This window comes from Eublepharis macularius, chromosome 13 (genome assembly GCF_028583425.1).
Source record: "Eublepharis macularius isolate TG4126 chromosome 13, MPM_Emac_v1.0, whole genome shotgun sequence".
Classification (NCBI taxonomy): domain Eukaryota; kingdom Metazoa; phylum Chordata; class Lepidosauria; order Squamata; family Eublepharidae; genus Eublepharis; species Eublepharis macularius.
This window is the reverse complement of record NC_072802.1, coordinates 58,404,360-58,546,590: the sequence shown is the minus strand read 5'-3', so window position 1 is coordinate 58,546,590 and position 142,231 is coordinate 58,404,360. Positions and strand designations below refer to the sequence as shown.

The window sequence follows — 142,231 nt, the reverse complement described above, 5'->3', positions numbered from 1 at the left end:
CCTCTCAGTTCTTGTTGGGAAACGCCTCCCCCTACTCAACACGCCGGACACGTCGTGCAAGCAAAGCCAGACAGAAGAAGCCTCCCTCGGCTTGGTTTCTTCAGTCCGGGAAGCACCTTCTTCGCCCTCCATCCTCTCTCCCCGGGTTAAGGAAGAAGGACCTGCGGCAACGCATCCTCAGCAGGCTCCCTTCCCCCCCCCCCCGTCGCCTCCCCGCCTCCCTCCGGCTGCAGCCTTGCCTAACCCCGCACCGACCCTGAGTCACTCGCACGCGCCTGGGGGGACTTTTTCAACCCCTGCCTCGCAAATCGCTCATTGGCTGCCCGGGCGAGATGGCTTTGTTCTGATTGGCAGAGACGCGGCGAGGGGGGGCACACATGCCCTCCGCTTCGACGGGGCCGGCGCGCTTTGGCTATATAAAGGGCTCCCAGTTACACCGAGGCAGAACCAAAGCGGGCGAGGCGCAGAAGGTGAGAGATCCTCGCTGCAGCTCCGAGGCAGAGATCCCGTGGCGGCTGTAACCCCGAAGGCCAGGCAGAGAGATCCCCGCGGCAGATCTAGCCCCAAAGGCAAGCCGGATTCCCGAGGGCGAGAGAGAAGCAGCCACCGCCTCTTGCAAGCGTTGCGATTGTCCAGGGAGCGATCGGACGGGACGGGATGGCTTCCGCCGCGCTGGAGTTGCTGGGCTTGGCGCTGTCCATTCTAGGCTGGGCAGGGGCGATGCTGGCGTCGGGCCTGCCCATGTGGCAGGTCTCGGCCTTCGTGGAGGCCAACATCGTGACGGCGCAGACCACCTGGGAGGGCCTGTGGATGGCCTGCGTGGCGCACAGCACCGGGCACATGCAGTGCAAAGTCTACGACTCCATCCTGTCGCTGCCGTCCGAGCTGCAAGCCGGCCGCACGCTGATGGTGCTGGCGGCGCTGCTGGGCCTGGTGGCGCTGATGGTGACGGTGGTGGGCGCCCAGTGCACGACCTGCGTGCGCGCCGGCAAAGTCAAGGCGTGGATCGCGGCCGTCGGCGGCGGCCTCTTCGTGCTGTGCGGCCTGCTGGTGCTCATCCCGCCCAGCTGGTTCGCCAACATCATCATCAGCAATTTCTACGACCCGACGACGCGGGCCAAGCGGGAGCTGGGCGCGGCGCTGTACGTCGCCTGGGCCGCCTCGGCCCTCCTGCTCCTCGGCGGCGCCCTCATCTGCTGCCCCTGCGCCCGCACGGAGGAGAGCTCCGCCTTCCCGGTCAAGTACTCGGCCCCCCGGCGGCCCACCTCCACCGCCAACGGGGAGTACGACAAGAAGAATTACGTCTGAAGCCTTCGGGAGAGACTCTGGCTGCGATCCTGAGAACGCTTTCCTGGGAGTAAGTCCCATTGACTAAAGTGGAACTCACTTCTGAGTAGATCTGATTAGGATCGCGCCTTGTGTAGGGGTGGGTTGGGGATTGGGGGACGAGCGGAACGGGTCGCCCAAGCCAACGATCTTGGAGCGCCTGGAGGCGCCGACTGAACTTCAGATGGGGCGGACTTTGCTGTCAGATTATCCCCCTCCAAATAAACTGTTTTTGTGCCTTCCAAAGACATGCAGGGATACGAACACTCAGATCTTCTTCACTGGATTGTTGCTTCCTCCCGCTTTGCCCCCTTCCCAAATTTCTTTTCCACTTAGACCTGAACCCAGAGTTTGCGCTCTGTTTTAAAAGCATCCTTGCCAGGAATAACGGATGGAAAAAGCAGGTAGATTTAGAAATAATGAGCCAAAGCCGTTCTGATGTTCAGTCCGACGCTTGTTTGGGGTGGGTTACCTGGGTTTGTTTTTGCTTAAGGGCCCAAGAAATTTGTCTGATGATCCATGTTAAGGGCAAACCGTTGGCTGAAACGCTCAACTTCGTTGGTTAGGAAAGCATTGAGTATTGTGACATCTCCAGAAAACGACTGGATGGCTGTTCTCCTCAAATTACTTTCTTTGGACAGTTTCTGGAGTCTTAACGGTGGTCCCAGTGGCTTCAACTAGAGTAGCATTGAAGTCAATGGAACTGCTGCACTGTGTAAGCAGTTTGTGGAGTATAGCCTGTCTGTGGGAAAACTACAGGTAGCTTTGTTGGATGAGAAATTTTTGATATAAGTTTGCCTTAAAAGGTGCGTGCATGTCGTTTTTTAAAAAAAAATAGAAACAAGGGTGTGATATAATTATTAAATGTTAAGTTATGGACTAGGAGATTTATTTTAGACTTGGATGTGCGAAGGGGTCACCAAAACGTTTCACAACTTTTTTTTTTTTGCAAAGTAAAATTCATCCCAGTTAAAAACTGGCAGTCAAAGTCAAAAGCAAGGAATATGGACATGGCTTTAATTTCATCCTTGCTCTTCCACAAACCTTACTGGTTTTTAATAAGAGTTGTGTGGGAGATGCCATTGGTACTGGGAGTTTTATTGCAATGAAATAATACCATAATTAAATCCTCTGAAGTTATGAGCAGTGTTTTCAAATCAAAGATTTATATATTTTATATGCCTGTATATTTATATGTGTGTATATATATGACTGCATGTTCTTGTTTTTTTCCCTTTGTTAAAATGACATTTGAGTAAAGAAAACTATATGCTCAGGTAGCAAAAAGTTTACTAAAGTGTCCCTAAGTTTGGATTTTTTTGTGTTCCTGTCGTGTTTGAATTCTATATTTCTGTAGTTTCCTTTAAAGACTGGTGGCACAGGAAAGAATTCAATGGTTTTCTCTTATCTTTTTTGTTGGCTTCTCTGGGGATTTTGAAACTCAGCCCAGTTTCACGGCCTCCTCATTTGTTTCCTTTCTGGATTCAGAATGGAATAATTTGTTTCATTTGAAATTCTGGGCTATGCCCTGAGCTAAGCTTGTGGCTATGCCAGGTACATAGCACAAATCTAGAGAGGTAGGGTGGGCTGTCCCCAGATTCCAGTAGCTGGCATCCAAACATAGAAACATGGCGCTGAAACTTACCCCAAAGGTCATCTAGTCTAGCGCCCGGCACAATGCAGGAAATTCACTGCTCCCTTCCCCAGCCCCAACCTCCCTCTCTATGCCCAGAGAAAGGCAAAAACCTCCAGGAACCCTGGACTATCTAGCCTGGAGGAAAGTTCCTTCCTGACCCCAAAGTGGCAATTGGTATTACCCTGGGCATATAAGAAAGAGCAATGAGAGCCAAGCTCTGGCTCATCCCTTCATGCACCCTCTGTGTACATTTTGTGTACATTCATATTAAGTCAGAAAATCATCATAGCTGTCAGATGACCATCTAGCCACTTCTTCGATACCTCCAAAGAAGGAGAGCCCACCACCTCCCAAGGAAGCTACTGAGGAGCAGCTTGCTGGAAGGAAGCAAAAACTAGCATGTTGCCTGCACTCTTTTCCTGCTTCCGTTTTGTGCCAGGGACATAAATCCTGAAAAAGAAGGACTTATCTGGTAGTGCAGAATGCCATCAAGTCATAGCTGACTTACGGCAGCCCCTGCCAGGGTTTTCAAGGCAAGAGACTAACAGAAGTGGCTTGCCATTGCCTGCCTCTGCAACCCTGGTCTTTGGAGGTTTTCCATCCGATTACTAACCAAAGCCAACCCTGCTTAGCTTCCAAGATCGGACAAGATCGGGCTTGCCTGAACTTATCTAGTAGAGTACAAATTCTGATCGCTGTGTTGCACCCTGATTGTAAACATATTACTTTGCAGTAAATCACATGGATGCTAATGAACTTTACTTTTGAGGAAGACCCCTTGAGATTGCTGCAGTCCTCGGGAAACAAATTGTTGCGGCATCTTTGGGCATATGTGGGCTCAAGGTAATACAGATCAATGATTTCTTCATGATCTTTATTACACGGTCTTTTAAACTTAAGTTAGTAGGGTTTTTTGTTTTAAATAGCAATAAATACAGACATTAGAAGGTGGCATGTTCAATGGAAGCAAACAATGAATAAGCCTTGATAAGCAGGATCAGGGCTTTTTTTCAGCTGGAACGCGGTGGAACGGAGTTCCAGCACCTCTTGAAAATGGTCACATGGCTGGTGGCCCCGCCCCCTGATCTCCAGACAGAGGGGAGTTTAGATTGCCCTCTGCGCCGCTGTGGCGCAGAGGGCAATCTAAACTCCCCTTTGTCTGGAGATTGGGGTGGGGCTACTGGCCATGTGACCATTTTTGCCGAGGGTGATTGAAACTTTTAAAAACTCCTCCCTTGTTCCAGCTAACCCAAAGTGATGTCATTGTGCGGTCCTGAGTTCCACCACTGAGTTCCACCACCTCTTTTCCCAGAAAAAAAAGCCCTGAGCAGGATAGAAATTCTCTGAATAATAAGTAACAACTGCAGGCTAAATGAACGATAGAAGAAAAAGCTGACAAATATGGAGGTAGAAACTATTTCCTTGCTGATTTAAGGTAGTTCTGTTTCAAAGTAAGAACGCGTCCTGTGACACCTTAAAGACTAATGAGCGTAGGCAACAATAAGGCTACCATCCTACTGGCCTATGCCTGTGAGTAAAGCCCATAGAACACAGTAGACTTACTTCTGAGTAAATGAACATAGGCTTGGGCTACATATTTGCTAGTTCAGACTTTCTTGATCTTGTTAAATCTGTAGGAAAGTTGAGAAAGAGTAATGGGTACCACCACAAAATGGCTACCTTGAGGCAGTGTCAGTCTCAAAATGTCGAGGTTCCAAAGAAAAAGTTGAGGGGGTATTCCAAGCCTGGTATCCGCCAACCACAGAGGCAGCTGCTTCCAAATGGGTACCGCCTGTAGATTCAAAGGAAGTGCCTTGTGAACTCTTCTTAACATCTACTTTAAGGGGGCAGAGGAAAGCCAGGATTAGCTCTTTGCTTTGGGAAGGAGACTCTGGGATAGTTATAGTTCCCAATAGAAGGGGAGGATTTGCTCCTTATGCACTCTAGGGAGTGGATTCAGACCCAGAGAGAGAGTGCTTTTTTTCAGCTGGAACGCAATGGGACGGAGTTCCGGAACCTCTTGAAAATGGACACATGGCTGGTGGCCCCGCCCCCTGATCTCACATGGCTGGTGGCCCCGCTGGAGTGGCGCGGAGGGCAATCTAAACTCCCTTCTGTCTGGAGATCAGGGGGCAGGGCCAGCATTTTCGCCAAGGGCGATTTAAACTTTAAAAAACTCCCCCCTTGTTCCAGCTGACCCAAAGTGACGTCATTGGCCCTGGGAGCATGTGCGCACTTTGCAGGTGCACATGTGGTACCAGGGGCACTACCTCCCGCCAAGAGTTGCCCCCTGTGCTGGCAACCCACTGAGTTCCACCACCTCTTTTCCCAGAAAAAAAGCCCTGCCTAGAGACATAAGAAAGTCTATGACTCTGGCCAAGCTGAGGGCCAGAGGGCTGTGATGCATCTGTCCAGGGTGAGCTCAATGCTTTGCTGCTTACTCCACTGGTAAGGAGAGACCAGAAGGACCCTGTTTTATCCTGTTACATTCAACACCCTTTGGAGTTATTCCAAAGACTCAAGTGGAGCCAGGAGCTAACTAAATTCATTTATCCCTCACCTTTCTCCCCAAGGGAAACCCAAAGCACCTTAACACTGTTCTCTGTTTTATCCCCACAACAACCCTGTGAGGGAGGCTTTTGAGAGTGTGTGACTGACCCCCAGTCACCAATCAAAGCTTCATGGAAGAGTGGGGATTCGAACCTACATCTCCCAGATCCTAGTCCAACACTAACCGCTATACAACACTGGCTCTTGCTGGGTGCCTTGGTAACCTGGGGTGTGTGTGTGGTTTTGTTGGTAGTCACTATGTTTGACTTTAATATGCCAGAGGATTTTCTTGTTTTTGATTTGGGTGGGGATGAGGCCAACGTGACCTTCCCATGTATTTTAAGTGAGGATTCAGATCCACTTCTAAAACCGAAAGGAATCTCATGCACCTTAAAGACTAACCAACAGATTCTGGCGTAGACTTATTTGCAAGACAGAACCCACTTCCACAAAGCATAAAGTATATCTTCATGCATCTGATGAAGCTGACTCCACAAAAAGCTTCTGCCGTGGACAATCCATCATTCTTTAAGATGCCTTGAGAGTCCTTTCTGCTTTTTCTGTATTAGACTCGCTCTGAAATTTTTTGATCCATTTTAATTGTCATGGGCAGTTCAAGGATCTTGTGTGGGGGTCTGTAGTTGTAGCATTAAATGGTAGAAAGAAAGTGGAAGGGGTTGCTGGGAAAAGAAATGGACACAGGAGGGCTGTGTACCCCCTCTTCCACCCCCCATTGGGAGTTCCCAGGTGTACATTGGCTGCCAAACATGCACATGTAGTTCTAGGCTGAGTAATTCCAAAGGATGTGATCTCATTGAGATTCCTTTGCCACATACTGCACAATTACAATAGTGCTGTGTATTCTTGGTTCAAAGGTGAATGACGTATTTTCTATTTTACAATTGCAGTTTTGAGGAGGGGGGAAGCAATGGAATTTGAAAAAAAACCTATGAATATGTATTTAAATATATACTTTGAGGGAAAAGGATTCCCAAAACCAGTTTTGTTGATTGGATTATTTATGTCACATCGTCGTCATCATCATCAGGGCTTTTTTCTGGGAAAAGAGATGGTGAAACTCAGTGGATTGCCAGCACAGGACCACACAATGATGTCACTTTGGGTCATCTGGAACGGGGGGGGGAGTTTTTTAAAGTTTAAATCACCCTCGGTGAAAATGGTCACATGGCTGGTGACCCCACCCCTGACCTCCAGACAGAGGGGAGTTTAGATTGCCCTCCGTGCCACTCCAGCAGTGCAGAAGGCAATCTAAACTCCCCTCTGTCTGGAGATCAGGGGATGGGGTCACCAGCCATGTGACCATTTTCAAGAGGTGCCGGAACTCCGTTCCACCGCGTTCCAGCTGAAAAAAAGCCCTGATAATCATCACCATCATTTACTCTTTAAAAAAATCTAAAGAAATTAATTGTTGCATTGATTTCTTAGGATGTAGCAGATTTACAATCTTCCCCACTGCCTCCACCAACCCAAGCCCAGAAACCACTGACAATTTTAAAAATCTAATCACAGTCTTGCAGAAGTTAACATTTTACTACATCATCCTGAATAGTTGTGTGTGTGTAAAGTGCTGTCAAGTCACAGCTGATTCATGGCAACCCTGTAGGGTTTTCAAAGCAAGAGACAATCAAAGGCGGTTTGCCGTTGCCTGCAATCCTGGACTTCCTTGGCTGTCTCCCATCCAAGTACTCTCCAGGGCCATCCCTACTTAGATCTGATGAGATCGGGCTAGCCTCAGCCATTCTAAATAGTTAACATCCTTCTAAATCCTTTGAAGTCAGTGGGCTTCGATGGGTGTAACTCTGCTTAAGATAGCATTGTTGAAATACAAATTTGGGGAGCATTAGTCAATCTAAAGTTAGTTTCTCAAAGCATTAGATTACATGCATGCTTTTCATTGTAGGATAGCCCAGGTGAGCTTGATCTCGTCAGATCTCAGAAGCTAAGCAAGGTCAGCCTTGGTTAATACTTGGATGGGAGACCTCCAATAAAGACCAGGGTTGCAGAAGAAAACAATGGCAAACCACCTCTGATAGTTTCTTGACATGAAACGCCCACTAGGGGTCACCATATGTCAGCTGTGACTTGAGGGTGCTCTCTACCACCGCACCTTAGAAGAGGCATTCCTACCTGCATGAAGGAAGGGAAAACACCTCTTTGAAGGATACTACCTGGCACACAGTTTTTTCTAAACATTCTTATATTAAAATAATGAACTTTAAAAAAAAATCTGTTACACAATACGTTTGAGGGATTGTTTTATTTAATCAAAAGGTTTTTAATAAGTGAATTAAACAATGAAGCACTGTAACCCTAATTTAAACCCACTGTAAGTTGTCTGTTTGTCTGCCACAATATCAATTAGTAGTGGATATAACCAAGTTAATGTATTTTTTTTCTTCACACAGCAACCTGAGGAAATTAGACACTTCCCATTTTATAGGTGGAAAGCAGAAGAGAGTAGATTCGTGGGTAGAGCTAGAATCTGCCACATTCAGACAGCTGAGTAGAGCTCACAGATGTTTGTGGACCCACTAGTATTAGTTTATCACCGTCTCTTATTCTGTATTTTGTTCATCTCCTGGCATTTGGAGGAGCAGTGGGGTGGCTGAATTAAGGACAATGGAGTTAGACCAATAGCACTCTCTTATTAACAGTATTTTGGTGTTATTTTAGGTTGTGCTTTGATCCCTTTACATGGAGTTTATCTTAAAAAGCAGGTGCAAGGGTGTGAGTTTATTTAGAACTAGAGATGGGCATGAACCAAAACACAAACCAAAATTAAGCACGAACCAGGCTGGTTTGTGGTTCGCAAACGGCACGAACTGCCACAAACTTTAGGCTGGTTCGTTTTTTGGTTCGTGACTGCAGACAGCCTGGTGCCAATCAATCAGTTTCCTAGGCAACAGGGGATGGACTTCCTGCAGACCTTCTGCTGACCCAGAAGTGACCTTCTGCTGGCCCAAAAGTGATGATTTTCTGACCTGGATGTGACGTTTTCACGAACCAAACGAACCAGTTCGCAAACCAGGGGCAGGCTCGTGAAAGTTTGTGGTTCATGACATTTGACGAACCACGAACCGCATGGTTCGGGTTTTTTCCGGTTCGTGCCCATCTCTATTTAGAACCCTGGAGAAGGGAGATTTTAATGATCTCCCTTCTCTGATCAAACCTGGCTATGCAGCTATTAGCTCCAGTCGGAAAAAGACTGGCACCCTTCTTTGCTTGACTTTTTCCCTAATGGGACTGATAGCAATCGGCGGGCGGGGGGGGGGCAGCACAGGGGAAATATTTCACTGCCTTTATACCTTGTGAATTTTTATGGGGCAAGTGCAAGTTCCAGCATACCCAATGAAATGTGTGCATGAGAGTCACATGCTATGATCTACATGTGACACTCATTTTGCTATAAGGAGGAAAAATGCAGTATTCTGTAGTTGCCTTCCCAAGTCAACTTTATTCGTAATGTTTTGCTATGTTTTTAAATATTTGGAAGTTCCATACATCGTTTCTAATAACTTTTACTCTCAGCTTAATACAGGACATTTTGTTTTGTGTGCATTTGTACCCTGATCTGGAGAAGGAAATCCTTACGCAGAAGGATTATCAAGATTAGGAACAACGATTGTAACTTGGATGTGCCATCTGGTGTGTTTAAAGTAAAAAAAATGAATAAAAAGTCTAATTTTAAAAAATATACTTTATGAAACTGCTTTTTTAAAAAGTACTTTAATTTTTTTTAATAAAGTAGCTTGTCAAAAGTGAAAACAATGTAATACGTTTTTAAAAGTTTATTAAAAATAAACTTTTCCAAAGGCTGTTTTCCATGTTATTAGGGAACATCTTTCTTATCTGATCAATATATTTTTAATTGATTCAGCGATTCATCTATTAAATGGTGCAGCCTGATTATTACTGTTAATAAATACGTGCGCTCAAAACCTCCACACAAAGTGCTTTTATTCCCATTTTATCACAAGCTGGCATCTGTAAGGGCTCCTTCAAAGACAGCATCTCGTAGCTTTTCCTGGAGTTCTTTTGACAATCAACAATAACTCCTTGCCATACTCCACTCCACCCCGTTATTCTTGTGGCTATGCTGTGCTAAAGAAAGGATGTCAGTTTGCTTGGGTTCGCTCCTGTTAAATGAAGCATTTCATGGACTTCGTACCCTCCAGAGAAGACCCAGCGAATCCAGCTCAAACCTGTCTTACTAAAGAAGGGGAAATGCACCAGTCAGCAGGCAAAAGGAAAAGGAAAGACTCCATCATGTTCATGGCAGGATGTTTAAGGAAATATTTCCCCTTCCTGCGCACATGTATTTTTCACACATCTGGTCTCTAGAAGATATCACACACACACCCCTTTAAACAGCTGCATTTGATTCTTTTTCATATAAATGTAATAAAAATCAGTGCCACCTATTGTGATAAATGTGAAAAGCCACACGGCAGCACACACATTCCAGAGAGGAAGTCATGCTAATCTGTTGTAGAAAACACAAGAAAGAATCATGTGGTCCCTTAAGCAGAAACCTCTGTGGACAGCTGCCCATTTCATCAACCAGACTCTAAACCACCCAAGTATATGCCATCACATGCCGAGTATGTGCCATGTGCCGTCATGTGTCCTTCTCTAAGGAGCCATCGTGTTCTTTTCTAGTATCGCACAACAATTAGCTTCATTATCATATTCTGTGGTGTGTATATAGCAGGATGGTATTACAATATAAAAGCACTGGGCTGGATCATACCATTCTTCATCTACCCCAAGGAGCCTTCCACCAATGAAGAGCCTCTTCCAACAGGGGAAGAAACACTTCAGTTGGATATGTGAGTTTAACGTCAGACAGCTGACTGATGTGAGCTTGGAGTCAGTATGAGAGGGGAGACTGCAGTGGGAGGGGAAATAAGCAAAAAATCACACACAAACACCCCTCCATTAGCAGAATTTTTCCAGGTATTCGAGCTGGTAACAAAAGTGGGAAGAACAGAACAGGATGGTGGCAGATATCATCAGCAATATAGGACCCACACAGGAAAAAATCTTTCTTCACAGAGAATATACTGTTAAATTTTCTAAGCAGCTCATTTCATAACTTCCAAGCCCTGCTCTATTTCCCCCAAAGACAGTATAAGGATTTTTCAACAATGATAAACAGATTTTTCAGCAATGAAAAACAGAGTTAGTGTTGGTGTATCAGTTCCGGATAGATGAGTCTCTCCAGATAGAACAGAAAGGGGATCTTTCTGTAGTGGCAGAATCACATCTTTGGGACAGCTCGAATGAACACTGTCCTTTCAGTGTGTACCTTCCACTCCCGCTGCCAACACAGCAAAGCATTCTAGTTCTTTAATCCTTGTTCCACTGTATTGTTTACTGGAGACCTTTGTTGTCTGCTAGAATAGCTTGCCATATTTTGTAATCCACAATGAGTCTTAGCGAGGCAGGCAGGCTATAACTGAAGTTAATAATACTGATGATGATGATGATGATGATGATGATAATGTGCAGATGCCAGATATCACAGTGGACATTTCCAAAGGTCATCTATTGTCATTTTTTCTTGCAAACAGTTGGGTTACAACACTGACAAAATTACAATATATACCACTTTTCCATGTTCCTCAAAGCAGTTTATAATTAATAATTATTTTTTAAAAAATTCAGAACGAAAGCAATTCAACAGATCAGCCAAACGCTCTGCTCTGCAGTTTTTCACTGGACAGCCTATTCCATAAGCATGGGGCCACCGCAGTAAAGGCCCTTGATTGCATTTTCCAAGGAATTATTTCTTTTGTTCGTATCCCTAAGGCTAAGTGGTTGATTCCTTTTAGTCCTATATTAAAAAGCATAGCTATACAGTGCTATGAAATATTAATCTTAGAAGCATCTTAGTCATTTTGCATGTTCATCTTACATCATGGTTTCTATACACCAGAACTGGCCAACCTTTTTCAGCCTGCAGGCACCTTTGGATTCTTCTGACACAAGGTGGTAGGTGCAATTACAAAATGGCTGCCATGGGAGCTGGAGCTAATGACAAAATATCAGGGAGTGAAGTCATAATAAGTAACTCTAATAGTAACTTTTTGACATTTCGGGCAGAAGTTCTGTTTAACAGGATGCCTTTTAAAATGAACATATTGTTTTATAATATTTTATTGCATACACAAGCTTACATTTAGTCATGCAGTGAAGATCTTGTGCTGTGGTGGCTGCTGCTGAAACTAGTTTTAAAAAATCTGCAGAGCCAGTCAAGCTCTCCAAAGGCCATTGAGAAGCCATGCTAGGCAAAAGCCCATGTGTTCCCACCAACTTTCTAAAAGCACTATGCAGGCACCAGAAGCTCACAGGCACCATGTTGGTGATCACTAGCATACACAGGGCTTTTTTTCAGTGGGAACACAGTGAAACGGACTTGCGGCACCACTTAAAAATGGTCACATGGCCAGTGGCCCCGCCTCCTGATCTCCAGACAGAGGGGAGTTTAGATTGCAATCTAAACGCCTCTCTTTCTGGAGATCAGGGGGCGGGGCCACTGGCCATGTGACCATTTTCACCAAGGGCAATTTAAATTTTAAAAAACTCCCCCCTTGTTCCAGCTAACCCAAAGTGACATCATTGTGCAGTCTTGAGTTCCACCACCTCTTTTCCCAGAAAAAAAGCCCTGAGTATATACCAACAGCCAGATTTAAATCACAGATCTCCAACATAATGAGTTGGATAGCATGAATCCATTCTAAAAATGGTGGTAGTTTCCTCTGGCTCAAGGAGTCTTCTCTTACAAGAGCGATCCAACCCCGTTAGTAGTTTGGCACTGTGATGGGAAGGACTAAGTCTAAGACACAACTGCTGTCAGTCAGGGTAGACAATACCGTGTAGCATGTAGACAGTAGTCTAACTTAATATAATCAGATTTTTACCTTTCTTATCTATCAAAACAGGAAAGAGCACCCCAGTTCCCAATCTGAAACAGCATTCAGTGTCTGTATAAATTCCTTAAGCCAAAGTAAAGCAACTTCAAACAGACTGTATTTACGTTCACAAGACAACTGGATTCTGGTAATTTTTTTTTTTTGGCGTGCCCTTGAGGGAGTTTTATTCTTTGCTGACTCCCTACGTGAGGGAGCTGTGTATCTGATGTCTTCCACTTGCTTTCCATTGTAGACTTCAGTTGAAAGTACAGGACAATTTCTGCCAGGTCGTCATTGCTAAAACTTGCCATGGCAACTGGGAAGGCTACGGGGTTGCTCAGAGACCCAGCTCTTATTGTACCATTCTCCCCCACCCTTTAAACACAGAATGAGCCCTTCTGCGATGAATCACTTCACCAACATGCATTGTCTGGTGGCATTTTAGGATTTTTTTTTTTGCAATCCACAACGTCCCTGTTCCCCTTTGTGCCCATCAAGTGCTATTAATTCAACTGACTACAAGGTAACTTATAGGTAGCCTTGAAAATCTGTGAAGCCCTCTAAGCAAAGTATCTCCCTAGTATTCTGGAACATTTTCCCCCCAAACATATTTCTATCATACCCAGGGCTTTTTTTCAGCGGGAACCCAGTGGAATGGAGTTCCGGAACCTCTTGAAAATGGTCACATGGCCGGTGGCCATTTTTGCTGAGGGAAACCCACTGAGTTCCACCACCTCTTTTCCCAGAAAAAAAAGCCCTGCATAAAAGGGGAAAAAAGACGGAGAGCATTGTATAATGGTTAGAAAGCCAGACTGGGGAGATTTGGGTTCAAACCTCCAGTTAGCCATGCAGTGACATTGATCCACTTGCTGCCTCTCAAACTAACCTACTTCACAAGATGGTTGTGGGGATAAAACAGGCTCTCTTGAACTTGAGTTTCTTTGAGGAAGGGTATGATCAGGGCTTTTTTTCTGGGAAGAGGTGGTAGAACTCAGTGGTGGAACTCAGGACCGCACAATGATGTCACTTTGGGTCAGCTGGAACAAGGGGGGAGTTTTTTAAAGTTTAAATCGACCTTGGCGAAAATGGTCACATGGCCGGTGGCCCCGCCCCCTGATCTCCAGACAGAGCAGAATTTCGATGGCCCTCCGCTCCACTACAGTGGTGCAGAGGGCAATTTAAACTCTGTCTGGAGATCAGGGGGTGTGGCCACCGGCCATGTGACCATTTTCAAGAGGTGCCGGAACTCTGTTCCACCGCGTTCCTGCTGAAAAAAAGCCCTGGTTACACCCTTCTACATCCACTGAAGTCAATGGGCTTAGTAGAGTTGTGATAAACTGTAAGGCTGTCCTGCCCTTGAGATATTAACCAATCCCCTGTAAAGAGATGATGATGATCAGAGCAATAGCATCATCCAATCAGCAGACAGGTGAGTGGGAGGGGGAAATTTTAGGTTAGTTGCTGTGTTGGTCTGTGTAGTATAATAGCAGGATTTGAGTCCAGCGGCACCTCAGAGACCAACATGATTTTCAGAGTGTGAGCTTTTCAGAGCTCTCCAGACACAAAGGTCTGAAGAAGGGAACTCTGACTCTGTAAAGTGGTGCCACTGGACTAAAATCCTGAGAGGTGGCAGGTTTGAGAGACCTGCCACTTTCCAGGGACCTTTTTCCAGATAGCGTTTGTCCACTGAAGAGAGCAGATCAATAAGGAGTCTGGCTGAGGAGTAGAGCAGACTGTTTGATTAGGGCCACTGGAAGCAAGTAGTCTTAATCAGTAGAGAGTTATTATCTAAGAGAAGCAGACATGGTATAACTGGCCTGTTGCAAATCTGGGTCTACTGGATTTAAAGATTTCCTGAAGTTAGAGCTAGAAAAGAGTAGGCGATGGAAAATTTTCAGGAAGACTGGAGTCAAATAAAGCGAGTTTATGTTCTCTGGAGGGTTTTGGATTACTTTGCACTCAAGTTGCAGGAATTAGTCTTGGGAATAAATTATTCACTTCAGCCTAAAGCTATGTAGTTACCTTTCTGTATCATTTAAACAGTGCACGCTGATAAAGGAGTGCGTTCAGCCTTTTATGGGAGTAAATAATCTTGTATGTTACATTTTTTATAATCCTGCGTCTCAAGAGTCAGATTCTAGCATTCTGTGATGTTTCTGTTTTGATTGCAAATCAGGGACAGGATACTCACACAGGTTCCTGATCCGAGGTTCATGCAGCAGAGACGAGAGTGTTCAAAACATCCATTTATTAGCAAGAACATACAGGAGTGGGAGCAACTGGTTTCAGGACAAGGGAGCTGGAGCAGTCTACAGTTCTAAAAATCAATCTAGAACTGAGCAGCAGGGACTCCACCCGACGAAACTAAACAAACTCACACAAATATCAGAGGGGGAGACAAACTGTAATGTATACAATAAATGCACCACGCTAACATCTATATACACTATAATATCCAACTGACAGGGGGAAAGTGGGTGCAAGAGAATATGAAATAAAAGATTAGCTCTGTTTAGGACTGCTGATAATTGAGGACCAAACTATCGGCCACAGTTTACACAAGTTCGTTATGGGGACTAAGCAGTCATACTGCAGCTGCGACTCGAGTTGCTGGTGGCAACTCCATTTAGAAGCACCGCAGGGGACAAATTCTGATTGGACAATGGTGCAGGGGGAGGGGAGGCTCCGCTCTTCTGCCTGTACCCCTTCATGGGGCAAAAATAACCCTGGTGCTGTTTTTTGAATCAGGAAAACAACATGGTAGAGGGGGGACATAGGGACCCTTCCCCTCACTCTAGTCCTGATCAGAATCAGGACCCTGTGGCATTTCTAAATGGAGTCACCACTGGGAGCTCAAAGGTGCAGTCTGGCTGCTAGTCCCTGTGTCAGACTCGTATAACTTGTAATGTAATTTGGCCCTGAGCCAGCCCAAATGAACTAGCAATACCCAAGCTAGGCAGGCAGCCCTGGTTGCTTCTGTTCAGAAGGGATCTCACAATGCCAGGAGATGTCATTCATCCCAACTAGAGTCCTGCTTACCACTGCAAGTGGGGGAAAGGGCCACAAAGTTAGAAGCCACTGTTTTCCCACATATTGCCTTGATATTTCAGAACAGAGCTTTTCTACATTAACGCCCTAAATGAACTACAGATGTGCTGAAAAGATGTGTGTAACTAGTTACGGTGGAAGATGTACATGTGAACACATGAAGCTGTCATGTCACTCGTCTGTCAAGATTTGTTTTTTTTTCTGATTTCTATTCCACCCTCCCCCCCTTAGCAAGCTCAGGGCGGATTACATTTAAAATGAGAAACATCTGCTCCAATTGGCATCGGCACTCCAGGATCTCTGCCAGAGCTCTTTCATATCTTTTGACTACCTAATGCTTTTTGAACTGGCGATGCTACGGGTTGGACCTGGGACCTTCTACATGCAAACCTGATGCTCTGCAACTAAACCATAGCTATTCGCCCACCAATGTGGCACCCAAATGTGCATTCTCAACAGACTGCAGATTGACAGCATCTAGTCAGATGCCCATTCTGATATGCATCAGATTTATATGCATATGCATTTAAAACATTTCTATACTACCTTTCCACTCAATTCAGGATCGTCAAGGCAGAGAATATTAAAGTGAACATATACAAACAATTTTTTTATATAATTTTGTGCTGAATTGGTGCATAGAGGATTAAATCTGTTTGAAAACAGAGTAACTGTTTCAAAGAATTCTGGCGGTTGTAGATTTGTCAAAATGATAAGAATAATTTGAATTGAGATGCCTTAGGGGATTTCTTGGGGGGGGGTGTTGACCAGGGAAACTTCATCATTAAGTTGTCCAGTTATAGTGTAGGCAAAGGATCAGGAACAAGCATCGGCTGACGAAACTGCTGGAAGAAATGAAAATATAATCTCTAGAAGGAACTTATCTCTTTCAGCAATGTAGTGAACTTTTGCTTGAAGTTCATTTAGTAGTTGCAATTGTTGGTTGCCGTGCCTGAACAGCATCTCTTTTAATAGAAATAGGATATCTGTTGCATTCACCAGGATAACCTTTCGCCTCTTCTACCCAGTTATAGCCCACAACGGTGACAATAGCAATCTTTCATTTTAAAATACAAATAAACCCAGCTGTTATCTTGAAACAGAAGACAGAAATGAATAAGCAAGACTTGTTGAATGATGAAGGTGATTTCTTTTGGGCCATATTTCCTGCTATTATTTCTTTGGGAGCAACTGCCAAGATACCATCCAGTACTGCATGTTGCTCATCAGGGGTTGACTGGCCACTGAATGGACAGGGACATTTCCTGGTGGGCCACTATTTAGAGGGCTGCTGGTGGCCAGAAGGCAGAGCCAAGCCCCAGCAACTCTGCCAGTGCCCCAGGGGGCACTTTGCTGAGACCCTTGATTAGCAATGGTGATTGGGGTCAGCTCACCAATTGATGTCCTCCTGCACTGCTTCCAGTTGGGGAGGGGCTAACAATGGTAAGGTAACACTCGTAGTTTGCCCCAGAGAACTGAGAGGCCCTGCATTGGTGGTTTCTACTACCACTAGGGCCATTTTCAGCTCCTGTTGCTGGTTTCCTAACCTTCCTCATTGAAAAGATAACACTCCAAGGGGAGCTTTTGGCCTACCCTATCCTTTTATTTTATTTATACCACCTTTCTTTCCAATGGGGACCCAATCAGCTGACATCATTCTCCTCTCCTTCACTTTTATCATCACAACAATCCTCTAAGGTAGGTTAGGCTGAGAAAGAATGACCAGCCGAAGGTCACCAAGTAAGTGCCTGTATCTTCACTCTTATTTGATTGCATGGCGGAATACGCGCAGGTGTTTCTAGCCTCACCAGATAATTGCCCGAAGAAGAAGACGCACGAAACGGGTATTGGAAAAAGTTGCCTCGCAGCACCCCGTCGGCAATTGTGCCTATCGGCTTTGTTACTCCCTATATGGGAATGGACTGGTGATTATTCTAGACTCTAACCTTGCTGCGCTATCCTGCAATTCCATGTAATAGCTCATGTGAGCTTAGAATTATTGATATAGATGATTACAGGTTACATGAATTGTCTACTGTATTGGCTATATGAATTCTACTGTTATTGTAGCATGAATTTTGTATTAATATTGTATTGTATATTGTTATCTATTGCACATAGCACTTTGCACTTTTGAATATTACAATTTATATTTACACAGATTGCCCTCCCAGCGGTGTCTTTTGTGCTGGTTCTCGGTATACTGGGAGACTCCCGTGGTTGTTTGATCCCTAAAGAGTAGGCAAATACAACAGAGGTGCCTTTACTACTGCAGAAGAAACAACAAAGTAGAGTAAGCTACACGTGAAGGGGAAAAGACTAATTAACAAGTGTTATAAGCCAATTAATACCATAGATTTTAGAAAAAGTCAACAATTGTAATTTACTCAATGAAAAAGTTAGATGAAAAGTAAACAATAAATCAATTGGCAAAAAGTCAGTTAGTCAAACAGCAAACAGTCCAAACTAAAGCCACTGTCATATATCAACATATCAGTCCATTTAAATTGATATAATCCATAGGGTACAACCCCCAGGTAAGTCTCCAAGGTAAGTACTCAGATGATTCTTGAATAACTTTTTATTTCTTTTTCCAGGTGGTTATAAAGTCCAGACGCCCAACAATAGTCCAACAATAACCACTACACCACATTGTCTAGAGAAGCAGCTGCCATCCCTAAAGAGTACCCTGGTTGTTAGGCTCAAATGGCTAACTCTCTTCTTGAAAGTTGGGATCAGGTAATGAAGATAATAATTATTAGACAACTGTAATCAAAATAGACCTAGAACAGGCCAGTAACCAGATGATTGTTTCCATTAGCTAACACAAATCCTTTTGCTTTCAAGCATGCAGCCTTTCACTAATCAAAACTGACCTCTCCTCACACTCTTATTAGCCTTACAAAGAAAATTTAGGAAATAGGATGTAACCTAAACTTTGTTTTTACTGTTAAAGATTTTATATCGTTTTAAATTCAATGTTAAATACAATTTTGATTGTTTTGTACAGCCTTTCTGAATAGCTTCCCCCCCCCCCTTTCCTCCTTGGACAATTGTCCACTTCTGAGATCCTGTATCATTTCCCTACCCCACCCCCACTCTCCTTCAGCTAACTATAACAGGTTCCGGTTCATTTAATCACAACTTACGTTACAACGAGACATTGCCTTTTGGAGTCTGTTCCCAGGTCACAACAGCCACACACTGGACTCGCTGGTGAGGCATACAGCTAGAATCCTCTGGGTAAGTCCCACTTCTGAGTAATCCTGTTGTTTCATAGGTCCAAGATATGAATGGGCTTTGCTTCCCTCCAAACCTTATTGCTAAGTCTTTGGGTTCCAGGGTCACAGATACTTCCCAGATTTTGAGAGCTGACCCTCAATCTAACCATTGCACAATAAATACTGCTGGCAGCAGAGCAACAGCTTTGCAATCTTTAGCTATCCCTCTCCCATTTCCCCAAGTCCAGAATTCTCCCCCTTTGCCCCTTCCCACCTAATACTGTTTCTTCCCACTGCTACCTCCATTCCAGGTCCTAAAAAGAATTCCATAAGGTAAAGTAACATCTGCAACTAGAACCCTGTAAATGTGAACAAGCTATTTAAGTCGCCATTTATCATACCACCCTATTGCAGTGGTCTTTACCTTTCCAGACTTTGGAGCCACTAATAATCCCAGCACTGGCCCCAGAGCAGCAAGCATGTGGCAGGAAGTTACATATCACATTGGTTGGAAATGGAGCCTCTGGAACCTGCCTGTGCTAAACAGGAATACTCTCCACTGCTGAGCAACTCCACCTCACCGCCTCTCTTCTCAATGAGCATGCAGAGACAAGGGGTCCCCAGCCACTCCATGGTTTCCTATGGGAAAAAAGTCAAAGCTGACTCCCACTGCAGGAACAGACTGGGGCAAGGCTGCCATGGCCAAGACACACTCCCAAATGCAAGCTAAGCTCATCCCAGAGAAAGCTCAACAGAAGCAAAACTGAAGCACGGGAATGAGTCTCCCCCAGAACCAAAGTGAAGGGGACCAACATCACATCAGATAATCACATCCTCTCCACCCATGTCTCTTGCTTCAGTTTGGTTTGGGTGGAATGGATGTGATTTTCTGAACTGTGTTGATCCCCTTCACTTTAGTTCTGGGAGAGATCCCATTCCTGTGCTTCCGTTGGGCTTTCTGTTGGTCCTGGGGTCCAACATTCCTGAAGCTTGGGGGTCATTAAAGGACAGTCAGGAGTAGGTTCCCTGAAAATTCAATGGCGCTTTCAGGAAAAATGCCCCCCCCCAGACCCCGTGGATAGCCTCCAAATATTTTCCCCTAGAGAATAATGGAGAGTGGGTGGGAGCACCTTCTTTGGAGGCCCATAAAATTGTCCCCAGGGGTCCAAACTTTTTGAAACTTGAGGAATCTTTAGAGAACAGTCAGGAGTATGTTCCCTCGAAATTTGGTGAAATTCGGTTGAAAAATGACTCCCCCCACAGCCCACTGGATAGCCCCCAGTAATTTTCCCAGAAAACAATGGCATTTTTTTTCAGAAATATCTCTACCAAATTAGAGAATCAATCCAGAATTTGGGCAATTCCAGTTTTTTTCTCAGATTCGGTAAAAAACTCACATTTACTGAATTTTTTTTGGGTGGGGGGGTGCACACTTCTAGTGCCAGCCATATAAGGCTGTTGCCTTTTGAAATAAGCAGAACCTCTGTAACAGGCAGATATTCAGCAGGTGATAAGTCTTCCTGGCACAGGGATGCAGCAACAGGATGAGCAGCACCAGCTGAAATTCCAGCTACCATGCAGCAATTAAAAGGTTTAGCAGATGGCCTATTATTTTTATAACCCCTGTCTATTAATAAATCAAAAGCCTTTCCACCGTTTAATTCCATGGAATTTACTTTCACTTAATCAGCCTTTCACAGAATGTCAGGAGAAAATCAGAGACACTTGTCATTGAGTTGGAAAGAATCGAAAGAGACAGACAGTGCTTGGTTTGTTTTCACTGGGATTTAACAAAAATCACCCCCCTGCCCACCCCGCCAAGTGCTGCAGGAGCGATTATACCACCAAAAGATACCTGCTATCTGCTCTGGAAATATCACTGGGCCTTGCAGAAACAAGTTGAAGATCATACAGGGCTGTAAAAAATAGCTATGCTCAATTCTATCCACCAAGTCAGAAAACAGAGAGGTTCAGCCTTGACTTCTTTTCAAATCAGTATTTGAATGCAAACATCATGGAATCCTAATACATGATAACATTAAATGAATCTCACCAAGAGTCTGCCAGGGAAGAAGAGAAAAATGGTACATTTTAACAATACTGTGAAGCTGTTTCTAAAGTGGTGCCACAGCTCTTTAAATGTTACATCTATTCATCTGGATGTGGTTCATTCCCTAGCCATTATCTCCTACAATTCAGAAGGTTCTGATTTTCTATGACATTAATGATAAGGAAGTTGCTATGATGATACCCATTTTAACAGGAACCACATTTGGATTCAGCAAGGTCTGAACACCAATATTAGCTACACCCATAACTCACTGCTGTGGAAGAACTTTCCTCTTATTAAGCAAGTTTGTCACTCAGAGGGTGCTAGAGTTGCATAACTAGGAAGACATTACAGGAATCAGGGCTGTTATTGTGGGCCAGATGAGAATAGCATTTCCAACAGATAAAAGTGTCCTGTCCCTTTAATACTGGCTTAGTGGGCTATTATTTACCAGATGGTTTACCTCCAAGGCCATGAAAAGATTCAATTGTCCACTTCCACATTTTTCTCCAGGCCTGTTGGCAACCCTAGATGGGAAGTCCCCAAGGACCAGCTTAAGCTCCAGTTTCCTATGACCATTGCAGGCTTCCATGCTACTGTATCAAGGCTGTATGGTCACTGCCCCCAGAAAAAAGCATGCAGGGCCATTTATCTGATCTTTGCCTCACTTCTTCAACTGTGCCAGACTACAAGCTGTAATTATGGAACAAAACATCTACAAATTACGGAAGCTCAGCCTGCAATCAAGGGAAAGGTTCCTGCCATCCTGAAATTACATTATCCCTGCTGTACTTAATGCTTTTTAATATTACCTGTTGGCAAAATACAGAGCTTTAGAATAGCAGGTTTTAAGAGAGTACAGAAACTTAAGACTCCATGCAGAAATGTTGGACTTTACTCCAAGACAAACTTGCTGTGATGTAGAAAACAGTAGCCAGCAAGAGCAATTTTTATCCTTCCTTTTATTAAAAGCTAGTCAAAACTCATTGATCAAAATGAGCTGGAATAACATTTAAGTTTTAGATTAGCTCAAGGTGAGTTACAGTTTATTCTGTTGTTTTATTCTAGGAATGTCTTGTTCATTTCAAAATTGTGTACATCATTATAGGTTCTCTGCATACAGTAAACAATCATATCCCAATTCAACCGGAATCTTCCTCCTAGACATTTTTTTTACATGCAGGGATTATTTAAAAACAATTCAGTCATGTAGCTCCCCCTCTCTAAGGTAGTACAACTTAAAAGACAGTTTTTCTTATGTACTAGGGCTAAGACAATACAGCAGCAGACCTAGCACTGACTCCATACTGACCACAGTAAACAAACTGGAAGTTTTGTTTCCCTACCCTCTGCCTGAAAATCTCCACCCAAGAGGTGTCTGGAAAGTTCATTAGCACCAACATTAACACCAGTTACTGGCTAACCAGGGCCTGAAGCCAGCTTAGTGGGATTCAGAGCCAGGCTTAAAGAGAGAGGCATCTTCTTGGAGGAGGCGGGTCTTTTTTTCCTGCAGCATTATATCTACAGCAGTCAGGAGTTAGCATACCAACTTTTCAACCTGCATGACTAGATGCTTTCTATCAAACATCTGCTTGGCTTTTCCAAGCTGGCAGCTTTACAACCTGCAAAATTCTATCTGTGCAGCAGGGACAGACCAGCGTTTTCTAAATGTCGAAAGAAGTACATCAGGCTCATGTATTAAGAGGCAATGATTGCTTCCTTGCAGGCCAAGCCCGTGTTGGAATAGGTAAGACTTATCTACAAAAGCCAATTTATAAACATTGCAATCTAAAAAAAAACAAGTCTATGTAGAGATTAGATAGGCGAGACCAGAAATCCTTTATACAAGGCCCACAGCTGCTGATAAGAATGGCTAGACTTATAAAAGCAGGAGGAGGAGTAAAAACAAAACTACAGAGCTGCTGAGATCAGTCAATCATTGCACTGTATTTTACTGACTACAGGCCACTGCTTTTCATAGATGTAAGAATAGTGCATCTTATATAAAGCGTTTCTATCCCACTTTTCTACAAACCATCCTAGGTGGCTTACAGTGCAATCCTAAGTAGTTACAACCTTCTAAGCCCATTGACTTCACCTGATTTACAACCTTCTGACTGCATTTATGATTGCACTGTTACTCTCTTTAAAGACTACTATTATCATAAGCTGAGATGATCGAAGGATGGTTCTTTTGCTGTCACTCCACTCATAGTGGGCTGTTCTCTTCTCACTGAGCTGCCTGTTGATTTGGCTACTGCATCTACTGCTATTTTGCAGCTTTGTGGCAACCCAATGGGTGGTCAGTACACATTTAATATTGCTCTGTGTGTGTTCAGTGATGTTTTAGTGCATTTTTAGTAAATTTAAACAAGGGCAGTTGTTTTTATTGTTCTCTTCTTGAGTTTTGCCACTTTGAGCAGATTCTTGTATGGAGAAGCAGGACAAGAAGAATTTTAAGAAAAAGTTCTTAGGCAACCCGCCCTCCCCCTTTTTAAATCTAAATAAAGACTGCAATTAATTAAAAGTTGTCTATCACAGTCTGTTACTACAGAAAACAAGTATTGTGCAAGAGAAAATATGCTCCTTTATAATCCTTTGGGAATGTTTCTATTTGCATTCAGACACTACAAAATGGAATGCATGTACACAATACGGCATAAGCCGATTTGTTAGTGCCTTAACTATTTTATTTTAAAATTCCAGTGGCAGCCAAAACTCTCAGCTTGAGCAAACATCTAAAGCACATTAATCTTCCCACAAAGGAAAGTTCAGAGTTCTTGGCATGCTGCCTGTAGCCAGTGGTCACTACATAGGAGTTAAGCCTGTAGAATCAAAGTAATTATTTTTTATATTTCGTTGAACTGCAAAGCACACGGCATTGCCTAGTTTCAGTTCTCAAACTTCCCCTAGAGGGCTCAGTTGTTCAAGTGCCTTCGTCCGCATAAATGCTGTGCAGCAGGTAACACCTGAAAAAAGAATGGTCTACTGGGTTAGTAGCTGTTCTGCAGCATCAGAGAGACCGTGCATTGCTATTTTACTGACTATCTGTAAAGGCATTTGGATGGCTTAAGTAGGGGCGATCAGCAAGACTTTCACCTAGAACTGTTAAGTGACTGCATATGGCGCTGGGGTCTAAAAGGTAAATTGAGGATTTGATCCTAGAGCTAGGCCCTAAAATCAGTATATGAAGCTGCCTTATGTTGTCAGACTATTAGCCTTTCTAGCCCCATATTGTCTATTCTAATAGCAACTCTCAGCGGTCTCAGAAAGAGCTTATTCCCAACCATAATATCCTTTTAAGTGGAGATTTTAAGGACTGTACCAAGGCCCTCCGGCATTCAAAGGGTAAACACATGGAAGCTGCCTACTGATATGTCAAAATCAGCATTCTGTTCTCTGACTGTTAGTGCTTCTCTGGGGTCTCAAGGAGATGCCCTTCATATTATTTATTACCTGACCCTTTCAACAGGAGATGCCGTGGACTGAACTTTGCACCATCAGTCCAGGGTTAAAAGGAGGACCCAGGTGAATGGGAAGACGATGTTCACCTATCTTAGATAGCACAGGAATCTTACATCAACCAAGATGTGAAATAAAAACTTTATTTCATTAAAATTTTACAATAAAAGCTTAGTTTGGTTACATCTAAAATCTCATTAAAATAAATGCATATAAGGTCCATACGAAATTATGGTAGACAAAATAACTGACAACATTTACATATTTTCATATATACAAGAGAAATATGCAAGGCATCAAGAATTTACAAAGAAAAAATAAAACAAGATCAATAGCTGCCATCACTTGTAGAACCAATTACAAAGAAAATGTTTAAAATGGTCCTTCAGCAGCACCTTACCATTAGGACAAAAGAGAAATAAGTGCATCCAGAAATTTACTCCGATCTTCCATTTTCAGTTCTATTACTAAAATGATAAAACAAAGTTTGTTACATGTTACAGGATCTCACCATAACATAATTCAGCATTTTTAGCATCAAAGGGACAACTTTTAAATACAGAAGAGCAAGATTCAGGTCCTATAGCACCTTAGAGACTCTCAAAAGATCATGCCCTGGAAATCTAGTTGGTCTCTAAAGTGCTACTGGCCCCAAATCTTGCTCTTCTACTACAGATCAACACAGCTACCTACCTGAAACTTTTAAATATAGTTATTTGATCATACTGAAGAGGAACATCTATGGCAGTATTCAGGTGTTTGTGACAAAGAAGCTCTGAAGTCCTCTAGCTTATGCTGTCCCCCTGCTCCCACCCACTGAGACAAGATCAAAGAATTCTGGTTTGTAAGAAACTGCATTTGTTGCAGTGTCCAAGCTGGGTGGAATGACACTGTTTTTTCTCTCTTACCTATAAAAATAAAGAATCTAAATCACAATTAAACTGTGCTTTATAATCTTTATTTTTGAAGGAATGAACTACAGTTGGTCATTGTTTCTGTTGTGACAAAGTATGTGTGCCTGACAATATTTAGAATAGCAGGACAATACGCCCTTACAGGATTTTCCAGGTAATGGTGGTGCTACCCTGGTTATGATCATGTTTCAGCAAACTTGGACATCACAACCAGCTGTGGTTAGTTCCAAAGCAGGAAGTCTTTAATCTCAGATCCAAATGTGAAAGGAGGGGGGCATGCACAAGCCTGGTTCATTCTCATCATAAGAAAACTAGTTTGAAACATCTGAATGAAACCAGTGACAATTCAGAAGTCCAAACTGGCAGCATAAACATTTACCACAACAGACATGGGCTTAACTTAGGGCTAGGTTCATACATACATGATCACCCACTGTTCAGAACTCAGTGAGTTATTGCTTGTGACTGAAAGAGTGAAATGTCTGCATGGAGAAGTATTTTGTTTGTAAGAATGTCAGGTAGCACATGTGTTGGTTTTAATCCAAGATGGCTGTTTCACGTGTGCAAGTAATTGCTTGGTTATCAAAGAGCCTGTGTCCACAAATTTGTACCTTTGCAGCTGCTCTGTTTTTATTGAAAATAGGGTGGGGGAATTCTTGGAGCACATTACAAGGTTTGGAAGCTTTTAGATATATCAGGCATAGAACTTGCTGCATCACCACTAATAGCAACTGTTAATTATTTTTTCAACGAAAGAAAATCTTGAAGGCCACCTCTTTGCTAGATCTGCAGGGCAGAGTGTGGAATCAACTCCTGTTACTTATGCAAGTATCAGTGGATTAGACCTTATGAACTGTGAACAAAGCAAGCTAACAAAACAGATCTCTCCCCCTTCTCCACCACAGCCTCCTGTTCCACTCACTTCTCCTGAGAATGCAGCAAGGGGGAGGAATTGATGACTAGAAGGGAGACATCATCATATATCCCCCCCACTTTTCCGTTAATAAAGCAGAATCTTATGCAAGAGACAGGTGTGAGAGATTATTTCTGCCCAGTTCCTCTTCTTGTTGCAGCCCTCTGCATTTCATGCTATTGCCAAGTGCTCTCCAACTTCAGGAAGACTGGGCAAGGGGAGAGAAAGCTATGGGAAAAAGAAAGGTCTGTTCTGCAAACTTACTCTGTTCATAGAATCTAAACCAATGATCATAGATCCAGAGGAATTAGCCATGTTAGTCTGTAGTAGCAAAATCGTAAAGAGTCCAGTAGCACCTTTAAGACTAACCAACTTTACTGTAGCATAAGCTTTCGAGAAGCACAAGTTTACTTACTAGACATGTCAAAATAGTTGTGTAAAGTCCTGGAATTGGTATTCTCTGCAGCTTTTTCAAACGCTCTTCCAAAAAAGCTAAGGGTGAAGAGAGAAAGCATTAGCATTTCCTTCCAAGAGCACATAATTACCCCCCTGCTTCTTAAGCCCTTAGGAAAACGCTGAACACAAAATTAAATTTTAACAGAATTAAATTTGCAACTATAGAATTAAGCAGAAAATTATTTCGTATCACTTTTTAATAGCGAGAGAGATGGCTCCATAGTACAGCATTTGCTTAGCTTGCTGAAGAACACAAAGGTTCACCATCTCTAGCATCTTTACGTAAGGAGCTCAGATAGCAAATGCAAGGAGAGGCTTTTCTCTGCTTGAAATCCGTAAGGAACCACTGCAAGTAAGAATGGACAGTACTGAGCTACATAGACCAGTGGTCTGACTTGGGGTTTAAGGCAGCTTCATGTACTCTAGTCATTCCAGTAAAGAACACAATTACTCCTTGATTTTGTTCTCAACACCCCTGTGAAACAGGCCAGGCAGAAAGAGACACAGACTCTAGTCCAAGGTCACCATCCATCCAGCTTCATAGCTAAGAGTAGACAGGAATTCAGATCATGCTAGTTTAAGTCAAACACTACTCATACTGAATCACACTGGCTCTCAGTGTGCATACGTAACAAGTGTGCATAGTTTGCATATTCCACTGCAAGGGCAGAATGCAGGATTTAAAGAAAACTACCACATCACACATTTGAGGCTTAAAAAAACCCCAAACACTGATCATATTTGATAGGCTGAATTTATGGTAAATCTTATATTTATAAAATAAAAGCACAGTATAAAGCCCTTACTTCTTTTTGTCAGAGCTTTCTGTTTGAGGTGGAATCCCCACCATGATCACAGTCCCTTGCTCAATGTCCAATGGTGCGGCCATGACCATTGGCAACAGTTTACAACGCTTGTTTTTTGTCTGGAAGCCAGAAAGCAATTTGGTTATACACAGCTCAAAGACAAAAAAAATAAAAATAAAAAGCAAGCGTCCCTGGTTTTGATGGAGAACTTTGAGGTTCAAGTTATCCAAAAAAGATTAAAGCCCAAACCTGTTCCAGGCCATTTATTTTAACACATCAGTAACCAGACAACAACACACACTAGTCTTTATGTCCTTTTTATAGCATTAATAATTTATTTAACACACTTTGTTGCAACCATTTTAAAAGAAAATCTGTCTCTTATAACAGTAATTAAAATATTAAATACAATCTACAAAAGCAGTTAATATAAAAGCCTAAACAGGAACCTTTTAACATGCCAAAGTCATTGAAATGCATACCAAAGTGACCACAAAATGGTTTTTTTTGCATGCCTTTTAATTGCAGGAAATGTTTCTTTCTTTTGAATTTTTGTAATGTCTTTTCATCATCTCAGAGGTGAAGAGATGCTGACCAAACACACAGGTTTGATTCATGTGCAATGTGCAAGTTTTGCCATCATGTGAACAAGCTTTGTGCTTGCACCCTCCTCCCTCCCTTTGCATGCTCCAATTTAATAAGTTACTTTTCTGTTCAGTGTAAACTATAGTTACTGTTACATTGAAGTTGACAAATTATGTTTTATATTTATCCTCTTGTGGTTGAGTACAAACCAGCTTCAAAGTGTGGCTTGTAACTCTGCAGAGGCAAGCAACAAACCACAGTTTGTAGGTACTGATGTGATGATACATAAGAACATAAGAGAAGCCATGTTGGATCAGGCCAATGGCCCATCCAGTCCAACACTCTGTATCACACAGTGGTAAAAAAAAAAACCTAGGTGTCTTCAGGAGGTCTACCAGTGGGGAAGGGACACTAGAAGCTCTCCCACTGATTGCCCACCCCCCACAAACACCAAGAAGACAGTACAATTTGCATTCAAGAAGTAACTAATTGAATTGGAACACCTAAGGGAGCCCGTATGTATACAAGACTTGTTCAAATTGAACCAAGCCATAGGTCTTCAGAAATAAAATAGTTCCTTTTCACAACTCTTCCAATACTGCTACTCTTTAAGAGTCACTCCTTTAGTTAAAGCACATTGCCTAATGAGAAAAACCTGGACACCCATAACTAGACAGAGAAAGAGTAAGTTACTTACAGAGTAAATAAAGGACCTGAGCAAGTATTTACTAAGCAGGCACAATGATATTGGTCTGGAGAACAATTTCACATCTGGTGTTCCCTGGAAAACATACAATTAATTACACCAGAAAACGGGAAAGAAGCAGTAATGTCCTTAGAAAGGCTACCGAGGAGATAGCCTCTTAAGATGTGCACAAGTGCTAAGGTGTCAGAGCGCTCATACCCCACAGATAATTCTTGCTGAATTTCAAAAAGGCCATGTCAAGTAGTATGCAAAGTGGCAGTTAAGACAAATAAAAGTTCAGAAGTTTAACAGCCTCCTGGGTACAGGAACACCTTTCTGAACTACCAGTAGTCTTACCAATTTTTCTCAAAAATATTGTTTGTACAGGGGAAAATTTTAGTATTTAATTTTTTAAAAAATACTCAGACACACACGGTGTGCTTTCCAAGGTTTCACAAAAGTTAACAACTTGATACAATAAGCATCACGTTTGTGAAACTAAATTGTTCAGGTAGTGAACGTATAAAATTTGGCTTGACACACCAAATTAAGACTTTTAGAATTAAGGAAAAAGTACAAGTGAATTTTACCTCCATGAGGTAGCAATAAAGGAATGGCCCTTGTGAGATAACAAGATTAGTGCAGATGCAGCTAGCAACAGTCCTCTGAATGGCACACAGTTGCTTTTTTGCTAGCTCCAGCCCTTGGTGCAGCTTGTCCAGGTTACTTCTAAAGGAAAGGGGACATAGAAGAAAGCTGTTAATGGAAGAGGAAAGCAGGCAAAAGAAACCCATTCTATCTATCATCTTGCTTAACTTATGCTTAAACAAACATTTCATATATGACACAAACATCTACTGCAGTTAATTAAGCCACATTTGGATGCAGCTGAATTATGAAAGCAATGGCTAAAAATAAGCAAGCACATATTACCTGGAAAGACTATCCAAAGCCTTGATAAAGTTATCAGTTCCACTTTCATCCTTTTCTGTATTCTCCATTAAAGAAGAAGCAGCATAAACAACATCACTGGCTAAGAACTTATTTTTAAAGCCAAAATGGATGCTGAAGGTTTGTACTCTTAAATCTTTCATTCTGTAAAATCAAATCAGAAAGACCTTAAGATATATTTTTCTAAAAAGATACTAAATCATAAGAGTACTTAAAATGATCAAAAGCCTATCTTTCTTAAAAACCCTCTTATTGTCAGCTAAGTACTTAAAAAAACCAAGATCACAGCAATCATGCTGAACAGTTCAAAAAACATCTTTACTGATATCTCTCTGTACCAATATTACGCACACTGTGGTACACAAACTGGGAGCCAGTTTGGTGTAGTGGTTAAGAGCGCGGGACTCTGATATGGAGAACCGGGTTTGATTCCCCACTCCTCTGCTTGAAGCCAGCTGGGTGACCTTTGGTCAGTCACAGCTCTTCCAAAGCTCTTTCAGCCCCACTCACCTCACAGGATGATTGTTGTGGGGATAATAACAACATACTTTGTAAACTGCTCTGAGTGGGTCTTAAGTTGTCCTGAAGGGTGGTATATAAATCAAATTATTATAAAATATTGAAAACTCCAGCTTTTTTACTCGTACAGTTCTTGGCCTCTTTGCCAACTCCCTCCCCTGGCCCTTTCCCATTATTCCTTTGGACAATTCCCTTTTCCAACCTCATTTCCTTGTCCTAAAGCCTCTGCCTGCTGCTTTCTTAGGGCCTTCTGCCCATCCTACCTCACTTTAGGATTTGAGCATCTCAGTCAATGGCAACCAGGCATGTCCTGCTTTTGTGACATTGGATCACTTCAGCCAGTCACAGTCAAATATTTCCCTTTAGTAGACTACAAAATCTTTTTGTATGGTAAGACAATATTTTTCTTAAGTGCTCAAATATATTTGGTAATCACTGATAATGATCTTATAAGTCAGTATCTGTATTATCCTCACATTATAGATGCTGGGGGTGAGAGAAAGTGCATCATCCTATATTGCTAGGAGGAAGGACACAATAAAGATATGCCAATTAATTAACTGATATGCTATAGTGCAAATAGCTAGACTATTCAAAATTGAAATGCAAGAGCTAGATACAGCACCATGAGTGAGGGACAGCGTCTGCTTTACCAGTAGTAAAAAATTCCAGTAAAAGTTTTTAAAAATGTAGTTTACCCAAACTTATTTGCAGATTCTTCAATCATCTCTCGCAGATTCTCTTTCAAGGAAATGTCCATAGAATGAAACTTCTGTTTTACTTGCTTCAAAGGTAAGCTATTTTTTTTAAAAGAGAGAATATACTGAGAGAATTGTAGCAGAAAAGTCATATTTTCCCCCAGAGTGACTGCCTGAATAATAGAACAGAATCATCATGCTTAATGATAATGCTTAATTCCAGCAGCAATGGCTTGTTCGTAAGGCTGCATTTTTGGTGATGAAACAGATTTCCCCCCACACTTCAGCTGACAGTAAGTCAGACTTCGTCCAGGACCTCCAATTAACTCACCCCATATCAGCAAAGAATTCTTGTAGTTTCTTCTGGCCTTGCACTGACCACAGCTTAAGGCTAGCAGAAGTGTAACAAGTGTTACAGAGGCTTTCGTATAGAGACCAGTGTTGATAGAGTGCAAGACACAAGCTACAACCATTAATAGGAATCAGAAACAACAGTTACTGTATGCTGCTCTGTGAGATAAATCAATTACATTCAGATTTAAAATAACTATCTTCTCCCCATTATTGTGTCTGTCATCATCATACAAATAATCTTGATTCAAATAATCAAAATGAAATGTACAGACAGGGACTCCTAAGCTATATCTCAAGATTATTCTAAAAACTATTCAAATGGGTAATGTAACTGCTGATCTTCATTTCCACAGACCTGTTGAAGGTAGGTACCAACTGGCTAGAGATTTGAAGGCGCAGGAAAAAACTTGTTCTGCCACTCCCTGACAATTTTGCTCAAGTTTCCAAAGGAAAAATTGGGAGCATGCAGAACACTAAAGAAAACTTCTATGACATATTCTTTTGGAATGGGGATATGCTTTTTAAGACAAGGTTTTATTTATTCAAAATGAAGAATTTTGTGGAAGATGATCTATGCTACAGCTTTATATAATTCATGTGCATACTGTAGATATATAATCAAATCCTCAATGCATTTCTGCACCAAGAATATGCTGCCACTCAGCCCAGAGCTGGCCAATAATGTGTCAAGTTCACCTGTTGCCTTGTCTCCTCCTGAACAACTGCCAAATGGCTGAACTGAGTGATCCTGCCAGCACTGCTGAAGCTTGCTTGCTCCTGGCTGCCAGTAGCCCTCCAAGGCACTGGGATTTTCTCTGTAAGTTAAATGGCTATTCTATCTCTGGGTATGAGAGACACTGAGGGTTATTTCACACATGCTAGAGAATGAGATGGTAACAAAGTGGCAGACCTCATTTCAGACTACAGGTGAAGGATCCGTACTTTGAATCTTTGTATCTGCACATACATATGTGTATAAACTTCATGCAAATAGAATTAGCACTGCAGAAAGAAAAGTTCTCCATATCTCTGCTTGCTATGATGTTTCTTCGCTCTATAGAATGTGATTAATATATTAAAAAATTGGGATTTTGTGACCTGTAATCCAAAGTAGCACACAATCCATTCTACCAGCACCCACTTCGCTCTCCTATATGTGTGAACCAGGTCTAATATGTTCAAGGCCACTTAGTGAATTGGTGTCTAGAACTTTTCCCCCAGATCTAGTTGCAACACTCTGGACTACACTGACATAATACAGGCAATATAACATTAACTACCACAAGTGCCTCCTCTAAATCTTGCTTATTCATCATGATTATTCAGAAGGATACTCGTATTCAAATGCTATTCTCATGCAGTCGATCGAAAGGGAGTTCTCTTCATCCCCATTACGATGGTTATGCCGGGACACATGACGCTGCAGGGCTCCAATGTCTGTTACATATTTCATTCTTGTGAAAGAGAAAACAAATATGACTTTGGTTTTATTTTCCAGGAGTCCTATATATTACCTACTAAAAAGCTCTTTCAAGGTATTTACAATGTTTATATTAGAAACTGGCTCATAAGTAAAATGCATGTTGCAAAGTGCCTTGATCATCATAAACTGATGGAACTCAATTATCCGCTAGCCACATACAGAATGTTGGCAACTATTACACTGGCGGTACTCAGCCTTTGGGACTCTCTTCCCAAGAGGGCTGGCTGGTCTCACGACTCAGTTCTGGACGCCAGGTCAAGATACATTTTGGACAGAGAAAATTAATGATTTCTGGTTATCTTATTGGTTCAGCTGTTCTGCCTTTCATCGATCCACTAGATCTTTTTGTCCTACTTTTCTCCCCAAGAGGGCCTCTAAGCAGCTTACATCATTTCTCCCATTTTACTCTAACTGCCCCATGAGGCTAGGCTGAGAGCATGTGACTGCCCCAAGGACACCCAGTGAGTTTCCATGGCAGAGTGGGGATTCAAACTCTTCCAGATCCTAGCCCAGTACAACATACCTTTCTACTATAATCAAAGTGCCTAAAATTGAGAACACAATTATAATTAAAATTCACATAGCACCTTTCCTAGCCACTAAAGGCAATTTATAAATAGTGATTTAAAACAAAATTTAAAAAAAACACAAGTCACAAAACAATCCAAGGAAATGCATAAAGGTAGGCATAAAAGTCCAGATAGATTTTCAGACAAAAAAACCCCCATTGATTGAGATTGTCATAATAAGCAGTTGGCTTAGCCAAAGGCTATTCCAAGCAAAAAAAACCCCAGCATTATAATAATAAAATAAAACTGATCCTGCAGTAAAACATAAGACAATAACTAAAAAGTCTGAACAAACAAGATGGAATTTACCTGGGCACCTAAAAGGAGTGGGTGCCAGGCAAATTACACTGGGGAGAACCACAGAAAAGGTTCTCTCAATTGTTTTTGGTGCTATGTATATTTAAATGTGTTTCCCCTTGAATTAATTTTTAAAATTTTTTAGATTGGTTAAAAAAATGAATAATAGAATTCCTACATATGGATGGAAAGAAGGGATTAAAATAGTTTAAACGGTAAATGCTGTGTTCACTCAAAGTTTTATTCTGTTCATACACAGAGCTCTGAGTAAACACAGCCTCCAAAATTCAGTATAGCATTGTTGTTAACTCTGCATGTATAATAAGGATGTGTGAACTAATCATTTGGCACTTACTATACTGAATCAATTTGTTATAAAAGAAAAAACTCTGCTCACTTACTGAGTGATTTTGTCTTGAACCCACTGATCTGTTAGTCCAACAATAGCCCACCTAAAAAGAAATTAAAAATGTTGAGGTATTCTCTCAGCCCATGTAGTCTTTAATAAGGTACAAATACTTCAAGATTCCCAATAAGTTTAACTATTTTATGTAAAGAATGAGCTTTCAGTTACATAAAATTATGTACAGCTTTCATTCACAACATTTTTGCTTCTGCTTTCCAAATGACATTTATTGCTTGTGTATCAAGGACATTTTGACACCTTTCTTATTAATGAGTTGGCACTGTTTGGCTTTCAAATAAAATGAAATTAATAATCTTATGCATGCTGTGTGCGATAATGGTAAATAATCAGAGGACACGATCACATCGTAAAAAGTCAAGTTTCAGGGGAAGTATAGGACCTTGAGGCCAGGGAAGGATTAACAGAAGCCCTTACAGTGTATTTCTATCTATCAAATGTTTATACCATCTCATTTTTGCTTTAACAGAACAACCAATTTTCTATAAAAGTTAAAATGCCTCTGAAATTAGGCCAGCAGTGATTATCACACACATACAACCCATAGACTACATACCACAACATATCATTCAAGTCTTTGGACATTATCCATGCCAACTCAAACATCATCATGGCGCACTAGGAAAGTAGAGACCCAGATGTCAGTTTGCAAAAGAAAAAAATAATGGATCAACATGGGTAAGGAAAGGAAGGTGCTCTTATGCAAACAGATCTATGCAATACCTTGCAAGGCCTGCTTGCGGCTCTTAAGAATAAATAACAGCAGAGCCCATTTTTGTTTCATCAAAAGCAGAACTGGAAGTGAAATCTGTCACTGGGCATTGTTGTTGAAAGTAGCAAGAAGCCCTACACCACCACAAGTGCAATACTAACTCTCAACTCTTTTCAGCCTGAGGAAAACATAGAGGCCTCACTCAGTGGCGTTTCAGAAGTTAGCTTTTTCTGTGCTTCAGTACTCCATATGGTCATGCTATATGGCTTCTGCCCTGAGATAGTGGCTGAAGGGCTTAACTTCTACTTGACACATAAGAACATAAAATGGATCAGACCAATGGTTTTTGTAGTCTAGCATCCTGTATGACAGTGGGATAAGCAATTGCCTGGGATGACCAACAAACAAGGTCAAGGTCTTCCCCTGATAATGTCTCCTAGTGCCACCATTCAGAGGTTTACTGCCTCTGAATGTGGAGGTTCTCTTCAGTTATCATAGCTAATAGCTGCTGATGGACCTATTTTCCATCAATCTGTCTAATTTCTCTTTAAAGCCATCTGTGCTTGTAGCCATAGCTACACCCCTGGCAGTGAACACCACAAGTTAATTCCTTACTACTTGCTTTTCTTTATCCTGCATCTATTGGCCATCAACTGCATTGGGTGCATTTCACAGCTTGCTTTACACAAAGGCAACTGTCCTATTGCAAGATCAACGTCAAGTCCTTTAAGCTATGTAGTAGCTTTCGGTCTAAGCAACACTGATACTTTATACTTACAGAAGTCCCATGATATTCATACTGCTCATAATCAAAGAGAATCTCTTGTCTAAAGAAAAAAAGAACCATTACTTTCCCACATGTATTATGTCAGAGGTTAAAGTCATTTGAAGTATCTCCAATACAAAAGGGAGAAAAGGACTTCCAGTCCAGAACATCCCACATGGAACACTTGCATTTTGCACACAAAAAGCTCCAGATTCAGTCCTTGCATCCCAGTTAAGGGATCCCAAGAACCAAGTGTTGAGAAAGACCTTTGTTTGTCCAAGACTTGGGCAAGTTGCTGCCAGAAGGAACAGATAATTTTGACTAGCAACATGACTCTATATAAGACAACTTCCTATGTTCATATGCATGCACAGGCTTCCCTCTCCATTTCTATAGAGGCAGTGGAGCCACTGCAAGTAACACTGGGCTTAAACTGTTGTTGGCTGTGAAACAAATGGCACATACAAGACATTTTTTAAATACAGAGGAATTACACTTCCATTAAAAAAAATAGGATTCTATGTCTGGATGCAATAAAAGTCAGTCCCCCTTAAACAAAGGCCGTTTCCACACACATTGAATAATGTACTTTAGCAATCCTTTAGAAGTGGACTTTTTGTTTCACATACCAAATGATCACATTGAAGGTGCATTATCCAACCTGTGTGGAAGCAGCCAAATTCTTTCCTGTTAAAAAAAAGAGCAGATTTTGCCCTTGATAACCATACCCTGCTATCAGAATAATGCCACCGAGATTGTCTACTGGAGTTAAATATGAAGCCTCTGAGATGGTTAAATAAAACTAGGTACCTGTGGACCACAAACCTTTGCACCAGATAATGATTCTGTTTTGTTTTTAAAACCATTTTAAGTCCATTAGATAAGATGCTATTTTAACTTACTAGTTCTATTTATCTTTCCTTTTGTCTGCTGTTTTAAGTGTTTTCAAGTAAGGTTTTTGATGTTTCTTCTGTTTTCCTTTCTCTGGGGTTCCTGTACATTTTTGTTTTCTTGCAAGGACACGTTTTTAAAAAATGGTGTTCAGCTTTTACCTTCTGTCCTCTAAATGAAGCTAACAGAAAGAGTCTGAAAGCATACCTGCGTGCCTCCCATTCTCTTCTTTGTCGGCGTTTCATTGTTCGTTCCACTACTTCCTGCACAGAGATTGAGATTTTACTTACACAACCCAAACACATTATAATAAAGAGTATCTCTGCTGTATGTCTTGTTACAGGTCTTAAAGCAATTCTCATCTTGTCTCAATTTATGTTTAGAATATACATGTCCTTAAGGGGAATGTTTTTCTATAAAACTATTCATATTCTGGCCACCACAGAACATGCAAACGAAAGAAACAGATGCGCCTGAGGTTTGTGAGATGCCCATGAAACAAATTAATTGCCTTTCTCAGGTCCAAGCATCTTCTCAACCGCCCCCTGTAGTCACACAACATCCACTGGACACAAGGGTAACAGGTCCCATGGTTCTAGAGACCTTCTGGGTATATACAGTTTTCCACCCTTTGTTCAAAGTAAGAATGGGAACATGAGGACTAGATCTAAAGTGGTTGAATAAATTGAGCTCAAGAACCCCTGTCATGTATTAAAACAACTTGCTGGCATCTATCAACTTCAGAAGGATTTCTGCCGGGGCAGTCATAGATTATCACTGGCATTTTCATGCCAAGGCAGCATCAGGTTGCTGCAGTAGCTTAAGTGGCTGTCACCCTATATGAACCTATGCACCAACTTTAATTATCCTATCGTCTCCTTTTCATTCTGCCACGGCATGGACATGCGTAAGAACACCTACTGCTCAACCTCAAGCTTTTCCAGTGGTGGCCCCTACACTGTGGAACGGCTTTCCTGAGTTTGTTAACAGGGTACATACCCTGTAATCCTTTTTAAGGCTGAATTATTAAGGTGATCACCTGAGGATGCTTTTTTTTTGCTTTGTCTGCGCAAATGGTTTATAGATTGTATTTATTGCTATTATAATTAATTATTTTATGGTTATTATAACTGAATAGTTTTACTCTCTGTGATCCACTCTGAACAGAAAAAGCTTTTTTATAATCTATATTAATATTTATATCATCTGAAATGCGAACCAAAACATTGTTTTCTCACTAGATCCACCTTCCACCAAATTTCCTTTCCTTTACTATTTGTGAACTATCAAGATACGCACAACTGACCTCTTCAAATCGCTGACGCTTTCCTGAAGGCTCCGATTCATCACTTTCATTCCCAGAATCCTCCTCATCCCTGAAGATGTCATCATAGGCAGGAATTTCAAGGTCGTTGTCTTGTTTAACTAGGAGTTTAATCTAGCAAAATGTTTTATTTAATAATGCTGGTCTAATGCAATTATAATCCAAATGGGAAAAAATGTAATTATCTGATGACAGGCAAAATGTAAAGGGGATAAAATGGTTCCTTCCTGCCACCTGCATGAGCGGAGCTCTGCAGACAGAACAGATTTTTCCCTTTGCCACTGCAGCCTCCCTACCCATAACAATTACTCCACGTGGGTTTCACAATCCTGGGCAATCCTGGGTCAGAAAGGGCCACAGGAACAAGATAAATCCAGGAAGGTCAGTGATCCTTATGTGGTGCTCACACAGACTTTGCACTGGATCCAACTCATTTAGTGTACAAAGTCATTTGTTTATTTTAAACTAGTTGTTTTGTTGCTTTACTATACTTTTGTAATTGCAGATATTGATGATATAGCTAATTTTGGAAGTGGGGATGAGATGAGGATTACAGAAGTATATCACACTTGTACATTTTGCAAACAGGTTTGTGTAGCACTTTCATGTTCCATATGTTGTGTTTCGCTCTTATGCTATTATACCTAAAAATTCTTTTTGCTTAGATTGTGGGATCCATCTTGTTGTATGGAGATGATATATTTATCAGTGTCTGCATGCAGTTCTAATGATGTTTTTTTTCCTTTCAACAATGATTACCAGCAATTGTTTTGTTATCTAGTTTTCACCATATTCTATGCAGCAAGTGCCTTACTGTGGGCAAATGTAAAGATTTCTAATGTTAGGGTAATTTATATGTAGCTAATGACTGCCTAATTGTCTTTATAGGTTGCAAAGAAAACCATCTAAGAAAGGAAGCCACCTTCCAAGGGCATACTGCATCGTCTCCAAATCACAGTTGCCAAGGAGGAAGCTGCAGTTCCCGCTGAGCTAAATTAGTTCCTTCCTCATCCAATTCCCACTGAGCTAAATTAGTTCCTTTCTCTATGTTCAATCATGTCAAACAGGATAACGACTCATTTGGTTGTGCTCTGCTGAGACCTGAAATTTATCAGGGCAAAGGCAAGAAAAATTAGTTACAAGGATGCAACCAGCCTAGCAAAGGGACTATGAAAAAAGACCTCATGGTATAGTCTATACTTTATCAGCACAGGGCTTAGATAGAAACACACCAAGAAGTTGCTATAGCAAGTGGTTGTGTCTAGTCTTATTATTATTAAATCAGGTCTTATTATAACCTTAATAAATATTTTGATTTACTATAATTAGTCTTAAAGTGTTACTAGTTAAGGACTGAGGAATTGGATTGGACTGGATTGCACTGTGAAGGTGGCATTCATTTCATGTTCTTCTGGTAAACTCTAAAGGGCTGCGGTGCAATTCCTTTTATCATTTAGAACAGCTAGGGCCAAACACCCAAAGGGCAAAACCAAGACTTGTTTGTGCCAGTTTGGGAAGTAGTAGAATATACTAACTCCCAGAAATCCTGGTGCCAAAGAACAACCAACCCAGGAAGCTGGCCCTTATCTATCAAAGAACGATGAGATTCTAATCCTGTATTCTCCTGAGAAATAGAATTTACCTGCGTCTCATTGTAAACATTTACTATGTTAATAGGCCTGTGAGTGTCACAGACAAAGAAGATGATGTCTTCTTCAGGTTGAAGGACTTCTAGCAGGTCAATGTTAGCACCACAGTTTATTAGAACAAAATACTGGAACTGCAAATTTAAAAAAAAGTCTATTAGCAGGTAAATAAGACTAGTACCTTTGTGAAATGCTATTCTATAGACAAACATTTGTTTCCGTAAAACCTCATATTCCCAGAGCTATTATAAAACCCCGGCTCTTTATATTTCCTGAGAGAAAAAATGGTTAATTTCCTGAGATCACAGAAATGAAATTATTCTAATTCTTATCCATTACAGAAAGCAGCTATATCCAGATTAAATCCAACATGAAGTGTGACAATCTAAACCACCACTACAAGAATTTACAGCTCTCCTATGCAGAGTAAGGTACATTAAAGGCCACTAATTTCAATGCAGAAGGCTGTACCACTGCAATATTTTGGAAGTATGTCCCACTGAACTTAGCAGGATTAACTTCTGTGTGACCATTCAGAGTATTAAGGTATCACAAGGGAAATGATATTTCTGCTTTTATCTTTTTACCTGATCCTTGTGTTCAAGAAATGCAGTTTCAAGTTCTTGCCACCCAGACACTGGTACTAATGTATATTGCACATGGTCACACTGAAATAAAGCCTTAAAAATAAAAATGAAATTTTAGAGGAAGGGAAAAAACAATCATGGTAACTAACACAACATTTCATTTATGGTTTTCCCTAAACAGCACCTTTAGAGCAATTTAAGACACTGGACTTATTTTTAAAATCTGATTTGAAGACAATGACCCAAAAAATCTAAAATTAGAGTTTGGTAAGCAACGCTCACTGATTAATATTGTATCTATTTCTTCCAAATTATCTTTTCTGCTCTGGCAAAGGGTCCCAAAGAATATAAGACTGAAGTAAGTCATTAACTAAAACAATTCCAGAGCAGCAGCCATGTTAGTCTGTGGCCACAAAAATAAACAGGTGTCATATGGCACCATAAATTTTTTATTCTTCCATAAGATGTTATGCATCTGACCCAATGGAGTAGACCACAGAAGCTTGTGCATCTTTATGGTGCTGCAAAATCCCTCTTTATTATTAGTTTCATTTTTCACTGACCGATATTTCAATTTAAGCAACAAGGAATTTTTCTCATTTCTTGACAGTAAACATCCACACAGATACATCAACAGGACTTTGCCCATATTCATAGATCCTATTCTGACCACAGGTTCCAAATGAATTGGAATATAGTGTCCAGTAGATAGGATTTACCAAAAGAGAAGGCAGTCCAGCATTGTACACAGTTCTGTTCAGACTGAAGGCACAGCAGTTACAGTAGTGGGGGGCAAGCATCTGATCAATACTGGGAACCAACACAGGATACCAAGTATTGAATTCCAAGGCTGGTGGTATCTTCATGAACCTTTACTAATGCTTGCACATCACAATAATAATCTTTGTTCTCTAGTTTTCTGAAAAGGTTTATCTTATTTCCATAAATAGATATATTTAAAATGGAATGATCTCATGTCACAATGATAGATGCTGGAGAGCATGCTGCAAGAGGTTCAAACATAGAGAAGATTGCTCATGATACTTTTAGCATTTTCTCCTTCTTGCATACCAAATTTACATTAAATGAGACTTACTTGGAGTATTTTACAAGCACATAACGCGTCTACATCTGAAGCAACAAGCAGCAGCACACGCTGTAAGAAGTATATTTTCAATTAGTTTATATGGTAATAGCATATGCAGTACTGCAGCTGGCAATCACCCCAACTAAGGGTAAGCCTGTCAAAATTCTAGATAAAGACTAAAACAAAGTAAAGCATTAAAATGTTCACATGCTGGTATTATTTACATCCTTTAAATCCTTTTTTGGTACTTATACAAATACAAGAATAAACCCTTCAAGAATTACATCAAGTATATTTTAAATTCCAATTTCTTTGCAAGACAAAAGAGAAGTACCCAATTTTTACTCAATTGCAAGCTTAAGATTTTTCCAGGTATGCCGTAAAAGGCGTGTGTGTGTTTTACATTTGCATGCAAGTAACAGTTATGTCCAATAATTTTTTTAAATGTGTGTTTAACTTTGGGGGGTGGGGCGGATAGTCTTACATTCAGAGTTGCCTTCTTTTCAGGTAAATATGGTAAGTCATACAGTCCTTATCAAATTGTTTTCCAGAGAGAAGAGAGATTGTAATAATAAGATGCTGCAGAGAACATTTCATGAAGAATATATTGAGATGGAAGAAAAATTACCTCGTTTTTTATACATGTGGATTCTCTTCCACATTTTATAAAAATGGGTGCTATTTCCCAAGAAAGTGTTTTTATGTGTTTGATCTCAACCTATGGTGTTACTGTATAAAACACTTTCAGCTCATTTTCCAATACAATCTGCATACCATCTGAAGTGGTACAGGTGGAATCCTGAGGTGGCAGAGGGGACTGTAGGTGGAGGATCATAAGCACCCTTCTGCCGAAACAAAAAGAGAAGGCTTTTTCATTTCAGAGAGAAGACTTTTTCATTTCAGTAGTGGCATTCACTTACAGAATGCCCTTCTCATTGAAGCTTGCCTTTTGCCTATGTTGATTTCTTTTAGACTCTAGACACCTTATTGAGTTGTTGATTTTTTAATGCTATTTTAGATTGAGGACTGTTAGTGGTCTGTTTTTATGGTCTATGTTTCTGTGCCGGGAATTTATGTTGGATCTATATAGAGAGAGAGAGTTTATTGTTTTGTATGCTGCCTCAAGCAAGTTCCTGGAAAGTTGGCATTAAAAAAATCTGTTAATAAATAAATATTCCATTACCTCAACTTTCTACTACCTCATCCTGCTGCAAATGTGAACCAGAATGTATGTGGAAACTGGGTAAGGCATTTTTCATGCAAAGGATAATTCAAAACTGGAACCCGCTACCTGTCGTATAACACAGTATGGTCCATCCCACTACCCCAGGGCTTCTGCTGTCTCGTTTATTTAATACTTTCCACTCTTCCTCCAAGAAAACCAGGGCAGCACGCATCATTTTCTTCCTTCTTCCATTTTAGCATCACAATATCCTTTTGATGCAGATTAGGCTAACTGACTGGCTCAAAGGCAACCAATTGAGCTTTGTGGCAAACAGGGATTTGAACCTGGGTCCCTCATATCCTAGTCCTACACCGCGAAACCACTCCAGCTTTCAAGGGTCAGCTTTTGTGTTGGTAGCATGCACTGCACCACTTCAGACAGCAAGTAGAGGATAACATTGAGAACCAGCGTGGTATAACGGTTAAAGTATTGGAGTAGGATCTGGAAGACGCAGGTTCAACTCTCCACTCTGCCATGGAAGTTTGCTGGATAGGTTTCCTCTTTGGAGGAAGGGCGGGATAATAAATAAAATAATAATTAACAAATAAATATAGACATAATACATAAAATAACGAACCAATCCAATGCAATAATAAATAAATAAAATTGAAAAATGAATACATAAATAAAATAAAAATAATAACATTTCTGTGAACATTACAGAAGCAGCGCCGCCTTTCCCTCGTCTGAAGCGACAGGGCCCCTTCCACCACTGACAGAGCGAGCCAGACCGCTAAGCCTGAGGGAGCGGCCGTTCCTGCGCCTGACCCGCTAAGCGCCGGCACGTCAGCTCCTCAGAAGGAAGAGGGCAGAGGGAGCCCCGACAAGAGCCTCGCCCACCGCCGCCCCTCGGCCTCGCGGGAATCCATTACTCGGCTAACTGTCCCCAATGGAATTCGCCCCTCACCTGGTTCAGAACCACCTCATAGAACTCCTTACGGAAGTCTGACAGAAACATGACCCGAGAGCGACTCCGCTGTCAGTACAGCGAAAGCAATGGCGACCGCTGCGGAGACGATACCTGGTCAAAGAAAGGCGCCAAATCACTTCCCCCTCCCATTGGTCGAGATGCCCTCAGTATTGTCCAATGGCATTTCATGACGCATACATAGGGGCCGGATGCATGGCCGTCTCTTACGTTTTGATTGGGCAAATCCTACGGGACTTCCAAGCCGCTCCGCCAATCGCCATTAACTGTTCCGAAGACCGCGTCGACCCAATAGAGGAGAACAAAGGAAAGCACCCATAGAGATAAGAGAGCGAGAAGTTCAGGTTCCTCATCGCAGTGGAATCTTCCATGCGCGAGACTCGAGTGATGAAATCGCAAAGGAATTAACGCGCAAACTCGAATAAAGTATTCGGTTCAATTTTTATTTGCTTTATTTATAGTCCGTCTTTCTCACCGAGACTCAAAGTGAAATATTTATTTTATGCAGAGAAGTTAGCCGTGTTAGTCTGTGGTAGCAAAATCAAAAAGAGTCCAGTAGCACCTTTAAGACTAACCAATTTTATTTTAGCATAAGCTTTCGAGAATCAAGTTCTCTTCTTCAGATGCCTGATACAGAGACTGGTCAAACACAGAAGAGCAGAGGGAAGAGGCAATTAGGAGGGGAGGGGGAGGGAGCAATCAAAACATTCCTTTGCTAGTATATGTAAACATCTCCTTTTGGTGTGTGTATCAGTTGGCTTCAAAGGAGTTTGCCCTGTTAGTTTGTAGAAGCCAAACAGCTAGACCATCCAATTCCAATGCAGTATGGGCCTTCGATAACCACAGCTCTCCCTGCCAGATGCATCTGACAAAGAGATCTGTGGTTCCCGAAAGCCCACGCCAGGTACCACTGAGCTCCCCCAGACCCCACCTCTGTAAAGGAAATCTGTTACCTGTGGTAATGTGATAACCATTCATAGTCCCTATTCAGTCCCAGCTTGACAGAGTCAAATTTGCATATGAATTCCAGTTCAGCAGCCTCCCGTTGGATTTTGTTTTTGAAAGGTTTCTGTTGAACTACAGCGACCTTTAAGTCTTTGATGGAATGTCCTGGTAGGTTGAAGTGTTCTCCCACTGGTTTCTGGACGTTTCCATTTCTAATGTCAGATTTGTGTCCATTTATTCTTTTGCGTAGAGGTTGGCTGGTTTGTCCAATGTACAGAGCAGAAGGACATTGTTGGCACGAGGGCATATATCAGATTGGAGGATGAGCAGCTGTAAGAGCCAGAGACAGTGTAGTTGATGCCATTGGGTCCTGTAATTGTATTCCCTGGGTCGATATAGGGGCAGAGCTGGCATCTGGGTCTGTTGCAGGGCCTGGTACCTGTGCTGGTGACTCTGCTGGCCGATTCATGGTTGTGAGTGAGAAGTCGTTTAAGGTTGGGGGGCTGTCTGTAGGCAAGGAAAGGTCTTCCACCCAGGGCTTCTGAGAGAGAGGTATCATTTTCCAGGATGGGTTGTAGCTCACTGATGATACGTTGGATGGGTTTGAGCTGGGAATCTTAAGTATAGTAGTGGTTCCAGTGGATGGGAGCTGAGGAAGCGTTGTTCCAAGTCCGCCATGAATATGTTAGCATATTGTGGTGCCATGCGTGTGCCCATGGCTGTGCCATTAATCTGTAGATATAAGTTGTCACCAAATTCGAAGTAATTGTGAGTACGAAGTGACAAAGTTCAGTGGCGAGGTGTGCTGTGGTTTTGTCCAGGATAATATTCCGTAAGGCTGGTCTAGCTGTTTGGCTTCTACAAACTAACAGGGCAAACTCCTTTGAAGCCAACTGATACACACACCAAAAGGAGATGTTTACATATACTAGCAAAGGAATGTTTTGATTGCTCCCTCCCCCTCCCCTCCTAATTGCCTCTTCCCTCTGCTCTTCTGTGTTTGACCAGTCTCTGTATCAGGCATCTGAAGAAGAGAACTTGATTCTCGAAAGCTTATGCTAAAATAAAATTGGTTAGTCTTAAAGGTGCTACTGGACTCTTTTTGATTTATTTTATGTATAGTCATCTTTTTCACAGACTCAAGGTGGATTACACAGTTGAAGAGCAAGATTCGGGACCATTAACACCTTAATGACCAACAAGATTTCCAGGGTATAAACTCCCTTCGCCAGTTCCGCTACCCTCCTGAATCTACACAGCAGGGACATTCAAGAACCAAAGTAATAGGGTATAAAAGGGAAATGTGCAAGGATTTGAAAGCAAGCAGCAAACCAATAGAGCATAAAGAATTCTAATACAGAGCTGAAACAATGCCGACACAGAGCCTAAGCAATTCTCAACCTGAAACAGTAAATAGTAAACAACACAGAAGCTATCCAATAGGATTGTACTTACTATAGTGCTATAGTTTACACAGAAGTACACGGTATGAGAGTACAGTCAATTTCAAAGATATTGCAACAAACAATGTAATTGTGAATATAAATCCAAGTGTGCACAGATTTAAAATTTTAGACTACAAATGCCAATAGAAATAAAAGGGGAAAAAGTTGCACTCCTCATTGGAACTCCCAGTTAAAAAAAATTCTCTTGCAACATCCAAAGACCTTTCATCATAGAGCTACCAAGGCCTAGAGAGTCAAGCACAGAGTCTGTGCTTCATCATAGAGCTACCAAGGCCTAGAGAGTCAAGCACATAAATCAACAAGCCGGCTTTCCATTTTGTAACCAGCACTTTAGGCTTGTGCATCGTTGCCGGATCTCTACCCTTTCTCTAGTTCTAGAGCACGCGGAGGTGGAAGTTTAAAAAAACTCTCTCGCTGCATTCTGGGAAATGTAGTTTCTACAGGGAGGGTGAGTCTCTACGACTTTTGCACTTAAAAAAACATATTCCAGGTATATAACTGAGATGCTTCCTAGAGCCCCTGATTTTCAACTAATGACAATTATCCTTTAAAAACAATATATCGAGGGGAAAGAGAAGCAGTAAGTTCACCCTGGCGGGGGATAGGCTGAGGAACGCCTCCTTACCCATGTTCTATTTCCCTTAGTGACAACAACGAGGCTTCCTGTCGGTTCCTGGAGAAAGCAGTTGTTGGAGCTTGTTAAGGGCTGAGCGGGGGGAGGCCTGGCAAAAGTGAGGAGAAGAGAAAGAAGAAGAAGAAGAAACAGCAGCCAACGCTACCATGGTAAAGGCGTCTTGGGCTTTTTAAAGAGGGGGGTATAATGAAGGAGAAAATGCAGTGTCATACTGGTTCCAAGGGAAGCTCTACCTAAGGGTAGGAATGCAGACAAGTTTGCCCAAAGTCAGTAGGGAATTTAGGGTTGCCAACTCTGGATTGGGAAATTTTTGGAGAATATGGGGGTCGAGCCGGGGGTGGGCGGGATTTGGAGAGAGGTAGGAGCTCAGCAGGTTATCATGCCAAACAGTCCACCCTCCAAAGCTGCCATTTTCTTCAGGGGAACTGCTCTCTATGGTCTGGACTGGAGACCAGTTATGATTCTGGGAGATCTCCAGCTACCACCTGGAGGTTGGCAACCTTAAGGGGGCCTGACCTTTAATGGCAGTTTGATGTGCTGTGGTAGCTAGTAAGGGACTGTGCTTAATTCCATGCTATGGAAAAACTTCATCTGCTAATTGTCCAGTGCATTTTTATCACTAGCCCAAGGAACTCAGAGCAGCACAGGTCTCCCTTCCTCTGTATTATCTCTACAACAACCCTGTGGGGTAGTTGTATGCGTGTAGCAGGGTTAGTCCGTCAGGAAAATTAAAAAAAAAAATTCTACATGATAGATTTGGTAAGAGGGAGTGACTGGCCCAAGATTACCCAGTGAGCTTTCATGGCAGACTGGGAGCTTGAACTTGGATCTCTCACAGTGCACTTCTAAGCAAAGTTACTCCAGTCTAAGCTCATTGAAATCAATGGGCTTTGACTGCAGTAACTTTGCTTAGGATTGCGCTATCAGACTTAAGTGACAGGTTACTGTCGGACTTAAGTGACATTACATGATGCTGGCTCACTTGCTATCACTTTGTAATTCCACCTTTTCCCCAAGGAGCTCAAGGTTAGGGCATACAAAGCCCCCTTCCTCATACTTACGACAACCCTGGGATAGAGTTGCTAGCTCCAGGTTGGGAAATTCCTGGAGATTTTAGGGGTGGAGTCTGGTGAGGATGGTGTTTGGGGAGGGGGGACCTCAGCAGGATATAATACCATAGAGTCCATCCTCTAAAACAGCTGTTTTTCCAGAGATCCCTGTGTCCTGGAGATCAATTGCAATTCTTGGAGATCTCCAGGCACTACATAGAGGCTGGCAATCCTACTGGGAGTTAGATTAGACTGAAAGATAGCCCAAGACAAGGCCGGGGTTTTTTTGTATGTATTTCATTTCTCCTTTCGCATTTGGGGCTATTCACCGAAGAATAGACTGGGTCAAAGTCACATAGCAACTTCAGGACTGAGTGAAGATTTTAAATTGGCCAGAGTCTAGAATATAGCCATTACACCACACCAGGTTTTTTCAAGGGAATTGATAATGCTTAGAAATATAAAATCCCCACTTTGCCATGAAGATCAATGGGAGAGCTTGAGCTTGGCCCTACCTCACCAGGTTGTTGTGAAAACAAAATTGGGGCATTCTGTATATGTTCCTCTGAAATCCAGTGACAAGGTGGGCTAAAGATGCTCAATCTGTCCTAGTTTTCTAGCCCTCTGAACTAGTCATTCGCTTGGAAACTGCTGCTGTGGCATCTAATGGAGGAATAAATTCACAGATCAGCGACCGGTTCATCATGTCTGTTATCCAAATTGTGTGAAAATGATTGGTGTAAGCTGTTTTGTGTTAAACAGTAGCTTGCCTGTGCTTCCTAAATACATCTTGGTAAAAAGTCCAGTAGCACTTTTAAGACTAACCAACTTTATTGAGGCATAAGCTTTCAAGAACCACAGTTCTCTTCATCAGATGCACGAAGAGAACTGTGCATCTGACAACGAGAACTGTGGTTCTCGAAAGCATATACCTCGGTAAAGTTAGTTAGTCTTAAAGGTGGACTTTTTACTGTTTTGCAACTACAGACTAAAAGGGCTAACTCCTCCAGATCTAAATATATCTTGGTATTTTGTGCAGCCTCTTCTAACGTGTTCTTCTTCTCCTCTCTCTCCAGTTTTCGTTCAATATGTTTGATCATCCAATCCCCCGGGTTTTCCAGAACCGCTTCTCAACGCAGTACCGCTGCTTCTCGGTGTCCATGCTCGCCGGACCTAATGACAGGTCAGATGTGGAGAAAGGCGGGAAGAGTATGTGCTGTTTATTTTCAATAATACTCTCATGATAGCAAAACGGTGGTGGGTGATTTGGAGTCGTGCTTGAAACAAACGTGGTGTATGATCCTGGAATTTTTCCAGCACACGGCCTATTCGGTGTAGGGAGATCTTATCAATATAGTTGTTTGAAGACTGATAGTGCAATCCTAAGTGGAGTTTGAGCCCACTGTAGTCAATGAGCTTGGAAAGGTGTCTCTCTGCTTTGGATTGCCCTATGAGCTGCTTGTTATTCTGTAGGAAGAATAGTTATCAGCAGTTCAGTTGCAGTTTAAGCGAGGGTCTTGATTTCTGCTCCACTTTTTCCAACTTCATGATGGGAATTTAAAAGGGAAGAAGAATAGGACTTTCGATGATATGCGTGCGCACTGTCAATCTGACAAGGAAAACTTGTGAATGGGCAGCAGCAGCTTGGCTTGGAATGTGGGCAGAGGAGAATTGCTGTTTGAATGCATGAGAATGGAAGAAGAGGCAGTGGAGGGAGGAGAGAAGGTGGGAGAGGTGGGGTAAAAACAGACACGTCATTTTAGGAATGAACCAAGGATGGGGTAAAAACAGACACATCGTTTTAGGAATGAACCGAGGAGATTTGGTAGCAGGGAAACCGTTCAACGTAATGATGTCATTGCGCTGTGTTAAGTTTCACTACACGTTACAGAGAGGGGAACCCTGACACGTAGATGCCACTTTTGACGGCAACCCTGTGCTTTTTATAAGCAGCAGTTCCTGTAGTTCAGCTCTAAGCTCTGTAATACATCGTCTGCATGCAAACTATGACAGTACGTGCTCAGATCTTCTGTATTCTTTTATTTGTCATGGTGTACCTAGTCTTACTGTAACTGTCTTGTTTCTTTCCACAGTAATTATGCCACCTTCTGCTTTGGATCAACTCAGTGAGTAACTTCTTGATTTATTTACAAAGTTGCTGTAGTATAGTGGTTAAGTGGTCGGGCTGCAAATTAGCACTCTGCTGTTTCGAAGCCCTCTTCTGCCATGAGTTCAATAGGTGGCCTTGGGTAAGCTGCGCTTCTCAGCCCAGCTCCCCAGCTGTATTGTGGGGATAGTAACAACACTGACCTTGTTCACTACTCTGAACGGGGCACTAATCTGTCTAGAAGAGCAGTAAATAAGCACAGTTGTTATTATTATTTATACCCTATCTTTCACCCCAATGGGAAGCCAAAGCAGCTTTCATTGTTCTGTTTTATTGTCACAACAACCTTGCAAAGTAGATTAGGCTGAGAGTGTGTGGCCCAAGCTCACCCAGTAAGCTTCCATGGCAGAGCGGAGATCTGAACCAGCGATTCTCAGATCCTAGTCACTCTAACCACTATACCACACTGACTAAATTTCTGACTTATTAACCATCACAAGCATGATTTGTTTTCCTTAATCGGCTCATGTATATAATAGGCTAGGCAACCATCCTTGAACTTGCTAGTTTGCATATTGACGAGTAAACCAGCATCTCTCCTAGTTTCTTTATTGCTGTAATTTTAACAGAGGAAGTTAATTCTGTGGTGTTGGCGGTTACTATTCTTTGGGAGGCTCTTTTTTTCTTAATTACCCTCTGTTGTTTTTTAACTTAGAAATGACCCTGCTGGCTAAGAAATTGAGAGTACAATTCTGTGCAATCTAAGTCTACTGAAACTCTTGCATAGAATCTCATGTGGGCTACAAATCAGGAAGTCCCAGGTTCGAATCACACCTTTGCCGTAAGCTCACAAAGTATCATTAGGCATCCTCAGCTGACTGCCCGTCCCATTATGGGGAAAATAATCTTATCTTGGAAGTTGTTGTAAGGATCACAATATAATGTAAGCGAAGCACTGTGAACACTGAAGTAGTTAACATTATTCAATATGGGGAAAAATAGTGTTTCATTCTCTCTAAATCAAACTATATTATGATGAACAGTAGACTTATTTAGGAATCAGCACAGTGAAGAACTGCAGCCAGATAACTGGTTGAACTATATTTACTTGGAAGCAGGGCTTTTTTTCAGCAGGAACGCGGTGGAACGGAGTTCCGGAACCTCTTGAAAATGATCACATGGCTGGTGGCCCCGCCCCCTGATCTCCAGAGAGAGGGGAGTTTAGATTGCCCTATGCGCCGTGGCCACAGCGCGGAGGGCAATCTAAATTCCCCTCTGTCTGGAGATCAGGGGGCGGGGCCACCAGCCATGTGACCATTTTCTCCGAGGGCAACCCACTGAGTTCCACCACCTCTTTTCCCAGAAAAAAAGCCCTGCTTGGAAGTAACTCCTAATGATTTAGGTGACTTCCTTCCAAGTAGCTGTGCTTGAAGTAGTGGATTTACAGTGCCATTCTGAGCATCTTTACACCTTTCTGAGCCCATTGATGTCAATGGGCTTAAGAGGGCGTAACTCTGCTGCTTAGAATGGACTGTTAGCGTGCCTAAGGCTGCAGGCTAACTTGGAAGAAAACTGCAGTAAAATCAGTTAGGATATTGCTGGGCTCTCGGGTTGCCCAGTGACAGTAGGAGCAAAGGAGACCCTGACCCTCCAAAAACAGTTGCTCTTCTGTCCAGCTGAGATCTACTGATTTCTTTTTATAAGCTAGTTCCTTAAAGCAATTTACGTCTCAGTTGGGCACATTCCAACCCCATATGCTCTAGTTTGTTAAACTATCAAGAAAACAATAAGAATACAAATCAATTGCATTTCTTTCCTCCCCTGCTTTGCTCATTGGAGGATCTGTGGGAAAGTACTTGACAGTTTAACTTCAGATTACTCAAGCGGTGTGCTGTACAGGAGACCCTTTTCTGCATTTGATCCACAGCTCTGGCCTAGGAGTTCTCAAAGGGTGGTCTTCTCCTTTCTTATCTGCAGTCGGATTCAATGCACACTCAGTGGGGCTAGCTCCTAAGTAAGCAAGCACAGGATCTCAGCCTCAGTCCCATTCTCAGAGTCCTTCAGAAATAATCTTATTTGGAAATATCACAACCTGTTTTTTCCCCTTCTGTTTTCACTTAGGCCGGCTTAATATCACCTATCCTATGTTGTTTAAACTGACTAATAAAAACTCAGACCGAATGACCCACTGTGGGGTTCTTGAATTTGTGGCTGATGAGGGCATTTGTTACCTTCCACACTGGGTAAGTAGATGCTTTTAAATCATGGGTGCGCACAATTCACAAAAGTGTATGAAGCTGCCTTATGCCGGATCTGTTCATTGAGGCATTCGGCGGAGTTGCTAGAGCTGTGTTATGCTTGTTCGTTGTCCCCAGTGGCCGTCTAGGGCATTGACCTACCTGGAAATTTCCATGTAAGTTAAACAGCCACTCTGCCTGTCTGTTAGAGTAAATCAGATGGTGTAAGCCAAGCCTCCCTGTTAATGCCCCTCAGATTCTAGCATACATTGCAACACACAATAACCGCATTCTCTTTCCATTGGCTGTTTTCCTTGTTTACGTCATGATGACTAATCAGTTTGCTGTGTTCTTAATCAGGGATTCATAGAACTCCCATCAGGTGGTAAAATATGCCCCCGTTGCATTCTGCTCTTACGTTGAGCAGGGCTGTTTTAAAATCTCAGATGATCCCGGCAATTTATTACTAAATGAATTATCCCATGTCAGAAGTAGTTAATCTTTGAATATCAGTGCTGGGATAGCAATAAGGAGATGTTGTGGCCTCTATATCCTGCTTATAGGCCTTCTAGGGTCATTTTATTGGTTGTTATAATACTGGATGGACCATCGGTCTGATCCGCCAGGAAGTCAGGGACAATTAGCTGCTAAGGAGAGAGGTAAAGGGACATAAATGGTAGGCTGAGAGAAACAACATGTCTACTGCCCTGGAATTCAAAGGGAGGTAGACCTGACCTCCCAGCCCCCCTGGACCACAGGTCTACTGCCCATTGCTTTCCAAGGCAGTAAACCTGGCCTCTCCTCCCCAGTGTGTCTGTGATTCCCTATACCCTACAGCTTTTTTCCTGCCTATTGTTGGAGATGCGTTCAGCATTCTTTCCATGATGTGTAGCTAGGCTTCTGCATCTAATTGCATCCTTAAGTAACTCTTTGAATAAAGTAACGATCCTTATGTGCTTCTGATTTGCATCTCTGGAGTTAAAGCATTCAGAAAGTCTGTTTCAAGGGCACGTTTCCTCTTGGTTCCGATTCAGCATCCCAAAGGAGCACTTCATTGTTTCTTTTTCACAGATGATGCAGAACTTGCTTCTGGAGGAAGGAGGCCTGGTGCAGGTGGAGAGTGTTAATCTCCAGGTGGCTACTTACTCAAAATTTCAGCCGCAGAGTCCCGATTTCCTCGACATCACCAACCCCAAAGCAGTGTATCCTTTTGGTTCTATCTCAGGGGAAGCAGCGGAAGGGCTTTGAGCTCTTGCAGGGTTTTTTTCCCCTTATCTCATTGCGGGGATGAAGGTAGAATTAACTCTTTCCATCAGTGTTTGGATATTTAAAAAGGAAATGGTAAAAAAACCCAAAAAACAGGCCACTGTTTTTATTCCATTGGGGAAACACTGAATTAGTCTGAAGTTGATTTAGCAAACCATGGTTGGACGCAATTCCTGGTTGGAGTAACCATAGTTTGCCCACTTCAGATGTTGTAGCAAGCTGCACCTGTTCCGTAGGCTCCTCCTCCTGAGTGATGAAAGTGCACCTGATTGGCTACTTATTTTTGCAATAGGAGTTCCTGCTTCGAGAGCATCCATTCATTTATTGAACTTTTAGCCGTCCCTCCACGCAAGCAGGCTCAGGGCGGATTACAACAGGATATAATTTCAATTATAATTAAAACATAAGAAACTGAGCAATTGTAAAATACAGTAAAATCTGACGATAAAATGCGAAACCCAAGTCCATACCAACCACCTCTGCCAATAGTGCATTGAGGGAGGGAGCTCTTAAGGGGACAGGAGGAAAGTGGAAACAGCCATTTAGGTCACACTTTGATTCCTGGGTGGGGACAACTATAACAGCCCCTAGGAGACTGGTAGGGAGGCTTGCTAGATGGATATAAGGCCAGCCTCAACCATATATGCCTGGCAGAACGTCTCCTTCTTACAGTCCTGCTGAAAGGATAAAAGATCTTGGTGGGCCCTAGTACCTACAGACAGAATTGCAATAGGCTTGTGCTACAATTAGCAATTTGCTAGGTTGCCAACTTCTGGGACTGCTGCAGAGGCTACCAAAGTACTGAAGAATTCAGAGCCCCTCATAGCTCTACAACTTGCTTTCAGTGGTTACTTTTGAAGGAGCCTGAATATTACAACATGAAGGCAAAGTACTTTTAATAAAATTTTGAGCACAGACTGAAAGAAGATAACATTTATTTTTAAACAACTTTATATGTTTTTAGCCATGTTTAATCTTTCCCCTTCAACACAAGCCCTTGCAGTTTCAACCCTCTTTTAATTAAAAATTATGAATTTTTGCAAAGAGCCTACATTACCAACCACTGCTCATACCTCCATAGAACACAGAAGAAAGACGGGACTCAATAAGCAGGAATGTCCAAGTAAGAAAAGAAATGGAGGCAGGGAAAAGTAAAATAATTGAAATAAACATGTAAGAAACACTTTTGTATATATATTTTTAGTAATGATTAGTATTGGTGTGTCTTAGGGGGGTTGTTATGCAGCTGTCTCTGACATGGTATAGAATCCTGGCCAGACAATTGAGAAAAAGCGGCCTTGGTCCAGCTGTGTCCTCTTTGTTCTAAATAAAATCACATTCCAACTTAACCTCCTCTCAAGATTGGAAAATGCTCTGAGAAATTTTGCTTGCCTAACCACCGGAGACGTCATCGCCATCAACTACAATGAGAAGGTGTAGTTTTAAAGCATGGGACAATGAAATCTGCACACCCCGGAGGGGATCATTAGCAACTCTGATTTGGAAATTAGTTTCACATGTGCCCATGATGTATTCTAAGAAGAGATTTAAAGCTGCCTGCTGGATATTGCAGGATGGGCTGTCAGAGATATTAACTGAGGGTGGATCAGTCAGCTGTAATCAAAGAGTTTGGGACGTGGAATGTGTGTGAAAAGCACATGTAAGAATTCTAAGGTTGTGAAAGGAATACTGATTGGTGCCTGCTCTTTCAGATCTATGAGCTTCGAGTAATGGAGACTAAACCTGACAAAGCTGTGTCCATCATAGAGTGCGACATGAATGTAAGTTGGAGGCTGCCATTTAAACAATCCGCTGTAGGCCAACAGTTGCCCCGCATGCTCTGTGACTGAGTGGGGATCTGAATCTCCAGATCTGATTCCAACACTGCCGATTATACCACATTGGCTCTCCCTGAAATGGTCTGAGAGGGGACAAAAGGGAGGCAGCACATTCTGGGCTACGATGTGTCAAGTTACCTGATTATAACCTTTTTATCAAACTTCACTCATAACAGGTAGATTTTGATGCACCTTTGGGTTACAAGGAACCAGAACGACAGGCGCACCACGAGGAAACCACTGTAAGTTACCTTCTGATGTACTCTCTGCTGTTTGCATTTTTGGATATCACAATCCTTCTACAATCACACCCCACCCTTAAAAAAAAAAAAGACCCTTGCAAAGAAGCAGTGGATGCTCTTGACAGAGAAGTACATAAGGTCCCTGCTGGATTAGACCAGTCTCAGCAATCTGGTTCCTATCGTAGTCAGACAAAAGCCCCTTGAAGGCTTACATGTGAGGCACAAAGGCTAAAGTCCCTGCAGTTGTCCCCCAGTAGCTGGCTTCCAGTGCTACAGTTCCTTTGAACATGGAGATCTCATATAGTTTGCCTCACAAATAGCCATTGATAAGACCTCTCTCTTGAATGGACCGATCTGGGTGATGAATTATGTGCTCATTGCAGGTCACTGTCTTGATTGACCTACCCGTGTCTCTTGCTTGGCTTTCTAAGGCTGCAGTCCTATGCACACTTATCTTAAAATAAGTAGGATTTACTTCTGAGTAAGATCCAGAGGAGTTAGCTGTGTTAGTCTGTAGTAGCAAAATCAAAGAGTCCAGTAGCACCTTTAAGAAAGCTTATGCTACAGTAAAGTTGGTTAGTCTTAAAGGTGCCACTCTTCGATTTTACTTCTGAGTAAACATGCATAGGATTGAAAGCTGCCCTCGAAACATTTAAAATGTTAAAAAAAACACCTTGCAATGTTTATACTTTTTTTTAGTGCTTTATTGCATATTGCTGTGGCATCATTATAAAATGATGCTCTTTATTCTTTTGCTTTGCAGGATACTGAAGCAGACCACAGTGGTTATGTGAGTGACCTGGGATTCCGTGTAAGTCCCTTTCGTGACTGATTATGGATGGCTCACAGGCATCTGGGGCTATCTCCTTTTTTCTAACGAAAGGGGCATCTGGAAAATTCCTCTGCTGGTTTCCCTTGATAGAATCAGACTAGATTTGGGAACAAGGAGGATATGTAGTCGATCAAGCAAATGTGCTGCCAGCAAGGGAGAGCTGGAATGGTGTGATGTAGACTCATGCTGCTAACAAGTTGCTGATTATATATATGTAAAAAATAACTCATTTTCATATAAGTAAAAAATAACTGAAGGGGTCAAAAAGGGATGGTAAAACACATGAAGGGGGCAGTCTTATGCGCTGTTCCTTAGAAGCAAAACCTGTCAAGCTTAGTAAGACTTGCTTCCCAATAAACATACATAGGATTGGGTGGTGCCAATCAGACGTGATCTAAACCTTTAATTTATCTTTCGAACGCCTTTAAAGAACATTTGCCATCTCCTGTATGTCGTAAGGTGAGAGAATTGTTATTAACTTCAATGGGATACAGAGTGCCCCTTTGGTATATTCTGTCCCGTAGTGTCGGTGTAACAGAAACTATGGCTTCATGATGATTCCAGATGATTTCTCTTCTTCTAGGCCTTTTCAGGATCTGGGAACAGGCTGGATGGGAAAAAGAAAGGTGTTGAACCAAGTCCTTCCCCAATTAAACCTGGAGATATTCGAAGGTCAGTTTGCCTTACCCATATGCCATGTGTTCTCCTAGCACAATTTCTCAAATTGTCTTGCTTGGCCACTATGGTGTTTATGGTAGATGAATGACGAGCTCATGTGGAGCTCCAGTTGTATTGCTGCTGGTGCCTACAGATCCCTTTGTCGGTCTTCCTAGACTGCCAGGTCCACCCCAAATCTGAGCTCTTGCATCCCAAACCTGATGGTTGATTCATTGTAAAGGTAAAGGATGTTGTTGAGTTGCAATTGAGTTGCAACTGACGCATGGCAACCCATGAAGTATTCCTTTGTTTCACGCAGGAAAATCCAGTTGCAAACAATTGCTAAAGTGCATTGAAAGTGTATTATCTGACGTGTATGAAAGCAGCTAGAGTCTGGACTTAACTGACTTATGCCCAGTTCTTTCTCCAGTCTAGAAGCCCAGCTTTCTAATCTTTTCTTGCATACTCTCCCCACCAAGACACAAAGACTCCTCTTAAGAGTTTAATGATTTCTTTTATTAAAATAAACTCTAGTTTTTTAATAAAGCAAGATATCAAAATATAAATGATCATTAAGATAAAACCTATGAATATAGAACAGATGAAGACAACAAGAATTAAGTCTCCTAACATTTCTCAATTAACCCTAAGTTTAAATCAATCAGATTTGCTATAAAAAATGCATCGAAGTTCCCATAACATACATTACAAATTTCTCACCTAGATCTTAATGAGATTTCTTTCAACCAAAACCCTGATCTGCTATCTGGGTTAGCACTTTTATATGTTATCTTATGCAGAAATCTAAGATCTTTTTTCATGTGATAGCATAGATAAACTATGATTGGTTTGAGATTTAAGTAATTATTCATATTTTCAATCACGTAACATTCCACCTAGCCATAAAACGACACTCTGTCCAGCTGCATGATAAGAACTATAAATTGGTAAAGAGGACAGGAAAATTTAAGTGAGCAGATCATCGCTGGTCCATTCTAACAATTAGAGAATATTTACCTGCTACTGTCCACTATTTTTAATTGGTTGTCAAAGATGAAGTAGCACCTGTATAGTTATACAACATGCTAGAAAAAACTACAGTAAAGTTCATACAGAGTTCACTAGAATATATGTGCATCGCTAAGTATAATGTGCTCTAATCCATATTTCTGTGACAATCTCCCTACACCGTGCCCCTTCTCTACTTACTAGGACTCCTTGCAGTTATTCCTATCTCTTGTGCTTTAACCCCAGCCAAACTGACACTATTCCATTCTTCGCAGAGGTTGGACTGCAAAGAATTTTCAGAGCTTTGTCGCCTGAGTATTTGGACTGTTCACAAAGAACTTTCCATACTGTTACAGCAGGTCACCCCATCAGTGGCTGAGGCTTCCCCACTGTAAACGCAATACAATATGGATTCTGCAACTGAATACAAACACAGACTGACCCTTTTGACTGCCTAGGGTGACATTTGAATAATCATAGGAAGATAGACCAGCATTTCATCTGTAGACTAGCATTTCATCTGTAACCCCTTATTTCCAAGAAAGAGACAGTGGGGCTAAACTCAGTGGTTCGGTTTTTTTTTTACAGGGGAATACCCAATTACGAATTCAAAATCGGCAAGATCACATTCATCAGAAATTCACGGCCACTGGTCAAGAAAATGGAAGAAGTGAGTAAAACTATGCTTCAACAGTTTAGTGGGGAATTTCATGCAACTAATTAGCTAACAAGTTAGCTGCCTTACAGTCCTGCCAGAACTCTTCTGGTAATTTCGGCTGTGATGTCAGGGACACCATTGACAGTTATTCACATTCACAGTTATGTTACTGAAACTACTGGAACTCGGCTTAGGTAGTTCATCTTGCACGCATTTAAAACAGCACTGAAGATCTTGCTGAAAGACTGCATTCCAGTTTGCGGCTTCATATCGGCTGAAAACTTATCTACTGGATTTGGGAGTCCCTGCCTTTGGTTGCGGGGCACACCCCTGGAGATGAGATCTGATTTGTGAAAGGTCTTGCGTGCGGCAAGAAGTTGTATTTATTTCTCAACTATCTTCTCCTTTCTCACTGAGAATCAAAGCAGATTACACAGTACAAGCCAATACAGTGAGGCATTTTATAAACGGTGGATAACAAATTTGGGCGCCCACGAGGAATTGCACACACAGGTGCATAAACTGTAGGAATGCCCCCCCCACTCAATCCCACCCCCAATTCCTGATACTGTTAAGTTTTTAGGAACTTGGGTAGGCTGTTTCCTATCTTTAACTGACTCTCATCTACTCTCAGTATTCCAAGGGCAATTAGCAAGCTCAGCTTCATTGGGAATGATTGTTCTGTTTTAAATTAACAGTGCAATCCTAAAAAGAGTTACTGCAGTCTAAGCCCATTGAAATCAATGGGCTTAGACTGGAATAATAATTCTTAGGATTGCACTGTAAGACCACCACCCCCTTACATAATTAAGAAATTTTCAGAGTTTGCAGAAATCCTGACCTCATCTGCAAGTGGGTTTTTTCTGCTCACTTGGTGGCAGGTGCTCAGCTGTGAAGTTTGCCACTGGGATGCCTTAGCTAATCAGAGCCATTTTCCTCCTCTCATTCTCAGGATGAACCTGGAAGTCGCTTCATTGCATTTTCTGGAGAAGGCCAGTCATTGCGCAAGAAAGGAAGAAAGCCCTAAATCTGGATCCCTCGGCAGAGAGACAATAAAGTAGCCCTGCAGCACTGTTCACCTGTTAGGTTTTCTTTCTTAAGAGAAGGGGCACTCTTGCGCCTAAGAGTTTTGGCCTGGTTTGAATCTTAAATTGGACTTTCCAGTTCAGGGCTGGTTTTCTTTTTCCGAGGAAATGTTAAGCTGCAGGTCTAAGCTGATGATGGCTTCTCTCTGGTAGACTGCAGGATGCCCACACAGTGTTGTCCATCTTAAGGGCAGTGGACTTGCGATTGTTCATCTGAAGGGCAACTTTCTTGTCTGTGATGTTTCCACACTTTGAATTCTTGTGGCTCAACTGAACACTCCTTTTTAACATGTGGAGGTGAGTTATGTGGGGTGGAGGGAAAGCAAGCAACCTGCCTGCTAGATCCTCTTCTTGACCTGTGTCTTTATGGCACTGTTAAGCACACTGTACCTGGCAGGCCACTGAAATATAATCTCTGTATAGAAATATAGCAAGTGTGAAGCAGTGACAATATAAGCTCTAACCAAGCCTGCAAAGGAGGGGAATCCTTGAAGGAATTTCACTTGCCTAGCTTCTTTGATTGGGGAAGGGTGATTCCTCTGCCCAACATTGCTGCTCACACTTGAAGTTTCTTTCGAACAGGTCACCCCTGAATACAAGCCTAACTCTCACCTCAGCCTGAGCTTCACTGCTTCAGGATGCTATCAGGGCTAAAGTGATCACGTGCTCCTCCATAATCCTTCTGCATCCTTAGCTCAACAGGGAGAAAGCTAAATTAAAACCCTTCTCCCTGTCATGCTAGATTTCTAAGAGCAGGGCTTAAAAATAAAGAGTAGCCTGAAACAGTATATCTGAGACATAGATTTGTTGCCCCATGATAGCTGTGCCCTTGTTGGTGTACAATTAATGGTGTATGGCTCAGCTATGGTTTGCTTCCTTTCATGGATAACACATAATATTTATTCCCCTCCCCCAGACTCTGTTTTGGTTTCCTCTACAATGTAAAATGACAGCTTTTAGATTCAGTTCAACTTATCTGAAGGCTGCTATTCCTTCTAACACTCTATACCCCACTGGTTCTACTGCATAATAAAAAAGAAACTGGGATTGCTGTCAGAAATCTTTTCTAAGTTGTTTTTTTCCCCCCTGAAGTCAGTAGAAGAGATTGGATAATTAAAAGATGAAGAAATAAAATTGAAAACTTCTGCCTGTTTGAAACTGAAGGGGGCATGTGAAGAAATGTATTGTATCTTCACTGGTGGGCTGGGGGCCAGCTTGTTCAACTCGAGCTGTGTCCTTCTCTCAACCCCCTCGCCTAGCCCCACCATGCCTGACTCAGCCACAGATGACTTAGATCTATGTGTCCTGTACATGTTTGCAACATTTCTATATATAAAGCACAAAACAAGAGCTTAGTTTAAACCAGGCTTTAGTCCCCAACCCAGTTTTCAATGACAAGATGAAGTTTTGTACTAAGGAATTCTTTTGAATGGTATGGCAGTGTGAATGGATTTTTCCTTTCCTACACATTAGATGGTGGCCTTTAAAGTCGGAGAATGTAAATGCTACATGGACTTCTGTTCTCCTACTTCTCAAGGTGGTCTTTCTTGAGTACTGCCACAGAAACCTATTAAAGAGTCAACACCAAAGCATGGCAGGTGATGGGCACACCTGGTCTCAAGGGGAAAGACAACTGTGTGCATGTTCACCTTCAAACGTATCATCACTCAAGCTCTGTGGTGCCTCTGTCTTCTCAGAACGCCTGCTCTTTCCCCCTTGAGATCCTGAATATGGAAAATGACCAGAACTGGTATAAAGTTGAGCTCTCTGGCATAGAAAGCCAGAGAAACCCTCCAAAACTACATGAAAGTAGCTCCTGGTGTTTGAGAGGGCCAAGGGTGTCTCTTCGGGCTTGGCCCTTCCTGCGCCTAGCAGGAATTCAGCAGCAGTGACGCTTACTCCATCGACACATCTTCAGGCTGGGAAAGGCCACCTGCTCAGTCATTGTGTCTCTTGAAGTTGTTAAGGCTACCGGAACTCAATAAAGAGCAGCAAGGCTTGGCCACAGCTAGCGAAGACCATGAAGCGCAAATGTGGAAAACGCCCAAGGGGAATTAGGGATGGGGTTGTCAGCTGCAAGCAGTTGCAGGACTACTTCCTCCTGTAACCTTCCAATAAAGGGTTGTAAGGAGCAGGCGCTAGAGTTGGCAGCCCCCAGGTGGTGGCTGTAGATCTGGAATTACAACTGATCTCCAGGTGATGTCGGATCACCGGAGAAAATGGCTGCCTTCGAAGGTGAATTTTATGGCATCATACCCAGCTGAGGTTCCTCCCCTCTCAGCTCTAACCACATTCTCTAAACTTTCACAGTCCTGTAATGTTAAGTACTGATCTCTGATTGGTTCATTGAGTGGGCTGATGCCCCCTCCAGATTTCAAGAAGCCTCTGTCTCTAGGCGATTTACCAGTCTTGACACCTTGTAGCCATTGCTAACCACCTACAACGTGAGAAGAGAGCTCTTCAGCTCCATGCCGGCTCCAGGATGCCTAGAGTGAGTTGGCATGAACGAACTTTAGTAAGATCAACCAGCTTTGGAACCAACTCACGGAATGTTTAGTCAGCCAGCCAGCAAGTAGTATTTTAGTTAGTTAGAACATATTTAGATCAGCAAGCTGTTACTTGTCTTTGCCTTGTCTAAATGCTTTTCAAAAGCAGTTTCTGCCTTGCACACGCTCCTATGTTCTTTCTGTAATAAACTCCAATACTATATTTTACCAACCTGTGCCCAGTGTGGCTTGCCAAGGAGGTATATACGCTCAAAAGAACCCAAGAAGCCTGGATGCTTCAAACAAACGACCAGAGCTCTTAGGGGCTCCTGAGTGACCAGAAGAGCTGTCAGGGCCGGTGGTGAGGGTCTCTGGGTCGATACAGGGGTTGAGCTGTCAGGTGTAGTAGACAATAGGGCATGATCCAACCGATTGCCACGCGGTGTTGGTTCTGGAAAGCTGTGCCCAATAAGTAGAGGCCTAGTGCGTGCTGGTTGCTGAATAGCGCCCTCTCCTGCCCAGCAGTACATAAGGGATTGCTGTTTTGTTTCCCCTGTGTTAAGGCTCTATCCAGGGCAAAGAACATGCCCTAGGCCTTTCCACCCCACACAGCTTCCCCACTGGCTGGGGTTGGGTGGCTCAGAGGGAATGTCATGGCAACACAATTCCCCAAACTTATCCTAGCTCTAAGTGTTACACGTAGGGTTGCCAGGCTCAGGTTGGGAAATTCAGGGAGATTCTGGGGGTGGAGCCTGGAGAGGGTGGAGTCTGAGAAGGGGAGTGGCCACAGTGGGGTAGAATGCCACAGAGTTCACCCTTCAGAGCAGCCATTTTCTCCAGGGGAACTGGTCTCTGTTGCTTGGAGATCAGTTGTAATTCCGGGAGATCTCCAGATAAGACCTGGAGGCTGGCAACCCTACTTACACCGCTTTGGAGTGGCAAAAAAAATGTCTTGGTTCTGCTTAGTTTTTTTTAAAAAAAAATTATTGGTATTAAAACAACTACTTACATGCTAATTTTTGATTTTTAAAAATTGTGGCATGCTTTTAACATTTCCACCGCCCCCACGTGGAATCCGCCTATGGCACTGGGGAACCGGAAGTCTTCCTCGAGGACAGTTCAGACCGTGGCCCCTTTGCCCTCAACGCCTCTTTCGCGCTTGCTAACCCACCCTTGTGCCGATTGGCTGGGTGAGCGCGTCATAAAGCTGCTCCTGGGGATTGGTCCTCTCCCACTCCGTAGCTTGTGCACTCAGGGGGCGGAGCCTGTAAGCATGGCTGATGAGGCGACCTGGAGGGTAAGTGATGCCTTTGACTGGGGTGGCTGGCAATGAACGCAGAACAGAGGCAGTGTCGTCAGAAGGAACGCAGAGATCTCTCAGTCGGTTTGCCAGGCTCCAGGTTGGAGATCTCCCAGAATTACACTTGATCTCCAGGCCACACAGATCAGTTTCCCTGGAGAAAATGGCTGTTTTGGAAAGTGGACTCCATCCATAGCATTATACCGCACTGAGGTCCTTCTCCAAACTCTGCCCTTCACACACACACACCCCTCACAAACTCTAGAAATTTCCCAACTTGGAGCTGGCAACCCTAGCTAGTGTTGCCAACTTCCAGGTGGAGACTGAAGATCTGGAATTACAGCTGATCTCCAGACTACAGAAATCAGTTCCATTAGAGAAAACAACTGTTGTAGAGGGTGGGCTCTATGGCATTATAACCTGCTGAGGGTCTTCCCCGCCTCCCCAAGCCCCGCTCTCCCCAGGATCCAGCCCTTTAGGAGGGGATACATCAGGGTGAAACAAAATGTAAAAACAGCTGTATCTGAAGAAGTGAGCTGTGGCTCACGAAAGCTCATACCCTAGAACAAATTTTGTTAGTCTTATAGGTGCTACTGGACTCTTGCTCTTTTCTGCTGCTACAGACAAACTAACACGGTTATCCATCTTAATGTAAAATAATGACATTCTAGAGGGATGCTTGTGTTCATCTGTTGCAGTAAATATAAATAGGAGTCTTGGGGCACCTTCAAGACTAATTAACAGTTCCTTTCTAGCTCAAGCATTTGTAGACCACAGCCCACTTTCTGAGATGGTTTGAGTGGATCCTCAGTATGTAGACATTTTATGTAGGATGGGTAGAAAAACAAATTGCAAGGTCAAGGAACCATTAAATGCAGGGAGTACTGGGTGAACCTATAATTGGTATTAAGTCTTAGGTTTTGCTAGTTAACCACTATGGATAAAAGTCACAAGGCTCAGGCCCTTGGGATTCTTTTTTCTTCCGATGCCTCTTACATAAAGCATCTACATAGTAAGAATTCCACTTATAGCATCTGAAAAAGTGGGTTGTTCTGGAATAAAACGTTGTCTATCTCAAGACTCCTGTTTGTTTTTGTAAAATTGTAGAAGCTGTTAAGTTCTCCAGACCTGCAAATCAGCCCCTTCTCCTTCCCTTTTCACAAATGCTATTTGACCTCAGCTAGCGCTACTTCATTCTACACAGGATGAATACAAGATGCCTTAAGATCAGGGCACGCAACACCCTCTTTAATATCCAGCCAGTTCTGGAGAACCCAAAAGCTTGCAAAGTGTTCTATGTTCATTTTGATTGGGCCTAAAATTATTTTGGATTTTGCTTCAGACCAACACGATTACCTGAAACTTAAGTAGATGATTTTCTGTGTCACAAAGCCAAGTCTCCTTCCGCTTTTAGGTTTCTTTCCAACATTCTGCTCTTTTAATCACTTCTGAATTTATTCTGTGGGGCAGACCTACATACTGTTTGTATCCCCACCCTACCCCTGTACCAGGAACTTGTATTTTGGAAGGTAAAAAGGTAAAGGTAGGAGGCCCCTATGCAAGCACTGAGTCATTACTGACCTATGTGGGTATATCGCATCACGTTTTCTTGGCAGACTTTTTGTTACGGGGTGGTTTGCCATTGCCTTCCCCAGTCATCTACACTTTACCCTCAGGAAACTGGGGACTCATTTTACCGACCTTGGAAGGATGGAAGGCTGAGTCAACCTCGAGCCAGCTACCTGAACCCAGAAATGACTCTCCATAGTTAGTTCCTCCTTTGCAACAACGGCTGCATGTTTCTTCGAACACAGTTTCTATGGTTTGGCATGTAATGTAACTTGGAGATTTTTTTTTTGCGCTCCTGCTCATGGTTTAAAATGCCACCATTTCCATGACCTCCTTAAACGTGAATGTACACATTCTTGTGTTCGGCAGCCTCCACGAGCATGTGATGACTACTGGTCTGAATGGAAACACTGCCGGAGCATCCGGAACCTTTTCCATAATTACTATACTTATGGGGAAGCACCTACATGTAAGCAGTGGAAAAGGGACTATGAAAACTGCAGAGAGTGGGAGAAAACAAAAAGCTCTGCGGCAAAGGTACGTGGAGTAGCATAGCAAGCATGGTGTAGTGGAAAAGCCCCATACCCAGAAATGATGTAACTACTAAGTAGGACCTGATTTGTACAGGTGGGGAGTTCACAGCCATTTGCAAAGCTCAGAATTGGGGTGGATGGATTTGTTTAGCAATGGGCTGTACAAAATTACCAAAATACACAAACGCAAGATCCAGCACACAGGCTGAAATAGGGTAAACTAGCCTAGAGGTAATTTGTTCAATTTATGACATTTTCAACCTTTTTCTTTAATTGGCATCTGACAGCCGGAAGGGGGGAGAAAGTGCTTCTAGAATCATAGAATTAGAGAGCTGGGTCCTTACCATCTAGTCCAACCCCCTGCTCAATGCAGGAACTGCCTAAATGCACCTGATTGATAACTGTAATCAGAGTCATTTGTCATAGCCTAGATTTAATGTATTAGACTCACTTGTAAATATATGGATTAGAACACACACACTAAAGTATAGATACACACACGTGAGGGTTGGAGATACCAAATTATCTGTTATGGATGGGGCAGAGCAAATATATGCATTTTTACCCAAAATGAACTCCCCCCAAAAGCAATGGGACTTACTTCTGAATAAGGGTGCCTAGGAGCAGAAATGAGCCTTTTGCAGTTTCACTGGAATGCCCCTGCATGCAACTCCAAATATCTCATTAAATCAGCAATCGATCCTTTGGTCATTCCATCTACTATAGGTATGTTTTTATATGTAAACATTTAGGTATACCTGCCTAGTTAGGTCATAAAGTTCATTATCCTCCCCTTGGACTGGCTGCAAGTCTTGGACCAAGAAAGGTCTTCTTCCCCTGGCTTCTAAGATAATTTAACCAGAGATGCCAGGATTAAATCTGGGACCTTCTTGTGCATAAAGTACATTCTGTACCCTAGAGCAAGAGCTCCTCCCCGGTACTTTTAAATCAGTTTATTTAGTAGGATACCTACATTAATTCATTAAATATAGGCATCAATATAGGAGTGGTTGTATTTATCAGTTGTGAACTAGCTGTACTTTAGAAGCCTCTGTTTTTTCCTCTAAATTTAGTTCTTTTATGCTTGTGCACTTCATAGCCAATGGCATATACACAGCCTTGATATGGACAGTATCTTTACTATTTATTCGTTCCAATTTTTGCCAGTCTTTTTTCAAACCTGGACAGTCTTAAAAGGTGATTTTTGGAGCCTGGTCAGAAACTTGATTTGTCAGAACTAAAGGTGCCCCTATTGGGTTTGGTGGTGGGCATGCAATGAAGGCAGGCAGAGTCATCCTAGGCTGCATGCAGCTCGGGGGGTCATAGTGAAAACTGATTTTTCCAAATAACACATCTTGTTTGATCTTCCAGGACTCCCTCTGTAAGAGTGAAAGAGAGCGGATTGTGGAAAAACAGAAGCGCGCGCCGGTGTGGAACTTAAGGAAAAGCCCTCCAGTGGACTGGTACCTGCCTCTTGATGAAGGCAAATCAAAGTGAGGTTGGAGTGGGGCTGTACTGCCTTGGAGTTCTTTACAGAAAGAATGTTGTGTGGAAGAGTTCCCCTGCCATCAATCCATGCTGCCAGCAGTTGTGTCACATCATTTTTCAAGATATAAAGACCTTTTCTGAAACACATCCTTACTGGTGTGTTAAAAAGCAGCATACTTTGCGAGAACCATATGCAATGTCATTTGAAGTTTGACTAACAGCTTCAGCAAATGCTCCTGAAAGCCTGTGCTAGCTTGATCATAAAGTAACTGAGGAGTTACAGGTGGAGGACGCAGGGGGAGCCTATGGAGTGGGTCTTGGCTCCGTATACCCACTTCATCTGCTTGATGGCAATCTACCCTGCAACTGATCCACACTGGCTTTCCTTGTCCTGTATTGTACTATCATAATATAATGTTCAAGTTAATTCCTGACTTGGCAGCATCTTCACACCGGATTCTGTTTTATTTTGCATCGAACAATTTGTTCCACAATAGCTCAGTATTTTCTGTTCTGCAAGTGGCTCTCAAGCAGAGGAAGGCATCTTCCAACATCTGCTCCCATAGATCCTTTAACTGGAGAGGCCAGGGATTGTCTCTGGGACATTCTTAATGCAATACGGGTACATTACTGCTGAGCTACACTCTCTTTCTATATACCTAAGTGTGTAAGTATACTGCTAAAAATAAGCAGACTTAAAAGTAAGGGCTGTGGCTCGGTGGTAGAGCACCAGCTTTGCATATAGGTAGATCCCAAGTTCAAGCCCTCCAGGATCAGGTCCTAGGTGATGTGAAGTACCTTGACAGGAGACACCGAAGAGCTCCTCCCATGCAGAGGAGATGATATTGACTGTGATAGACCAATGGCCTGACTCTCTGTAAGGCAACTTTAAATAGGAACAGCCTTGTGGCCTCAGGGCAAGGATCTGTCAAGATCGTGTTTGCAAGGGCAGTTTGTCAGATGCTGGAAATGGCATATGATGAAAATAAAAGGCTGGTTTCTATAGCTGGGTCACTACAGCCTCAGCTGATTTTTTTCCATTTCTCCCTGTAAATTGTATGAGCACATGATCAAAATCAGAAGCACAGTTAACAGTGATACGATTGGTAGAGGAGTCTTACAAAAATCCTTTAAGAAAAACATGACCTTTCCTCTGTTTCCTGCTACAAAGTACATTTGTTAATTGTATTCTAGGAATTTTAATTATTCTAAGATCAATACCCTGCTCATTAGCCTGCAGTGGCTCCCATGGTACCTTATTGGACCTTACCAATCCTCACCAGCATTACGTATCTGATACAGGCGTAAAAGAATCGGAAAAGACACTGCAAAAACTTAGTCTGGCCCATGAAAATCCAAATGGTGTTCATAGCTCATTTTTGTACATATGCATTGTCTCTTTAGACACTCTAACCATGTGTGTACAACATAGATCATGAAGAGTGCAGTCTGCAGTAAAAATGCCAGGGCCTTTTAATTATGTTTTTCAAAATGAGTTGTGGAAAGTAGAGCCAGCAGTACTGGAGTGATTAGCGTACTGGCTGTGGACAAGCCCAAGTTCAAACCCTTGCTCAGCCACGAAACATACAGTGTCTTCAGGCCCATCGCTCTCTCAGCCTAACCTACTTCACATGGTTGTTATAAGAATAAAACAAGGGGGAAGGATCTCTATACAGCACATGGACCTCAGCTTCTTAGAAGGGACAAAATGAATGCAAATGCATATTGAAAACTCCAGAAGAAAAAAGTGGGTATCCACAATTATTCAAAAGTGACACCCCCCCCCCACTCCAAAAAAGTGAGATTTGTTCTTGTTTTGTACTGGATTTGTTTGCACAATAGGTTAACAAAACAGCCGTCTGCTACTAGAACTTCAGAACTAACCGATAACCAAATTTATCCACCAAGGCTTGAATTTAGTGAATGGAGCATGGCCGTTGCATGGCAACCTTTCCCCATCAGTGTGTATACACTTTAGTGACATCATTGCACTTCCCTTCGGGAGCCTCGAAAGTAGGCAGCGGGGGTGTGTACACCGGCTCCTGCCTCTCGAAAGGAAACAAGTCGTCGTCTCGCCGAATCGCTGCCTGATACAGTTCCTCCGATTCAAGCCGCAGCTCTTTTAATGCCTTTTCCTGGGCTTCCAGCAGGGTTCGGATGGTTTTCATCTCTGCCTTGTGCTGCTGCTGCTTGTGCAGAGCCCACTTCTTCATAAGGAGGGCTCGCCTTTCGCTCTCCTCAAAGGACAAGGGGGAGGTGTCTCGAACCCTGCCAGACAGGAGGGGGGAAATCGCAGCATGTTCTTAAAACAATTGGAAGGAAGCCTTTGCAAAACTACACGTGCTCCTGGGGAGCTACTGTCCTTATTGTGAGCCTATGAAGTTGACTTTTCAATATTTGCTACTCTGACTTGCGGCTGTGCAGGGTCTCTGGCAAAGAAAGGTCTTTTCCTAATGTCTGATGCCAAAGATCCTTTCGCTGGAGATGCCGGGGACTGAATCTGGGCCCTTTTACATATAAAACGTGTTCTACTGCTGAGCCACAGTTCCTTCCCCAAAGGGACTTCTGCTCCAGAAGACAAGACCATAAGAAACACAATTCCTTCCTTAAAAACAACCTACTGATTGTTTGGAAATGAAGTATTAGATTCTCATGACCCAAGCCCTCCTTGAAGTGCCATTCAGACCACCTTTTCCTGCTGTTGGTGGGTGAAAAAGAGGCCATTTTAAATGGGCTAGAATGAGGTTTTATGAATCGATGGTCACGTGGGAAAGCTGCAATCCAATGGACAGAGAGAGTGGTATTACAGTTAAGAGTGTCGGACTAGCATCTGGGAGGTCCAAATTCACCCCCACTCTGCCATGGAAGCTCACTGGGCAACCTTGGGCCAGTCACTCTCCTCTCTTCCAGTCTAACCTACCTGACAAGGGTTGTTGTGAGGATTAAATTAAGATTGTAAGATGCTTTGAAGAGGATAGCTGAATAGCTAAACAAAAACATCCCACCCGTCCTGAGCTTTCTGGTGCATGTGCGATTGGGGTCTTAGAAAGGTGTTCGCCAAGTAACATCAGAGCTCTGTGATGGCATTATGCAAAATACTGCTGGCCAAAGTATCTCGAACCCTATGCACATGTCCTCAACAGTGGGTCCAACTGAGTTCATTAGGAAGTGGACACAGGATTGCAACCTAAAGTTGTTCCCAGAGTTTTCATTCCTTACCTAGTGAAAAATCCACTCTGCTTGACAATTGTAACTGACCATCCAAGGACTTCTTGTACACAGAGAAAATTCAGAGGTTATCACAGGATTGTTATTCGTAAAGTTGTAAACCCTGACTTAAGTGTGTTTGAGACTTGGTGACTCGGTGTTCATTTACAATTGTATGTAGAAAGAGGTAATAATCCTGCTTGTCTTGACCAATAAGGTCACCAGGGAAAGTACTGGCGGCTGAGGGCCATCTCCCAATGAGCTGGTAGCTCCTGCTTTGGCAGGAACTGCTCTTCTGCAAGTCAGCAACCCCCACCTTCTAGGAGCCAGCTCCTACCCCATCCTGCACAAAACGAGCCAGGCAGAAGTAGCTGCAAGCCTATTTCTTCCCTCCCTCCTCTGTCAGGAGGGTGGGGCTCTTTCCTGGGCTATTTTTTCCCTTTCGAGTCTGTCTCTGTTCTTGACAGGGAAATGCAGATCTTGCCAAGGCTGCTGAACTACTTCCACTGCAGTTTTAGCTCTGATCTGCTTCCCAATAATACAAATGAATCAGAGCTATATTAAGCTCTGATGGGGTAATCCTGGGATTACAATATACAAACAAGACCCCCTCCCCTCCCTGGGGCATTTCTACAGAACAGAGATGACGTTCTAAACAGCATACACCAGAATGGGAAAGCAGGACCTCCCATCTGAAAAAGCTGATTTGGAAAACATGCAAAAACAGATTTCTAGCATCACATTTGTTCATCTGCATTCATAGGTCCTTACCTTGCTTCATCCATGTATTTGTATGGTGTAATGAAGTCTTCAATAGGAATCAGCTCCTGAGGAGCTTTTTCCAATTTTTTTAACCTCTTCTTCATCCGGTCCTTTATGGCTAGTTCTCTTCTAGGATCCACCTTCTTCTTTTTCCTTGGTTCTGCTCTAAGAGAGAATAAACCATTCCAAAGTCCACATCAGCAATTACATAGACATTGCTACTATCTTCATTTTATTCTTTAATTATAGTCCAACTTTCTCATTGAAAATCAACGCAGATTACATTTTAATAAAAGCAATGAAACAAAGTAATGCATACAAACAATGCAATAAAACTCAGTAACAAAATGAGAAAGAAAGCAATACGTACATTATAAAACATACAATAACAAAAGCAATAAAAGCTGTTTGATGTTTTTCCACAGACATTAAAACATGCCTTCCTACAGAAATGTATTTCTACGTCCTTTATTCAGAAATCTCAAAAGGCCTCTGGGTCAGAGAGAGCAATCCTGAGTAGGTCTACTCAGCATTCCACTCAAGTCTATCCAGTGATGTTTACTCTCAGGAAACGGTTCTTCGGGTTACACTGATATACACCAAAATGGTCAGGGTCCAGGATGCAAGATGCTGCCTTGTCCCATATGACCTCACAGAGGCCCTGGTACATATGCTGCTACTATCAGTGATGTGGAGTGGGTGATGATGTGGGACAGGGAAGACTGTGGAATGCCTTCCTCTAGCATAAGGCCCACTTCATGGGCCTTACGTCATCCCTGCCGGCATTTAGGTGCCAGGCAAAGAGGGAGTTCTCCCAGAATGCTTTTGAAGCTCTTTGTTTCATTTGGGAAAATTGTTCGTTGCTGCTTTTTTTGCTTCTTGATAGTTTTATCAGGTCTCTGTTGGCTACATTTAGCTTTTATTGCAGTTGTTTTGTTTCAGTAAGTATTAGGATTTTAAACATATTTTAGGATTTTTTTGTTGGATGACTTATGGACAAAAATGAATCAAAAGGTAGGCCATAAATTTTTACATGAATATTAGCTTCATCAGCCAGTGAAAGCTAGGGCCACAAGACAACACTGCTTCAGAACAACTCCTGTGATGATTCCGAAAACAGACAAAATTGGAACCCAAATGTTTAACTTTTTAACATTCACTCGATCCACTGTGTAATATCAAGATTACAGCATCACATTCAGACTGCTGAGTTCAAAGTCCCACTCAGCATTGAAGCTTACTGCATGACCTTAGGCCAGTCGCCCTTCATCAACCTGACTTATCTCACAACTGCTGTGAAGATGAAGTACAGTAGGAGAAACTCATATTTTGTCTTGAGCTTCTTGGGAAAAAGGCAGGATAAAAATGTGGCCAATATTATGACTTTTTCTTCAAGCAATGCAAAGCATTGAACTTGAACCTGTTCAGTGTTGAGCTTTAACTGAAAGATGTGAGTTCAAATCTTTACTCAACCATTAGCTTACAGATACATTTTCTTATGTGAATCTCTCACAAGGTCCCCATAAGGAAAAATCATGCATGCATTATAAAACACTTCCATGCTTAGAAGTATCGTCAGGTGATTAACAACAACAACAATATTAGATTTATATACTGCCCTTCAGGATGACTTAACACCCACTCAGAGCGGTTTACAAAGAATGTCATTATTAACCCTGCACCAAAACCACCCTGTGAGGTGGGTGGGGTTCTCAGTTTTACTTGAAAAGTACATATTTATATAACCCCCCACCCCAATTTAGTGTTTGAGAAAGAGTACTCCAAAGACTTTTTATAATGTGAACTCCATTATACCTCAGAGGCAGGAAACTGCAAACCACCTCTGTTAATCTCTTGCCATGAACATCCCTCTAGGGTTACCATAAATCGGCTATGATTTGAGGGCACTCTCTACATTTTACCTCATGGGTAGAGCTGTGCTGAGTCCCATAAGTGAAGACTGCCAGTGGTTTTCTCGGCCTTGAACATAGCAGGTTAACTGGGAGCTAAGGATGATTGGGAAAAAAATCTTAGATTAGTCAAATAGGAAGAAATGTCAAGAATCAAGTCTCAAAATTCCACAAAGTAAAAAAAAAAACATCCATTTTTTTCAGAGATTATTTACCATACTACTCCCATGTAACTTTCCAATATTGGGATTTCTGCATAATTTAATAACTGTAGGGATGGGATCTCAGGTGCTTCACTAACAAGTTGGGGATCATAGACTTCATCACCATTTTTGCCTCACATATGATCTGCTGCTTTAAATATGTACTCCTATGTACAATCATCGCTCCATGGTGTCTAATGTTAGTCCTAGAATTGATTATGTTTTGCTTTGGTATCTCTACTATGTCTTGGATCCTTGCTAATGCTATGTCTTTAAACTTGCATATGGTTTACCTTATGGTATTGTATTGAAATGTACTTACTTGATACTGATTGTATTAACCTCATACTGTGTAATCCGCCTTGAGTCTCAGTGAGAAAGGCGGACTATAAATGATGTAAATAAATAAATAAAAATAAACAACTAGACAGACAGTGGGCATCTTGACAGCCACTTTAACCTGCTGCATTAAAAACAAAAAAAAGTCAAGCAGCATAAGGTTTGGTGGGCTAGAGGCCTTTCCATCATACACAAGAGAATATCAGCAACAGTTAACTAGGACTGCTAGAAAAGGAATTTCTGTGTTCTGACGAGGCAGTCTACCTCCACAGATCAAGGGATGGCCCATCGCTTTCTTGCATTGTTCACTAGCCAGCTTCCCTAGAGACATCTGGCTAACCACTGCTGGAATTTGCAAACAAGATGCTGAGGTTGGTCTGATTCCGCAAAGACGGTGTTTATGTTCTTAGTTGAAATAAAAATGATAAAACATTGCCCTCTAAGCACATGTCTATCGATCGTAAAAAGCAAACTTTTTTGCCACTTACCTACACAAGGAGCCTCTTGCTTGGCAGCGAAGCAGGTTCAGCACCCCTGAGGCCGCAACCCGGGCTAACATGCCTTCAACGAAAGCTTCGTCCCGGAGGAGCTCGAATCCCGCCGCAAGACGAACCAGCAATCGCTTTCCCAAAGGGGGAACAGATGCGGTGGCGCACACCGGTCCGGTTGCAATTAGTGCCCCGCTCACTCGCTTGCCTGGCCACAAAGGGTCCGGGGATGCAAGCAAATAAAAAAGCAGCTCTGTATGAAGTTCGCTCTCATCCCACCCCGTGGCTAGGCCAAGCTTGTAGTAACCAGTTTGTTAGTCTTGTGAGTTTAGAAGATTCACAGCACGAACCTACGTAGCAGAGTTCCTCCAATCTATACCCAGTCATATCAGTAGGCTAGATAGAGTAGCTGTGCATAAGATTGCAGGATTTGAGTCCCGTGGCACCTGAGAGACCTACAAGATTTTCAGGGTATAAGCTTTTGAGAGCCAGAGCTCCCTTCTTCAGATACTCTTAAGAGTCAAAATTCTCTTCTTTTGAAGGCACAACATTCAGCGGCATGGAGTGTAAATCTATCAACCTCATGAAAACAGGCTCCACTCCTTCCTGTCTTTGAAGGAGGAGGCCTTAACTCTTGAAAAACCCTTAAAATCTTGTTGGTCTCTAAGGTGCCACTGGACTCCAATCCTGCAGTTCTGCTGCATACCAGCACAGCTCCCTCCCTCCCTGAAACTCTGCATAGGATTAGCACTGTTGGGGTTGCATCTATAGTGCCATAAGCAGAGCTTTCTTCCCTCCCTGTCCCATCGTATGTTGCTCTCTGAAATGTAACTGGGGAAAGGAGGGACCCTCAAGTTGGAGGAAGGAAATTGCTCCCCCTGCTCCAGTAGGAACGGATCCAACCGTATGAACTCACACTAACAGAGCGCTGCTAAGTCAGTCACATTGAACTCCCAAGAAGTACATTCAGAGCGGCACTCTTGTTTGAAATCATTGGAATATAACTTCTCATTATGTCTGAGTTAAACAAGTACAGCTTTCTTATTCTGCCAGAGTCAGGATGAGAGGCTTTGAATCTGCTCTTGGAAACAAGATTTACAGGGCTATCCTACAAATTACTATCAACTTCTTTTTTAACAGGAATCTTGCCATTGTACCCTTATCCCCAGTAGCCCTTGGATCATCCCAGTATCTCATTTGTACCAAATTAATCTGAATCACACCTGCTTTGTTCCTTTGTAAAACTGTTATAATCTGCAGAACTGGGATTTCCCCCATTAAAACCTTGGTGAAACTTAGTTGGTCCAAATATTACTCTGTTCTAGCTTCTGATTCCCCACCCCCTTATGTATCAATATATAGTGTGGTGGAGAGTGCTCTCAAGTCAAAGTTGACTTATGGAGACCCCTGGTGCGGTTTTCATCACAAGAGACTTACAGAAGAGGTTTGCCATTGCCTGTTTCTGCAACCCTGGGCTTCATTGGAAGTCTCCCATCCAAGCACTAACCAAGGCCAACCCTGCTTAGCTTCTGAGGTCTGACAAGATTAGGCTCACCTGGGCTATCCAGGTCAGGGCATGTACTAACATGGCCTGCAATTTCTAGACCATAGTGTAACAATAAAAGAACATCTCTGAGAATGTGTAAAGTGCATTTCCATCATACCTGAGTAGTTACAATCAGTACATACACCTCTGAGAAGGTTTTCATGTACAGGTGACTTTTAGAAATTAAATACAGACAAAGTCTTGTTTCTGTCTTTGGAAAGAAAAAAGGACCAAATACTGAGGATCAGGAGTGGAATTTCATTCTATCTCTAGTACACTGACGCAATGCAGTCCTCCCAATACTTACAGCTTTGATCATGGGTATGTTTACTTAAAAGTCAAGGGAAAGAAGTTGGCAGGAACAAGAGGTAATCCAACGAAAAGCCTGAACCAAATAAGCTGATACAGGAAATATGCTAATTGGAAAACTAAACTCAAGGTTAAGGGAGTACCAGCTGAATGATGAGTATGACTCTAAGACAAGGTTGGAAGGAAAACATACTCAGAGATATGGCTTATCAGCTAGCAGCCAATAAATAAGTGTATGCTTGTCAAATGTTTAGTCATTAAAAAGGATATATTTCTGTTATAATTAAAACAGAAGATAAAGAGAAGAGAGACAGAAACATAAATCTAGACCATATGAATAAAAGTAATTTTGGAAGGTATTTAATTCTAGAGGAACACTGAAAATAAATTAGCTCTTTGGGCCTCATTTAGCAGGACAGTCAGGTTATGCTAGGAATGATGTTAATATGAGGTCACATTTTTGAAAAGATATAAATATGGTAACTTTGGAATTTAAAAAAAAACATGTTCATGAGACGGAAGTTCCTTCTTGTCGGTATACCTGTATGCGTAAGCATAGACTCACACAATGCTCTGTTTTATTTTATAACAATTGATTTATATCCTGCTTTTCTCCCCAATAGAGACCCAAAGCAGCTTATCAGTTCCCATTTTATCCTAGCAACAAGCACCTTTTGAAGTAGATGAAGCTGTGAGTGACTGGCCTAAGTTAATACAGCAAGTTTGCATGGCAGAGTGAATTCCCTAGATTTAGGGAACCTAGTCTGACACTCTAACCACTACAGCATGCTGGTTCTCTTATTCCAAATTAGTCGTTTGTGTGTGTATAAGCAAAATAAAGGTATTGTGTGTGTATAAGCAAATAAAGGAAAATGGTTACAAAAATTCCTCAATAGTAATAGTCTTGTGCTAGATCTGTAATTAATCTTGTAGTGGTGATATAACTTTGTCCAGAGAGTCAAAGGGAACAACAATCCTAAGCAGGTCTACTCAGAAGTAAGCAGAAGTAAGCAACTCACCAAACTGGAGCCAGTTTGGTGTAGTGGTTAAGAGCATGGGACTCTAATCTGGAAAGCCAGGTTTGATTCCCCACTTCTCCACTTGAAGCCAGCTGGGTGACCTTGGGCTAGTCACGGCTGTCTGGAGCTCTCTCAGCCCCACCCACCTCACAGGGTGTTTTGTTGTGGGGATAACAACAACACACTTTTAAATTGCTCTGAGTAGGCATTAAATTGTCCGGAAGGGCGGTATATAAATCAAATGTTGTTGCTGTTATATTCAGTGGAGCTTACTCTCAGGAAAGCATTCTTTGAACTGCTGCCATAATCAGAAGAAGAGTTGGTTTTATACGCCACCCTTCACTACCCGAAGGAGTCTCAGAGTGGCTTACAATCACCTTCCCTTCTTCTCCCCACAACAAACACCCTGCGAGGTAGGTGGGGCTGAGAGAGCTCTGAGAGAGCTGTGACAGACCCAAGGACACCCAGCTGGCTTCAAGTGGAAGAGTGGGAAATCAAACCCGGTTTTCCAGAATGGAGTCCTGCTACTCTTAACCACTACACCAAACTGGTTTTTTAGTCAGGTGTTGGGAAACTAAACAGAAGTCTATTACTTCTCAAGCGCAAACCTTTATTATCTTGATTAGCCTGACAAAAAAGTCATCAAGAATGTGTTTAAGACTTCCACAGACCACCTATCTCAGCTGTTTATTTGAGAGCATTTAATTGGATTTTGGCAAAATGACTCCAGATTATGTGATTTATAGAGTGCAGCCATGAACTACAAATAATAACACATTTATTCATTTACACTCCCACCTTTCTGCCTACTACATTTACCTGTATTAGAAGAGAGAGAATACTAACTTGGCTTGGGCTAAAACAAAAGGAAATTTACATGCAGCACTTTGATCCTTTTAAAATGCTGACTGTTGTTATTGAACAACTGGTAGAAGGGGTTCATATAATGCAAGCCCTGTATTTTATAGCTTTAAAGAAATACACAAAGCCAAGAACAGAGTATCAATAGTGGCCCATTTAGTCTGGCATCCTGTTTCATATGATAGCAAAGGAGCTGCTCTAGTGAGTCAAAGAACAGGACATGAAGCTCCCCGGAAGTTGCTTCCTACCACTGGTATTGAGAGGTGTACTGCCCTTGTATGAGGAGGTTTCATTTACACTGCAATTCTAAGGACATTTTCTTGGGAGTAAGCCCATTGAATAAGATAGGCCCTGCTTGAGAGTAAACCTGCCTAGGATTGCTCCCTTAGTATCCATGACTAGTAGCCCTTGATGAACCTCTCCTCCATGAATGTCTAATCCCCTTTTAAAGCCAGCTATGCTAGCGGACATATGCTGGTAGTGAATCCCACATTTTACAGAGCAATTCTATGTGAAGTTACTACCGTCTAAGCTCACTGAAATAAACATTTAGGTTGGAGTAACTCTGCACAGAATTGTAATATTAATTGCTTACTGAGTGAAGAACTGTTTGTCCTAAATCTATCGCCCATGGACTTCAGAACTTCTGCACGCAACTAAGAGCCCTTGATGGTATTCTCCATGAATCTATCTCACCTCCTTTTAAAGAGCCATTTAAAACCAGCTGCCCATTCCTTGATAGATTGACATTCTGCTTTTCCTCAGCCTTCCTCACTGCTAGCAGAGAACCCAGCCCTACCTTACAGTGTTGTTGTCCCTCCTACATGAAACAGTATCCTTAACTGGACAACATGCATGCATGGCAGTAGTTTGAAGGCTGAAAAACATCATGCAATTACAACTGCTCTCCAGACTACACAGATCAGTTTCCGCTGGAGCAAACGGCAGCTTTGAAGGGTGGTCTCTGTGGCATTTCACCCTGCTGTTAGGTTTGCCAAACTTCAGGCGGGACCTGGAAATAGGGTTGCCAGCTCCAGGTTTGGAAATTCCTGGAGATGTTGGGGGTGAGGCCAGGAGAGGGTGGGGTTTGGGGAGGTGAGGGGCCTCAGCGGGGTATAGGGTTGCCAGCTCCAAGTTGGGAAATTCCTGGAGATCTGGGGGGTGAAACCTGGAGAAACCGGGGTTTGGGGAAGGAAAGGACTTTGACATGGCATAATTCCATAGAGTCCATCCCCAAAAGTAGCCATTTTCTCCAGGTGAACTGATCTCTGTGGCCTGGAGACTTGTTGTAATTCCAGGAGATCTCCAGCCAGTACCTGGAGGGTGGTAACCCTAGCGGGGTACAATGCTGTACAATTTAACAACCATTCTCTACAGGGGGACTGATGTCTGAGGCCTGGAGATCAGTTGTAATTCTGGGAGATTGCCAGCCACCACTTGAAGGCTGGTAGTCGTATCTCTCGGGACCACCACAGATCTCCAGGCCACAGGGACCAGCCCCCCTGGGGAAAATGGCTGCCTCGGAGGGTGGGCTCTGGGGCATGATGCCCTCCTGAGCTCTTGCCCCTCCCGAGACTCCCGCTGGCTCCACCTCCAAATCTCCAGGAATGTCCCACCCCAGAGTTGGCAACCTCACCCTTTCGCACACAAAATAATGAGACTAATCGGAGAATTTCCTGAGGAGGAGGAGGAAGCGCGCGCGTGTGACGGGACTCTTCTCAGGGCCACCACCACCACGACCGCCGCGCTGCTTGCCCGCCCGCCGGCCCCTCCGCTTGGGGCGCCGTGCCTGTTTCCCGCCGGGCCGCTTAGGTCGTTGCCCTCCGCTGACTTCCGGCGTTGCCGGGGAGCCGCCGGGAGCGGGGGATGCGGCCGGGCGGCGGGCGCAGGGGCGGCGGCGGCGGCGGCGGCGGCGAGGGACGGCGCTGCCGTGAGGCGCCGAGGACGGAGCGGCGGCGGCGGGAGGAGGAGGCCGGCGGGCCGAGGGACGGAGCGCTTGCGGCGGCGGCGGAGCGGCGGCGGTAGTGCCGGGCGGCCGGGCGCCGGCGGCGAGGCCAGCCCGAGCGGGGAGCGGTCCCAGCCGCCGCCCGCCCGCCCGCTCGCTCGCCCCGGCCCGGCGGAGGCCCAGGGAGCCGGGCGGCGGCGGCGGCGGCGGTGGCGGCCGAGAGGAGAAAAGGCAGGAGGCGGCGGCGGCGGCGGAGGGGAAGGAGGAAAATGAAGCTCCTGAAGCCGACCTGGGTCAACCACAATGGTGAGTGGCCGGGCTCGAGGGGGGCCTCTAGGCATGTGCAGAGGGCGCTCCCTACCTCTCCAACGCCTGTGCCGGGAGGGCTGCGCTTTCGGGCTTGCAGGTGCTGGGAACTCGGAGCGTTATGCCGCCCCCGTCTCTGCAGCGAGGAGCCTCCCGAGCATGTGCAGAGTGCACACTTAACTCCCCTTCCCGGGGCTAGAGAACGGCAGCACATATGCTGCGCTTGAGTCCAGTGGTGCCTTAGAGACCAACAAGAGTTTCAGGGTACGGGTTTTCGAGAGTCAACCCCCTTCTTCCGAAACAGCGCATACGGGACTGGAAGAAGACAGTGGGGTTTTTAGTGGTGCGTGCTCTGGGATCTTGAGGCATGTTCTGAGGGCCCTTTCCTCACCCTGGGATGCAGAGGGCCTCTGACCATGTGCAAAGTATACTTTTATCTGTTCCCCAGACCAGATGACTAAAGTATGTACCCTGTAGGGTAATGGGGTCGAAAAAGGACAGTGTTTTCTAGCACTTTGGTGGCATACGTTCTGGGATCTTGAAGCACGTGTAAAGTGCGCAGTCTCCATTAGTGTGTGTGCCCATGAAGAAGGGAGTGGGGCATAAAGGCGACTGTGTTTTCCAGTCCTTCTAATCATGTCCAAAGTACCTTTTCCTCATTGTTGAGGAACTAAAATGCATGAATCCACACAGTGGTGAATGGGGTAGGGATGCATATTCCAGTGATTAAGACGCTGGAGTCTCTGTTGATGGGCAGAGTGCCTTTTCCTAACTGAAAAGAGTCCTGTAGCACCTTTAAGACTAACCAACTTTACTGTAGCATAAGCTTTCCAGAATCACAGTCCTCTTTGTCAGATGCATCTTCGTGCATCTGATGAAGAGAACTGTGGTTCTCGAAAGCTTATGCTACAGTAAAGTTGGCTAGTCTTAAAGGTGCTACTGGACTCTCTTCAATTTTGCTACTACAGACTAACACGGCTAACTCCTCTGGATCTTTTCCTAACTGAATAGCCATGAATCATTCCATCTCCGCTGTTCAAGGAGGCAGGTAGGGCTTTTAACTGGGGAACCCAAAGAAAGTTTTGTTATGTATTATCTGACAAGTTAAAAAGGGTGTGTTCATTAACTGAAGCCAGGAATTAGCAGAGTTAGTCACAGTGGCAACAGTGGGGCAAAGGAGGGCTTTGTTTTCCAAGGTTTTATATGGGCTCAGTACATAGGGTGAAAAAGGTCTCTGGGAATGTGCAGAATGCTTTTTTTCTCGCCACTGAGGAAACAGACATACCTCTTTAGTTGAAATGTAAAGTGAGCAGTGCTTTCTGAATACAGGATGAGGCACCCAGAAGAAGGTTTGAGTGCCAGTGCCTGTTACCATACAAGTGACATATACTTGAATGTTATGTCTTGTTGATTTAAACAGTATTGGCTTATTAGGAAGTGTTCTTACAATTGTTGCCCCCATTGCATAGTTGGTTGAAATCAGGGAGGTTATAGAGTAACTCTCCACAGGATTGCAACGTTATGTCTTTTTCACATCTAAGCAGTTTAGTCTCAGTCCTATACCGGGTGTTTAAAGTTCATTTTGCTAAACGGGATTACTGCCTGTGAAGATCAATAACTTTTTTTTGCATGAAGCAGAAAATCCCCAGGTTTGTCTTATTAAGCTAAATAAGCTTTGTAGGAGGTCCGCTGTAGAATGTAGGTAGTTTAGAAAAGGAACAAAGCAAGAAGACCAAAAGTTCTTTTTAAATACACCTTCAGTTAGGGTGGGAAATATTATATTGTTTCTCTTTTTGACATACATCTTTCAAGACCTGATTGGAATAAGGACAAGTACTTTTATTTCTGACTGTGTGAGGGCATTTGGAAGCGAGATCAAAAGGATGAGTTCTGCCTCATTTGGTTTTGACATAGTTATACCTCCAGGGGTAGACCCAGTGGTCTTCCACCTTTCCAGGTCTGGGATCCACTGAGCAGCAAGATGTGGAAGGAAGTCATGTGTCATCAGTGTCATGTGACCGGAAGAGGGGGAGTCAGAGTTCTAACCTCACCTCCTTCAAGGCTAGGATTATGAACAGCCGGCCAGTGGAGCTAGGGACAGGAAACTGAAGCACCTGGAGATGCACCTTAGTAAGGAAGAACGATCTCCACCATAGGCTGAAACTGTCTCCCTGTCGAGCTGCTCTTCTCAGCATGCATGCCAGGCAGGAGGCTTGGCACCCTTGCTCTCTTTGCAGCAGGTCCTTCCAAAAATATGCTAGGTTTGTAAGCACCCAACAGGAAGGGTCCCGTGTCTTACCTGAGTGTCCTGACCCATAGGTTGAAAGGCAACTGTATTGGAAAGCGTCCAGGGAGAGTTCCAGAGATAAAACTGCTGCGTTCATCCAAAACGAAATCAGTGATGTGCAGCGGTTAGTGTGTCGAACTAGGAAAAACAAGACCCAGGTTCGAAGGCCCCATTCTATCGTAAAGCTCATGGGGAGACCTCACACCAGTGACTCTTTCAGCCTGACTACCACACAGAGATGTACAGGTGCAATGGGAAGGCGGAACCCTGAGCACCTTAGAGGAAGAGTGGGGTAAAATCTAATTGTAATATTAAAAGCTACACAGTTTAAAGATGCAGCTCAACTTGGTCAAGTTGTGTGGATTATTCTGAGCAGCAAATTTGTGAAGCGCATCAAACTTAATCTTGAGTGCATCAGACTCCTAATCTTGTTTACTCTGCAAAAATGGAGTATGCAGTGCTTTAAAAACTTTTTAACTGTGTTTGGAATATGCAGACTGTGTAGCAGCACCCAGAGGCTCCATATTTTGTAAGACTATTCCTAACTTCATGCTTTTTTTAAAAACACGAGTGTCAGGTCTGATAAAGCCTTTCTCGGCATCTGCGCTTGGGTAAAATGACATCTGATTTGGGCTTGCACCAGGTCTATCCAGTGTGATAGAGATATTCATCAAAGGCTGGAAAGAGGAAAAGGATTAGGTGTTCATCCATTCACCCCTCCATGCTGCAAAAATTCACACCTGGAAATATTACCTTATTTGGTGGTGAGCTGGGGTCGTTTAGGGCTTGTCAGTTTAGGGCAAGAAGCACTCTCCTGTCCTCCACTTCAGCTTATCAGCCACCCTATTGGATTGGGTTAGCTGGAGAGAGGGTGACTTGGTGTCAGAGTTACCCAGTGAGGTTCATGCCTGAGTGGTAGTTTGAACCTGAACCTCCCAAGTCCTGTTTTCTTACACTTCACCCACTGCATCCTAATGACTTGCAGCTGCATGGCTGAGAGGGGATTTGAACCTAAGTATTTCCCTCCCTCCCATCCGTGATTCTAAGCACTGTGCCAGGGTGGTGGAGGGGGGTATAGCAAAATGCAGAGTTCTGTCACTGCCTGTTTTGCTGCTTACCCCTGGGAACAGTGAGTTTACTTGACTTCTACCAAAGACTTACCTGGCTGTTTTGAAAATTGCGGCGTGCAGATTCTAACCTGTGGAACAAATTTATTGGGGACATGGCAGCCCAAGACTGCGTGTGAGAGAAATTTCAGAATTGAATATTACCATGTGAAGAGGTCAGGTTGCACCACCAAGCTATGTTTCCAATAACCATCAACTGGAAAATAGTTTCAGGTGGGTAGCCATGTTGGTCTGCAGTAGAACAGCGAGATATGAGTCCAGCAGCACCTTAAAGACTGACAAGATTTTAAGGACATAAGCTTTCAAGAGTCAAAGCTCCCCTCATCAGATACCTTTTCCCACTTCTTGTATTTGATGAATGGAACTTTGACTCTCTAAAGCTTATACCCTGAAAATCTTGTTGGTATTTAAGGTGCTACTGAAGTGGAAAATAGTTAACCTCCCCCCATCCCAAACGCAAGCAGAGATTGTCTGTCAGCCTGCAGATTCTAGTTGTATATAGAGATCTGACGCTCCTGTTTTTAAAAGAGAGAGGTAAAATTGAAGATATTCAAATTAACATACGTAGAATGTAGACTGAAAACTGAAGCCCTATACTTGGGTCCTTATCAGTATCTCCAGTTCTATGTTGTCTCCTTCATCTCTTGTACGTACAATGTAGTCTTCGTTGTTTTCCAAACTGCAATAATGTAACAGGTCTGAGGTTTGGGAAACATCCGTGTTTTAACCAACAACAGGGATATATTCAGGATATATTCAGGAAGGGTGCTGGCTCAGCGTTATAGCACCAGCTTTGTACCTCAGAGGTTAGAAGTTCAGCCCTTGATATCTCCAATTAAAAGATTTTGGGTTTCAAATATTGGGGAAGCTCTTTTTCTGCTTATGGAGCCAGGGCTACTTACTATAAAGCAGTTTCTTATGTTTCACCTATTACGTTTGACTGTTTCCTTGATAGCACATGATCTCAAAGTTTGTGAAGTGGATTTTTTTAAAAAAATAACTTTTTTAGCATAACTTTTAAAATTAATTTTTTTTGACGCTCCAGGATGTTTAGAGTATTATAAATATAGTGGTGTAAGAAGAATAAGTAAAAGCTACATGCTCTGTACTACTAAGGAGTCCCACTGTAGCGTCTGGGCATGTTAGCACATTCAAGTGATGCAAAGATCATTAAGGCTAAGGTTCAATTCAATAGGTTTATTTACAGTTAATAACCAATACAGACTTGTAAAAACATAAGTGAGTATCATACAAAAACAGTGCAATCCTATGGAGAGTTACTCCAGTCTAAGCCCATTGAAGTCAATGGCCTTAGACTGGAGTAACTCTCCATAGGATTGCACTGATAATACACCACTTGTAAAAATAACTGTATAAGAACTTGACAACATAAATACAAAAGTGTGGGCTTTCAGGATTAAGGATAAAACCAGATGTTACTCCTTTGTACATTCCCTATGAATTCTACAGGCCGTGGCTAAAAATCTGGCACTAGCCAACGTGATCTGGGGATCGGCACCTGACAGGAGCTTATTAGTTAGCTCTGTGTCAGGAAAGCTCAAAAACTTCTTCAATACAGGTTGGATATATTTCATACGTATTTCGTGGTAGAACTTACAGGCAAGTATAGCATGCTCAATTCTTTCTACTTTCCCTGCCTTGCATGGACAGACCCGCTCAGCCATTGGGACCTTCTTGTAATGGCCTTCAAGTACTGCAGATGGAAATATATTACATCGGGCCAATGAGAAAGCCCTATGATGGGACCGGATTTCCAGACTTGATAAATAGGAGGCTGAAGAAACCACATATCTTTTTTTGGGGGGGGGGGGGGGCTAGGAAATCAGAGACCCTCGCAAGATCCCTCTGTCTTTCGACATCCAATATTCGCTGTTTGACCACAGCCCTTGCCTGGTCCGGGGCCATCATCTTTAGGGATTCAAGGCTAAGGTTCTGAACTGCCCGTGCTTTGCAGCTGTGTGCGTGAAGGTGGAGAGATGGTACCCAGATTGCTAGCTGGAGAGAGGAGGGAGGGCTGATGGGAGCAGGGTGATGCTTCAGCTGGTTTACTGCCATGTCTGTAGGTGCAGCAGAAGATGCAGGATGGTCCAGGTGCAGCTGCCTCCTCCGTGGTTTTCCTGTTTAGAATTTTCTTTTTTTAATGCAAGTCAGTGGAACGTTATCTGCTTGTTTGTGGAAAGCAGACGTGTCTGAAGCTAAATGTTGCTTTCACCTGAGAATCTACCGGGTCCAAAGCTGGAGGAAATTGCAGAATATTTTAAAGAATATTTTAAAGAAGTTTTAATCATTTTTTTCTCACTTCTTTGTGTCAATGTGATGCTAGTGAGGGTTTATAGATTACATTTTCCCATTTACTTTCGGGAGAGCCTAGGTATGCACTGTTTGTAAATTTAAAATACATGAGTGGACCACAACGATTCTGGTAAAAAACAAGACAAAAGTGAGCCTGCCATTACTCCACAGACTCTAGCCATACAAAGAGTGCACAATCTGTTCTTCTAATTGTTGCAGAGTTATCTTCAGGTCCTTCACTGATATAGCAGCGCATTTTTCAGTGACAGAAAGATTGCTCATAAGATTTGCTGGGGCCATTTTTTAGCCCTTTCTTTGGGTCTGCCTTTATCACTTTTTCTGTATACATTTTTGTGTGAAACATGCGCATTTTGGAAAAGAAGCATTACAGTTTTCAAAAACAGCCAAGCTGTTGAGCCAGGTAGAAACAATAGGTTAATCAGGGGGGCAGTAATCCTTCCTTGGGAATGGACAAAGTCCAGGGACAGGCTGTCTCGATCTGCTCTTGGTATCTGTGATAATTGAATTGCCCACTGTTGGTCTGCTTGCAAGGAGTGGAAGCTAAGCTTCAGCCAGTTTGTGGAAGGACTGCGGTTCGCAAAGATGAGACTGCATGTAGTGTGAGAGTGGAGGATGGAATGTGTTTATGATTAAACTATGTGAGAACTCTGAGATAAGGAGATGGTTCCCACAACAGGCTAAGTACTTATTGCTTTCTTTCACCCATTGGTAATGGCAGTTCAGGCCCACCTTTTAGAAATTCATGTTCAGTTTTAGTGGCAACAGTGTCCTCTTGACAGAACGATGTAGCTCGAAACTTGTGTGCCCAGTTTGTGGCATGCCTTCATTACAGGGGGCCAGTCTGTGCCCCCACCAGCAAGCAGTTCGTGGCCACCCCTGGAGAAGAGTAAATGGGCTTGGAAAGACATCATTGATTCTGTCAGGCCTGCACCCTGTGTGCCTCTCCTATGTTTCTCTAATGCTTGCTTTTTGGATCAGCCAGACTAGAAGCTGAGCTGTAGAAGCGGCTGTTCTCTCATTCTTAGCCCTTAACTCATGGCTCGCTTTCCAAAGAAGTTTGGCCACTGTAGGCCCACCCGATTCCTGATACAGAAGCTGTGCATCACCTGCTGTTCGTGTTGGTCTCAATTTAAGGCTAATGCTAAAATAAGCCCAAAGCCTCAGTTGCAGGTGGGTAGCAATGTTGGTCTGTAGTAGAGGAGCAACATTCAGGTCCAGTAGCACCTTAAAGACCCACTAGATTTCCAGGATATGAACTATCTGATGAAGGGAGCTCTGCCTCTTGAAAGATCATACCTGGAAATCTAGTGGATCTTTAAGGTGCTACTGGACCCGAGTCAAAGCCTTAGTTGCTACTGTAGTGATCGCCATGGGCCGTTGAGCAGAGTGGGACACCAGCGTCTTCTACAGATGGTAATAATTTTCATGAATAAAACTGCAAAACTCAAGATGAGGAGAACTGAGGGTCTGTGTATATATGTATTTGGAAGTGTGTGAAATTATTTCAAATTAAGAGGGTACAGGGATAGCAGGTGGAATGGATATGCCTCGTAAGTATGCTGTGCTGCTCACCGGGAGCAGGCAGCAGCTCCAAGCCTAGTTATCAGGACCTCTCCAAAGGGCAGGAAATTTGGTCTTTTCACAATGAATGCAATGGAAAATGACCTGTTGGGTCATAGGTCTCCTGGGATGTGTACCCTGCGGTAGATTAGGGGGGAATGACAGAATTGAGGCTTGTTACTGTGGCATAGAAAACTGTTGTGGTTGGTACTATGGTAGGATGTGTGCCTTTGGGCTAGGTTACCCTCACTTGAATTGTTTCATGGCATTCTGGCCCGGGTTGCACAAACATGCAAACCCTGGAAAGATGTCATTAGGGAAATTGTTATAACTAGGCAACTTGTTCATTAGGACACTAATTGCAGGGTATTCAGCTAGCACAGCAGGTTGTAAACTGTGTGGTAGTGGTTCATGATGGTACATTTGCCTGTATCCAAGGGCATGGTGAAAGCTCTGTAAATAAGATGATATGGTGGCATACAGCAGGTTTTTCCTTTAAAAGATATCTGTGAGAGGTATCTATCTAACTAAAATGCTATGCCAAAATTGTATGTTTACATATGTCATAAGCAAGAGGAAAGCAGTGGGAATATTTTGTTTGCTTTCTGATGACATAGTTTGCATGCTGGCACCATAAGCATTGTAGCGTTCAAGAAAAACAAATAAATTTGAACTCGTTTCTAGAGGTTTTAGAGTCAAAGTAATGGTGGTTAGAGACTCAGCCTAGAAACTGGGAGACCTGGGTTCAAATTTCCATTCTGCCTTGATGTTTACTGACTGACTTTGGGCCAGTCATTCTCCTTCTCTCCACCTGATCTACCTCACAGGGTTGTTTTGTGAGTAAAATGGAGAAGGGAGTTTAATGAATATTAGTCTGAGCACTTTGGAGGAACAGTGGGATAAAAATGCACTAGATAGTTTTTTCTACCATTGTTTAAGCTGTGATGTTTCAGGATTTTGTCGTAAGCTATTGGCAGTTGCACAAATGCATAAACAAGAGGAGGAAAACTTGAAGTGTGTGGTCTGTATGTTGCTGTCCATTCCGGTATTCAGGGACCTTTAGCACTCACCAAGTGGTCACAGGGCTCTTTGGTGGATGTTACTTAAGAAGGAGCAATAGGATGATTATTTTTTAATTTGTCTTAGTTTATGCACTGCCTTTCTCCCAGATGAAAACCCATAGCAGTTGATCTCATTCTCCTTCCCTCCGTTTTATCCTCACAACAGCCCTTTGAGGTAGGTTAGGCTGAGAGTGTGTAACTGGCCCAAGGTCACCCAGTAAGCTTCCGCGGCAGAGTGGGGATTCAAACCTGAGTTTCCCAGAGCTTTATCTGACACTTTAACCATTATGCTACATGATGATATGCAGCTCGGAGTCCATTTGTTCGATTAAAAAATGGGTCACAAAGAAAGGCAAAAATTCTATTGGGGATGAGTATTTGCAGACAAGATTAGAAACTCCTCTTCTGGAGCTGGCAGAGTTTTTTTTTAAAATTTAGTTGTAGACTTTGTTACTTTATTGAGCCATGAACATATCTGAAGTTAAATATTTAAATTTGCACCATGCTGGGAGACTATGTATTAAAGGGGCTGGAGAGAAAGGAACTAAATGACTCACATCTGTTAAGGGTGCAGGCATGTTGCGGGGGGGGGACACTTAAGATTCCCTTATTGACTTACAATTTAGTAAGATACTAGATATCATGCTAACAAACCCTAAGAGCCCAGGACAACCTGCTCTCTTCAGATCACATATTTAGAAGAACATGTTATATAATGATTCCTCAGCATTCCTCCACCCAAGCATTTTCATCATCATCATCATCATCATCATCATCATCATCATCATCATCATCATCATCATCATCTGGATGGAAGGGTTTTTGCAGGCCAGTTTCAATATGAAGACTGGGCTCAAAGATAAATGTCCAGGAATTAGCAATAAACTCCAGAGCTGAGAATAACAATGATCGTAATATTTATTATTCATAATAAACACTCTGTAGCCTTTTAAATTGCCGAAGGGAAAGAAGCTTTGGAAACTACTGCATTGACTTAAAAATAAAAACAGCAACTCTGGAATATGTTTGTTCTAATACAAAGTAAAATGATTTTAGCTGTTCTGAGCCTTTGCAATTAAATCCTAAAGGTGGAAGACCTCTTGCAGTTCTGAGCTGAAGCTGGCATGCTTCTCAAAGCTAGTCCATGTTGGTGTGGTGTAGTGGCTGGCAGGGGTCATTTCGTAGGGAACTCATTAGCATAACAGGAACTCATTAGCATAACATTTGCATAACTCATTAGCATATGCCACACCCCTTGACATCACCAGAAATGTATCATTAGCATAACTGATTTGCATATGTCACACCTCCTGACATCATTTATCCTGTCTGTTTTGGACCCAATCCTGGCCATTCAGGGCCGAAATTGGGCTCAAAATTGTAAAAAGGGGCCCTAAATGACCGGAAGTGGCCATTTGGGGCCCTTTCAGGCCTGGTTTGGGGCTGAAACGGCCCAGATTGGGTCAGTGCTGGGCAGAGGAGGGTTCCCCTGCCTGGCACCGATCCAATCCAGGCTGTTTTGGCCCCAATCCAGGCTGAAACGGGCCCAAAATGGCTGAGTCAGGTGGGTGGGGCCACCTGACATGTGACCTCTTTGGAGAACTGCTGGAACTGCGTTCCTGCGCGTTCCCCCTCGAAACGAGCCCTGGTGGCTGGAGTGTTGGACTAGGACCGGAGAGACTTAAATTCAGATTCCCACCCAGATGTGAAATTTGCGGGGTGGCCATAGGACAGTCACTTTCAATGTGAACTATCTCACAAGGTTGTTTTGACAATAAAATAGAGGAGAATAGGGAGGCCTTGCATAGAGGAGAAAGCTTGGAAGAGACTACAAAATTCATTGGGAGGAACAAGTTTCCCCACACAGCTGTACCTTTTTATTTATTTGTTTGTGCCTATGTCTCAGAGGTCAAGAACTAAGATACATATGCTAAGGTAGCATAAGGCATACCAGTTTGCTGCTATTTCTCTTTAGTATGTGGATAAGTTTGTAGTTTTTATTTTAGATGACCAAGGCATCTATACTTTTAAATTTCATAGATATGCCAAATGGTACAATTGTTTAAACTAACCAAGTTATAAATAATGTATTTTATGTTGCAATAAAACAACATAGGGTTGATGAGAAAGAAATTTCTGTGCCCCCCCCCCAAAAAACTTGTTTTTTTAGAAAAAAGTCAGGAAACTTCCCCTCCCATGGTTTCAAAGTTTCCAGAAAAGTTTACATCTCTAGTATTATGTGCTAGATTGTCAAAGTAACTGTGCAAGCTCATTCCCTCAACAGACCGTCTTGGGGCAATGGGTGTATGACAGACTTCAAGCAATCTTCTTTTTTGTTCTGACTTTGGTGACTGATTCTGCTTCAACCATGTGTGTGCCTAGCCTAATCTAAAACACTGAATGAGAAACATTTCAAACTCTGCTACTGTATTCTTATTTCAGAAAAAATAAACAACTGAGGTTATGTTCACTCAGAAATGTTTCAAGGCTGTTGAGCGTGCATGTTGGCATTCCGTTTTTATCACATAAACTTAGCAAGTTGCCTTATACTAAATCAGGCCATTAGCTTGTTCATTGTTTTCTTCCCTGATTAGCCACAACTCTTAGGATTTCAGGCAAAGAGAGATTTTTATCCAGTTCTGCTTACTTGGGAGCTTTTAAAAAATAATTGTAGATGTCAGGCATTGAACCTGAGACCTTCTGCACAGGTTTTATCACAGAACCATGACCCTTTCTCATTATGTTTGGCCTTCTAACATTTGTCACTTCGTCACCTTTGAAGGGTTTTCTTTTTGTTACGGTGTATGATCTTTCTCCTTAGTTGAGGACGAAAAAAAATCAAAGCTTAGATAGCCGATCAACTACAACAAATCTTTAAAAGTAAATTCAAAAGAGGACTTGTGCATCTGCTGTGTAGGACAACCACCCATTGTCCTAAACAGCAGTAAATGGGGTTTGGTGTAGCTTATTTCAAGAGAATATAAAAGAAAGTGAATTTTTAGAGGAAGGAGTCTAGCAATTGTTTATTTGACAGAATCATGCCTATTGAACATAAATGTGTAGTTTTGCCAGGGACCTGACATTTCACTGAAATAACATTACCAGGAAGAATTTTTTTTAAAACTTTGCACAGCTTACTTTCTTACCATAGTTTCCAATGCTTAAATTCTCCCTTTACCACTTCTGTGTTGTAAGTTGAGGTGTAACTTAAGTAAATTGGTGTTTGGTGTGGAGGATTATTGGGGGCATCCAATACTATAAAAGATGTTTCCGCTTATTTGAGTTGATGGTATCCTGTGCCCAGTAGGTGGGGAAGGCAATGATAAACTAGACAGAGTGTACATATTACACCTGGTTATGAACTAGTTTCCAGGTTCAGTTCAAGGTATTGCCTATCACCTTCAGTACCATTCATGACCCACATATCTAAAGGACATATCTAAAGGACACATATCTAAAGGACCAGTATATCCCACTGTCACATCTATGGTCACCGGAGCAAAGTCTGCTGCAGGTACCAGGCAGCAAATGGGTAATATCAGCAACTGTTTTATCTCCATGCATTCTTTGTTGTGGCTCCCGCCTTGGGGTGACCTCTCTGAGGAGACAAGGAAGGCTCTCCCACTTCTCTAATTTGGCAGAATATATAAAACAGAAGTGTACAGGAGGGCATTTTTATAAAGGAGAAAAGGGTGTCATTTACGACATTATTTATTGTATGCATTATTTTCTTCTTTTTTGTTTCCTAAAATCTGTATTCCAGTTTTTGCATTTCTTATATGTCACGTTTTCTACAGTTTTTATTTTGACCCAATCGTATTACGTTGTTTTTGCAGGAGTCCCAAACGTGGTGCCCGTGGGCACAGTTGTGCCTGCTGACACTTTTCCTGGTGCCCGCCATATGTTTTTAGAAAGTGGGTGGGGCCAGGTGTGGCTTTTGCCAACTATGGCTTCTGCTTGGCCATTGGAGATTTGATTGGCTGTGCAGATTTTTTAAAAACATTGTTTTGGTAGAAGCTGCTTCCACAGCAGAAGGTTCTTCATTGTGTAACCGAAAGTAAGCTGTGACCGGCTGCATCTTCTGTGGCAGCCATTTTGTTGCTGCGCCCACCACACTGTACCTGCAGGCTCAAAAGGTTGGGGACTCCTGGTTTATTGTTTGTCTTACTCTGTTCCTGCTGCATTGTTTTAAAATTTTTGTAACTGTCCCAAGGCTTAGTTAGAAGAGCAGACTATAAATACAGCTATAGAAATGAGATCAGACCAAAAATCTCATTTTGTTACAGGACAGCGGTACAATCTTGTTAATGCTTATTACCCATCTAGTCTTACTGATTGCATTGAGTTAAACTGTGTAATTCACTTTGAGTCCTAGTTAGAAACATGGGCAATAAATGAATAAAATATTGTTTTATGGTGAAATTATGCATTTTTTCCGGATCACGTGTAAGCCCCCAGCTGTGCTAGCTTGATTTTGGATAGAGCAGACCACCAGTTGGTTGCACGAGACTCGGGAAGAAATTGTGTTCTATAAATAATGAAATGCGTAGCTTAGTACATTGTGAGGACATGACTGAGCTCATGGGATTTTGTTTCTCTTGTCATTTCCAGGCAAGCCAATATTTTCAGTTGACATTCATCCTGATGGAACCAAGTTTGCTACGGGAGGTCAAGGTAAGCTGCCGATCTTTTCAAAAAGAAGCTTCTCTCCATGTTGATGGTTGGTTTCTTCCTTGGACACGTGATAATAAAACTTATTGCCATGTGCAAGAAGGACTTCAGCATTTTTCTTCGTGTGCAGTGTGTGTAAAGTTAGTAAATAATGGTTTCAGTAGACTAGCCGTTGAATCGAAACCTAATGTACTTGCCGGATGACCATTTTTTATTCAAACAGTGTTAATGTGTGGCTTGCCTGATGATACTTTTTGAGGAGAGTTTCACACTCTTCCCCTGTCCCCAAGCTGCTTGCAGTACATAATGCTCCCTGGCACGAATGAGAGGTTTCTGCTTTTGGCACAAGTGCCTCATGTCTGCCTAGGGATCCCATTCCACTGGTGGGGGCTGGGCTGGGGATCCTCCGTTCCAACCATTCGCTCCTGGCTATCACTTACCTGGCCAGGTGCCTTCCTGGGGCTGTCACTGAAGTCATTGCACCACCCTGAGAGTGCTCCCGCACGTCACAGCAGGCCAATTTAGGCCCCAAACAGGCCAAATCAGGCCCAGAAGGATCTTAACCAGGAGCAACAATAAGGTAAGCACTGGGTCGTCGTCCCCCTGCTGGGAGGGTAAGGGGACCTGGCAACCCTATGTTTGCCCTTGTGCAGTGCGGCAAAGTGCTGGGCCGGGCCCCTGAAGGTGGGCCACCCTGACTCAGTTGGCAGCACCTGTACATCTGTTCACATAATCTTACTGTGCTTCTGGTTCTTTCCCCCCCCACCCCATTTTATTTACTTTCTTAAAATATTTCTAACATACTTTCCCCAATAATCAGTGTAATGTACACACCTTTTATTTGTGCAACAGGTTTTACATTAAGATGCAATTAACACTGTGATGGGTTGGAGGGGGGAGGCCAGTCTCAGTAGAACAGCCAGGCCTCTTTTGAGACCTCTGGCTTACACAAGCCCTCCCTACATGTGCCCAGTGGTGGGCATCTTGGCAGTTGTCTAATAAATGTTATGCTGCTTATAGTTTAAATTTTTTTTCTGACTTCTTTCCCTTCCTTGCTCTATTTATATTGGCTAGCTAGATAAACTGCTTCTTTTTCTAAAAAGTAGCATACGTTGATCTTACACAAATAGTCCTCAAACCCTTTTCTTTCTGAAATGATTTTTGTTTTATCCTCAAATGCTCCTTGGCTAGTTTTCTTTCTGGTTCTCTTGCGGGGGGTCAGATCGGTTGAAAAATATATCCGTATGGTAAAATTTTGTTTTCATTTGCAATCCTGTCTACAGTTCCTAAGCCCTGTTGTTTCCAACAAGTCTGATGCACATATAACTGTGAGCTGAATGGCAATCTTTGTTTCAGTTTTGTTACAATGTTTGCTGAAACCCAGGAGTGAATGTGCTAGATAAATCTAAATAAAGCACTAAGTTGGATGTTGGCAAGTTAATGCAAAATGTGTTTGTCTTTTCTTCACATTGCATATATTCTATATAGAAATGCCAATTAAAAAAAAAATGTTTGTTGATTTCTCTTTACTCTTAGGGCAGGATTCCGGAAAGGTTGTGATTTGGAATATGGCTCCTGTCCTCAAAGAGGAGGATGAAAAGAATGAGAATATACCCAAGATGCTTTGTCAAATGGACAATCATTTAGGTATGGCAGAATGCAAAACTCTTGAGGCTTCTTGTCAAAGGACCATTGGACACGATGTTGAGAATGGGGCGTTTAACTGCATCGCTTGAGGATCTGAGGAACGTAAGCTGTAAAACAAAATCTTAGGGCTCACATGCATTTGAAGGCTACTATAGCCAGTCTCCTGCCTGAGGAAGAATAATGGAGGAAAGTTAAGGATTAATTCATTGTGGCCCCCGAGAGCTTAATTGTATTCTGGGATAAAAAGGCCTTAACTATGATACTAATACTGGCCAGTAGACCTGTCGCACAACCTTGTGCCTAAAAATTAATTTCACAGTACTCTACCTGTGATTATGATGTTGATGATAATAAATAATAATTAATAATAACAACAGCATTTGATGTATGTATTGCCCTTCTGGAAAACTTAATGGCTGCTCAGAGCTGTTTACAAAGTGTGTTATTATTATCCTCACAGCAATCACCCTGTGAGGTGGGTGGGGCTGAGACAGCTCCAAAGGAGCTGAGATTGACCAAAGGTCACCCAGCTGTCTTCAAGTGGAGGAGTGGGGAATCAAACCCAGTTCTCCAAATTAGAGTCCTGCCACTCTTAACCACTACACCAAAATGTTTAACTTCTCTATAGCAATTTGAATGCAAGTGATTTTAAAGCCCATTGTCCATTGTTGCAACAGTTCATTGAGACAGGGCATTAATTCCGCTTTACGGATGGAGAAATGAATTTAAAGGAGTGCCTTATGCAGCATCAGCTAATATGGATCACTAGCCGTCTCGGAACAGGCCTCCTATCCCTTGTGCCATCCACAGGACAATTTTAGATTGCTGTATATCTTGGAGACTTCTGTGGACTGAAATCCTCCTTTCTATACAGTTTTTAAAAATATACGTACAAATATATGGAATCTGTATTTGAAGACTAAGAAGATCAAGGGACAAGGAAAGTTAAGAAAATGGTTAACAGGCTTGCATACCAAGTCATCCAACAAAATAGTCTTGCATGTCCCAAACTTTTAAAGGAAATATTATAAACTAGCTATATATCATCTTCCTGCTTATACATTTTTAATTAACTTCTTTAGTTGCAAGGGTAGGCAGGAGAAATCACAAGTTTCTTGAGCCTAATGAAGTCCAACTTGCCCATGTTTTGAGGTATGCTCTTCAGAAATATTCTATACCGATGAAACAGGTACTTAAATCTAAAACACCATTCAAACAGTGGGGTTAGCTATCACAGATTGGTTCTGCTAGTGACGATACTTTCCTTGGGGCTGTTCCCTCTTGCCAGGGGATGCCTCTTGTAGCAGGGGAAAATGCCAGCGCTAGTGAAATGGATCTGAAGGAGCCCAACCAAATATTTATATTGTGTGTGATATATCCCAAATAATTATAACCTTCAGTCTCTTTGACTCTGAAGATACTTTTTTAAATGTTGAAAGGGTTAAATATCGGTGTTCTGCAAATTACTTTATAAGGAACACGGACCCTGAATGTGGTCATGAAAGGAAGGTTCCATGTGAGCTAGGGGACTGTTTGTGTCCTAGAGACCCAATCATATATTTATCCAGATCCAGTAGCTCCTTAAAGACCAACTAGATTTCCAGGATTTGAGCTTTCGAGAGTCAAAGCTCATACCTTGGAAATCTAGCTGGTCTTTAAGGTGCTACTGGACCTAGATCTTGTTCTTCGACTGCAGACCAACGTGGCTACCCACCTGAAACAATCCCGTATTTATGTACTGCTTCATGTTCCTTGTAAAGTAGTTGGTATAGAAATACTAATGTTTCTGAAAACTGCATTGTCATCATTGTTGTGATGTTTTTTCAAGGCAACGTGTTATGAAGTTGTTAGCATTTGCTCTATGCAATGTAAATATTTTGTTAGCTGTGTCTTTAAACACTTCTTTTATTGGTATATCTTTGAAGAGTTTTGAAACATGATCACAATGCATTTCCTCATCTTCAATAAAGTTCCTTTTAGCAGCCAAGCATTCGCCCCACCTTTTTACGAATACTTTTTGGTGATAGGGTTGGCCTTCCTAGTTTTCTCACATGGTCACATCCTTAATTAGGCAATTTCATATACTGTGATGGATGCCTTTTAGTAAGAACTCTTTTTCTTCCTAAATATTTTTTCAAGGTAGAAATTTAAGTTCTTGCTGCAGCTGAGATCAGGTGTATAAGCAGTACAGAAAGGTAAAGGTGCCCATCTAAATACCAAAAACATACAGAAAATTGCCAACAGTGTGTCCCCAATAGTCTAAGAAGCTCAGCAGAAGGGTTGAGAGTGAAGCTTCTTCTACCAGCCCGTCAGGTCCAGTGCCACCTGTCAACACTACCCTTTTGGCCTTTTTCAGCGGCCAGTTAACTCTGCAGCTTAGTGGAGGGAGAGTGAGACCTCTTCCAACCCCTCTACTCTGGGAGGCCCTACCCTGTTTTATTGTCCTATTTGGACAATAAAACATGTATATACACAGATAGCGAGACATCAGAGGACCCTGTTATACTGCCTGTACTCTCAGGAAGAGCATACCTAAAAAGAATTTCTGTCCCAATTCAAGAATCAGGTAACAGCGTAGCTGGTGGCAGAGGTGGTGACGGAGGATCCTGTTACACTGGCCCCCTACTCTTTGGAAGATCCTATTGAAAACTGGGATGTTCAGATCTGGGCTAGAACGCTTCTACAGACATAGGGAGACATTGGGGAGCCCTGTTATACTTCCCTTACTCTCCAGGAGCCCCTATCCAAAACCAGGGTTTTTTCCCAATTAAAGAGTTAGATAACAGCATAATGGATGGCAGAATGGTGTAAGGGGCTTGTTATGCTGGCTCCCTATTCTCCAGGAAACTTCCTTGAAAGTGTGTTTTACAAGTCTGATGTTCCTGGCCCAACTACCAGCCTTGGCCTTCCATCAGCCGTCAGCTGCTTTGTTGGAGGGAAGGGGAGAGAGAGCACATATCCCCTTCCATTTATCTATGTTCATCCATTTGTATTTTCCATTTCTTTTATTAGTCGCTTGGACCTTTCATTTGAAAAACAGAAGGAAAGAAAGGACATGGTATCAGTACATATAATAACAACACCCAAACTGGCTTGTGCTGTTGAACTGCCTTTTCTGGCCACTTCTGTGCTATTTTGTGTGTTTCCTTTCATTTCAGCTTGTGTGAACTGTGTGAGATGGTCAAACAACGGGCTTTATCTGGCTTCCGGGGGAGATGACAAGCTGATCATGGTTTGGACGAGAGCAACGTAAATATTTTTCTGTCTGTACTGAATTTAGGACTTATCTGTTCTTGACCTATCCTTTATTTATCACTGCTATGTAATGCTTGTAGAATATGAAAAAGAGCTATGGATATAGGCTATTAAAGGAACATTTTAATAACTTACCTGAATTTGTGGTTGCTACTTACGGAATTAGGTTGGTCTGCAACATGTTTAGAACAAACCAAAGTGAAATTTGAAAAATGAAGGTGGAACCCAACCAAAAAGAATTAAAGCCACCATTTTAACTCCGGCTTACTGTGAGCCAATTATTCTGTTTTTGAAAAATGCTTAGGGCCTGCAGAATACAACCCCAAAACTTGTAAGGTGGCTTCCAAACTTAACAAGCAGTAAAAACCAACAATAAACAGCAGCTTTAAAAACATCTCTTAAAACAAGCCCATAATAATAAAAACCTGGACTAAATATAACAATCAGAACAGCTAAACAATCATCATCCAAATGAAGGGAGAGGGAGGATACACCAACCAAAGGACTGCGAGAAAAGAATAGTTCTCACTTGACCGTTATAGCTAAGCAAAATGGTAGCTGATTCCGCACACGTTGGATAATGCACTTCGAATCCTCTTTAGAGGTCATTTGGAACTGAATTTTTCAAATGTGAAACAAAAAACCCACTTCCAAAGGATAGCTAAAGTGCATTGAAAGTGCATTATCCCACGTGTGCGGAATCAGCCACTTAGAGGGATTTTTGCTGTTTGGCAAATGTCCATGCTGTGGATTTCCACAGTTTGAAGGGACTGCGTTGTGGGAATAGTACTCCATATCTGAACTAAAGCTCTTCCCTTGTGTGATGGGGTGGGGGAGTGGGATAATGGCAGAATGGCTGCTACAGCCCAGACGGCTCATCTTCTCTTCATAGCCACTGTACAGCAGTCCCATGTCACCATCATTTGGGAACGGCCAAGGATTTCAATGTCAGCGGCGTCTGCTGTTGATGTGTATTTGAACCCCATCAGATAGTCAGCAGGAAAGCATTCTTTGGCCTTTTCTGTAATTCAGGTATCAGAAAAAGCAAAACCAGATTGCTCTTTTCGTATGTGTTTTTCTGCTCATGCTGCATAAGCACTGCAAAGTTTGGTCATTCCTTAAATTAGGGAAAGCAAATTGGAGGGCAGAGTGTTTAAAATAATGTATAAGGGGCACGATCATGCCCTTTTGTCAGAACATGACGGACGTGTTTACAGTCATCCTCTGTCTAGGCTTAGCAGCTGCCAACACAAACCTCTTAGAAGTCAAGCTTTGTGGACCTGCTTGTGCGGGGAGGGAGGAATAAAAATTGAAAACAAAAAATAAATAAAATAGATGTACCAAGAGAGGGAGAGAAGCAATTAAGAAGATATTCCAAGCAGGAGCCTCAGATGTAGATGCATTGTTCACAAGAACAAAAATTTGAGTGAAATTCTTACGGAGAATTGGAATGTCTATTTCCAGCCTGATCATAGGTGTGCCCTGCTAGGGGGCACTCAGTTGATTTACACTGCAGTCCTATGCAGAGTTGCTCCAGTCTAAATATGCTGAAGTGGCTGTTGAAGTTCTACGCCGCTCTGTATGGTACATGTCAGGAAGAACTATAAAGGGTCCTTGGGTTTCTGTCTCTATACAGCAAAGGTATACAGCAAAGTCATTGACGCTAGGAGCCTTTTTGGTTATGCCATACCCGTATTTAACATTATCTTAGCCAGATTCATGTTCAGAAATTTTGTCAAGGATCATTAACTGGTGAGCCACGAGACCTCTTAACCCTCATTTTAATATGGGTGCCAGGTTAATATGTGAATCTTTGCGGATGATATTCATTCTTCACTGATCCAAGTGCAAAGATGAGCAAAGGCAAATACTGAAAAATGCAACTTTGAAAAATTAGTTTATAGAATAATTAGTGAAACATAAACATAACTGTCCTAACGTGATTAAAATGGGTTCCTTATTTGGCAGGGTAGTAAAGAAAACACTTCCTAGCTGTGATTAAGCATTGTGGACTTTTTGTTTTGTTTTTGGCTTGTTGAAATTGATTTCAATTCGAACTCTTATTCCTGCCTTAAATAGGTACATTGGACCTAGCACGGTGTTTGGTTCCAGTAGTAAACTTGCAAACGTAGAACAGTGGCGGTGTGTCTCAATTCTTAGAAGCCATTCTGGGGGTAAGTATTTTCCTTTTCAGCTATCAAATATGAATGATTCCTCAGTGCATTTCTGAAGATGACACTCATCCAGTCAACATTCTGGCTTACTTAGATGGGTGTGGTTAAGATAGGTGTGTGTGGAACTTAATGAAATGATGTGGTCAGCATTGTTTCTCAATGCTCCTTTTCAACCCAGTTAATTAAACATTCATTTATGTCAAGGAAACCTCAAGAATTAAACCCCTCTAAGTCACTGGTTAGTCATGACTTTTGCTGCTGGCAAATAAGTGTTAAACAGGTGGTTTTATTTGCACCACTTGGTTTGTGCGTGCTGCCAGTTTCTGAAATGGCATGCTGAATGACCGACAGCAACTTCTCAAACTGCTGTTTCTCTTTGGGTAACAATAATATCAGCACGTACATCCGTGAGTTTGGAGAGGTGGTAATTAAAAAAACTAATTCCTTGCTTGGTCTTATTAGTCCATTTCAGTTCAGACCTGGAGGTAGCAGCAGGTAAAATTAAGAAAGCTTGCTTAGTGTATTGTCTGGAGTTGAGCGAGGGCACCCCCCTCCAGCCCCAGCTGTGCTGCTCAGCGGGTTGGCAGAGCATCTCCTTTCTGGCACGGTGGTGGCGGCTTGCCATCAGTTGGAACAACTGCTTTCAGCCTTCCCACTGTAGGTCAGCAGGGCCACACCTTCCCAGTGGCCTGGTGGCCTGACAGAGCTGAACAAGTACAAGCTAGCAGGGCACCTGGCCTACCTGGGGACACTGCAAAGGACCTGCACCAAGTAGAGATGTGAAGGTCTCACAAGACTGGCTTGTCTCACGGGATCAGGAGTTGGGGGGGCTGCATGGGCTACCAGGAACTATTTAAGCTTCCCCAGCCGGATGGTGAGGACCAGACATAGGGGTTGCCCCTCTGGGGAAGAGTTCCAGAAAGACAAGGGAGCTGAGGGAGCGACCTGACAGGAGGAGCAATCAAGTGAACTTAAGAAAACCCCTTTGCTCCAACATGAAAGTCTAGAGAGCGAAGTGAAAAGATTCCTCTCCACTGCTTGCTAGAGGGGAGGAGGAACTAGGTGGGTTTAACCCCTCCCCCTTAAACCAAAAGGGCTCCTTTCTAGGAGGGCAAAGTTGAGACCTCCACCTGCTGCCTCCTGGGTTAGCCATCAGGGCATTTCAAGACCTGTCACCTCTCATATTTAAATGAACTCTCTTTGAGGAATGAAGTAAAAGAATCAAGAGCATTATGGGCATGAATTAGTCCTCCACATTAGCTCGCTTGGAGGCCACAAAGGTCTATCCTTCTGAGTTAACAAAAAATTAGCAGAGGGGCCTATATATGCTAAAACATATTTCCTTTTTGTGTTTAAATTGCACCAGTACATTGTGTGTCTTAGTGATGACTGGAAAGGCCCGTTGACTGTTTAACAACTTGGAGAAGATTACCATTTCCCCTCTTCATGTATATTGTGGGTAACTTAGGGAATGTACAAACGAGCAACTATAGTTCTACACTTTTTTCCACAGAAAAACATAGTGCAGTGCTGTGGCGACTAGCTGTCTTTTTGAGGAACTGTGCAAATTGGTAGAGAGTGGAAGTGGTGGACGGGTAAATGTGTATGCCACTTAGTTACCTGAAACAGTTGCTGTTTGCTCCAAGGGAATAGATGGATTCAGTAGAGATCATACAGTGTAAAATCTACAGACCTGATCAGTTGGCCACATCATTTGTCTGCACAAGAACTAAGTAGAATTTTTGTAACCAGATATGGAAAAAGACTATTTGGAATATTCAGAGGAGGCAAACAGTTTGAGAAAATGTCTGTGCGTCTATTATATGATTTGTGACAATTTGTTTTGTTTTTGCTCAAATGCTGTGTCTTTTGGTGGAATGATGGGATGGGAAAGGAGAATGTAACCAGAAAATATGAGAGGAGGGGTATCTATGTCTGATCTCTTCAGTTCTGGTGTATTGAAAGCACATGACTAGCCAGGATTTTCTGGTCTCTTTGGGATTGTAGAGAAGCTCTTAAGATACTTTTTATGTTTACAATAAATTGTTTTAAAGGAATCAATATGAGCCTAATAAGATGTTTAACTGGAGCAGTTGGAATGAAGTAAATGGAAATCATTTTATGGGTTACTTCTTACATGTGAAATAGTATTTTCCAAATGGCCAGTGGTGTCATCTTAAATGGTTATTTTATTCTTTGTGTTGAAAACGTCTGCTTCAATTATTAAAACAACTCTCCCCAATTTCTTGCATCACATTTCATTTTTAAGCTCATTTAAAAATAAGTATTTTATCTTTTAACTGTTGATGACTGCATACAGTGGAATAATGAAATGCATCTGACACCCTCTCCCCCAGTTGAATTCTTGAGTTTATGTAACTTATTAAAATCATTGATTAATAAGTGGATGGGACGCCTCCAACAAAGACCAGGGTTGCAGAGGCAGGCAATGGCAAACCACCTCTGTTAGTCTTGCCATGAAAACCACAGCAGGGGTCATAATAAATCAGCTATGACTTGATGGCATTCCTCTCCACTGCCACTCAAATCTAGATACTGTTCAACCAATGGAGGAACGCGTGTCTGTTGTGTTCCCTGTAGATGTCATGGATGTAGCGTGGTCTCCTCATGATGCTTGGCTAGCCTCTTGCAGTGTGGATAATACTGTTGTCATCTGGAATGCCGTCAAATTTCCAGGTATGATTCCTGTGCTGACAAAATTGTGAGAAGCAGAAGTTGGTTGATCTGTTTCTTCTCTTTCTGTACTTTTTTTTAATGAGCTATGCATTTTATTTTAGAGATTTCACTGGTTCGAACATGTTTCTTCTATGAGAAGGAGCCAGCAGTAAATGCCTGTTTTCACTGTGTCTGGCTCGGCTTTTTCTTTGCTCCAGTGTTGCTTTCCTTAGTATCTTTTTGATCTAGTAAATGGTTATTCTTATGTTTTTCCAGATTATTCTTTTAATCCTCACAGTTGCCTTTGTGCATGGATTTTCTCTCTCTCTCTCTCTCTCTCCCCCTAGTAGTTTGTACAAGGATATTTTCAGGATTCATTAGCTTTGATTTCCTTGAGAGGACCTTCTCAAACTCTCAGAGATGATTCTGATTCAAACAGCTTCTGGCAAAACTCAGCATCTACCTTGTAAATTTCTTTGCTGTATGCAGAAATCCTTGCCACCCTGAAGGGTCACTCAGGCTTAGTTAAGGGGCTCACCTGGGACCCTGTTGGGAAGTACATTGCATCGCAAGCAGACGACAGAAGCTTGAAGGTGTGGCGGACTATGGACTGGCAGCTAGAAACCAGCATTACCAAGCCGTTTGACGAGGTACATGTTCTGTCATAGGACATACGGGGGAACAGAAGTTCAGGCCATGGTAATCCTTTCAATAAGCCACCCTGGGTGAACAAAACCTGGCAATCATGTTGTTTGTTTAAATGTTTTCTCTCCCGACACTCGTCATCAGTGCTTGGGAGGTGGTTATTGACTGGAAGAAAATGCACAAATTCAACATTCAAAATAAGGTGTCAATCAGTAAGATGCACGAAAGCAGCCTAAAAACAAAAGTGCAATAAAAGCAGTAATTTTTAAAATCTATATATCTATACACATGCACACATATACATATGTGTGTATATACATATGCATATACATATATACACATATATGCATGTGTGCGCGCAAGGAAAGAAGGCTACCAAGGGACAGGGTAAAGGAAGCTTTACTTACAAGCAGCTTGCTCAAGGGCAGAGCAGAGACAGCTCTCAAGAAAAAGAAAGGCTCTGGGACAGGAGGCAGAGAGGACCAGGCAGCAGAGAGCAGTGCCAGGCAGAACTGCTCCCTAGGCAGAGACAGCTAGCAGGATCCAAACCTAGGGAAGGGACTGCAGACTCAAAGGAGTCTGCTTTAGCTGTGTGTGAAAGGAAATATATAAAGGGCTTGCAGCAGTTGATGAAGAGGGTGGGCAAAGGGGGGGGGAAATCTGTGTGTCGGATGCCCCTGCCCCCTGCAGTGCCATTGAAACCAAATGTGATAGCACCTAAAGTGCAACATGGTTAGTGAATTTCTGTAGAAAGCGAGTTCCGTAATGTGGGTGCCAAAACAGAGAAGCCCCTGTTGCCTGTGCTCACCCTCTTTATGTCTGAATATGAGGGCATACGAAGAACAGCTCGTGATGTCTTTTTAAGCTGCTGGGTAGGCTCATACAGGGGTAAGCAGACCTTCAAATATTCTTATTCCAGGCCAGTTTAGGGTTTTATAGGCAATAACCAGAAACCCATCGGCAGCCAGTGTAGGTCTTTTAAAAGGTGATGAGATGCGTTCCCTATAGTTCAGTCTAGCAAGCAGCCTAGCCACATCATTCTGTAGTAATTGAAGCTTTTAAACAGTCTTCAAAGGCAGCCCCATGTAGAGTGCATTATAGTAATCTAACTGGGAGGTATTCAGAGCATAAGTAACCATGGCCAAACTGTACCTCCTGAAGAAGGGCTGCTGCAACAGATGAATGTTTCAGAGCATTTGCAGTGTTCTATTCTTGTTGGTCCTTTATGTACCTGGGAGGAGAGTGCTTTTCCTTTGAGGGTTTTTTTTTAAACCTCTCCATGCTTGTTTCAGCTGCTGGATTTTTTATGCTTGTTGGTATTTATTTTCTGCTTGCTACCATTTTAAAAACTGGGAGTTCATGCAACAGGTTTAAAACTTTAGAATGAGATGTGCCAGTCTCTCCCCACATGAAGCCGTGGAGACAGTGGTGTCGCGGATTCTGCTGTATGTGTGAATGCCACCTTGGGTAACACCAGTCCCCACCCCCAAATGAATCTATGTTTGAAATTGAAGTGCTGAAGATTTTTACTATAAGACTGTTTTGTTCTATCATTTGCAACCTTTTTCTTATTTGTAAAGTCTGAAAAATGTGTTTGGTGTCTAGCTATTTTTTGGCCTTGTTTCCTTTCAGTGTGGAGGAACCACGCATGTTTTACGCCTCAGTTGGTCACCTGATGGACATTATTTAGTCTCTGCTCATGCCATGAATAATTCTGGACCCACAGCACAGATCATAGAGAGAGATGGGTGGAAAACCAACATGGATTTCGTAGGCCATCGCAAAGCAGTGACAGTGGTGGTAAGTAGCTCTTCTTCCGAAAATGAGCAAGAGTGAAGCCAGGAGCTGAAGAACAAAATTTGAGCCCGGTAGTACCTCAAAGGCCAACGACGTTTTCCAGGGTATAAGCTTTTGTGAATTAAAGCTTACTTTGTCAGATACAAATGAAAATGTAGATCCATCAACTCTTATCTCTAAATTAAAAGATGGGAGGGGTGTTACAAAGAAGGGCCAATTAGAGCCAGAATGCAGAGGTACAGTGCAAAATGAAATCGGCTTGATTAGACTAAGGATTTTACCTCTGCATCATGGCTCCACTTGGCCCTTCTTTGTAACACCCCTCCCGCTTTCTGACCGGGATATCATTCCTGATGGATCTTCATTCTCATTAGTATCTGTTGAAGTGAGCTCTGACTCACAAAAGCTTATATGCTGGATAATTTTGTTGGTCTTGAAGGTGCTACTAGACTTGAATTTGTTCTGCTACAGATTAATACGACTACTAGAGATGGGCACGAACTGAAATACGAACCAAAGTTCGTCATGAACCGGGATGTTTGGGGAGGGGGCAGGGTTCACGAATTGGGCAAGTTCATGCCGGTTTGTGAGACACGACGAACTGCAATGAGCTGCCTTTTTTCCAGTTCGTATTTGCCTCTAATGACTACCCATCTGAAACTCTCTTCCTGAACTGAAGATTAATCTGAGGATAATGAGAAAGCCTCCATAATCTAGTGGTTAGAATGTCAGGTTAGGACCAGGCAGAGTGATGTTCAAATCCTTATTCAGTCCAAAAATAGCTCACTGGGTGGCTCTCTTTCTCAACCTAGTCTCCCTCATTGGATGGTTGTGTGGATAAAACGCAGGACAGGCAAACTGTGTGCACTCCGTGGACCTCCTTGGAGGAAGTGTGGGGTAAAAACAGCTGTGTGGAATACACCCAGTGGTCCGTCTGGTCAAGCATCACTATCTGCAGTGGCCAACCAAATGTTCTAAAAGCCCCATGAGCAGGCCATGGAGGCCAGATGTCTCCTTGTTGTTGCCCCTCCCAGTGCTGGGTTGTAGAGGGATGCAAATGGGGAAAATGTGGGGAAAAATTATAGAAACTAACTCGAGAGACAATTAAGTTTACTACAAAATGCTCACAACTTGTGAGAGGATTGAAAGTTTGCTCTATAAACACTGATGGAGGTATTCTAGAGGTATCCATCCTAGAAAAATACAGATTGGGTGTTTTATGGAAACCTAATTCCTCTTGTTTTTGTGACTCACCTAATATGTGGTTTCCTTTTAAACAATGACTTCCTAAATGGAGTGTTAAGATGGGGTCTCTTGCGCATGTTCTTCCTTTCAGAAATTCAATCCAAAAATCTTTAAAAAGAAGCATAAGAACGGGAGCTCCACCAAGCCCAGCTGCCCCTATTGTTGCTGTGCTGTTGGCAGTAAAGATCGGTCTCTTTCTGTATGGGTAAGTAAGTGTTCTGTGGCATTAAGTACTCATGTTGAGCATGTGTGTGTTTCCATGCACTTTTTGTAGCCTTTGTGGAAAGTTCACCAAACGGTCAGGAAAACAAGATCCCTTTTATGTTTGACAGTCAATTAATGTAGCTGAAGAAAAGATTAGATTTATAGCTTCTTAACTGCAAGTAAGAGCTGGATTGAACTTTTTCAATCTTGGTTGTTGGGGGTTTTCCGGGCTGTCTTGCCGTGGTCTTGGCATTGTAGTTCCTGACGTTTCGCCAGCAGCTGTGGCTGGCATCTTCAGAGGTGTAGCACCAAAAGACAGAGATCTCTCAGTGTCACAGTGTGGAAAAGATGTAGGTCATTCCACACTGTGACACTGAGAGATCTCTGTCTTTTGGTGCTACACCTCTGAAGATGCCAGCCACAGCTGCTGGCGAAACGTCAGGAACTACAATGCCAAGACCACGGCAAGACAGCCCGGAAAACCCCCAACAACCATCGTTCTCCGGCCGTGAAAGCCTTCGACAATACATTTTTCAATCTTATTTGAGCAGCTAATGAGCAAAATCACAAATATAATCTAAGCACACCTGCATATGATGTCATAGTCACTTTGAGAACCAATCATATTATCTATAGAAAGATCACATGTTATACTTATGAAGATTTATCTATAAAAGGTGTCGCTCAGATAGTTATTTAGGCTTTTGTGGATGGAATTCCTAGGAAGAAAATGTAAAACATTTGTGAGTACTGGGCTTCCAAGCATTTCATAGCATCCTGAGACAGTTAAGATCTGATTCTCTTAATCTTAATCCATTTCATTTATGTTTGAGAATGTTAGATCTTATTTAATTGCATGCATTTTTCAACTATCACAGGATTAATTTACGTTTTTTAAATTCTTGCCTGACTGAGAGTGTTTCTAAGTTCTTGCCTGATTGAGTTATCTTTTATTCAATAATACCCATTAAACTCTCTGAAATCTCTATTTTGTTTGCTAGATAACAGTCACTCAGAAATGACTCTTTTAATTTGCACTGTTAAAAGGATCGGTCTTTTTCTTTTTTGGTGCCAGTTAACTAAAAGAACAATTCTTACAAAATTAACTTGTCACAAACTCTTAATGGGATGCAAATGAGATAATTTGTTAAAGTTCCATACCTGTGGACATGGTCCAGCTAGTCAGCTTGGAGAACTCAGTGCACAGCAGGTGTGTGGAACCCAGCACCTTCTGTTTTCATATAAATTTTAACTTGACTAACCAGGCTTCTGTTAGCTGTGTGTAAGGTGTACAGCAGCATGTGACAAAACTTGCCATGTTTCTGGATTTAGCTACCCAGGGATTTAAGTGACTTTCCACAACTGTACTTAAAGCTGATGAATCTGCCAAGTTCCCAGATACATTCAGGTGAAACAGTTTGTCACTTTGGGGAGTGCTTTATTCAGAGAGGGAAGAGACAGCCTGTTGCTTCCAGGCGGCCCACTACTATGTGTCTGCTTTTCAGTCAAAATAGCTCCCCTGGAGGTTTGTGATAAAAACAAAAAAAATAAAGCAATTCAGAATGAAAATAATGAAATCGGTTATGGTGACAGGAGGGAGGCATTGTGTGTTCGATGATCAGCCCCCTAGATATTCTGGCTGTTGCTGTTTTCCTTCTTTGCAGACCTGGGGCAAAGCTGGAGATTGTAGCCTTGCCCCTCCCCAGGTGCTGCCCAGAGGAATCTTTCAGCCCCAAATGTTAGTCATTCCTAAGGGGCAGAGCCTCTCTTCGCCTGGTTGCCTGATGCAAAATAGTCCAGGTTCTACTTGGCATCTGTAGTTCTGTGTGTGATCATGCCTTCTCCCCAGCCTTCTAGATGTTCCGGTTGTTGTTGTTTCCTTCTATACCGGGCCTGTGATAAGAGCAGAGAAGTAGCTTATCACCCATCCCCTGGTGTTGCAATTCTTTGCAACTCTGACCATAGTTTCTAAGTTGAAATTACATGCTCATCCATTTCTGTGTGTGTAGCATGTTTGGTCTTTTTGATTTCAGAATATTATTAAATGCAGCATTTGCTGCATTTTTTCCCTCTGTAAAGATGGCAGAAAAAGAAATAGCATTTCATCTCAAAACAAAGTTGGATGGGTTGCTGCTAAATGTTATTAAAATTATACTGTCCAAGAGTCATTATTCTAGGTACAATTCATGTCTTCATTAAAAACTTTCTCCATGATGAAATATCTTAGTCTCTGTGAGGTAAGCAGATACATGGCAGGAAAAGAAACTGATTTCCAAACGTTCTATCACCGTATTCAATATATTATCTTAATGTGTGGTATGATTTTTCTACGTGTTACTTAATTCTGGAATTCTGGAAATTTGAGGTTAATGCCTGACAGTAAAATTAATCTACCTTTAACTTTATTTTTTAAGCTTACGTGTCTGAAAAGGCCATTGGTGGTTATACATGAGCTGTTTGACAAGTCTATAATGGATATCTCGTGGTAAGATGGCTTTAATTGTGGAAAAAGAAATTATTGTACAGTAGATTGTTCATTGGAAATTTTGCTCGTGTTGTCAGCAGCTTGCCCTATAATAACAATAACAACATTAGATTTATATACCACCCTTCAGGATAACTTAACACCCACTCAGAGCGGTTTACAAAATATGTCATTATTATCCCCACAGCAAAACACCCTGTGAGGTGGGTGGGGCTGAGAGAGCTCTGAGAGAGCTGTGACTAGCCCAAGGTCACCCAGCTGGCTTCAAGTGGAGGAGTGGGGAATCAAACCCGGCTCTTCAGATTAGAGTCCCGTACTCTTAACCACTACACCAAACTGGCTCTAGTAAGTAACCGAACCTGATAAGTCCACGGCCCTAGCCTTTTGTCCTCTCTAGCCCGAACTGGATACGATTCCGTTCAGTGTTCCAAGTTGAGTCTCCTTGAGCAGGCCATTATCAAGCTTTTTCTCTTCTGCCATGGGATTCATAAAACAAAAGCAGAGCCCTTCACATTTGTAGTTTGAATATTTATTAGCTGTTTTTCTCCCTGGAGGTCTCCGAAGTAGCTTAGAACAGCAAAAAAGCAACCCAAATATAATACACAAAATTGCAGTTACATATAACAAATAAATGGAATATCCAACTGTATCGTGGGCTAGTCTCGGGACCCATGGGATGGCTTGTCTAGAGCCACAGGGCCCGGGCTAAAGGCCAAAGCCATGCCCAAACAGGAAGAGTAAATAGTGGTGTTCTTCCCAGTTTGCTCTGTTCCCCACTCACAGAGCTTCTGGCTGTGCCTCATCTTTTAAACTTTTTCTAGAGCTTTACAGGCTGAGAATTAAGCCACAAGGATAACCCAGTGAAAGCTGAACTGCCAGCAAAAAGTTCCACGTATTTGTACTTTATGGATAAATAGTATATGCTGTGATGGGGAAAATGGTCTCTGTGCTTTAGATGCCACAGACCTGCAAGGGAAACTGAGGTGCAATAATACATCCTCTCCACTTGAAGGCGCTGTGCAAATTCTGCTGCTTCAGGAAAAGTGCTCTCTGTCTCCTATTCCAAGTTGCTTCCCCTGCTGGTTTGTAGACATTGCGAATGTCTTCCTGGTGAGAGAAGGTGGGAGCAGGCATAACTTGGGGCTGGGGAGTTAGTGTTTCAGCATGGTTAAAATGTGTGTGGAGCAATACAGAGTAGGAGTACAAAAACCCTGTAATCTGGGGAGTGGGGGGGGGGTGGTATTCTTACTTGTCTTGGATAGTTGAAACCCAATCCATTAAAGTTACAATAACACCAGAAACCAGCTAAAAAGATTAATATATTACATGTTACTCCTATTTTAAATAACTTATTTTTAATACTTTTGATATGAAAATATGCACTGACAGCAAATGTTAGGTGACCTTTCATATTAATGGTTCTTTTTGTTAATTACTAAATTATTGACAGTTGGTTCCTGCTTCTCCCCCCACCAAGTCCTAAAATATTTATCTACATGACACTTTTAATAGGGTTCGGAAATTTCTGGAGTTTTGGGGGTGGAGCCAGGGGAGGGCACCTCAGCAGAGTATAATACCATAGAGTTCACCCTCCAAAACAGCCATTTTATCCAAGATAGCTCATCTCTGTTGTCTGGAGATCAGTTGTAATTCTTGCAGATTTCCAGGCTGCACCTGGAGTTTGGCAACCCATTTGGACCAACTGAGTTGGCAGAGGAGTTTACTATATTCACAAGTTCTCCAGAACACTTCAGGCCCGAAGAAGTGTTCTGTGTAACTTGCAGTCCAGATCTTGTGAAGAGGTATCCATGCTCAAGCCCATCAGAATGAACCGAGGAGCTGTGGCTCCATGGTAGAGGGCATGATTTGAGTGCAGAAGGTCAATCCCCAGTAGCTCTCTAGATGAAGGATCCCAGGCCTTTCTTTGCCTGAGACCCCAGAGAGCTGCTGTTGCAGTAGATGATACAGAACTAGCTAGATCAGTGGTCTGGCTCAGCTTCATAACTTTTAAGTGGTTCGGCTGTGATTCAGAACTCAATTGGTTTAAATCCCACTACTGCCACAAGCTCTGTAGGTGGCCTTGGGTAAGCCACTCCTCTCAGCCCCAGCTATATTGTAGGGATAATAATAACTCTGACCTTGTTCACTGCTCTGAGTGGACACCAGGGCTCATTTTGAGGGGGAACGCACAGGAACGCAGTTCCGGCAGTTCCCCAAAGAGGTCACATGTCAGGTGGCCCCGCCCACCTGACTCTCAGCCATTTGGGGCCCATTTTGGCCTGGATTGGGGCAGAAACCGCCCAGATCAGGCCTCTGACAGGTGGTGGATCATTCTCCCACTTAGCAGCAGCCTGGTCTTGACCATTTTGGGGCCCTTTTCAGCCCCTTTTTGCCATTTTGGGCCCAATTTCGGCTCTGAATGATTGGGTCTAAAACAGCCAGGATAGGTGATGTCAGGGGGTGTGGCATATGCAAATTGGTTATGTTAATGACACACTTCCAGTGATGTCAAGGGGCATGGCATATGCTAATGAGTTATGCTAATGAGTCCCTCCAACTCTTTTTCTATAAAATGACCCCTGGAGGACACTAATCTGTCTAGAAGAGTGGTATATAAATGCTATTTTTTATTATTATTTAAAATGCTGCCCTTGGAGTTCAGGGTGGCGTACTACTGCACACACAGTTTTATTCTCACAACAACCCTGTGAGGCAGGAAAGAGTGAGCGACTCACTGTCACCCAGGGTCCAGGACTACCCTCTACACCAGTAGTTTCCAACCTTTTCAGGCCTGGGCTTGCCTTTAAGCCCAGCCTGCCATATGGGACCTACTTTTAATAATTCCTCTGCTTCCACCACCACCACTACCACACACACTCTCTCCTTACCACCTTCCATTCCCTGCATCTTCCTGTTTTGCCTGCTTTTTCTCCTCCAACATTTGGAAAAAATAAATGAATAACAGGCATGGTGCAGCCCATCAAGCTGAAGACCAGTGTATCTATTTTAAACCATTACCATCCTGCTCCTTCAAAGTTCAGATCAATTTAATATGACATATTAAAAACGCTTGCAAATTAAAATTCTGAACAACAATAACTCCTTCCTCCAACACACAGTGTTATGAACATGTACCATATCAGCATCTTAAAGTGATCTGAATCCTGTTGGCTTTTCTAGAAAACAAAAAGGTTAGGGGCTGTTGGAATAAAAATCCGTTGCCATAGCACAGTTGGTCCAGTAAAACGGTTTTGTCAACACCTGTGATTTTTCATGTTTCTTCAGTAGTGCAGGAAGAAGCAATCCTGCAGGCAGCTCCCCCACTGCACAGGTAGTGCCCTCCAAAATGTAGTATCCGTATGTGACGAAGGGAGCTCTGGCTCTCCAAAGCTCATACCCTGGAAATCTAATTGATCTTTAAGGTGCTACTGAACCCAAATCTTGCTCTCCTACTACAGACCGACGTGGCTATCCACCTGAAACTATGGATATAACTGTATAGATTTGCCTGAATTGTGGTAGGGTTTTTACTGTTGTTGTCTCTGTGCCTGCTGCTGGACATGAGTGCCTAGATATGGCTAGTATGGTTTTGCTGTTTTCATGGGTAAAAAATTGCCAGGTTTTAAAAAAACCAACCAAAATATTTGGTTTCAAAGACCAGAGGAAAGGGTTCTTTTTCCTTTCCTTTTCCAGGACCTTAAACGGACTTGGCATCTTGGTGTGTTCCATGGATGGATCAGTGGCGTTTTTGGATTTTTCCCAGGACGAACTCGGTGATCCCCTGAGTGAGGAAGAAAAGGTGCTCTGCCTTCTTGTACATGGACTTGCTAGCGAGATCTCCCTGCTTAAACATATGTTGAGGTTTTTCATATGAATGTGATCCATGCAGGCCCGTCTTTTCCTCTGAATGCCCGTGGTGGGAAGGGGTGGCTGCAAGATGGGCCCTGGCTCCTTCCCTCGTGCCCTCTGGGCAGGCTTCTCTGAGGTGTCTGATTGACCACAGGGGGAACCAGGCTGCTGAACTCGATGGACCTGTGAGCCTTATTTTGCATGGTGCTTTTGGTTCTATTACATGAAAACAGATAACTGCGAGTGGAGAGTAAGGGGTCTTCCTGCTTCCTTTCTGTGTTTCTTTCCCCTTGGACTCGAGCTGATCATCTCCCTTAAGGATCCCTATATCTAGTGAACAGGACGGCTGAGTGGTGTTGGGCCCAGCCCCCGAAGTAAGATGGAGCCAAGTGAATTTGGAATAATGGGGGCTGGAAGGCTTTCTGTGGAAATTTGGAGGCATGCCTGATGTTCTCCACCCATGTCCCTAGCCTTGTCCAAAAGGATTCCTAGAAGCTCATTTCCCCTGTTCTTTGTCATAAAGAGGGGAATAGTCCTCCCTGCATTGTGTGGCTGGTGTGACTCCCAGTTGGCCACCAAAAGAAATAACGTGCAAGGTAAAGTATCTTTTCTGGAGAAGAAGTTGCAGGGGCTTTTCCCCATTGCTGGGACTGTATTCCTTGTTTGGGATAGTTACTGAATAGGATGAGCATGATTTTTCTCATTTTAAACTCTTAGAAAGTGACTGTTAGAAGCTTGTGTGGATTTGTCTTTGAAACCTGCTTTTCTGTGACTTACTGTCACCGGTAGTATCACAGATATGCTGAGCATGTTTAGGCATCGTTCGTACTTGGACGCAATGAAATATCCTCCCCTTTTCAATTGAAAAAAAAACCCTCCTGAAATTCTCTTTATCTCTCAGGCTATGCGGAACTAGCCCTCTCCTTCCCAGTTTCCTTCCGTCATTAGAAACCAGACCCTGTCTGCAGGTTTTTTAAAAAACGGTTATTTTAATAAAGAACTTAGGTGATAATATAGAATTTTAAAACATTATGGCAGTTAATATCATTGACAAAATCGAGGAGTAAATGATGTGATGCCGTTGAAGCTTGTAGATCTCCTGTGGTGTTCTTGCATTCATTGTTCTGTGTCCAGCTTCTTCATCACTTCTTATCAAAGTTGTTCACACCTTTGCGTTCACCCTTTTTGCACTCCACAGAGCAATATCCATCAGTCCACCTATGGCAAAAGCTTGGCGATCATGACTGAGGCACACCTGTCTACCACTATCATCGAGAATCCAGAGATGTTGAAGTATCAGCAAAGGCAGCAGCAGGGAGAGCAGAAGAACGACGCTTTAAGGGAAGCCGCAAACGCGGCGCTGGCAGCCCCTAAAGTGGCAAGCATGGTGAACGGGGAGAGTTTGGAGGACATCAGGAAAGTATGCATCTTCAGACGGTGATCCTCTTTGTCCAAGCGTGAAGCTTTGCAGAATAACTTACTATCATTGTCACATTTGGTTATGCCAAGTTAGCACGTTGAACACACGAAGCAGCCTTGTACGGGGTCAGAGCATTGATCTAGTGCTGTTGGGTTTCCTGTTGTAGTGAGCGACCTCCCTGTAGCAGCCCTTGAACCACTCGGTAGCGCAGTGGAGAGAAAATAAGCCAAAAATTGCCATCAGCTCGACTCTTTAGGATTCACTAGAATCTGTGCTTTTACCATATAGTTTCTGATGACTCCTAGAGTGTGCCAGTGGCATGACGTCATGTATGGGCTCGTCCAAAAGTTTCCCAGCCAGGGTTCCGCAGGACATCATCAGGAGTTTCACAAGAAATTGGCCATGGGTTCAACATTTGCACAAAAACAAAGAAGCCCAAATATCACACTGAAAATAACCCTTACATTGACTTCAGATGTGAACTTTAGTTTGATGTTAAGTAAACTTTATTTTGATTTGATACCTAAAAAAGGAAATGACATAATACAAAAAAAGACAGGAAAAATGATCAGATCTTGACAAATAATTTTTCTTGACAATAATTTAGTAGAAATTGAATTGCGTTTCTTGCCATCAACTTTTGTGGCCTGTAAACATTTTTATAGGAATGGAAAAAGGGGGTTGGGAAACACTGTGTTACATCATCAATGTGATGGCACCCACTCCCCATTTCCCTGCACCCCTCCATCTACTGCCAGGTGCCAGCCACCAGCTGGTAATTCTATCATTGACCCATTTAAAGCACAGTGCTGGTTGGCAGTGGCTTTCCTGAATCTCAGGCAGAGAACAGATTCTCCTAAGTATAGGTGCTGTGATCCTTCTTCATGCAGAGCCACAGCCCCTCCCACACTATTCCCTATATGGCCTTCTTTTGAATATCAGGAGGCTGGCACACAGAATTAAAGCCTGCTAAGTCACAGGATATGGTCCTTTGGGATGCTATGTCTACGTGGTGTAGCCCCATCATAGCTGATAAGCTAGAGCTGGTAATTTTGTTAAAAACAGCTGCATAAATATTCCTGTTTCAGAAACAGTGTTTTAAGAACTGCTTTTTGCTCTCATGTCAGAGAGCTCCTGTAATGATGCTTCATTCAGAACTCTTTTAAGATTCCACTCAAAGAATATTGTCTTCCATATTAGAAGCCTGTGCTTTTGAAAATCAAGTTTTAGAACCATGTTCCAGTTTAAAAGATACTTGCCTTGTAGAGTTATTTGACTTGCTGTATCTTTATAGGTGTTTTGTACCAATAGTAATATTAAAGTTCCAATAAAGGCATTTCTTCTGACAGAATCTTTTAAAGAAGCAAGTTGAGACCCGGACAGCAGATGGACGGAGAAGGATTACACCTCTCTGCATAGCTCAGCTGGACACTGGGTATATTACCAAAGATGTTGTTTTTTGTGTGTGTCAGAATGTTTGTTTGAGTGAGGTCTCTTCCTTTAAAAAAAATCTTGTGTTAACATATTGCAGCATTGTACAAATACAGTCACAAAAGATGATAACTCTCCTTTCTGCACCTATCTATTTGTGGCAAATAAAACCCCCAAAAGTGTCATCTTCTAGTTTGCAAATGCTGCTTTGCCCAGAGGTAGCTTTATTTAGCACAATTGACCATTACAGTGCTTACCAAGTGTTGTGTTTTTTTTTCTGATAGCCGTTCTATATTTGGGTGCATGCAGGTAGCTTTCACTAGAAGGTAGTGAGTGACCTAACCTTTTGCCAGCGTGTAATGAACATGATCATTTTATAACAGGAATGGCAAGGGATCCTTGAATACCTTGTCATTGTCTTCAAAGTGGTGGTCATATTCTGCCAGCAGCCTTCCTGATCATAGGTAATTGCAGTGAGATATCTGCCCCAACAATCTTGCAATTGGGACCCACGAGGGGTTTCTAAGGGTGGTCAGAAAAGCTCATTACTGTGATATGATCTGACTGTGACATCTCAGAAATAAAGCAAGACTTTTCACAACTCTTGAAATTGTAGGTGTGGGGTTGGGGACATGGGCCTTATGTTGCGCTATTGTACTATTGCATCTGTCATGCGTAGGATATGGCACTCGTTCCGTCATTGGTATCCTTCTCATCATTTTTGATTTGCACATTTTTTGATTTGGAGGTAATTCTGTAGAAGGTAACAGATATAAAGATGCTCGTTAGAATTATTTTTTAAAATGGTGAGCGCATTCTTTCTAGTTTTGAGCTGTCAGTAAGAAGATGCCAGTAAATCAGCAATGAAGTGATAACCACAATAGTATCCTATCTGTCTTCTGCCTAATTAGAAAATGCAAAATAGTTTGAAGTGAATGATTGTGTGCATCTTTGAGCGTGTGTTTGTGTGTGTGTGTAAGTGTGAGTGAATATAATCTTAAAATTATCTTGACTGACCTTGTTTGCTTTTTTTTTTTTTTTTTGGAAACAGGGATTTTTCGACAGCTTTCTTCAATAGTATTCCAATATCTGGATCCTTAGCCGGCTCAATGATGTCTACTTCTCAAACAAATCAGCTGATATCATTAGATTACAATGCAGCTAACTCCCTTGGCACTTCTAAACCTACCTTAGAGCCGATGGCAGTCAGTGTTAAACCCACAGAAGATGGAGCCAACAAGGATGGGTCAGTATTGGCAAGAGGTTTCTTCCTCTTACTTTTCCTGGCTCAGGCCTTTTCCACCATCAAGTGCATACTGATCAGTCTGTCTGCAAGATCAAACGGGGATTCACACATGTAAATATGACATCGCAGAAAGAACTTGCATATTGCTTCAGACGTGCTGCTTTGTAGTGAAGTCACTTTCACAGGTTGCTCAGGAGGGCATTTTTAGAAAAGAAGTGGGGCTGCATTATGACAGACTTATTCAGGAAGATGCTTCAACGACACTGTAGACTTTTCTGTTCATATGTATTATCTGTTACCGTATGTTTTTATCTTGTTTTATCTGCATTATGTTCCTACTTATGTAGTACCATTTCTTGCATTGCTTAACATGGTTTGTTCAACATTTGTGCCTTTTTCAGATTTTCGAGTCCTATTTATTAGCTGTCTCCTCATCCTCTTAGTTGCACTTGATGTAGTCAGCTGTAGTGAGAAAGGCAAACTATATAAAAAACATAAACGAAATTTTAAGGGAAAATAGTGGGTGCCACGAAAAATGGCTGCTAGGGGGGCTAAGACCAATAACAAAACGTTGAGAAATTTTCAAGTCTCTGACAGAGGTGGCTATTTCTGAAGCAGTACTCCATAGTTGACACCTTCTGAACTCTTATTCCACTGAGGTGGAGCAAAGCCCCAGATTGGCTCTTTGTTTTGGGGAGGAAATAAACGGACCCCAGTAAATGCTTTGGGCACCTGGAGTGCCAAGAAAATAGAGCAAATGCTTTCCAAAGCAAAACAATTGTTTGAATACTCACAAGGGGCAAGGCAGAACAAACTGCTTTGGACAGAGAAAGTTCCTTAATTTCAGTACTCCTGCAAAGAAGATTGGATGTTATGCCTGCGTGAGTGAATGGGCTATTGTCTTTGAGCGAACAGTATGCACAACTTCACAAGAAATCATTGTGCTCTTGGATTGGTGGGGTTCCAGTGTGGTACTGTAGGTTACATTTGTGGAACCCAGCGTAGGATTTATTCAGAAATACTTGCCCTGGTCCTGCTTCCTCTGGAGGTAGGTGTGGTGGACTGAGGCACCTTGAAGGGCTCATACAAATAGTGAAGAAATTAATTATTCCCCTTCCTTTTCAGTTTCTTGCATTCATTCTTCTCATTGTGAACATGGGGCTTCCATGAGACAAGGCTTTCTGCACCAGGGAAATCAGGGTCATCGCCTAAGTCCTCCATCCTCAACTCCTGTTCTTCGTTTTGCAGAATTTCAAAGGCCATGATTATTAAGCAAAACCTTTCATGGCTTAGAATCTTGGTTTGTAAGCAAGAATGTTAAAACACCCAATATCTGCGTTGACTTGTCACTAGTGCAGCCCTAAGCAAAGTTGTACCATTCCAAGGCCGTTGAGGTCAGTGGCCTTAGAAGGAGGTAGCTGTGCTCAGGATTGGCTTTCAAAAAGAAGAATGATGGTTTCTGGCAGGTTTTATGGTTTGCAGTTTTGGCACTATGTGCAAAGGCCGAAGGGAGCATGGAGAACCCCATTGACTTTTGAGGCTCTTTTCGCAAGCAAATAGATATCAGACAGACCTCAGTATAGCCAATTAACCTACTCAGTACTGTAGCTACTGGCCTTGATAGCCAGAAGCACAGCCTCTGTGTTCGGAGGCATTAACTCGCTTATCAACAAAGAAGGACAAAACAGGTGTAGGTGTTGTTGTCTTTCACTGCTTATGACTCTCCTTGAAGCATTCCATTGGCTTTCTAAAGCTTTCCTGGATATCTTTTTTTTAAAAAACAACAACTCGTTTTCTCTTCCTTCGACAGTGTAAATGCTACCTCTGCCTCAGCTGCACCCCCTGCCTCGTCGCCCTCTGTGCTGAGTACCCCTTCCAAGATAGAACCAATGAAAGCATTTGATTCCAGATTTACTGAGCGGTCCAAAGCCACCTCAGGGACTTCTGCTATTGCACACACAAATCAGATTGCCGTAGACAGGTGAGGAATAAGTTGCCAGAAACTGAACTAGGGGTTAACATAATAGCAGCAGGTCAAAGATAGCAGGGAGATAACCTAACCAAGGGTTTGTGCATTCTGCATGGGACACTCTGACGGGGGCGGGGGGGAAGGTCTGTTCCTCCCCATATATCACATTCCAAATTGTAATTTATCACCGGTGACAGTGGCTGCTGTTCAGCAACACAAGTCTCAGCCCTCCTTTGGGGCATAGTTAATACCTTTAGACACCAAAGCCAGTAGCACCTTAAAGACCAATAAAACAGTGCAATCCTAAACAGAGGTATTCCAGTTTGGAGTAACTCTGCTTAGAATAGCAATGAAAATTTCCAAAGTATAAGCTTTCGAGAGTCAAGCTCCCTTTATCAGGTTACCAACGAAGGGAGCTTGACTCTCAAAAGCTTATACCCTGGAAATCTAGTTAGTCTTTAAGGTGCTACTGGATTGAAATCTTGTTCTGCTGCGGCAGGCCAATGAGGCTACCTACCTGAAACTACCCTTAAAGGAATCTTGCCTGTTACTTGTAAACTGGAAAGATGGGATATTCAATCTTCTAAGGCCCCTGTTCTCTGTTTTTGAGACAAGATAGTATGAGCTAATCCCCAAGAAGGAAAGAATATGTAGGTTGGTGTGTGGCCACCCTGCCTTGGGGCAGGACATTGGATCAGGGGTTTGATCCCTGCCATACCTGTGGGTAGCCCTTCAGCCTTCCTTGCATCCAGTGATGAGATGCCTCGGAGGATTCTGCCTCATTGTATTTCTTCTCAGTGTGGGGATGTGGTTGCAGTGAGAGCAGCAATGAGTGCATTGAAATGCAGTAGCCGGGTTGGAAGGGGTGTCTCGTGTGCCACTGTTGACTGTGGCAGAACTGGTCCTGAACAAGCCCACGGGAAGCAGTGACACCCAGGTCAGCCACAACTGGCCATTGCTCTTATCAGCCCTTGTTCTTCATACTGAAAGCAGTAATCCCAAACTCCTGGACGTTTCCTATTGTACGTGGCACTGAGTTCTGGTTAACTGTTTTAATTGGTCAGCCACTCTCAACTTTGTGTAGAAGCTTCAAGCCCCCTCCCCCCCCCAGTATATTTAAAACTATGCTTGATGCTAAGCTCTGGAGTACATTGTTGGGGATTTCAGGGAGCTGGAAAACTCTGGGGACCTGTGGAACTAACCCTTTGCTCCTTACGTAGGTTAAAGGAGCAGAACTCAATTAGGGACAATAAACCCCGGGATCTCCTGGAGAGCAGCAGTGACAGCGAGGAAAAGATCCCAGTGAAGTCTCACTCGCTATCCAAACGCAAACTGGAACTTGAGATTGAAACCGTAGAGAAGAAGAAAAAGGGCAGGCCTCGAAAGGACTCCAGGCTCATGGCCGTCCCTCTAACAGTTCAGGTAAATAAGTGAATTATCTCTGGCTCTGTTGCAATATATTATTTCTTTGCTGAATAAAGTGAAGTAGTCTTTATGGGGAGGTGTTAGCAGACAGAAATCAGGGTGGGAACAAAGTAGTTTGGAAAAGGATTCTGTCTTTCAGCTTCTCTCTCTCTCTCTCTCTCTCTCTCTCTCTCTCTCTCTCTCTCTCTCTCTCTCTCTCTCTCTCTCTCTCTCTCTCTCTGGGTGCCGGGTCTCTCCTTTTCACAGCCATGACTTAATCCTTCAATGGGCATAAAATGGAGTAACAGTTTATAGCATTGCACTGAATCTAAGGCTTCCCTGTGCCATGGAATTCATTTTGTTCCTCTTCCAAGCATGTCGGTCAAATGAGACAGGGATATGCCAATCAGGGTCACGGCAGTCCCCTGGGCATTTTCCAGCAGGCCTCGCACATGCCCTGCAGGTGCTGAGATTTTTGCAGAAGAGTGCTGGATGATGTGGGCCTAGGTCTAATCCAGCAAAGCCCTTCTTGTGTTCTTAAGCAATGCTGGAAATTCAAGATCATTTAATACAATGATTTATGCCGTAACAGTTTAAGAGATCCAGTGCCCTCTTGTTTGGAAGCTCTTGGAACCATTGGGCTTCCAATAAAATTAAACAAGCAGGCCGTAAGTCAGCCAATCTGTACGTTAGGACAGGTACAAGTTGGGGGCCCACAAGGAATTGGAGCAGGGGCACAATTTGGAAATGCTGTTCCTCTAGAATTTCATCTTCCAAAAGCTCTTGGGGCTTGAACAGGGTAATGCTTCTTTGCTCCTCTGTTTTAACGGACTCTCAGCTACATTCAAGATTCCACACTGGCTGGATCATGTTCAGTTTTCATCAGTTCGTTTGGGGGGCATCCCTCCTTTTTTCTTTTTGTTAATTTGCAGTCTTTGCATACCATGGGAGTCTCCCGAGTGCATAGGAGATCCCGTTTTGTCTTTAGCTGACCTGAAGCTGCTACTTTCATGTTTTGCATAGGGAACAGCCACTTTAAATATGACACACAAAATGCATGTGCAGATTTATTTATCAAAGCTGTTGGAATGTTTGTCTTCCAGTCCCCTGCTATCCTGGCTTCTGAGAAGGATGGGGCTTGCCACAGCGCACCATTAGCACTTAAACTGCCAACCCCGCTCCCTCAGAAATCGTTTACATTGCAAGTAAGTGGGCCTAACCTGATGGAATAGACCAGCCATGAGCTTACGAACTTACTTTTCCTTCTAAGACAGCTATTGCTGGTATGTTTTTACAGTTCTTCTTACATGTACAGCTTACCATTTTAGATATCTAGTGACCCAAGTTTTAAATCTGTCCTGTTTAGGGGTGTGTGTGTTTTTCTGTCTCTTTCTTGTAACGTTTGCTATTTTCTTAATCAACTTTCATTTTAAGACAACTAATTTTTGCAGGTAAGCTCAGATCCCTCCATGTACATTGAAGTGGAGAATGAAATCACGTCTGTGGGAGGTTCAAAACTGAGTAGGTTAAAGTGCAATCGAGAAGGCAGAGAGTGGGAAACGGTCCTCACCAGCCGAATTCTCTCAGCAGCAGGAAGCTGGTAAGCGAGAAGCGAAGAATTGCTAAAAGTTCAGTCTTGGTTAAAACAAATTAAAATTGTTTAGAGGTCACTAAAATGATTAAAAAACCTTAAAAACCTCAGAGCTCCAGAACAGCATCTGCAACGGCCACCTCTCGTGCAGAAGTCCAGTGGATCCAGGAGGAAATAAGTGTGCTTATTGATATTAAGTAAAAGTTGAACAAGAATACTTTTGGACCAGAGCTGTTCAGATTGTAATGGTTATTGGTATAGGATAGGGGTCCCCAACCTTGTTGAGCCTGAGGGCACTCACCAAACAGTGCCGTGGGGAGTGCAGCTAGCCACCAAACAGCTGCCATGGAGTCTAGGTCCTGTCACCAAATATTGGGAGATTTCAAGCCATGTGTCCTCCTGTGATTAAAATTTATTTTATTTTTATTTGTTGTTTTTCACAATTTATACCCTGCCTTTCTGCAATCATAAGGGCAGCTAACAAATTATAACATACATAATAAAACCACTCTTTAAAAACCATTAAAATCAGCCATAAAACACCCCCCACACACATTAAAACAATTAAAATATATACAAAAACAATAAAAACAACCAAAACATTGAACAGAGAGGAGGGATCACTGAGGAGTACCAAACAAACCACATGTATTAGATATATGACACATTTTCATTATATATTATTGAGTCTTTTCTTTTTTGGTTGAAAGGTTTTCTGATTTCTTTTCATTTGTACTTCTGGTTTTTTCAGTTGTGTTTGGACATATATAGGCATATATTTGCTTTTCTGCATGTTTTTTTTGTTTTTAGATCTTGGCATTTGTTGCAGTTGTTTTCTTCTTTTTGGGTTTTGATGGGGCATTTGTAGCAGGAAGTGGTGGCATTTCTTCCCTCCCACATCTTCTCCACTACAAATGTTCCCAACTGTCCACTTTTTCTACCTTCTTGTGATTCCAAATGTGTGTTTACCCATCAAACCCATTGCATATGGTCGCAGAAACCAGAATAATAGCCACTAGATATTCGGGTTTTACTGGAATTTCAGCAGATCAGCTATCTTGGAAACAGAAAAGGCTTAGGAAAGCCCCTTTCCTGCAAAATAATAATGTTAAACTAAAAAAAATACTCCCCACTTGTAATGATCTAGCTTATCAGGAAGCACCTGCCTGTAGCATGCAGCACTTGTCCTAAATTTTACCACTTCATTCTGTCATAATGTATAGAATCTTGAATTTGGCATTTAAAATAATTTCCTTTTTCTGAGACAAAAGTCTTGGACCTGTCTCCCAGTTATGCATCAATTAGTGCTTAGCCCTTTGGTAGTTCCTGTTGCCGCTCTTGAGTCAAAACTTTCCTCTCTCATTTCCAGCGAGGTGGTGAGTGTTGCTTGTGAAAAGCGGACCCTTTCAGTGTTTTCGGCTTGTGGTCGCCGCCTTCTCCCTCCCATTGTCTTGCATTCGCCTATCTCCACTTTGCACTGTACAGGTTTCTACATCATGGCTCTAACGACCGCAGCGACTCTCTCGGTCTGGTAAGTGGTGAATTTTGTGACTGGTGGCAAGCTGTGCATTGGTCAAAGTGAAGGTGGAATGAGCTGATACCATTCTGTTGTGTCTGCGTTAGAGGGGGCACGAACCGGGGAAAAAACTGAACCATGTGGTTCATGGTTCCTCTTGTTTCATGAACCATGAACTTTCACAAACTTGTCCCCGTTCGTGGACCGGTTCATGGTTCGTGGGGTTTAAATATCCATTTCTGTGCTGCTGCGAAGCGGCACAGAAAGGGGCATTTCACCCCTGCTGCCTTGGATCAGCTGCTTGTTGGGGAGATCCCTGACAAGCAGCTGATCAGGGGTGAAATGCCCCTTTCTGTACTGCTTCACAGCAGCAGGGAAAGGGGCATTTCACCCCCTATTGCTTGGATCAGGTGCTTGGCAGGGAGATCCCTGAGAAGCAGCTGATTGGGGAGGGTGAAATGCCCCTTTCTGTGCTGCTTTGCAGCAGCATGGGAAGGGATATTGGGCTTTTACACAAACCACACAAACTGGCAACCCAGTTCGTAGAATTTTGTGGAAAATGGGCTTCCATGAACCGCTGGTTTGCGAAGCACAAACTGGCCCAGTTCGTGACGAACTTTAATTCGTCTTGCAGTTCGTGCCCATCTCTAGTCTCATTAAGATTTCAAGGTAAATCTCTGCTTGTTCATTATAGGCACGAGCATAACTTGTTTGCTGAGCTCATGTATTCCCTGATCCTCTTGTGTGGAGCATGATTTGAAAGCTTTCTCTCTTGGGAAACCTTTCATCAAGCTGCAGTTCACCCTGACATCCCAATTCAGACACCTCAGCAAACTGGAATTTGGGCATTTGCCACCCTAGTTTAGACTTTTGGGTTGTGGCGAGGAAACATACACCAGATTTAGCAGGCGCCTGCATTCAGACTCTTGCCAAGTTTAGACAAAGCTTCCCAAACTAGGAAGCTTTCAACCTTGCAAAAGAGGGGTGCAAGGAGGAAAGATGGAGCATGGCAAACAAGCCATGATCATATGCATCACAGGCGGACAAAAGTTGGTTGTGATATCTGAATTTGATCATAACTTTGGTGGATAATAGTCCTTGCCATTAAAAGAGGGCCCTTGTCGGAGAATAACGGTTTAAAAAATGATGGTGAGGAAATGGACAGCCAGTGGCTCATTGCCTGGGGATGTGGTTTCTATGGCCCTCCAGCTTTCTCGGCCTGTTGTTGGAAGGGGACTGACATCCTCGAGAGTAGGAGCACTTCCCACGGCAAACTAGGCTGTCACAGATGGATGCAGTCACCTGCTCCAACCCCCTGTATCAAGGCCTCTAGTTCCCACAGACAAACCCTCTCCACTGAGTTCCCCACCGTGAGCACCGAGGCACTGAGCAGCAAGGTGATTGAAGAACAAACAACAACGTTTTATAGAGGTCCCGTTGCTTGTTTGTTGAAGGTTCACTCAGAAAAGTAGATGCTACAAGTTTCTCTAGAGTGAGAGGGTGTTCTCAGAAGGAAATAATTTCTTCAAAGCAATTTTTTAAGCTTGTGCTCAGTCTTTGCTTATTTGAAGTAGTGTACAATTAAAACATCAAATAATAATAACATTCAATTTATATACCCCCCCTTCAGGACAACTTAACACTCACTCAGAGCGGTTTACAAAGTATGTTATTGTTATCCCCACAACAAACACCCTGTGAGGTGGGTGGGCCTGAGAGAGTTCCGGAGAGCTGTGACTGACCCAAGGTCACCCAGAGGGCTTCAAGCGGAGGAGTGGGGAATCAAACCTGGCTCTTCAGATTAGAGTCCCGTCACACTTAACCGCTACACCAAACTGGCTCAAAATGTGATTATTTAGTAGTATCGGTGTTCTTGATGCTTTACAGGGCAATCACCAAAGTCAGATCCTCTGCCAGAAGAACTCTCAAACCTGAAGTTTGTCACCGTGTAGGCAGTAGAGAAAAGGGGAAGGTAAAAGGGGAAGAATATGGGCTGACAAGTACCTCTGCTTTATTTGCTGTTCCTTTCTCTCCTTTTCAGGAACGTTCAGAAACGGTCGGTCGTGGTGAAGGATGAATCCCTCCAAACAATTTTAGCAGGTAATGAAATTACTTCTGAATAGGGCTGCCTATGAAGTTAGAGCTGCATAAATGCTATATGCTAAAAACGGTACATGGCCAAAAGTTAAAATACGTAACCTGGCCACACCTTTTTCTTGAACCTCATGTGAGTCAATTGCCAAAACTTGGTTACCCTTTCCTTATAGCATTCTTCGCATGCGGAAAGTAATGTGTTGGTTAGTGAACACAGCCGGTGAATTACAAGAAAGCTGCTTTATGCTATGTCAGGCCATGGGCTCATTGAACTCAGTGACGTCTTCTCTGGCTGGTAGTCGGCCTCTGGAATCTCCAGAAGATGTCTTTCTCAGCCTTTCTTTCTTTCTTTCTTTCTTTCTTTCTTTCTTTCTTTCTTTCTTTCTTTCTTTCTTTCTTTCTTTCTTTCTTTCTTTCTTTCTTTCTTTCTTTCTTTCTTTCTTTCTTTCTTTCTCAATGCACCTGGCCCAGTGCTGCTACTAACTAACAGCAGCATGCAATGATCTCAGGCCGAGGGTCTTTCCAAACAACTGGAGACGCCAAGCATTAAACATGGGACCTCAGAGGACTTCCGGTTTGGGATTCATGGAGGTCTAACGCAGCTCCATTTGCGGAGCTGACCGGACTGCCGTTTTAACCGGCCGGAGGGGTGAAAATAACCCGCGGCCGACTGCTCTCAGGTGGGGAGCAGGCAAAGAACTCTCAAGACCCTAGGGTGAGCTAGATCTCGGACGAGGGGGGGCTCTACTCAAGGAGTCTCCCCCCTGATCCTTGAGGTCCCACCTTGCGACGGGTCGGCTATAATCTCTGCGGCAGTTTTGGGGCCAATTCGGCTGGCATAAGACCTACATACCCAAGCTTCGATCGGGGAGGGAAGTCGAGAGGAGAATTTAAGATCGAAACAGCGATTACAACCCGAGAAAGCTGAAGAGAAGGTAAAGATCGCTATCTCTTGAAACGGGACAGATTGATAAAAACAGAGAAGAAAGAAAGTAGATTTTTAAACTGCAGCAGACTAGTGAAAAGGAGGCGAAGACTCGGCAGGAGTTGTATTTTAAAAGAGACTAAATTTAAAGAAGTTATTGCAAAAATTGGACTATTGTTTTGAATACCTGTGGTTTCGGAGCTGTGGGAAAAAGACACCATCGCGAGACCTGCTGTGGGAAGACGGGAGACAGGAAGTGCGTAACAACAATAGAGCGGCTGGAGGGAAGCGGCCCTTGCCGACGGACAGGAAGCAGAGAATCGCCATTTTTGAAAGGGGAAGGGTCGCGGCTTCAGCGGTAGAGGAAGTAGGCCATCTTGGATTACAATAACATAGAGAAACCATAGAGAAAAGACGCCCGACATTTTGGATACAAAAAAATTAATTTTGGCAAAGATTGGGACATTTGAAAAAAAGGAAAACGTTTAAATATACGCCACGGAGCTAAGGAAGAGAGCAGATTCGTGGGAGCGAGCTAAAGGAAGCCCCACGATGTCGAAAAAAGAGTGGCAATCGGCGATAGAAAATTTGGACAAAAAACTTATAGACATGATGAAAGAACTTAAGGACACGAAATTGGAGCTTATTAAAGAGGTCAAAGAAGTTACACAGACAGTAAAGTCGGAGCTGTCAGAAGTGAAAAAAGGCGTGGAAACGATTAGTAGTGAATTACAAGGAACGCAGCAGAGAGTTAAAACAGTAGAAGACGCGATGGAGAATTTAATAGACACGCAACAAACAGAGATGAGACTGGTGAAGGGGAGGATGTCAGTTGCAGAAACTAAACACATGGAGAAGCAGCTTCGTTTTCGTGGTCTGCCGGAAGTGGAAGGGAAGTCAGCGCAAGAACAGATGACTGAGGTGTTGGCTGATTACCTGGGGAAGGAGGAGGAGGAAATTGTGGCTATCCTAGATGTGGCGTACCGTGTGAACTCGAGAATTGCAACCCAGAGGAAACTACCAAGGGATGTGATTGTGCAGTTTACAACTAGAAACATGAAAGAGAGGATTGTGACAAAACAATTTCAAGATCCATTGGAGATTGATGGCAAGACGATTATCATAATGAAGGAACTGCCCAGATCAGTGTTACTGGACAGGAAAAAATATAGAGTGCTAATTCAGACTTTGAAGGACATGAATATCAGGTACAGATGGGAGTTACCGGAAGGAGTGTCCTTTGAGTTTGGAGGGGCAAAAAAACGCATCAGATCTGAGCGGGAGATGGAGAGATTTATCAAGGACAATGAAAAAGACTTACCAACAAAACCATGAATATGGAGTGTAAAGTATTATCTTGGAATGTAAATGGACTAAACTCACCGAATAAGAGGAAAAATATTTTTCATTGGCTACTAAAACAAAAATGTGATATTGTTTGTTTGCAGGAGACCCATATTAGAAAACAGGATGTAAAATATTTAAAATCTGGAAAATTGGGCAAAGAATTTGTAGCGGCCTCTAACAAGAAAAAAAGAGGAGTGGTGTTGTACATAAAAGAGGAGCTGCAGCCAAAATTTGTTATGAGAGATGTGGAAGCTAGATTTGTAGCAGTGGAATGTAATTGGAATTTAAAGAGAGTGTTGGTAGTCGGACTTTATGCACCTAACGGTGCAAAGGAAAGCTTCTTTGAGGATTTAAGGAAGCATTTAGACGATCTTGTATATGACCAGATAATTCTTGCTGGAGATTTCAATGGAGTGACAGATTTGGAACTAGAGAAAAAGACTATAACAGCACAAAAGAAAAGAGGACTATTGCCAAAGCTTTTTTTTGAGTTGATTCAACAAGAGACTCTCGAAGACGTATGGAGGAGAGAATATCCTAAAACCAAACAGTTTACTTTTTATTCTGCAAGGCATCTTACATTATCAAGAATTGATATGATCTGGGCCTCAAAGGACTTCGCGTTATGGACTAAGGAGGTAGAAATAATGCCGATGGTAGGCTCAGATCACAATCCAATTATGTGGAAATTTGGAAAAAGGAGGAAAAGGAAAGCCTGGAGAATAAATGAGGACTTGTTACAGGAAAGTGAGAATATGGAAATATTGAGAAGAGAGACAAAGTTTTTTATACAATACAACGTGAATAAAGAAGTACCAACCAATAAAGTTTGGGATGCTTACAAGGCGGTTGTAAGGGGCATACTAATGGACTTAAATGGCAGAGCAAGGAAAAAGAAAGAGGAGAAAAGACAAGAGATTGAGGAGAAAATAAAGGCCAAAGAAGCACAGTTAAAAAAGAGACCAGGGAAAAAGAAAATATATCAGGAAATCAAAATTCTTCAAGAACAGTTAACAGCAATGAGTAATAAAGAATTGGAGTGGAACCTTAAAAGACTGAATCAAAAAGCTTTTGAGGGTGCTAATAAACCTGGGAAATATTTGGCATGGCAATTGAAGAAGAAAAGGGAAAAGAAAATAATAAATAAAATCTGTGAAGAAAATAAAACGTATCTGGAACAGACTACCATTAGTAGAGCCTTTTATAAATTTTATGCTAAGCTGTATAATAAAAAAGAAGTAACCAAAGAATCAATAGCATCATATTTGGAGAAAACTAAACTTCCAGAGATCTCGGAAGCTTGGAGAAATAAGTTGAATAGTGAAGTAACCGATGAGGAAATAAGTAAGGCAATACAATCCGCAAATCTAGGAAAGGCGCCAGGGCCAGATGGACTTACGGCTAAATTTTATAAGACAATGGCCAATGAACTGGCACCATTCCTAAAAGAGGTGATGAATGGAGTTTTTAGGGATCAAAGAATTCCGGACACTTGGAGCGAAGCGAATATATCATTGATCCCTAAAGAGGGCCAAGATTTGACTAACGTGAAAAATTACAGACCTATATCACTACTTAATAATGATTATAAAATTTTTGCGAAGATATTGGCGGAGAGACTGAAGGGGTGGCTCTCGGAAGTCATAGAGGAAGAACAAGCAGGCTTTTTGCCAGACAGACAAATAAGAGACAATTTAAGGACAGTGATCAATGCTATTGAATACTATGATAAGCGTTGTGATAAAGAGGTTGGTTTCTTCTTTGTAGACGCTGAAAAAGCGTTTGACAATTTAAACTGGGACTTTTTGTTTGCCACTATGGAAAAGCTACAACTGGGAGAAAGATTCATCAGAGCAATTAAAGAAATCTATAGAGACCAGACTGCAGCAATTGTAGTGAATGATGAATTGACCAAGAAATTGACGATTAGTAAAGGAACAAGACAAGGTTGCCCGTTATCTCCATTGTTGTTCATTTTAGTATTGGAGATTCTGATGATACAAATACGACAAGATGAGGAAATACGAGGAATGAAAATAAAGGACTATTCATACAAGGTTAGAGCATTTGCTGATGACATAATGTTAATTGTAGAAGATCCATTGGAGAACATGCCAAAAGTGATAGATAAGATCAAGGAGTTTGGTGACTTGGCAGGTTTCTTCATTAACAAAAAGAAGTCAAAGATATTATGCAAAAACATGACTAAGCAGAAACAACAATTGTTAATGGAAACAACGGACTGTGAAGTAACTAGTAAGGTGAAATATTTGGGAGTTGAGCTGACTGCAAAAAATATAGATTTGTTCAAGAATAATTATGAAAAATTATGGACTCAGATAGAGAGAGACTTGATCAAATGGAATAGACTGAATCTGTCATGGTTGGGCAGGATTGCAGCAGTTAAGATGAATGTGTTACCAAGAGTAATGTTTTTGCTACAGACAATACCAATCATTAGAGACTCTAAACAATTTGAAAAATGGCAGAGGAAAATATCAGATTTTGTTTGGGCAGGCAAGAAGCCTCGAGTGAAAGTAAAAGTTCTACAAGATGCAAAGGAAAGAGGCGGAATGCAACTGCCCAACTTGAGACTTTATCATGATGCAATCTGCCTAGTTTGGTTAAAAGAGTGGATGACGTTAAAGAATAAGAAACTATTAGCCCTAGAGGGATATAAAAAATTTTTTGGATGGCACGCATACCTATGGCACGACAAAGTAAAGGTCAACTCGATGTTCCTACATCATTTTGTAAGGAGAAGTTTATATACAATCTGGAAGAAGTACAGAATTCACTTACAAGAAGGAACCCCCTTGTGGGTGGTTCCATACGAGGTGATAGATCCGAGAGCTGTTGATAATGAACAACAATGTTTAACATACAAAGAAATAACTAAAATTGAAGTATCTAAACTTAGAATAAAGACGCAAGAGGAACTATCACCTAACTACGATTGGTTCCAGTACAGACAGATTAGAGATTTATACAATTCGGACTCTGCAAAAGGGGGCATACGAACAGAGAACTCGGAACTAGAGCAGACCCTTCTTAAAGAAGACAAGAAAAGAATATCCAAGGTATACCAAGTACTGTTGAAATGGTATACTGAGGATGAGATAGTTAAAACACAGATGGTGAAATGGGCTATAAATTTCAATAAAGAAATAACAATGGAGGCATGGGAATACTTGTGGAAAATTACAATGAAGACAACGACATGTATCAATATTAAAGAGAACATTTTCAAAATGATCTATCGTTGGTACATGACACCAAAGAAGATTGCGCTAGGGAACTTGAATACTTCTAATAAATGCTGGAAATGTAAGAAACATGAGGGCTCCCTCTATCATATGTGGTGGTCGTGTGCGGTAGCTAGGCAGTTCTGGGGGGAAATAATAAGAGAAATGAGTGAAATTTTACAGTTTCAAATTAATAAGAACCCAGAACTCCTGCTGCTAAACTTGGGAATGGAGGGAATTCCAGCCCATCATAGGACGTTGATTTTTTATATGACTGCAGCAGCTAGACTTTTGTATGCGCAGAAATGGAAAGTACAAGAAGTGCCAACTATTGAAGATTGGATCTACAAATTGCTGTATATGGCTGAAATGGACAAGATGACAAGAAAACTGAGAGATCTGGACTCAGGGCAGTTTAACACAGACTGGGAGAAGCTGAAACAATATCTGGAGAAGAAATGGGAGGTGGGAGGAAAACTGTGGCAGTTTGAGAACTACTGAAGTATAATAAAAGTATAAAAGAGAGGGGTGACTTTACCGGGGGAGGAAGAGAAATGTGAATTTATAAGCAGTTAGATTAATTGATTGAGATATATATAGATATGTATAGGTTAACTGATAGAGAATAATTAATGATAAGGTTTAAACATGAGGATTGAGTAATTAACAATATTTTCTTTCTTTGACAAGATTTATATGCACCAAACTGAATGTACAGAAGAGTTAAATTGATTGAGTATCTGAGGAGTTATATAGAATTACCATAAAAAGATGAAATGAGTAATACATAGAGAACAAATCAAATTGTTTGATTTAAATGTGGGAAATTTTTATGGTTCACGATGTATAGGTTTATGATATATAGAAATATTCAAAACTGGAAAATGGGATAAATTGTTTATCTAAAGACGTATAGTTTGGGTGTATAATAAGTAAAGGAGTTAAAGATGTACTGCTTAATATAATGGAGAATGTATATTTGTTTTAGACAGATGAATTTTATAGAAGTAAGGGAAAAGGGACAGAGGGTGGGAAAGCTGTTGGAAGTCAACAAAAGGGGGGGAAAGGGAGGGGGTTAGAAACGAAAAATTAGGGGAAAATTGAATGTAATGTAAAAATAATAATGTTCTAACCCAATAAAAAACTTTTCAAAAAAAAAAAAACATGGGACCTCAGAGATGCAAAATTTGTGCTCTGTCACTTAGCTACATCGGCCTGATTTTGCTGCAAGGAGTTTAATCTTTCTGGTTTCACTTTGTTGTCTTTTCTTCTGCTTTTTAAGGCAGTGAAACCACTGTGTCTCAAATCTTATTGACGCAGCATGGCATCCCGATAATGAACATGTCTGATGGAAAAGCATATTGCTTTAACCCTTCTCTTTCCTCCTGGTAAGTGCCAAATTTTTAAGCCAAGTGGTATCAGACCTAGTTTTTGCTAGTTCTTTCATCCTTTTTGCAGGTTTTTTTTTCAGCTGGAATGCGGTGGAACGGAGTTCCGGAACCTCTTGAAAATGGTCACATGGCTGATGGCCCCGCCCCCTGATCTCCAGACAGAGGGGAGTTGAGATTGCCCTCCACGCTGCTGGAGTGGTGTGGAGGGCAATCTAAACTCCCCTCTGTCTGGAGATCAGGGGGTGGAGCCACCAGCCATGTTGCCATTTTCACTGAGGGTGACTTAAACTTTTAAAAACTCCCCCCCCCCTTGTTCCAGCTGACCCAAAGTGACGTCATTGGCCCTGGGAGCATGCGAGGACTTTGTGCGCACACATGTGGTACCGGGGCACCACCTCCCGCCAAGAGTTGCCCCCTGTGCTGGCAACCCACTGAGTTCAACCACCTCTTTTCCCAGAAAAAAAGCCCTGCCTTTTTGAATGTTTGTCATGGAAGACGTATTGCAGTTGTCCATACGCTGACTTCTGTCCCCATCTACCCACCTCTGAGCAGTCATTTTGACTTTAATGAGCTTGCTCTACGATAAATGGACCATAGAGTGTATAGCTTTAAATTTGAAGCCTATTGCTTTCCAATGTGCTACCCAATGACTTAAAACATTAATTTGCTTCTTTGCCACTATGGGAAACCGGCCTGCCTGAGGCTGGGAAGAGCGCCCTCTCTTCCCCACTTTCACGTACAGTGATATATGCTTCTTTCACAGCACACCTGATTTTGCCATTATGTCCAAAATGACAAACAAAGTTTTATTTTCCCAAAAAACAGGATCCAAAGCCAGTATTAAATCAGAATTTGGAAACATTTTTTTTACTTGACATTAAAAATGGCAATATTTGAAACCTTTGAGGAAAATTATTCAACTTCCCAAGATTCTGTTGCTGATCTGAAAATGATTTTCCACCAAAAGTAGTCAGAGAGACTCGAGTGTGAAAAAGTGAAATTGGAATTCGTTAAGAACTTTGCCACAGTCTTCCCTCCACCCCTTTCAGCTGAATAAGGGTCAGACTAGACATGGCAGTATCCCCAGGTCTGACCTGCATTAAGTTTAAAACCTAACAGTTGATTTAAAAATGTTGCAAGGGCCTGCAGCATGGCAGGACGAGGCATTCTTGCTTATCTTCCCCCCACCCCCCACCGCCGGTGGCTTTTCAAGAGCCAAAACTGCCACCGTCACTTCTACTTCGGTGCTAAGAATTTGGTTTCTTAGATGGTATCGGTGTTCTCTTTCTTACTAAAACATGCAACTCCTTGTTCATTACAGGATAAGTAGCAGATGAATGGTCACTGAACATCCTTGGTTGCATTTGAATTTTGCATCATTAAATTTTGCCTTATTAATTTAAAAAGTTTGTGGCCCACCTTTCTGCCCAGTTAGAGCCCTCAAGTGGCAAGCAATTAAAAAGACATTAAAAATCAGCTTTGAAAACAGTACATATATAATGTACCGGTTTTCTGTTCAAACAGAAGTAAACTATGGTTTGTTGCTGAGACGGAACCACGTCAGTGTGTCCAGCAGCATGGATTTCAAGTGATGTTCAGCATCCAATACATTTGGAACTTCACCGGATGGAGGAAGACGTATAAATGAAAGTCGGCAGTGGTGTTGATTTGCAATTGATCCTGCTCTTACTGCTTGGTGTCTTTCCAGGAACCTTGTCTCTGACAAGCAGGAGACTCTAGCCCAATGTGCAGACTTCAGGAACAGTTTACCATCCCAGGAGGCAATGCTGTGTTCAGGACCTTTAGCCATAATACAGGGGAGGACATCCAAGTATGGGCTCCAGCTTTTTCTCTTCCTTTAACAGCTCCTGCAGTGTGTTGTTGTTGTTGTTGTTGTTGTTTTCCTCCTCCCACTTCGCTCACTGAATTCTTCGTATCTGCAGGTTCTTTCTTTCGATTAGGTTCATACATCCTTCCTGGGATGAAAATCAGGGCTCCTGCCTGGAAGCCTTTGGTTCCCCTTTCTGAGTCTGAGAATATGGGTCTGCCTCATTTAGTACAGCAGGGGAGAGTATCAGCCGCAGCTTAGCCTCGTATCCTGCTGCATGGATAGCAGCTGCCGTTAATCTGGACTGGAAATCCTCATCTTTCTGGTCGGGCTGAGGTCACGGAGGTGATCCTGTCCGAGCAAAAAATATTATGTTCAGCTTCCACTAACTTAGTCCCCCCCCCTTGTGACCCCATATGCCTGCCTCCCCAAATTCCTGTGTGACACCACAGGATGCTTCCTTCCAGTGCCGCCTCAAAACCAGCACCCTGCCCAAATCCTTGGGTTTACAACCCTTTCCCTACTCAAGTTAAACCTAAGGTGTCATTAGAATTAATGCATTTCTTTCCCTATTAATCCTGGTCTCCCTCCTTGTGTCAGATGTTTAGATTGTAACCTGTTTGGGGCAGGGAGCTCTCATCTGGGCAAAGCATCTCAGCCTTTTTGAACAGCCTTGGGGCTTTGAGCATTCCTTTAACAGTCTGCATGACGATGATATGGTTTAATTTTTTTTAAACTTTCCAGTTAGTTGATAAATACTTTCTTAAGTAATTTATACAGACTTTCTGTTTCGATAAGTGCTGGAAAGAATAGGGTATGTCCAGTACTGTGACCTGGGCTTGCATCAAAGTTGGAGCATTTGCTTCCCCCCCCATATAATACCAAATCTCCGAAACCGTTGGTCGTCTTTCATTGTTGCCTCCTGTCAAAGGTCTATAAAAGCTTACGTCACTGTGAAACAAATTGATGCCATAAATTCTGTGCAGGCACACACTTGGATCAGCTGCTTGGCCATGCCTGACAGTCTTCCCATTTTTGCTGTTTTGTTGCAGTTCCGGGAGGCAAGCTGCAAGATTGTGCTCCATGCCTCATTTAGTACAGCAGGAAACGACCCTAGCATACTTGGAGAGTCAGGTAGCGGCTGCCCTTACGTTACAGTCAAGTCTTGAATACCGCCATTGGCTCCTTATCTATGCACGGTATCTAGTTAACGAAGGTGAGGCTTGCTTTTTTTGTTCTTCAGTGTATTGTAATAGGAAACACAGTAGCATGTACAGTAGCATGTTTTGGGGGTGGTGTGTGTGTGTGGGGTGGTGGTCTTCCGTTTTCAAACTGGGGAAGGGGAGCTCTCTTAAAGATTAGTCATTAATCCCCTAGTCAGCATCCCAACTGGCCGCCAGTCTTCCTCAAAAGAGTTTATGTATTTTATTTTATTAATTTTCATTTATAGTCTGCCTTTCTCACTGGGACTCCAGGCAATTACAAGTACGATAGAGCCAGTCATTTAGTACGCTGATTCCAAAATATGGTAACGTTTGAATGATAGCATTTGAATCTAATGCCAAAGATTCCTAGTAAAACAAAGCTATTAAGTCAGTCATCAAGCGGATTACAAAATACAGTAACGTTTTTGTCTCACAGCAAAGATTCCTAGTAAAACAACGTAATGAAGCAGGGCAGGGATTGAAGGACTGGAAATTATCCCTAGTAGAGGTCACTTCCCAAACTCATCCATGACATTCCTGCAGTGGAGGGTTTTCCTTTTTTGCTCTGCTCTTCCTTTGAGTAAGGTGGTGTCGGTGGTTCTCAGTTGTGCCTCGGCACCACAACCGAGTCAGGTAGGCTAGACCAAGCGGGTGGCAAGCTCAAGGGGAGCTTCATGGCAGAGGGGATTTGAACTTGGGCCTCCCAGCTTCGAGTCAGACCCCCCTAATGGTTCCTGCATGTCGGCTCTCATCTGAGCATGCCCAGCATTATTTCAGAAGTTAACTTGGCCAGCTCAGTTAGGGCATCCCTCCTTCAGCAGGAAGAATAGTTAGCAAAGTCAGTACCGGCTTCTAGCGCTTGGAGCCCAAAACTCACGAAGCACTGTATTTCTCAGAAGTTGGTGGTTAAGGTTAAATAAAACATCAGATACTTGAATGTTGAGAATGACACGGTCTCATAACTGGCCCAGTTGCGAAGTAAACGTAAGGTTTGGATCTAACAATTGACATAAATGCTCCAACCAGGAAAACAAAACCACTTCGAATGGGTTCTCTTGTAGCTGTTAACTCCAGTCCCTCAAGAGAAAGGAGACATTTTTCTATAAAGAGACAATTAAGAAATTTCTACTTGCCTTTCCTACGTGTATGTTCCTAGCTCTTCCATCTAGGGTTGGCAATTGCCTTTGGTTGTTCGTTTCTGCCTGGGGGTGCCACTACAGACTCCTGGGTGTGGGAAACAATCCCACCCGTGACGTTCTTTGGAGTTCAATCGAAGCTCCTCAAGGCAGAGTTCTAGCTTTGGCACATTCAAGGAAATTGGTCAAGCGTACTCTAATGCCCAGTGCAATTTAGATGCTTCAGTGTATGCAGTGTATGTAAATCTTTCTTTGGAAACAAACAGGGCTAGATAAATGTGAAGTACTATTTATATGGCCAGTGAGTCCGAGGATCATTCGTTGAAGTGCCAAACTACAGGTTGGCATTATGGCTGAACTCAGTTGTAGGTGAAGCACGAAAGCATCTCACAACGCCCTTCACATATGGAATTAAAGTGTGCTCCAGTCATTTTTATAAAGCCATTAGAACTGTAGTACAGTGGAAAAGCTCAAGTGGTCCCTTTTGTAAGGGGTCTGATCCTAGTCCATTGCAGTATTTATTTTATGTATCACCTTGCCTCAGCTGCGTTGTCTTCTACCTTTGTAACCCACTTTCTGCATTACGGTATGTCATTTTTTTATTTGTATTGTTTCTCAGTTCTGTAATCCGGATCCCACTGCATTATTTAATGGCAGTCTTTACTGTTGTTTGAATTGATTTTTATGTTTTGTGATCCACCTTGGCTTCTTAGCAAGAAAGTATAAATGAAATAAGCAATAATTTGGGGGGACAGAAGCATGCATGTGGCCATGGCCTGAATCCAATCCAAGGTCTTCAGTGAGAGTATGTGGGGCGGTAACTTAGCCTTTGAGAAGAACAATCCCTTAAGGTTCTTAATGATTCAAGCAGTGTTATGTCCTTTTCTGTCCGTGGGGACGTTTTGCATCCTAGGTTATGGACCTCTTACAGAGAATTTGTTCTTCTTTGAGAATCATTTTTATTGATGCGGAAGGTCAGTAGTAAAGATTTAGCTCGCAGTTGGGATTTGGACCCTTTCAGTGTAGGGTTCAAGGTTTGCTGAGCTCTGCTATTGCTAGGACAGCAGGGGACGGGAAGAGGGAAAGATGTATTCTAATTCTAGCCCAGGGCTACTCTTCCTCAAAAAGTGTTCCTTTTATTGGCTGGAGGGGGGTAGCACCCCAACTATGGATTTACCAAACAAGAAGGTAAGAGAATTCACACATTAAGAAAAAATTCTGCAGTCTCCTCATAATTCTCTCATTGCCTGAACTCTTACTCATTGTAGCGTCTTTATTTCTATATATCTCAAAACAGGTGGTTCAGCAGTGAATTCTTCATTGTGAGTTATGCAGAGGATTTAGTTTGATAACTTATGGAATATACTTTCTCTTCCTATGTTACGTAGGGTTTGAATATCGATTACGGGAATTATGCAAGGATTTATTGGGTCCAGTCCATTGCTCACCTGGCAGCCAGTGGGAATCAACTGTCGTGGTAAGCTGCTGCTGCTGTTTTCTTCAGATTCAATGAAATCAAACCCCGTGCATCTTTTGAACATAATGCAAAAAGGAAATGGCTGATCAAGTTTCAAGGAACTTTTCTCGTGGACTTCAGTAAACTTACTCTTAAAAAGTAACTTACTCTTAAAACTATTCCAAAAACAGTTTTAAAAATTTGGAAGCTTTGGCAGTTTTGGAAGCTGCTTGAGAATGCTGACCTTTTTTTCTCAGAAAAATCTGCCATTGGAACGGTTCTGGGGCCAGATTCTTGTTCAAATCCGTTTTTGTTGAAACCCTAGGCACTTTTCAGAGCTTCTCAAATAAATAATGAGAATTGCTGCAGACTGTCCTTGTGTGCCACAGTATTTCTCTCCATGCAGTCACACATTTGTCAGAAACTGATATGGAGAGAGAATGAGGTCAGTGCCATGCACATCCAGCATAACAAATTGCTCATTAAATGCTTGTAGACACTGTATTTCCTGTTTCTGTACAATGGATTTTTTTTATCACCACTTTCCTCCAAGGAGCTCAGCACGGTGGGCATCATTCTCCCTCCTTGTGATATAGGTTAGGCTGGGAAAGAGAGTGGCCAGCTGCAGGTCACCCCACAAAGCTTCATGGTTTACTGCAGATTTGAACCCAGGATACCCAGGTTCTAGTCAGACATGTTAAACAGTACGCTACACTGGCTGTCTTGCATTTCATGGTCCGCTGATGCAGCTGTTGACAGTTGTTTTCTCCGTAACATTGTGCATGGGTGCCGGCCAAGTGAGTACCCTCCTTGTGCATCTGAAGTGGATTCTAGTCCATGAAAGCTTAAGTTAGAATAAAAGCAAGATAGTCCTTAAGGTGCAGCGAGAGGGCCTTCAGTTTGCAAAAACTGAGAAAGGCTGTCAATTATAGGATGTTTTGGAGATCATTAATTCATAGGGGTCGCCATAAGTTGGCAACGACTTGATGGTGCTGTGTAAAGGTTCAGCCCCCTGGCCACCATTCCCAAGCGCTGAACACAGCCACTCGAGACCCCTAGCAGCCCTCCGGAGGGTTGAGGTCCTTTAATTTGTTGAGACTTCCCAGTCTCTGGGTTCATTCTGAGAGAATTTGCACACAAGCGTCAGAAACTCCAGACACAGGCTTAAATATAAGTGTTGTTTATTAATTCAGGAGAGTGTATGCAGGGCAGGAACCACTCTAGAAGGCACAAGCAAAAGGCAATAAAATAACAACGACGTACCTAATTCTGGCCAAAACTATCTAACTAGACCTAAAGCTTGCAAACTTGCATTCTCTGAAGTAGCTTCCAGGTTGCTCATACTCGCAAACAAAGTCCAAAACCATGCCAGGCAGCTCTGGTCATTGTAGGGCCTGACATGGAACAAAGTCTCTGACATGCTGATGGAATAATGGTTGCAATAGAATTGAGAGCTGAGAGAAACCTGAGCTGCTGAGAGGAGCCATCTTTTTAAGGACTGTCAGCCAATCAAGGCTCATTTCAATATCAGCGTTGCTAAGCCTGAGAAAGTGGGGAGGGCAACCGGAGCTGAGACTCCCTTCCACCCAAGGACATCTTGCTCTGCAATAACAGGCTGCAGGTGCAATTAATTAAGGAGCCTGCTCATTCCATTCTCAGGGTGGCAAGCCAGAACTGGGCCTGTGAGAACTTATGAGCCTGAACCAAAGTGCTCATATGAGCCTGAACCAAAGTGCTCATATGAGCCTGAACCAAAGTGCTCAGGCTAGGCACGTAGATGTATGGCTTTCGTAGACAGGTACGTCTCTCTCTCTCTCTCTCTCTCTCTCTCTCTCTCTCTCTCTCTCTCACACACACACACACACACACACACACACATGACTGTTGGTTTCTTTCAGGGAGTTGAGTTGTGATGTTGTGATGTAACACACAGTGAGGACTTAATTTTTCTTTTTTCTTTCATGCAGGGTTTACAAAAGCGAGAGCTACTCAAGGAATTGCTTCCAGTCATTGGACAAAACCTTCGTTTCCAGCGGCTTTTCACAGAATACCAAGAGCAGTTGGACATATTGAGAGACAAATAATTTCTTCCTCAGTGTTTATCTGACCTAAGAAAAACCGGCAGAGTGGCTTTACTAACAAGCCGGAAGTGGAGGGGCCGCTGAATGGACTGGAACAATCCTGGGAGATGCAGTACAACAACAGGCCCAAGACGACGTAATGCGCAAAATACTGTAGGTTTTTAAAAGGTCATGAAAGAAATACATGGAAATGGGATGGACTGGTCATGTTCTCCAAATGCAGTCTGAGTATTGCATCTGTGACCTGTGGTTCTGTGTAAAGTTGCGGAGATGTCCTTTCAGAATCCTTTTGCATCTGGATCTCATTGTGAGAACTATTAAAGTGACTATTGGGGAGCTGTTTGGATTTTGGAGCTATCCGTTGGAAAAAAAGCACAGTACAAGAGAATAAATTCAACAACCTGCTAGCCCTTTTGCCAGGGTGCGTTGCTTAAAGATTCATTGAGGCTCTGTCCTACATTTGGGTTATGAGGAAGAGCCCCCCCATGAAAGAAAACTTCATTTAAAAGTACACGTAAAGAATTATGCAGCCAACAGACTCTTAACTGTGAATACACTAAAATAAATAAAGTGCAGGCTGTTCTATCACATGGACTATTTTTGTACTAGAATTTACTAACTTGTAATATGGAATTTTATTTGGCCAATAATAACCAGATTTTTTTTCTCCCTTACAAGCCACCTAGTTGTATGAAATTTAAAAAAAGATTTGTTAATTATGACAGCTATTGTTGCTGAAGAATTGTACCAAAATTAATGTCTTCTGGTTTTTAATTTTTAACTGTTTGTAAAAGGCATTTGGAGAAAAGGGGCGGGGAGGTAGCTGAAAGGGATTTTTTGGGGGAGGAGGGGGGCTTTTTGTAAAGTACAAATAATAAATGAACATTGCATTGATCTAAGAACAAAGTGGATGTTCTTGTGCTGCTTGTGGTAGCATTAAACCCATACATGCCACAGCCTGTTAAAACACAAACGGCATTCAGCCTTTCCTTTTCAAGGCATTTCTCTGTCTCTGCTTTTAAAAGATCTCCCTTGCCTACATTTATTGCAGGTTTTTCTTTTTCAATCCAACCCTTTGGCATAGGAGTGCAAGGGGTGGTATGTCTAGGGTTTCCCCCCAAAACTTTATCCCTGCAACGATCCTGTGAAGCAGGCTAGGCTGAGAGAGTGTGACTAGCTGGGGTTGGGGGCATGTCTGCTTGATGAGCCTAATGGCTGAACAGCTGTTCAAACCCAGCTCTTTCCATCAAAGTCCTGCCCTGATAATTACTTCACCACCTCACTTTTCATTTACACAATACTTATTTTTAGTGTCCAATGAACTTTACCTGTGCTGTCTTGTAAGCACACATGCATGCTCTGACCTGGATAGCCCAGGCAAACTTGATCTTGTCAAATCTCGGAAGCTAAGCAGGGTTGACCTTGGTTAGTAATTGGATGGGAGACCTCTGCCTTGCATGCAGAGGGACACAATGGCAAACCACCTTTGTTAGTTTCTTGCCCTGAAAATCTAAGCAGGGGTCACTGTAAGTCAGCTGTGACTTGGTGGCACTCTACCATCAAGCACACATGCATACCAGAGATAAGTGTCTATTATTAGATTGCTGATGCTGATAGAGGGATGAGAATGAGTGTGGGCTTGCTGAGGGGCCACTTAATGAACTTGTGGCAGAAGCAAGCTTCAAACATTTGATGCCACTATGCTGTGCATGACTTGGCTAGAGACAGCATACTTCCCCCCCTCCCCAGAAAAAGCAGCTTATTTACTTCATTTATACCCTGTCTTTCTCTGCAATGGGGAACTGAAGCAGTTTATATCATCCTCCTCCTCCATTTTATCCTCAAACTACCCTGTGAGGTAGGTTAGACTGAGAGGGTGTGACTGGCCCTAGATCCCCCAGCAGGCTTCCACAGCAGAGGGGGAATTTGAACCTGGATCTCCCAGATCATAGCCCAACACTGTTATTACACCACTCTTGCTCTGCTCAACCAGTAGTTGCCTAGAGACTGAGAAGAAGGGCTTACACCACTGGCCAGATGTTGAAAGACCACTGTTAAGATTGCACCACTTCCCTTCCAGGAAGGCCTCCAGCAAGGGAGGATCAGCTTGGACCCAACTGGGTATGAAAACTCAGTTGCCAGACTGAGCTTTTTCCTCTTCTCATATAAATGCCATTCCTTTGTCTCTCTTACCCTTTAATTTCTAAGACTGAAGGGCGCCTTCTGTCTCTCAACTTGAGCCATTTGGGGAGGGTGATGGTCTGAGAAGCAGGAAACAGATGGAATACACACTATACTAAGTTTATCACATCATCCCAAACACAGAAGTCACATAAGATTTGTGAAGCAGTAGGAACGCAGGAAGAGGGAGCACCAAGAAAATGCAAATATTGCTCTAGAAATCTGAATTATGTATCAGATATGCCTGTAAGTTATATTATGCTAGTATTTAAAAATGCCATGTCTCACACCTTTGGTCCGCTGATTGCAAATGTTAACATGTTTGTAACATCTCTACCAAATGGAGAGGGATACCCGCAGTGAAATCCTTAGAGTTGCATCTGACTAAAACCATTAGTTAGATGC

The 142,231-nt window shown here is 42.6% G+C and overlaps 6 protein-coding genes and 1 long non-coding RNA gene across 7 annotated transcripts; 5 read left to right on the top strand and 2 right to left on the bottom strand.

The window, feature by feature from the left end:
• Positions 1–452: 452 nt before the first annotated feature.
• On the top strand, positions 453–2,623 carry CLDN5 (claudin 5). Its single transcript, XM_054996908.1, has one exon. The coding sequence runs from the start codon at positions 658–660 to the stop codon at positions 1,306–1,308; it is 651 nt and encodes a 216-aa protein (XP_054852883.1). The 5' UTR covers positions 453–657; the 3' UTR covers positions 1,309–2,623.
• Positions 2,624–24,353: 21,730 nt separating this feature from the next.
• On the bottom strand, positions 24,354–43,163 carry CDC45 (cell division cycle 45). The gene is made up of 18 exons (XM_054996884.1): positions 43,028–43,163; positions 40,905–40,964; positions 39,809–39,901; positions 39,218–39,355; positions 37,558–37,689; positions 36,459–36,514; positions 35,373–35,421; positions 34,439–34,500; positions 33,860–33,910; positions 32,444–32,563; positions 31,087–31,218; positions 30,756–30,854; positions 29,521–29,682; positions 29,178–29,316; positions 28,600–28,683; positions 27,318–27,436; positions 26,471–26,547; positions 24,354–24,695 (listed from the first exon to the last, which is right to left on the bottom strand). Exons 1-18 carry the CDS (start codon positions 43,076–43,078, stop codon positions 24,631–24,633), a joined length of 1,689 nt encoding a protein of 562 aa, XP_054852859.1. The 5' UTR covers positions 43,079–43,163; the 3' UTR covers positions 24,354–24,630.
• On the top strand, positions 37,592–39,017 carry LOC129341606 (uncharacterized). Its single transcript, XR_008598130.1, has 3 exons — positions 37,592–37,659; positions 38,081–38,163; positions 38,464–39,017. It is a non-coding gene; the product is annotated as an uncharacterized LOC129341606 (long non-coding RNA).
• Positions 43,164–45,928: 2,765 nt separating the features above from the next.
• On the top strand, positions 45,929–59,063 carry UFD1 (ubiquitin recognition factor in ER associated degradation 1). The gene is made up of 13 exons (XM_054997049.1): positions 45,929–45,949; positions 46,105–46,242; positions 48,219–48,351; positions 49,236–49,268; positions 51,371–51,492; positions 52,558–52,688; positions 54,114–54,186; positions 54,465–54,533; positions 54,767–54,832; positions 55,596–55,643; positions 56,248–56,336; positions 57,918–57,999; positions 58,940–59,063. Exons 2-13 carry the CDS (start codon positions 46,240–46,242, stop codon positions 59,012–59,014), a joined length of 924 nt encoding a protein of 307 aa, XP_054853024.1. The 5' UTR covers positions 45,929–45,949; positions 46,105–46,239; the 3' UTR covers positions 59,015–59,063.
• A 3,711-nt stretch (positions 59,064–62,774) lies between these two features.
• C13H22orf39 (chromosome 13 C22orf39 homolog) lies at positions 62,775–66,898 on the top strand. Its single transcript, XM_054997030.1, has 3 exons — positions 62,775–62,855; positions 64,797–64,964; positions 66,332–66,898. Exons 1-3 carry the CDS (start codon positions 62,832–62,834, stop codon positions 66,455–66,457), a joined length of 318 nt encoding a protein of 105 aa, XP_054853005.1. The 5' UTR covers positions 62,775–62,831; the 3' UTR covers positions 66,458–66,898.
• Positions 66,899–67,898: 1,000 nt separating this feature from the next.
• Positions 67,899–73,495, bottom strand: MRPL40 (mitochondrial ribosomal protein L40). Its single transcript, XM_054997029.1, has 4 exons — positions 73,358–73,495; positions 72,340–72,423; positions 70,427–70,582; positions 67,899–68,716 (listed from the first exon to the last, which is right to left on the bottom strand). The coding sequence occupies exons 1-4, from the start codon at positions 73,426–73,428 to the stop codon at positions 68,407–68,409; spliced, it is 621 nt and encodes a 206-aa protein (XP_054853004.1). The 5' UTR covers positions 73,429–73,495; the 3' UTR covers positions 67,899–68,406.
• A 5,633-nt stretch (positions 73,496–79,128) lies between these two features.
• Positions 79,129–140,533, top strand: LOC129341508 (protein HIRA). Its single transcript, XM_054996745.1, has 25 exons — positions 79,129–79,343; positions 92,324–92,386; positions 93,920–94,030; positions 97,189–97,279; positions 99,365–99,459; positions 102,061–102,156; positions 102,625–102,785; positions 104,413–104,580; positions 105,914–106,027; positions 108,441–108,511; positions 112,205–112,310; positions 113,559–113,780; positions 115,130–115,215; positions 116,263–116,457; positions 118,268–118,438; positions 119,647–119,848; positions 120,934–121,035; positions 121,282–121,430; positions 122,791–122,952; positions 124,979–125,037; positions 131,831–131,936; positions 133,648–133,770; positions 134,820–134,983; positions 137,497–137,585; positions 139,532–140,533. Exons 1-25 carry the CDS (start codon positions 79,307–79,309, stop codon positions 139,646–139,648), a joined length of 3,060 nt encoding a protein of 1,019 aa, XP_054852720.1. The 5' UTR covers positions 79,129–79,306; the 3' UTR covers positions 139,649–140,533.
• Positions 140,534–142,231: the final 1,698 nt, after the last annotated feature.

What these genes read in the sequence shown, in the direction of transcription:
- LOC129341508 (XM_054996745.1), top strand. Translation starts at nt 79,307, where the DNA reads ATGAAGCTCCTGAAGCCGACCTGGGTCAACCACAATG. An exon ending in ATCGGTCTCTTTCTGTATGG is followed by an intron (nt 106,028 to 108,440) that starts GTAAGTAAGTGT and finishes TTATTTTTTAAG; the next exon opens with CTTACGTGTCTGAAAAGGCC. An exon ending in TCTATAATGGATATCTCGTG is followed by an intron (nt 108,512 to 112,204) that starts GTAAGATGGCTT and finishes TTCCTTTTCCAG; the next exon opens with GACCTTAAACGGACTTGGCA.
- CDC45 (XM_054996884.1), bottom strand. Translation starts at nt 43,078, where the DNA reads ATGTTTCTGTCAGACTTCCGTAAGGAGTTCTATGAGGTGGTTCTGAAC. An exon ending in ATGAGGTGGTTCTGAACCAG is followed by an intron (nt 40,965 to 43,027) that starts GTGAGGGGCGAA and finishes TACTTCTTACAG; the next exon opens with CGTGTGCTGCTGCTTGTTGC. An exon ending in GAATCTGCAAATAAGTTTGG is followed by an intron (nt 29,683 to 30,755) that starts GTAAACTACATT and finishes TTGATTTTACAG; the next exon opens with AATGAAAGATTTAAGAGTAC.
- CLDN5 (XM_054996908.1), top strand. Translation starts at nt 658, where the DNA reads ATGGCTTCCGCCGCGCTGGAGTTGCTGGGCTTGGCGCTGTCCATTCTA.
- C13H22orf39 (XM_054997030.1), top strand. Translation starts at nt 62,832, where the DNA reads ATGGCTGATGAGGCGACCTGGAGG. An exon ending in CTGATGAGGCGACCTGGAGG is followed by an intron (nt 62,856 to 64,796) that starts GTAAGTGATGCC and finishes TGTGTTCGGCAG; the next exon opens with CCTCCACGAGCATGTGATGA. An exon ending in CAAAAAGCTCTGCGGCAAAG is followed by an intron (nt 64,965 to 66,331) that starts GTACGTGGAGTA and finishes TTGATCTTCCAG; the next exon opens with GACTCCCTCTGTAAGAGTGA.
- MRPL40 (XM_054997029.1), bottom strand. Translation starts at nt 73,428, where the DNA reads ATGTTAGCCCGGGTTGCGGCCTCAGGGGTGCTGAACCTGCTTCGCTGC. An exon ending in AGCACAGCTCTACCCATGAG is followed by an intron (nt 70,583 to 72,339) that starts GTAAAATGTAGA and finishes ATTCTCTCTTAG; the next exon opens with AGCAGAACCAAGGAAAAAGA. An exon ending in AAATACATGGATGAAGCAAG is followed by an intron (nt 68,717 to 70,426) that starts GTAAGGACCTAT and finishes CCTGTCTGGCAG; the next exon opens with GGTTCGAGACACCTCCCCCT.
- UFD1 (XM_054997049.1), top strand. An exon ending in CCATCAACTACAATGAGAAG is followed by an intron (nt 54,187 to 54,464) that starts GTGTAGTTTTAA and finishes CTGCTCTTTCAG; the next exon opens with ATCTATGAGCTTCGAGTAAT. An exon ending in TCATAGAGTGCGACATGAAT is followed by an intron (nt 54,534 to 54,766) that starts GTAAGTTGGAGG and finishes CACTCATAACAG; the next exon opens with GTAGATTTTGATGCACCTTT.